General features: G+C 46.9%; 1 protein-coding gene across 1 annotated transcript; it reads left to right on the forward strand.

The window, feature by feature from the left end:
• The first annotated feature begins 27799 nt into the window (after positions 1 to 27799).
• On the forward strand, positions 27800 to 117115 carry LRIG1 (leucine rich repeats and immunoglobulin like domains 1). The gene is made up of 20 exons (XM_038149565.1): positions 27800 to 28320; positions 63319 to 63390; positions 68039 to 68113; positions 85902 to 86039; positions 86988 to 87131; positions 89363 to 89506; positions 90334 to 90477; positions 94986 to 95129; positions 99120 to 99200; positions 104174 to 104245; positions 105526 to 105597; positions 107673 to 107836; positions 109788 to 110108; positions 111116 to 111397; positions 112371 to 112790; positions 114064 to 114186; positions 114761 to 114907; positions 115996 to 116283; positions 116521 to 116740; positions 116835 to 117115. Exons 1-20 carry the CDS (start codon positions 27806 to 27808, stop codon positions 116905 to 116907), a joined length of 3639 nt encoding a protein of 1212 aa, XP_038005493.1. The 5' UTR covers positions 27800 to 27805; the 3' UTR covers positions 116908 to 117115.
• Positions 117116 to 121896: the final 4781 nt, after the last annotated feature.

Below are 121896 nucleotides of genomic sequence, written 5' to 3' on the forward strand. Positions count from 1 at the left end.
AAAGGAGGAGACAAAGGAATCTGCTTTCTATTATTTGAAGAAAGCTGATGAGGAATTCCTGTCTTCCTCCTCCCAGAACCACCAGAGCAAGACCAGTCCAGAGCACAGCAAATGGCACAGGTTTGTTCAGCCTCATCACTGGGACATGGAGGCCACCACTGTAAGATGTCACTGAAACTGAAGTCCCCACTAGCTTCAGGAGACAGCTGCAGCTGATATGGGTGTGAGTATCCTGAATTACCCCTCAGACCCCAGGCTGGGCACGTTCCATCTCGGAATTATTCTGTGGAGCAGTTTTAGAGCTGCCGTGCAGGGATGTGCCTGCTGCAAGGTTTGAATGCCTTCCCCAGCAGCAGGATGAGCCCCCCAGCAGGGGCAAGGGCAGGCAGCAGACGTGGCAGTGCTCAGTGCCAGGTGACACGTGCAGCAACGTGAGGACAGGCACCTGCCAGCTATCCCAAAGCCAACAAATTCCTGAGCCAGCAGCAGGAAAACAAACACAACAACGACTTGCCCCAACAGCAACTCGAGGCTGCAGTTCCAGCTTGTCTGCAGTATCAATAAATTGTTCTTTGTAAAAGTGTGAGGTTTATTTGCTCTGAGAACACCCGTGCAAATATTTTGGAGTATTTCTCTGAGTATTTCTCCCAAGCTTGGGGGTTATTTTAAATCTTCACCCTGTGACCACCCCCAGACGCACTGCTCTCCAGCCAAAGTGACCATCATCCCACATCCAGATCGTTTTCCAGCCTGGGAATGGATGAAAGGTGCAGCCACAGCCCAGGATAGCTTGCACTGGGCTGAAAAAACCTTTCTATTTCACCACTTAATGCCCATTAAGATAATTCAAAAATTTAATGGCAAAGTCTCAGATTTTTTTATTTTTCTCTCCTCAATCACTCCACAGGATAGTTGGCAACAATTTTTCTTCATCAGGTCTCTGCTTTCCCTCTTGGTCTGCCAAGACTCACACTCAAATTCCAACTTTCCTTTGAATCCCACCTTCTAATTGTCATTGTTATCTAATTCTTTTTCAAGAGAAAGGAATGCCCCTTGGTCTTTCAATCAGCTCAGATTTGTGACCTGACTTTAAATACATTCAGCTGAAAGCCATTAGCAATTATTCAATTGCCTTTGCTGTAAAATGGCTTAAATTACTTGACATTAGTCCGTTATTTGAAGAAAAAATATCAATTAAACCTTCAGGTTGAAAGAACTTACATTTCTACATTAGAGGCATTTAACAGTATTTTGATTCCAAATTTTTTCCACCAGTTTTATCCAGAGCCCAATTTTGCCTCACACGAGTCCTGTTGCCCTCTGAGGTGATGCTGGATCTAAGTGTGGCTTGGACCAGCATCGTCTCAGGGCTGGGTCCAAGTGTGCCACAAACCTGGGATGGTGCTGGGTCCAAGAGCTCACCTGGGACCATGGCTGGGCTGCAGGGAGCACCCCCTGCTCCATGCCAGTGTCCTACCATCACTGAACGCATTGTCCCAGAGGTGTTGGCAGCAGGATTTGCTCTGACGACAAGAAGAAGGAATAAAATAAGAAGAGCAAAAGAAGGAGTCAAGTAAACAGTTTGGTGGCAGTGCTGAGCAGAGCATCGTTTCTGTGTCCACCCATCCTCCCTGCTGCCTCTTGGCAGTGATCAGGGCTCCATTTTCTCCCCTTTTGCTCTGAGTTTGACTCTTCTTCAGAGCCTAGGATGTTGAAATGCTCAGGTCTTGGCCATTAGAATCATCAGTCAGCTCACCCCTCTGGCACTGTTCTCAAGAAAGAGTGGCTACAATCATAACTAAAATTTTAATGCAATTCATTTGATCTCAGGAATTCAGTTTTTCCCTAAGAAATCTTGAACTGCATTTAATCTCCCCAACCCATGGGAAAATACATCAAAATTTTCCAAAAGAAGGAGCATTCCCCAAAAGCTCAGAGACAGACCCTCACAGGGGAGGGTGCACCATTCCCAGGGCTTCCACCCAGCCCAAACCTGTGAGGCTTTGCAGGAGAGGGAGCTGACAAAGCCCTACAGCCAGACTGTATATTCCAGCCTGCTTCTTCTGCAAGGTGCCAGGTCATCAACCCACTCATGAATGAGAAACAAAGCAAGCTCTGACTGCTGGATTAGGTTTGAAGGGACACAGACTCATCATCAAACAGCATGCTTGATGGAGACACACAGGTGAGAGCTCACCCTTCAGGAGCAGCTGCAGCTGGGGCAGTTGTCAGGTGGCAACGTGGGGTGGATAAGGGGCAGGAGATGACTCCCTGCATGAGTTTTTGGGCCAATACCACCTTCTCTCAGTTACTCTGGAGCCACTGTTTAGATAGTCAGTTTCCCCTGGATCTGTCTTCAATGCACTCCGAAGGCAGAAAGGGTCAGTGTTGTGACACAGACAGGTGTGAAACCTCTTCAAATGGGATGAGTTCAGGTATGATACCATTACTGCTGCTGTGAGTGATGCTGCTGCAGAGAAGCACTGGGTTCTGCACTGTCCAGTTCAAGCACCAGGCCCAATTCAGATGTGGCTTCTGAGCAGCACGGATCGAAAGACATTAATTGTTCAGAAAGAGGGAACAAAAGTTTGCCATGCACAAACCTCTTCCCCACACCATTCTGCCAGTTGCCTCTGGATTGTTTTCTTAGCAGTGCTCTCTGAGGCTGACAGTCCCTGCTGCAGAGGAGGCCAGCATGGATCCCTGCACCGCAGTGGTGGTTTGGCAGCTTTACGATGTTTTACATCACTTCTGCAGAGAACACCAGAGCTATAAAATTTGTAGTTTTCCTAAACCCCCAGAATCCATTTAATCAAAACAGTCCGGTGGCCACACCAGGGCATTATGCAAGTGCATGGCTGCTGCTCCTTCAGCTGCTGGAGGAGGAATTTGCTGACAAGTCAAGATTAAACTTTCAGTTCCTTCTGCTCTCTGCACTCATTACAGGCTGTTAAGAAATTTCAAGTTAATTAATTCAACCTCAGGAGAGGAAAATACTTGTAGAATTTAACATGGTGCAGCTATGGAAGGGAAAGGCTGAGTGTGTTTGCAGCTGAGCAGAAAACAGTCCTTGTTCTTTGAAACTCCCTTCTCATCCTCCACTACTGTCATGGAGTAGCCTCGTTGGAAATCATTTCACATGAAATTAATTCTGCAGCACCTAAACAGATTTGCACCACAAAACCAAGTGGTTTCTGAGCCACTTCTTGTCGTGCATTTTGTTTTCTTCCCAGAAACTGCCTGTATTCACAGCCCATAACTTGGCATGAGCGCCAGCAGCCGCACCTCGCCTCCTTCCAAGCCAGAGGCTGGTAGGCAGGGGATACAGCCCCATAAAACACAATTAACCTTTTCATTAAACAACAGCTCCCCAAGTGAGAACCGGGCCGTACTGACAGGAACGAGACTGCTTTATGTTAACGGTGCGTCTCGAACCTTAAAATAAAATATTTGTGCTTGCATAAATAGTTGGAAAGGTAAAAGTGTCATAACACTGGGTGTTTGTTATTGGAGCTGGAGCTTGCCTCCTGCCTGCAACAAAATGTCATAACAAAGCTCGCGTGGGGCTCGCTGCGTTTACTCCTCGCTGCAGTGTTTAAATTCTGATACAAACCCCAGCCATAAACAGATTGCGAGACAACTCCTGGCAGAGGGGGCTTATTTTAGCCTGCCATGGACCCAGCATGGTGCCAGGGGATGCAGAGTTTGTTCTGCAAGCTTTGCACCCCCTGAGATGACCCCAGGTCCAAACAAGCCATGGATGGAGATGATGGTGTGCCCAAGCATGGACCCAGCACCTCTGCAAAGCTCTGCTCACCACCTGAGTTGATGTTAGCTCTGCAGAATGGATGGGGCCCTGGCCAGCTTGGAATCTGGTACCACCATGGCTCATGGTAGGCTTGGACCCAGGGTCACCTGAGGTGATGGAAACCACAGCTTGGTTGGACCCAGCACCATCTGGGGTCCACAGCACGCTTGTGCCCAGTGCCACCTCTCCTGCACGAAGGTTTGTGCCCCCTGAGACCACACTGCCCCGTGGCAATCTTGAGCCTGTGGCTAGGTTGCCAGTCTCCCCAAAGTCTGCCCCAAAATCCTCAACAGAGAGTTGATTTCAGCCCATCATGTCCTAAAATCTGCTTTTTGCAGAGAGCCTTCATCCCTAATGCAAGCTAAACCAGGCTTTCCAACCCACCCCAGCCCAGGGGAGGCTGGAGGGAGACTTTTATCACACTTGGCCAGCAGCAGCATCTCCCCAGCTGCTCCCAGCAGCAGAGCAGCCAGCACTGGGAGCTGTGAGCACTCGCTGCAGCTCCTTCTCGCCAGCAGGGCCCACCTGCTGCAGCAGGAGCTGGCAGCCTTTCAGCCTTGGAGACCATGGATCCCATGGCTGGGAGAGGTTTCAGCTGCAGAGGAGCCAGTGGGACTCTGGTGTGCTGCAGAGTGGAGCAGGGGGTTCTGTGGGCTCTTTGGGGGTGGTTGCTGTGCCCACACACCTCTGAGGAAGAGGAATTGGCAGCAGTGGACTGCGCAGGGCTCCCATGACCAGCTTTGAAGCAGCTCTGCTCTGATGCTTGCTCCAAAGCAAGGACCATCCCCAGCAGCTCCCTGACACCCTCCTGCCTCCACCAACTGCTTGTAAGCCCTGGGGTCACACAGGTGCCTGTGCCACGTGCTCGGTGTCTGTCCCCTTGACACACCCTGGTCATTCAAAACCCAGATGAGGAGCAAGGAGAGATTCAATCCTGTATAACTGAGGCAGGAAAACCCAGCATGCATTCTGGCACAGTGCGACTGGGCAGAGGGCAGGAAAGAACACAGCTACATCTGGGAAATGTACCAGCATCCTTTTGCTTTTAAAATGCCTTAGGTAACCTACGATCTACAGGTCAGTACTGTCTGGTGTAAGCTGCGTGCAGTGGTCTTGGGGAGCAATTGGCACTTCCCATGAAGCCCAAAGCAGGGACAGCCCACACGGCTGTGCCATACCAGCAGCAGAACCCGTCCTTAGGACCATGCCTGGCTGATACACTTCTGCAGCTGTGAGCAGCCACGAATTAACATTGAGCTTAAAGCAGCATGATTCCCCCAGAACAGCTGTAGAAATGCTTAGCCTAAATTAAATAAGCATTACCATAGCAGCTAGGTGCTTATTTACAAATGAAGGCCTGGAAGCTGCAGCCAGATCTGCTTCCCCTGGTCCCCACAGGCCCCCAGAGGCAGCACAAGCAGCCTGCAGGGTTTGCACAGGCACAGGACTGGATGATTGATTGGAGGAGCAGGGTTGTGGGGTGGGCTGTGCCGGCTGCAGATCTCAGAGGTCATTCAAGAGATGGAGGTCTCCAGAGGTTGGGGGATCTTTCCCTGAAGGGCTGAGCCTGTGACAGAAGCCACCAAGCCACCAAGAGGTTGATGCTCTGAGCAGGGCTGATGGCTGTACCTGAGCAGCCCCAAGGAAAGCAAGGAAAGGGATGCCCTCCTTGAGCTGAGGCATGTCTCCATCACCCACCAGAGACCCTCTCTGCCAGGCAAGGAGGTCACCCTCGTCCCTGCAGCCAGAACTGTGTCCTTGCCAGCTCCCTCTGGCTCAGGGACTGGCTCTGGCACAGCAGCCTCAGCCCAACTCAACCTCACAGATCCTTTCCCACGTCCTGCACCCAACTGGTGCCCTTGGCATATATTTTCAGAAGCAGGTGTCTGTCTGGGGGCTCTTCAACCCACACAAAAGCCCCTTAAATTGCCTGATTTCCTGAGCTCCTGCCCACTCAACAATCTTCTCCAGTCCCCAGAGAGGCATCAATCAAGGCCGTGAGGATCCACAGCAGAGCTGTGGCTGCATTCCCTGCCTCAGGAAAGCCCCAGTTTGTTTCTGTGCCTGAAGGGCTGCAGCTGCCCCTCACAGACCCATTTTCTGTCCCCCTCCTCCTGTGGGGCTGGGGAGCAGCTGCAGCCTCGTCCCTGGACGAGGTGAAGGCCAGCAGGAGGGGACAGACAGTGAGCAGAGCGTGGGTGCAAGACCTCAGGGGAGCAAGTGGAGGTTTCTGCTGCCCTATCCCACCCCGCAGGAATCTGGGGTCACATTGTTCCCACCGGGAGAGGACTGCACAGCTGTCCTCCCGAGGGGCTTCCCTGCTCCCAAAAACCTGCCTTGCTGCAGCAGCACTTCAAAGGGCTTCACTCCTCACCAAGAACAGGATCTGGGAGCCAGCAGTCCCAGGCTCTGAGTCTTCATTAAAAGTCCCTGAGGGATTGAGGGAAATCCAGATGCATGGGAACACGGATGGGTGAAGGACTTTGGTGTTTACTGAGCTCAGCTCCCTCCTCCCCATTACATCACCTGGTGCCCTGAGGTTCAGTCAGTGCAAAGCTCCTGGCACAGCACCGGGGGCTGGGGGAGAGCCCCGGGGCCAGGCACAGGTGGGCAGCACAGATGGGGCTGGGGGGTGCCAGCAGGGCAGGGAGCCATTGCCACTATCACACTGCAATCAAACCCTCTCCTGTGAAATGCCTGGGCTCCAGCAAGCTGGCACCCTCCCATGGAAAAATGTGCCTGGAAGCTCTCCAGCCATGCCTGCTCCGAGGAGTCACTGATAACCCTGCTGCCAGCCAGATACCCTGGGACTGTCCCTCTTCCTCCCCACTGCAGAAGGACGTTCCAGATCCCATCCTCTCCCTGCCTTTCAGAGCCTTCCATTTCTCAAAAGAAATTCCTGCGCAGCCAGAAGATTTTACCACTTTGTTCTCAGAATATCATAATATTTTCTTTTTTAATTAAATCGCATTCCCCATCTGCCTTGCATACATGTTTTGGGTAGTCTACTTTTGCCAAACATAAGGTCAACATCCCTGCTACTAACTTTCAATAAAAGCTCACTGGTGCTAGAACTCTGTTTTATCTAAACCCGATGTCTGCTCACAATTTTGACCGCACCCAGACTAGGGCTATGTGACTTCACTGCCCCGGATTCCCATCAAGAGCCTTTTAACATGAGTACACTCATTTAGCAGCAGGCATTGTCTTGCTTTCTTCATTAGCAAACTGAAAACTCACAAGAATGATTTACAATATTTCTGTAACAATGATGAACTTGTGGAGAAGAGTGGCTGTGTTTGATTTGAGCTGCAAGCAAATTAGCAGAGATGTCCTGGTTCTTTGTTTTAAAGCTCAAAAGTGGACTGAACTCAAGGGAATTCAAGAGAAAAAAAGCTACAGCAAGGGCATTAATAAGGGAGGCTGAAGGGGAGACAGCCAGGAAAAGCAAATCCCAACCTGCTGCATACAGAGTAAAAAAAGGGAAGTCTATGCAGTTGTACTAGAAAATGGACCACAAAAATATAGATATAGTAAGGTTTCTCTGATAGATGCACTAAAAAAAACCCCAAAAAACAAAAAACAAAAATAACCAGAAAAAGACCTTCACAGAACTCCCACAAGTTTTTTGTCCAGAGTTCCCGAACATTTCCAGCAGAGGTTTCAACCTCAAACTCTCTCAATTTACAGAACAGAAGCACAAAGATTAATAATTCATAGCAGCTTCCATCTATATCCTGCAGTATGGAAAGGAGACAAAGGAGCACAGACTGGACCCAAGTCCAGAAGCTCTATTTAACTCACAGGAGAAGGATTTTGGACAGGAGCTCACCCATCCACATATTGTTGGGAAGCACAGTGCTTTCCCTCCCCGTGCTGAAGACTGCACTGAGCTATAAATCTGGACTAAGATCTGCAAGGCCAAATCAAGATAAGCACAAAGCAGAATGCCTGCAAGTATAAACTCATCTTCTTCAAAGCATTTCAGGCCCCAGCTGCAAATTGGTTTATTCCGAGAACAAATTGTTGCTCAACTACTTGGAAGAATCTTCACAAAACTTCAGGCAAAGTATCTTTGATTGAAAAGAACTTAATATCAGTGATAAATAATATCAGGTGAGAACACAGGAGGCTTTAACCTCCCCCAAAAGTGAGATAAATAACATCAGACATGTTCTATCACTTGCTGCTCCATAGCAGCCAATAAGTTGCCCACGAGCCTTCCCAGAGGTTTTGTACAGAATGTCCTTCTTCCTCTGTGCAAACAACCTCCCTCCATCAAGAAAAACCCACAGTAAAAAAGGACAAATAATCCATCTCTGTTAACAAAGGGTTGGCTGGCCCAGGAATTTGGGATGAGCTTCAAGGATGCCCAGAAAAAAAATCTGGTACCCTGTTAATATTAACTCCTGTCCTTGCCAAAGAGAGCACAGTCACATCTCAAGTACCTAATACACTTTGAGAAGGATGTTACACAAGAACAGCTCAGGTCATCTGTGAATTCACCCTCCTTGAGCAGCTAGTGGCACTCTGGATTCGCATCAGAAACACCAAGGGCCTCTCATGCACCTCCCACCTGCACAGTGATGGCTCTGCTTGGACAGGAGGAAAGGTGGAGACCAAGTCTCTTCTCTGTTGTCCCACTTGCTGTCCACTGGCATCATTTGAACACATGTGTAGGGAGAGTCACGGGGCTGTACAGGCAGGTGGCGTGATACTCTCACAGGTTATAATCTTATTTTTCCTTTTGTTTTTTCCTACAGACTGAGAATTACAAGAAGAGTATTTTACCTCCAACGTGTTCTGCTTTTAAGGTGAACAAACAAATGTCAAACCTGTTCCTAAAACCCAGCCATCTTTTTTTCTCTTCTACACCCCATGGGGAAGGGTGCACAAGAAGGAGGGACAGAGAATGTGGGAGGACAACGGGGCAGTGAAGGAGGAACAGGAGAAACAATGTGAGAAGGCAAGAAAATAAACAGAAGCACATGAGGTAAACCAACCCTAATTTAATCACTAAACAACTCAGCAGGGTCACAGATGACATGAGCAACAAGCCCAGCAACCTCAAGGAAATATTGTCCAGGCTGTGCTAAGACAAGATACTTTCCCCTGGAGCCCATCATAATTTGGGTTTGCCACCACGTTGGGTTGGTCAGAGGAGGTGCTGCTGCTGCTCAGTGGTACCTGTCCCCCAGAGAACAGAGCACAGAGCAGATGCCTGTGCTAGCAGAAGCTCAGGTATCCCTCAGGTGCCCTCAGATCCAGCACCAGGACTATGTGCACACACCTGGGCGTGACCCGGGCTGTGCTGCAGAGGACCCACCTTGCAGCAAACGTGCACGATAAGCCACTTGCAGGCAGAACTGCAGCAGAATGAGGAGCCTCAGATCTTGAGGGATCAGGCTACGGCAGCTCTCTGGAGCAGCAGAGCGTCCTGTGAAAATACTTTGCTGTTTCTGCATGGTCCACAGCCGCTCTCCACTTGGTGGCCACATCTGGGGAAGAACATCCACCTGCCCTGGATTATTCTTCTGTATGTTGACCTCATTTTGGCTCTCTTGCTTAGTGTTTGAAGTTCCTCTGCAGAATCAAATTTAGCAAGGTCCCTACCTAGGCTGAACAAATATATGTCCTGGGGGCACTTCCTCGGTCATCCTGGCTTTCATTAACCCAGCTTCTCCACTGTCCTTCTTTCACACCCATTAAACAGCACCAAAGGGAGCTGGCAATACATTTTCCTTTGCCCTTCTCCTTTGTGCTCCTCCTTGATGAATGGCTAAAGCAGATGCACAGTTGCCTTTGAAGGCTCTGGCCCATGAGCATGTTGAATCAATGATGGATTGGACCAAATGAATCACAGGGTGGGAGAAAGCACAAGGCAATGATTTCTAAGTGGCCTTCACATCTTTACACTTCAGAACTTGCTTTAAAAGCCTGTTTTCTTCTTTTTATCTGGTTCCAGTTTCTGCAGTGCCTTTGCATATGTTGAGGGAGGTAGGGGGGAAGGAGGGGAACCTTTACATATAAACAGAAGAATCCACTTCTCCATTAGACAATAATGAAGCATTGTCATTTAGGGAGTTCAAATAGCTGGGAAACCACTTCAAGGCCATGCAAAACAACTGGGTAGCATCAGAAAGAACAGCAGTTGGCAAACTGAGCAAGAGAGTTCAAAACTCCAGTAAGCAAGCTCGCAAAAAACCCACAGCTGGTTCGGTAGCCTACCTCCCTTTACTGGGACACAAGAGCTGCTTCAGCAAGAAGCTTTAATGAAACTGTATTTTTAGGATATGGTGAATTGCCAGGAATAACTTGATATATAACTGCTGCTGCTGGATCTCAACTGGAGCCCTGTGTGCTCAGCTGAATCCTGGGTGTCCCGCCTCACAGTGAGTGGGAGGTCTCCAAAACCCATTCAGAGCATCAGCTGCTTCCAGCTTGGCTGCTCTTGGGCCCTCCCTGTGACTGACGACACAACAGTGTTCATCAGATGGAAATTCTTCCCCCACAGGTACACCAGGGTGGGTGTAGGAAACCAAAGCCACCCATTTTGCAGTGCTGCTTGGAGGAGCGATGCCTTCCCGGGCACAGGAGAGAGGCAGAGCTTGTGAGAAAAGGAAATTGTCTTTTTGGGCTGACAGTGGACTAGAGGGAGAAGAACATGTGTGCAGACACACAAATTTTCAGGCTCAGACATCTGAAAAAAATCCCAGCAAAAGCCATCCCCCCGGCTGGGAATTGGTTTTTATGGTTAAGCAACATGCCACACATGTTTGCCCCCAGGTCTCTCCACTCCAGGCTGCACAGGCACTTTGTGCCCAGACAGCACTGCCAGGAGGAGGACACGGGTGGCTGGCCCCTGCCTGGGCAGAGGTCTTCCCACACACCACCCTCTGTGGGATCTGCTTTATGTTACTGCTCGGGACGAGGCCACATGTGGAAATACAAGTGGAAGCTTGTTCAGACCACAGAATTTGCAAAGCCTGTTTGCTTAACCAGAGCTAAACACGAGCCAAGGACAGCTTGGTTTGAGGTCCTTTATTCTGGGTACCCCACATGAAGCACTGTGGCTCCTGCAGTAGCTGTGCCAGTGCTGGGCTGTGCCTCCTGGGCCGAGCCCATCAGGGAGATCCAGGGTTGGCACACACAGGAGGACAAACTCAAAGCTGCCCCCAAGGTCCTTCTTGGCGACTCAATCTCAGTTGAAAGCAGGGAAAAACTCCCAAAGCAGGGAAAAACTCCCTGAAGCACATGAAGGGTTTCTTCCTCCAGCACCCTCTTCCCAGAACCATCCTTACTCACTGAGTTGCATCCACACAGGAATTGCTCATCCACTCACAGCACCAGCAGCCCTGTGCACCTCACTGCCTGCCTCCTTGCCAGCCCAGTGAGGGACAAATCCCTCTGCTGCAGAGATAATGGACTTGGATGTATAAACCCTTCTGGAAGTCTCAGGTTTGCCCCAGGTTTTCCCTGACTCCTGCTCCACAGCAAACAGCCGCTGCCAGCACCTGGGCAGGGACAGATCCAGCCCAGCTTCCCAAAAAATACTCAAAATCTCCATGGCCTGGCAAACAGGGCTCTGGAAAGTGCCTGCTGCTCTCCACGCAGGCAGGGATATTTATGAAGTGCTGTGAGGTTTGAAAGTATTATTTTATCCATGAACAAGGGAAGTAGGGATGAGCTGAAACACGAATAGCTCGAGACTTTTCCAGCCTGACACCAAGTGTACTAGTAGAACAGTGGAAAGGGCTGAACAAGCCTGAATATGGCCAGAGGATGGTACTGCAGGAGGCGAGTGTATGAAATAGAGGGGTTTGGGACAAAGGGAAGTCTGTTAAAGTGAGAAAAGCCTGAATAAACAGGGTTTTTCCCCAAATACCACTTTTAGCTTCATCCAGCCAGAGTTTAAAGATAAAAGGAAAAGGAGCTGCTGATTTTCCAGTGGAGGAAACTCAGCTGGAGGCTTCAGGGCTGTGTTTATTAAGCACCATGTTCACAACTGATCTGATGAGGACTTAAAACTTAGAGGCCAGCACAACCAAGTGCTCATGGGAGCTGAATCTTCCTTGCTTTACTGACTATTGTATTTGTGGGGTGCCTCGTGCCAGGAAGGAATGATGAGTCTCACTCCATGTTCTCAGAAGGCTAATTTATTATTTTATGATACTATATTAAAGAATACTAAACTAAACTATACTAAAGAATACAGAAAGGATCCTTACAGAAGGCTAAAAAGATAATAAAGCAAACTCGTGACTCTCTCCAGAGCCCCGACACAGCTTGGCACTGATTGGCCAATAAGTCAAAACAATTCACATGAAACAACCACAATGTCCAAACACATTCCAAAGCAGCAAAACACAGGAGAAGCAAATCAGATAATTATTGTTTTCCTTTTTCTCTGAGGCTTCTCAGCTTCCTAGGAGCAAAATCCTGGGCGAAGGGATTTTTCAGAAAATATGAATGTGACAACAGACCCCTCACATTTTAAGGGAAGTGAAAGTTCTCCAGCTGAACACCCCAGGAGCACAGTTTCCCCCACACACAGAGACACTGCTGGGACAAGCAGGGCATGCTGTGAGCTGCACACCTCTGGTGAAGCCCTGTAATACACAACACCCCTGTCCAAAGGCAGCATTTTCAGCCACCCCCATCACATTTGTCACTGATTTTCAGTGCTCTCAGATGCACACACTGTACCCCAGTGGGACACAGCCCCAGCTCAGCACTGCCCTGTGCATCTGCAGGGCACCACAGGCTTTGAAGTTTCACCCCTCCAACGAGAGCACTGGTTGCTATTGGAGCTCACATGCTTATTAGGAGGTGAGGAGGATTAATTGCCTCTCCCTCCCTGCCCCTCTGAGGGGGGCTGCTCAGTGCTGTCTCACTGACAGTGATGTTTCAGGAGCATATGGCACTTCCACATCCCATTAGCACCGTGCCTGCAGCTCCCCCTCCGCTGCACACCGAGTCTCAGCTTTCACTGGGTGGGGAGCACGAAATACCAAAACTCTGGCTGAAAACTTCAAGGTCAGAAAGAAGTTTAGGGAAATACACTCTGTGAAGGGCTAAACCTGTCTGCTGCCATCAGTGGTGCTGGTGTCACACAGCAGAGGAGCTTCACCCAGAGGAGGGTTCCCTCTCCAAAGGGACCTCACTGCAGGGCTGAGCGAGCCTGTCTTTACAATGCACTTTCATAAAAGCAACTGAAACCCTCTCTTCCCTTTGCCCCCACACCGTGGGCTTCCCCTGGGGCACATGGGGCTGTGTTTGCTCACTTTGGGACTGGCAGCAATGGCAGGGAATGTGCCCAGTGCCCGCAGTCCCACAGAGCAGGGAACCTGCAGACTTTGGTAAGGCAGTGCCCAAGGTGCACAATGCTGTAAACCTATAGCTGCATAACAGGTAAATGTGGATTAAAATGGCCTCAAGTTGTTCAGGTTGTTGTTTTTTTAGTTGGTTGGTTTCATACTTCATGCAATCCATTGTTTTTTGTCCCTGTGCCCCTCTAACGGTGCAGCACCGTGCTCACACCTGCATGGAATGGGTGCATCCCTCTGACCATGGATCTTATAGAGGGCACCTACGAGGGCAAATTCACAGCAGAAGCAATTCCCACTCCCTGCTGCTCCTCACCAGTGCCCAAGCACACAGTGGAGACCTCTCCCAGCTCATTTGTGTCCCAGCAAAGAGTGCTGTGCAGTTAGGCACCTGCAGAGAATGATGTGGGTGCTGTTGTCCCAGCAGCCAGCGCCTGACAAAAGCCAAATTCCCCAGGAGGGCAGGCTGTGCTCACACTCAGTCACTAATCCCCACTGCACAGCCCCCCTTGGCAGGCAGCATGGAAAATGCCAGGGCTCACAGATATGGTCTCCAGGCAGGACAGTTTCCATAACCTGCAGCAAAGCAGGAGAGCCTGACCCAGAGGCCAGGGTGGCCAGGGGCCAGCACCCACCTCCTGAGGTGGCAGAGAGCTGTGACACCTGGCAGGCACTTGATTGCTCACCCTATCTCTGGTTGCTGTTTTCACTGGAGAAAGAGTCCAGCCAACAACAACAGCAAAAAATTAAATACAAAAGCCAAGAAGAGAGCAGCTTCCAAATGACATTATTTTACTTGGTCATTCAGTTCCCATCACAGAAAGCAGCTGGTTTTTTCCAGAAAAAAAAAAAAAAAAAAAAAAAAAAAAAAAGATGGTTGTTCACCTCAGTCTCCCCTGTGGGAGCTGAGCAGAAAGAGGCACCAGCAGTGGCTGCCACCACCTCTGGGACTCCAAGCAGCTCAGAGACCATCTCTGCAACCCCAGCAAGGCATGCAGGGGCTAGGGACTGCTGGGCCAACACTGCCTCAAGGACCTGAGCTGGGATCAGCTTTGGGATTTCTGCCCCACAGTCACTGGGAGAGCTGCTGGGCTCCTCTTTCAGTGGACAGGGACCTGGGGTCCTTCTGCTGCCTGCCCCCAGCAATGGGCTCTGATGCTTCAGCTCCCTCCCTGGGAAGGGTGGGAAAACCCTCCCTCAAAGACCTTCAGAGCCATGTAAGGGGAAAAAGAGAGAAAGAGGGTGAGGGGAAAGCAGATCCCCACAGATGAGCCCCTGTGCCCACAGCACACGTACCTTCCCAGCCCCACGAGCATGCCAGCAAACCTTCCTGCTGCCTAATGTATTCCATGTGGAGCCTGCACCTCCAAAACATTACTTAAAATGGGAATAAATCCTTCATGAGACCTCAGCATGACAGATACCACTTGATTGAATTGCCAAGCACGGAACTTTTATTTTAAGGAAAAGCCTACATTTAACCTATTGTCACTCTGCAGCAGGGGGAAGCAATAAACTGTGTATGTCTGCTTTCCAGCCAAGTCCAAAAGGTTTATCCACAAGCCCTTCGTAGCAAATCTCCTCCACGAGTTCTTTTGATACCTTGTGGATTTGCTAAACATTTGTAACATGAAAGTGAGAATATTATACACACTGCCCTGGCATAAATCACAGGTCTGATCCTCTGTATACACTAGCAGTGGAAAGGGGAGCTGGAAGGAGTAAGAGGGTTCTAGGCTGCAAGGTGAGTAATTGGAAAGGTTTCTCTCATCCCTCCACCAGCACTAAATGCACAGCAAGGCATTAAGAGAAGCTGCTTCTCCCCCAGCCCCTCCAGTTTTTCAAGTTTTACACCTGGGGAAAGAAGAATGAACAGCCCCTGTTAGACATCAGCGAGGTGAGTGTACAGGACATTTAAGAAGTGGAAAAACATCTGTTTAGTCCAGATAGAAACCAGATGGAGGCAGGGGGAGGTGGAGGATGGAGAAAGAGACGAGAGGAAAAACAGAAACCTGGTCAGGAAGAAGGCTGCAGGAGGAGAGATGCTTCCAGGAGGAACAAGCCTCACCCACCGAGACCTGCACGTCCTTCTGGGCTGCTGGGCAAACAGCAGGGCACAGCTCTTGCTCACAGGATGAGGCACTGGGGGACACTCAAAGCAACTCATTTTTCAAACTCAGATGCTGCCTGGCCCCCTGGGACACCTCATGGTCACCCAGACTGGGAACAGCTAAGGAAAAGTCTTGCTGGTGGGAAGAACTGTGGGTGTGAGTTTGTTTCCAGCCATCAGAGCCCCACACCTTCCAGTTCTGACCTCTGAAATGCCCCAGTGGTGCCTGGACCAGAAACACTTCCCACAAGGAACATACAAAATCCTACATTTGTAGTAGAAACTAATTTGTAAGGGTCATTTGGCACTATTCCCCAATCCTCTTTATCCTCACTTTCACCATGGCAATCAAGCCCTTGTCTTCTGCCCTAGCCCAGCTCACTCTGAGGCTTTCAGAGGCACAGCTTGGAGTTTTTCAGGTCGTGCAGGGGCAGTAAATGGAAGTCATGCCTGGCAGACAGGGTGCAGCAAGCAAAATCCCACAGGCTATGGCAGAAGGCAAGGCACACACACACTTGGGGAGCTGGTTGTGGTGCCTGCAGGCAGAGAACAGCAAGTAACTGCAGCAGGAGGGCTGGAAATCCCCCAGAGCTGCACCAGGATCCTGGGGAGAAACTCTGCAACACCAGGGACACGTTTTCTGTGGGTGCTCCAGCAGTGCTGCCAGCCAGGTTGGAAAGATCCAGGACAGTGAGATGCAAAACTCACCCCTAGTCTAATAAACTGCTTCCTCCTGGTTTTGTGTCTGACTTTAGTTTCAGATTCCACTTTTGCTGGCAGAGTGAATGAAAAAAAAAAGAAAGCAATTTTTTTTAACAACTGTAAAAGACTTATCCAATAGTATCAAATGCTAGAACTAATGAGCAGTTTCCTCACTATATAATATTTTCCCACGGAAAAAAAAAACCCCATATTTTCACAATGAACATTTTTGCAGGAAATGTTTAATTTTGAGGCCATTTTGATCCATTTCTTAAATCCAGGTGAAGTGTCTCATTTCAAGTGAGTGCCAAGATTGAAGGTCTTTTTTATGATGCCGTTTAAAATGTGTCTGTTCCCTACATTGCAAGTAGGAAAAGGATCAGAATAACTTCTCCCTTGTCCCCAAACAAAATCCAAGTGTTTGAACATGGTCACTATGCAATTTAAAAAAACATTGTTCAAAGGCTGTCTGAAATATTCCCAGTTTGGGAAAATTCTTTCCCGCTCTGTTTTAAAGAAATGCATTACAAATGGACCCAAGCTACCTCTTAACTTGATTAACACTGCATAAAAAGGGACCTCAAAAGTCCAGGAATCAATTGCAAAGAGGTGAGAGTAAATCAGCCCTTTTCTGACCAGATCTTGCAGAGAATAAGTGGAGAATATGGGACTGAGTAAGGGAGAAGGAAAGACTGGAGGTTGTAGCAGCCAAAAAAGAGAGGGAAGGAGGGAAAAAAATGTGGTTACCACCTCCCCCACAAAAAAAAAAAAAAAAATCACTAAATAGTTTGGGTTAGAAGGGAGCTTTAAAGTCCGTGCAGTCCGACCCCTGCAACAAGCAAGGATATCTTCAACCAGATCTGGTTGCTCAGAGCCCTGTCCAACCTGATCTTGGATGTTCCCAAGGATTGTGTATCCACCACTCTCTGTTCACCCTGCTCCACTGTTTTATCATTCTCATTGTAAAAAACCATCATGCCCATGCAGAATCTACTTCCAGCCCCTGCAGCCCCTGGTGCCCCAGCAGGACAGCCAGACAGGTGGCACTGAGCCTGGGCTTTGGGACCACGAGCTGGACAAATGAAATCTGAATTCTCCAATCTTTAACCTCTAACAAGAGCTCCCCCTACCCAACCACAGCAGGTCCCTACTCCCTGCAGACTATGCAGCTGTGCATTATACCTTTCTTAGCAGAGGCAGATCACTATGGTCTCATCTCTGCCCTGATGACTATTTCTACAGAATTTTTGGAAACTCAGCTGTCCTGGAACCCCATACAGAGCTGTTCTCCCGCCAGCTTCCTCTCCGGCCGGCTCCCAATTTGTCTGCAAACCACAAGTTTAATTGGAGTTGGCAAGTGTTTTGACTTCAAAAACGTCTGTAACACCTGGAAGACAACACTCAGGTTTAAGGGGGAGGAAATGGGATGATATCCAAGTGCTATTGTCACGCTCTCAGCTGCCTGCACGAGAAGGAATGAGTAGCTGCAGGGGCTGGTGCATGCAGGCGATACCAGGCATGCACAAAGCTCTGCCTTCCTCCAGCCTCACACTGCAGCAGGCTTTTGAGGTCATGTTAAAGCTAGGTAAAAACCCCTTCTGCAAAAATAAATAAATAAAGAAAATAGACACACCCTGTAATGTTTGTGGAAAATTAATTACAAGAACTAGGAAGAGATGGTGATGAGCCATTCGTGGAGCCCATAAAGCAGAAAAATGATCTAGCAGAGTAGGCAGAGGATGGGAAAGACTGCTCTGATGAGGGGCATTGTGGAGGGGACTCTCAGCATGGGCTCTGTCAGCACCCTTACAAGCTGACACTCAGTCTGGATCAAAACCACCACAGTGCAAATCTGCACACTCCATTATCCCAAAGACGTGACTTCCAGCCGTCCCGACCCCCCTTTTATATCCTCCCCTTTAGGGTGTGCAGGGCTTTAGGAGAGGCATTCAAGGGAGTCCTGGCTGGAGCTATGCCCTGGGCTGCCCTCCTGGTTTTTGGAAACTCTGAAAGCCTTCAGTGCCCACTGCTTGTTTGAGCTGTTGCAGAAAGAGAAGGAACAGAGCCCATTCCCCTTGGAACCACCCTGGCAGGGCTGGTGTAGTGAGTGGTGCTGTGAGTGCAGAGTTGGACCAGAACTCCCTTTTATGCAAGAAACAGTCATGGACAAGTCTTGCTGAGACTTTCAAAGACCAGGTTAGGAGGAAAGATTAATTTCTTGTGATTTACCTTAATGAAGGGCAGAGGAGATTTCTCCTCATTGGGTGTTCTTGCAATTTCAACCAGTTATACCTTATTATTTACAGTGGTCTTTCTCCAAATGAGGAGAATTTTGAGAATTTCTCTAAAATGAGCTGAAAACCCCTTCCTCTCCCACATATTTGAGGGTGAGAAACATTAACCCTTAGAAGAGATTTAAAGCAGAATAAAACTCCTATGACACAGAAAAATCCTGCAGTAACACCATGTTTTAGCATATGATATAAACCTGAGAAAAGTAAAACGTCCATTTGCCAGCTTCTCCAACCAAGTTTCACCTTTTATTTTCATATATTACATCGTTGAAAGCCCCACTTGTTTTTTGGGTTTTTTTTTCCAGAAGGTCAGTTTATTTTACTTAATTAATATCTAGGTAGAGAGTAAACAAAATTTCAAAGGGGTCACTTGGCCATTTCTGCAAGTCTTTCATTCAAACCATTTATCAAACCTTTAATAACAGCCACCAACATGTGAGAAATGTTAACAGAGAATGAATGTTAAAAAAAAAAAAAGTAAGTATTTTGCAAGGTGCTCCAGCCACAGCCCCAGAGATCAGTGGGATTTGTGTAACAGATTTCCTTCTCTCTCAGGGAACCAGCAGGCTGCAAAAGGACACAGGGGGCTACTGACACATTCCTGCTGTAAAAGCAAAGCATGCCACTCGAAATCAAGTAACTGTTTTATTTTCACCCCATGCCTGCACATGCTGCATCCTGTCTTTTATTTTCTTGTAACAAGCAGATGCTTTTCTAGGTTTGCAGTATCACTTTCAGTGACTTCCTTAAACCTGGGCAAATTCTTCTGAGCCAGATTTTGGAAAAAATCCCACCTGGAAAATTTGAGTGATAATTAAGGTTGTGACACTGGCACGATTGCCACGTGAAGGGATAGATAGTTTTGTTAATAAAATAATTCTCAAGAACTTCTGCAAGCAAGAGCAAGCATAACAAAAGCATGCACTGAGTTGTCTCCCATTAACAGCACAGATCAAATGAGCCAATGCAACTGCTTCAGCTTTGCCTAAATAAATGCCTGGATCAGTCATCAAAGTAGAATTGTTTTCCACAACACATTTCCTTGAGCAACCCAGATAGCCTTTGTGCTGGCCCCATTGGTGATGTAATGGGAAAAGCTCCCAGGCTCTGTCAGAGCCCTGCAGATTGCTCAAACACCCTTTCCCAAGGCTGCAGCCTCGCAGGTGCGCGCTCTGCAGCCGCCGACCCTCTCCGTGATTAATGGCTTTTCCAAAGTGCTGCCTGGTGTTAATACAGAGCCAACTTTTATCAACTTAAGGATGATCTGGGGGAGGATTCAGTCACCTGGAGGCTGCCGTGTGTAAGAAAGCTGTCCCAGCCTACACCATCTGGGTATCTCACAGACGAGCCAGGTGAAGCTCGGCACTGCCAACGAGCACCATGGTACACACACCCCCACCTCCTGTCTGCCTTGCTCTCTGCCAGAGACAGATAGATAGATAGATAGATAGATAGATAGATAGATATTTGAGAGAGAGATAAAGAGATATTGGGGAGAACTACTGCCCGAGCCTCAAAGCCCTAAGCCAAAGAAAACCATCAGTCCTGATGGAACCAATCTGAAAATGGTCCCACACTAGAAACATCAACCCCTCCTGACCACATCCAAGCGTGGGCTCCGCACAGAAGCACAGAAGGCACCTGAAGTCCCAAGGAAACACCTCACACAGAGGCACCGCTTCAAACAATGCCATTCAGCAATAATTAGTCAAACTGGAGATAAAAAGCTCAAAACAAGATAACATTTGATAAAACAGCATTTAACAAGAGAAGCAAATCACTTCCACTTACCCCTCTCGTTGTAGCCTGAGACCATGACAGATATTCCAGGTATCATAAGGCTCCACCACACGCTCAAAAATAGCCAGCACACCCCAGATGCATTCCATTCTCCAAAAAAAAGGACAAGTCCTAGGGCTAAAAACAAGGAGTCACCTGAAGCATAGTTCTGGTATTTCTGGCAAAATAGCCAGCTAGCTCTTAATGGAAAAAACAAAAAACAAAAAGGCACCACCTGCCACTTCACCCTCAGTGCTCCCTGGAAGGATAAAGGCTTGGGGCAGTGCAGGTGGTGCCTGGGAGGTTAATAGCCCACAGCTGATTTTCTCCCCGCAGGTGTAGCCCATCCAGGGACCCAAGCAAAGACACACACTGCACCCCATAAATGTTGGAGAGAGCAGAGATCACCTCTGCTGCAGCCAGCTCTGGTTCAGAGGGATGGTTTGTGTAGCTAGGGGCTTGTGCAGCATCAGGTGGTGGTGATGTAGAAGAAGAGAAGGAGATCAGCTCCCCTTTCTCCTCTCAGCAAGCCTGTGCACAGGCACATGGCTATTTACTGCTTTGTTGCCAGCTGGAGTCAGTGACTGTAAAAACCTCATCACAAGTGGAAGGTAAGAATGGCATTTTTTGTTTTCTTCTACCTTCTTGTTTGGGGGTTCTGTTGGACATTGCTTGTCCCCTAAGCTGTGTTCAGGGAGGGCTCCCTCTTGGTGCCCCAGGAGCAGGTGATGCTGCCATAGCTCTGTGAGGAGCAGAGGGGGTTGGTTGGTCTGCCCTTACCATCAAGGGGTCTGATTTTTGGATCATCCAAAAGAAAATATTGTCTGGGGTAACCAGAACAGAGAGGGGCTTTGGCCAAGTGGGATGGAAGGGAGTAATGGAGGCCTCTTGGAGAAAAACATAAAAGCTAAAGAACAAAATAAATCCTAGCTGAATTTAGCTCCTCTCTGGAGCAGCAGAGGTGTGAGGCTGAAAGCTCTGTGTAGTTTCTTCTAACCCAAGAGACAAATCACATCATGCTGGAGTGTTTCAGTTTTGAGGGTATTTTCTTCTTTAAATTTGGGTGGCAAGGAGTATAAGGCAACTTGTGCTTCTTCAGATCACAGGCTGGAAGGGGATTCAATCTTATTATTTCTGTGAGAGCTCTTCATCACAGTGTGCCTGTCTGCAGAGCTGCTGGAAGCAGTGTCCTTAAGGCCAAAGGAATGCAATCCTCCTGGGATACAATGGAAACAGTTGTTCTGCATCCCTGGAACTTCCCGTGGTCACTCACGTCTTGTGGGAGATGGAGGCGGGTGCTGAGAAATGGGTGTCACACACTGAGCTTATGCACAAATTCCAAACATCCATCACCAGAGCTGTGGACAAAGCTGTCCAGCTACTGCAGTGATGGCATGGTATTGCCAGAGACTCATTTGTGTGCCATGGCAGACTCTGAGAGAAGTTTGAGACATTTTCCATCTATTGCTTCCCCTGTTTCTAATTAGTTATGGTATTGGCATAAACTGGGATCTGTGTCTACTAAGCCTTCATCTGCTCTTCCTTATTCTCACATGAAGTCATAATCCTTCATGTCATCCCAATGGTTGCACTATGGGAGTGATTTAGGGTGTCCCAAATCAGAGGATAATACCTCAGGTACTGAACAAATGGAATAACTGTGGAGGAAAACAAGCCCTGTGTCACACGCTGCTGGTGAGAACACATGTGTTGGCACAGGGAGCCCAAGAGAGGAGTGGAGGAGAGGCTGATGTATCCACAGAAGAATTTGAAGAACAATCATGAGATTTTACACATGGCAGATGTCTAAGATATTTTGAGAGATTCTTCTCAGAGCCTCTAAGCCACAGCAGGGCCCTGCCACGTATTTTGTTCTTCACATAATGATGCTGTGCCGTTTGTGTTGCAGTATTGATGCACTCCTGGGTGGTACCAGCAGGATGAGAAGTGTGGTTAATAGTTGGCTTCAAGGGCCAAGCAGAAATATCAGCCTGCAGTTCCATCCCTAGCCAAAAATGAGGCACTCAAGCAAGGAAACAGATTTCTTTCCTAAACAAGGGATCAAAGTATGATGAAGCAGTGGACAAGTCTTAATATCTTCCAGCCAGATGAAGCAACAAAAGACAGTGTGGTAGTAACAGCCCATAGTAATCACAGAGGCAGTAATTGAGTCCCAATAAAAGTTGTCACAAGGTATCTTGCCCCACTTCCAGTATGGATAAAGATCAAGGACACAAGTTGGGAAAAACTAGCTCTGACCTGTAAAGTCAGTGCTTGCTTGCCAGATGCTTCCAGAGCCTGGCTGCTGCGGACATTCTGCAATCATCTTCCTTTGATTGTGAGATGGGATCTGGACCTCTGAGAACAGCCCCAACTTGTGCAACCCTCAGCTAAGCTTGCCTTGGAAACCCTGCCAGGCAGAGACCACCCCTGCTGATGGTGCCCTTCATCTGCAGAATAAAGGCTGGACAGTGAGCTATTAAATATGTTTATTAATTATATATTTAAGTGTTTATTAATTACTAACATGACTACTCAGCTTGGCAGTTTTTTTCAGCAGGCACCCTGCATTTACTCCGTGTGGGTTTTTCCTTATCTGAGCCCACAGAGAGGTCAGGGTTGTTTTGGGGCAGGGTGAATTATCTTTTTTGACATGAAAGTCACTAGAAGTCAACAGCCATCAGCAAGGAAATACGAACTTTACTCTGGAAACCCTTTGGAGCCCACTACTTTCATTAAGCAAGCTCGTGGCTCATTTTCCCACTTACACAGAGGAAAGAGCTTACAGTAAAATAAAGCATCTTCTGTTTTTCAGCTGCACATGGAGTCCCTAGCCTTCTCTAGGGACTTATCCAGAGTGAAGAAATAGTCTTGATTAAAGCATCCCTATCTAGAAGGGATTAAACTCCTCCTCCAGTATTTCTAATTTTCTTTTCTATTATTCTCTGAGCAGGGGCAGGTGACTCCAATTTTATCTGCAGCAGGATTCCAGTCTCCCTTGCTCCACTTGCATCTTTTCATCTAACACATTCCTCTGGGGCTGCAGGAACTTCATGCTTCCCTCTCAGCCTAGAGGTGAGAGCAAGGAGCAGAAGTTGCACCGTGTAATTATGGTTATTATGCCAGCTAATAGAGCTCCTCGTAGCACAAACACTGCTAGCACCAGTCACTGCTGGGAACAGCTCTGCCCTTGCAGGCTTGGCACGGATCTAAGTCCAAGTCCAGATCTGAAGAGCAAAGCCCAAAACCTGCCAGCTCACACGTGGGGCCAAGCCTTTCCCTGGGCTTGGGGAAACCTCTGGGTTTTGCAGTTCAAGCATGATTAATGTAATGTTGTGCTGAAATGTGTGATCCGAGGAGTGTTCAGACTTCAGGTCTACCAGCTTTCTTCCTGCACTTGGAGTCAGTCCATTGCCTTGTCTACCAAAAAAAAAAAACCAAAACAACCTTTTAAGCAATTGACTGTAATCTCCAGGTTTGAGTACTACAGGTTTACATTCAAACCCTCACTCTTATCATGTATTTTGCCCATCCAAATGGCAGGCAATATTCTAGTGCTGTCTCTTTCTCTCTCCCCCTTTTGTCTTGATAAGAAAATGCTGTCATGCTGTTTTGATAGTCTGCTTTTGGAAAGATGAGATAAACACACATACATTTGTACAACAGTTCTATGAGAAGTCTTTCAGTATGGAATAGAAAGGAATCGGAGGTGGCAAAGTTGTGACAGAACTTGGATGTAGTTAATTGGATCTACTTATTTGCACCATTTTTCACTAACTGCCTGTGTCAGTCCTGGGCTGAGAAAGCAATTTAACTCATTGCCTGTGAAAAATGAAATGACAGCAGCTACTCGAGTGAACTTTCACATTAAGGAAGCATGATCTGCTCTTGATCAAAGACCTTGTGTTCCTGGAGGACCAGAGTTCAAGCACCAGCCTCTAATTTCAAGAGAAGAAAAGGTTTCTGTGTGATTGCAAGGTAAATTTCAGAGTTTGAGGCCAAGGTAAACTTTCATGTCAGCACTGTTAGTGACCCTATACTGAAGCTTGACTTGATCATCTCTTCCTTTAATTCTCACTGTCATATTCTGCCTCCTGCTAAGCTGAATTGGCTTCACCCATTTAAGCAGAGAAAAGTGATGTTATCACCAGTCATTGCTTCCAGGCACTTGTGCACCACGTCATGCATCCTGCAGGTTGTACCAACAAAACAAGCTCTGAGGAGTGGGGCTGGCATCCAAGAGAGACCAGACACCAGCTCTGGGTGGCAACAAGCCATAATGTTGTCCTTGCAGGTCTGGTGTAACCAGAACAACTAATAAAGCTCTGGAATGCTGATGCTGTGGTTGATCTGGTTACACCAGAGAAACCATCTCTTGCAACTGGGATGGCAGGAGCCAAATCATGAGCAGCTAACACCAAAGGCTACTGCTAGAGATGTGTTACTGTGACTGTTGCTGTGCTGAGTAATCACCGTGACTCTGTCACACCTGCTGAAAACTTTGTAAGCATTTGGCATCACGATAATATTGATTGGAACCTCAGTGCACCCAGGCTGACAATTCAAGGGACTGAAGCCATGGCAGCAGTCATTTTGCAAACCTCAACACCACTGGTGTTGGGTGTAAAGCCATCATGAATGTTATTAGAAGACAAATGTTGTTACAGATGGATTTGTAGCCCTGCAAATAGAAGTGGATGAAAAATGCCAGATGCAAGGATGGTCAAAAAGAGCAAAGGTCCATCCTTTTCTATTTTGCTGCCTCCAACCTTCAGCCTGCCCCGGGAGAAGTCAAATGCATCCTTCCCAAAGCCTGACAGCATTGCCATTGCTGCCCATGCAGTGTGACACCTCTGGGCTGCTCTGCAGATCACCAGGGCTCCTCCTCAGTGCTGGGTCTTGCTCTGAAAGCCAAGGCAGCTGTGAAAGGCAGCTGCAGATCCGGGGTGGTTAGAAGTTAATTGGAAGAGCTAGCTTGCAAATCAAACCAGAGTGCAAGATACTTTTGCAGGAACCAGGAGACAGAAACTCAGCTCTTGTTGGAGATGAAGGGTGCCCTGAGCCTGGGGCTCGTGTGAGTTCCTGGCTGTGCCCCAGGAGTGTGGGGTCACCCCAGGTGAATCATCTGGGGCTGCTTCCCCAGCTGTAAAGCAGGATAATTCTGTTCTCACCTCTGTTTGTCTTCTCTGTTTAGATTTCAAGCTCCTCAGGGCTGTGTCTGATACATGTATGTACAGTTCCTAGCTTAATAGAGTCATGATCCAAACTGAAGCCTCCAGGCGCTCCTGGATGTTATATCATTGCTAATTTCACAAGAGGTTGCAATCAAATTCCTGTATAAGGGGAAAAAAAAATCCTGAAAAATCCCAGAAATGAATAAAGCAAGCTATTAAAAACTGAGGAACATTTTTGCTGAAGTGGAAATAATGGTACTTTGTCCCAAAATGTATAAAATATGTATTGCAATTAAATTCTCTACTGGCAAATTGCTCTACAATTAAAAAACACAGAAGCTTGAGTGAGGCAATTAGAATAATAGTAGAGTGTTAATTATAGCTTGATGGATTCTGCATGCTGTCAGCAATTACCTTCCAAGTGTGCACTTCTGAACCAACTCCAAATCCACAAAAAGACACCGGCAGAACTAGAAGGATCTTCCGTGTTGGCATGCCTTTCCCATTTCAAAATTTGTTTTCATAAATACTTTTATAAGCTATTTAATTAGATTTAATGAGGTTTGAGGAAGAAACATCCTCCATGCTGCACACAGACTCCAGCACAGGCATTGACTTGGGGATGAGGGAGAGCACAACTGAGAAGAGCCTCATTTCCTTCCAGCTGCCCTTGTTCTCTGTGCAAGGATACCTTGTGCAAGCTGAGGTGATTGGACCCAGGTTCCAGCAGAGCTGCTTCTAGCTTTCTGTTTTATTAAGGTTATCTAAAGATTTTTGATCTCTCTCTCCCACCCTATGGGAAACCCCATACTTACCCTCTTGTCCTAATATTGAAAAATATTGACATGAATTGTGGAAGTCAATTAAAAAGCCTGGTTGTCAAATCTGGAAACACTTTAAAAGAAGCAATAGGTCTCTTTATATCTATGATTCCATCCCTACTGAGCAGGAGAAATCCTCCCCATAAAAGTACTTTTGAGTCCAGCAGAAGACTTGACTGCTGTCTGTGTCAGGCATCTGGCTGAGAAGCTAAAAAACCCCTGTGTATTGTGTCAAATACAATTCCTGCTTCCATTGACCACTTTGTAAGAAATCTAGAAGAAAAGGAGACTAGGCAGGGGCTGAGAATGTCCTCACCCAGAGTGAGAGCTTCCCAAAAATGTGTCTCCTCTCACACCTTCCCCCACATCAGCAAGGCAGCATTTCATCACCGTGATCACTGATGGTCGAGAAAGACCTTGCAAGATTTTTGCTCAGTATTGGGACTACAGGCAGGAATGCTGAAGCCCAGGCATTCAAAAGCCAAATTGCTCATCACTCTAAAGGCTGGCTTGTCACCTGCCTTCCTCTTCTGTCAGTTGCTGATAAGGCTCCACAGTGCTGCCTTTTCTTGCTGCTGGTTCTTACTGGTGGGTATGGAGAACAGATGTGCCTTCATCCTCCCCATCATACTCATGAACCTGCCAAAACCTCACATCCTGCATGGGGAAGAGACACTGGGGCTTTGACATGGGACTTTCACAACCTGTGGGCCAAATGGAGTTTCTTTGGTTGGGCTTACCAGCAAATTCACCAACGTACCTGTTTATTTTGCTCAGCTGACCCTACTCTCTAGGTGACAGCAATCCAGCCTTGATGCCTTTCATGAGTTTGTACAGCTCAGGTCTCACTGTGAACAGCTGAAATGCCACTGCCCTTGTGCAGCCTGGTTTTTTTTTTGGGGAAGAGATGAGCAGCATGATTGGAGCATCCTGCAGCGCAATGTCCCGTTCTTTTACAGGAAGGAAATGCGGCTCTGTCCCTGCACGCAGGAGCAATCTGCACTAGAAGGCTGCAAATTTAATTGAAGGTAGTAAAAGCAGGATTGCCCTGTGATGTCTAAAATATCCCCTTCTCCCCTCGTAACTCCGGCTGTAAGGGGTTAAATCACACTCCCGCCCGCCGTGGGTGCGCTGAGCGCTCCAAGAGCTTCCTTCCCCAAATGCTGTGCTGGGCCACATCCAGTCCTGACCCGAGGCAGCGGGATGCTCTCCGGGGAGCTCGGGAGCAGCCTCTGGGCGCAGCCCCCGGAGCGCACGGATGCTCCAAGCGAGCGGTGCCCGTGCTGCTCCCGGGGAGCCCCGCTGCGGGCTGTGTGCCTCTCCAGCGGCCCCTTCCCCGCCCGAGGGCACATTTGGGACGAGCCGCCGCGCTCAGGTGCGCTCCGGAACGCGGGGCAGTGACTGACCCGCTCCTGCCACGGGGTCGTGGCGGGACACGCGTGTCCCTGCGGAGCGCAGCCCCGTGGCCGCTTCGTGGCGCCCGGAGAGGAACATCCCGGGGTGCAGGGCCGCCCCCAGCCCCGGTGTTCCCGCAGCTGTCGGGATTCACGGCGGGGAGGGTTGGGCAGCGCGGGGCGAGCGCCGGGCGCGGCCCCTTTAAGACGGGGAGGGGGCGGCCCGCGTTCACACCTGGAGTGGGAAAGGGGGGCGGAACCCGCGCTCGTGATTGACGGGCGGAGCGCACCAATGAAACGGCGCGGCGCCTCGACGGGGGGGGCTCCTGACCAATGGCGGCGCGGCGGGGGCTGCCTGCCAGCCAATGGGCGGGCGCGCGGGGGGCGGCGCGGCTACATGTTGCGGTGTCGCCAACGTGGGTCCGCGGCGAGCGGCGCTCGGGCCGGGCGGCAGCGGCGGCGGCTCCGACCCCGCGGGAGCGCACCGGGAGCGGCCGGCGCCCGCCGAGCCCGAGCCGTGCGGCGCGGAGCGACAGGAGGAGCCGCGGCAGGAGGCGCTTCCCGCGGCGGGGACGCGGAATCGACCCGCCCGGCGGTGCCCGGTGGATGCCGGTGCCGTAGCGCCCCGCGGGGCCGGCGGCCGAGGCGATGCTGCGGGCGGCGGAGCGGCGCTGAGCGGCCGCGGCGTGAGCGCTGCTGCCGCCTCCTCCCGCCGCCGACGTTCCCCGGTGCCGGATACAAAATGGCGCTGCCGTCACGGGCGGCGGCGGCGCTGCTGCTGCTGCTGGGGCTGCTGCGCTCGGCCGCCGCCGGCTGCCCCGCGGGCTGCGCCTGCGGCGGGGACACGCTGAGCTGCGGCGGGCTGGCACTGCCCGCCCTGCCCCGGGACCTGCCCCGCTGGCCGCGGCACGTGTGAGTACCGGGGGGACCCGCGGGAACGGGGCGAGGCGGGGTGGGGGGGTCGGGCGGCCAAAGCGCCGCCGTTTGGCTTGTTGTCAAGGGCGGGAGAACTTTGAATAAAAATCCCCGCGAAACTCCGGGTCGTTTGTTTAGGTGGAGCGGGCGCTGGGCTGTGCGGTGCGGAACTTGTCCCGTGATCCGGTGTCCCCTCTGGCACCCACCGGAGCGGGGAGATGGAGGCGGCGGGTGCGCTGCGGCTCCCCGGTGAAAAGCTGCGGCTCCCCGTCCCTCGGTCCCGTACGGGGCTGGCCTCCGGGTGTCCCGGAGGAAAGGGAGCCGGGAGCGGGTTTGGTCTCTTAGCGGTGGGATCTGCTGGAGATAACGGCCAGCTTGGGCTTCCGAATCCTTATTAGGGCATCATCCGTCCATCCATCCGTCTGTCCGTCCGTCCGTCCGCCCGCGGCGTCCCGGGGCTGCGGAGCGGGGCGCGCCCCGATCCGGACCCCAGCGCCGCGGCCGCAAGCTCTTGCGGCTTTTAATGCTGCCAACTTTTTAGGCTGTGAAATTCGGGGAAAGAAAGAAAGAGAGAGAGGGAGTCGAGGGCTTCTGGGGAATTTCGGTAAAACCCAGGTGTTTTCCAGTCGCCCCCCCCAGCGCTTGGTGTGTAGCGAAGCCATTAAGCCGCGGTGTATCGTGTGTCCTGGGTGGCAGCTGAGCTCCGAGCCTCGCAGCACGGTGGGATGTTTTTTATCCCTGGAAGGGTGTTTTAAAGCGCTCAGGTTCGTGTCCGAGCGCAGGACGGTGTCACTGCCATTTCCCGGGAAGCGCAGCGCGTTGTGTGACCGCTGCTCTGGGCTCGTGGAAGTCGAAATAAAACATCGGACACTTGATGATGCTCAGGAGATTCGGGGCGAAATGTGCGCTCAGCACTGACAGTTCGAGTGGTTTGACAGTCCGGGAGGACTGAGAGTATGTGTGTCCGCTCACAAACTTGTCAAAATAAATGCCCTGAACTGATAGTTAACTTCGGGAAATCAGTATCCAGAAAAGGAGAGGGAAACAGCGCTTCTGTTGCGGGGCCTTTCTGGTGTTTGAAGAGATTCATAAATTACCGAATCTCTAAAACCCCTGGTTGTAACAGATACTGCTCAGCCCGGCCAGGAGAGAGGACGGTCACTGAACTGTTGCTGGAGATCATCCAGCTCCTTATTGAAAAGAATTATTAGAGGGTTCTCGGGTTCTCCTGGTGGTATTCACTTACAGCTGCAGAAATGCCTTGTTTTACATTAAATTATTGTGTCTCGTATTGAGAGGAATGTGTGGCCTCTGCATTAAAGCCCTGACTCATCCCATTCACCTGTTGCTCTGAAGGATCTTTCCCTCACCTTCAGAGCAAGCTTTTAATAATTCCAGCATTCCCATGCACCTCTGAAAATAGGACAGTGTATTTTTGGGCAAGGAAGGGCGTTAATAACCCAGACAGAACACATTTATTATGTGTTTTTTCCCGAGTGCTGATACCCAGGAGTGTCTTTTTCAAATGGAGCAGGTTTTGGAGTGTCATGTGTTCAGTTCAAATTTTATTGGCGAAGTAAGAGTGCGTATAAATCTTCTGCTGTGGACCCGTGGGCTGTTGATCCTTTAGACACCTAGAATACAATTTGCAACTTTGTATATTACAAACTAACCAAGAGTTGGTTAAATGATGGCTATTGTATTTGAAAGTGCATCATCAAGGCTTTTTTCCCTTCCACGCTAGTGTAAAAAGATGTTGAAGCTATTTCAAGTACTTTTGTTTTTAGAGCAATACTGTTTCTAATCATTAAAAATTACTTAAAATTACCTACTTCAGTTTAGAAGCGCAAGGATGAAGCATGTTCTTCAGGCTTAGTGGGATCGTAAAAGTTCATTTTTTGCGCAGAGAGTTGATAACTCACTTCTTTACTGGCTTAATGCTCTCTGTAAAAGCACCGTGTGCTAGCGAAAAGTTACCTCTGTGGATTTTTGATTTTTTTTTTTTTTAAACGTGCCCTTTTAAAGCAAAAGAAGGGAAATTGGCGGTCTGCAGTGGTCCATGGCTGATGCGGGAGCGCAGCCCAGGGGGTGCGGGTTCTCCAGCCATAATCTGGGGGGACCCGGGCGATGTTGGAGCTGCGCATCCCCCATCTCCGTCCCGCTGTGCCCCGCCGGAGGTGTTCGCTCCCCGCGGTGATAAGCTTGGGCATGTTCGATCGCTAATAGGAGACGAGATAAAATCCAGCTTCCAGCGACTCTGGTAGCAGTGCTTTAACTTCATTAAGGCTCTATTGAACAATCCCTCCTTAGCGGTTTATCTTTATTCCTAACGAGTGCCACAATGCCGAGGCAGTGCTCGGAGTCGGTTTTCAGTGTGTTGGAGATAAAGCTTTTGTTTGTCGGCTTGGAAATGCGGCTCGGCAGCCGGGGAGGGTTCTGGAACTGACTTAATCACGCCGCGTATTTTGTCAACAGGACTATCAGTACCGAGGAAAAGCACTGGGGCTTTTTGAAACTATTGTTATTTCTCTGCTGGCAGCAGAGCTCGGTGTTGTCATTTTTCTCCTTTCAGGAGGAATAGCTGATACGCAGAGAGGCTGCAGTCGCTCACATTTAATGTAGTGTGGGAGGGATGTTTTTCAGGGTTGTTTTTTGGTTTTTTTAATTTTTTTTTCCTTAAAAGCAACAGGCAGCTCAGCACCGTGTACCAGTTATATAAGCGTTCTTGACTTGCTGCACAGGGCACGTTGCAACACTGCCATGACCCATCCCGTCCTCGCAGCAGCACCCAGCTGCAGCTGGGAAGGGTTCCTGATGCTGGGAAGGGTGCACAGAGCTCCTTTGCAGTGCCTCCCTTTGGAGGTGCTTCGTGTCTTGTGGTGTTTAAGTCTGAAGTTTGTTTTTACAGTAGATTGTTACATGTGGCATCAAGTTTAGGGCTAAGCTTAAGTACAGAATGCTTCGTGCCCCAAAAAAGCCAGGGCTCCAGCAGTGCTGGTGATGTGGCACATCCCCTGCATCCTCTGCTTCTGTCTCTCCATGCACCTTGATTTTTGAGGAGTGACAGAAGAGATATTTCCTTCAGGCATCATGTATGATTGAGAGTTTTTTCCTTTTCTATTTAGTGCTAAGCAATAGTAAAAGAAAAGCAACAGTAGTTTAGGTACAGCTTTTGGTGAGAAGACTTAGGGACAGTGAGGCTGTGGTTGGATAGTTAATTCATCGCCAGCATGATCTGCAGCAAAGAAAGTTTTTATTTTAAACAAAAGTATTGTGCATTTTTGACCCGAATGACTAGGGGGTATTTTGGGGGATATTGACCATCTGTGCGTGGACCCTTCTGCCTCTGGGTCAGCGTGCATGTGCCTGGCACGTCTGGGAAGAGGCAGCATCCCCGAGTACCCAGGAGAGCCGGGCTAAGAGCTGCTCTCTGTTTCCCGGGCAGGCTCCAGGGTTTGGCTAGATGGATAAGTTGCCCCGAGGCGTGCGTGTTGGCTCTTTGCACCGTGCTGCTGCTCTCCGGAGAGATCAGGGCCAAGTGTCTGAATGCTTTTTAAAGTCCTGTGGGTGCCTGTCAGTGGTTTCAGGGAAGTGCATTTGAACTAGGAGTCAGGAGCAGTCTCTTTCTGGGCTCAAGTGCCTACACACAAATATTTTATTACACGAAACTTAATGCTTGTGCTCAAAATTACCTGTAAATTTCTTGCTAGACTGGGCTTTTCATGTGTCAGGTCCTGTGGCTTTGCTTTCACGTGTTAGGGTAGCTTCTTTGCTTGCTTGGTAAAGGGCTCTGCTGATGCTGGTTGCATGGGATTTTTTGGGAGAAGGGCATTACTTGCTCTTGGGCTCTGGAGTAGGTCTGCTCCTGCGGATGCTGGAGGAGGAGGAGGTGGTGTGGGGGACTCTCCTGGAGGGGGGGAGTGCTGCTGGCAGTACCTCTCCTGCATGTCCCGCTTCCAGGCCTGCTGAAATAATGGAACAAAGATTAAGTAATGGTCACCCTGGGCTCCTGGCCCCGCGCAGCTGTGCGGCTCTCAGCGTGTGCCGGCTGCCCGGGGGGGCTGCAGCGCTTGCAGGGATGGCTTGGGAGAGGGATGTGCCTTGGTGCAGCTGCCTGCTCCCTCTCCCTCCTCCTGGGGCTACAGTGGGACCCAAACACTGGCCAGCGGCTCCCTGCTGGGTGCTGCTCCAAGGAGGTTTTCCTGCTCAGGTGGGACACTGCTGGGAGCTGGCAGTGCCACACGGCTCTGGTGCCTCCTGGAGCACTGTCCTTGCTCCGGACAGTCCCCAGGGCTGCGGGATGGCTCTGCACCCTGCGGGATTGCAGGGTAACAGCAGAGCCCCTCCTCGCAAAGCCGTGCCTCTCTTAAGCACAAATAAATACATGTGCTTGCGAGTAAATCCACCCTTCCTGTGCGAACATGTGTCGGTGGATTCGCTGACCACCCTCAGCATGCCGCAGTATTTATTTATCAGTTCCTACGGGAGGGCAGCAGTTAACAGCAAGCCCTCTGCATCTGCTGGCTGAGCTTCTCATCTCCGTCCCACACTGAGCCACAGCCGGGGCAGAAATTGCCTCATCGGACTAGGATTAAAAGCAAATACAAGACTGATAATAAAGGAAAAAATACCCCCACTTAAGAAGCCCTTCTGGCTCTCGAAGAAGCCCCTGGCTTGTAGTGAAAAGCTTAGGAGCTCCTCTGCATATTCCTCTCTCCTTTTGAGAAACTTCACGGCATTTAATCACTTTGAGACTTTTCCTCTCTGCAGTGACTGCAATTTGAAACGCGGGGGTCCCATACAAAAGAAGCAAGTGCTCAATGGGCTGTGTTAATATTCAGTGCTATTTACAATGGGTGCAGTTTGAAAAGGGGAGAATGGATGGTCTGGGAGCTGGGGGAGGAGGAGCTGCAGAGGGAAAATTCCCAGGACAGGGGAAGCAGCTTCTCAGTAGGCAGTAGAAAAAAAAAACCAAAAACGAACACATCATCAAGTGTTCTGTAGAAAAATCAACTATTATGCGTTAGGTACAGCTTAATTTTTTTTTAAATTTTTTTTTTGCTTGTGCAAAGTGCTCTGTAGTCTTCTGGATGTAAGGTTTGGGGGTGGCTGAGCTTTGCAGGATTTCCTGCTTGGAATTTAAGGAGCAAATGTGAGATTGATTGTTTTATCCCTTCACTTGTTGGCATCAAGAACCTAAAAGTGGTAAACTAATACGTTTGAGACCCCAGACACTCAGCAAAGCACTTCAGGTACTTAAACGCTTCCTCGAGCATGGCTGAGATTTCACTTCCCTGCTTAAGCTGCTGCTGGAGTCCTGTCTCTGATGGGGATTTGGGCAGAGGTAGAAGCTCTTGGAAGTGGGGCTTTATTTGGTGTGTGAGCCTCACCTGGTGCAGTCCGAGAGCACTGGAAGGATGGTCGCAGACTGCAACTTCTGAAGAACCTGCTGGAAGGGCTCAAGGTGGTTTCATGTTGAGGCAAATCCCCCAAGAATTGTGCCTGAAATGCCCTTCTGACTGTGCTTGCACCTGGGCTCATGAATATAGGAGCATCTCCCAGGGGTCTGCAGGGCAGCTGGGAATTGCCGAGTGCCACCCTGGGCATGCCCAAGCAGTGCCTACCTTTGGCTTCTGAGTGCTTTGATCCATCCGAGAGGGGCTCAGGTTTTGTCTTGAAGTTCAGGTGGCTGTAAATTGGGATGATGGCTCTCATTCCTCCGTAGCCAGCTCTGCTTGGGATTTGTGTATTGGCCCTGGCTGGTATGTTAGCCGCACCCAGAAACTCTCAATTAGGGCTGCAGGGCTTTTAATTGATCTCGTTGGCTGCCCTGCCAGACACCTTGGATTGAGTTAGCTCAGCTCATCAGCTTTTAACACAATCATTTTGTGCTGCTAACCTAATCACCCAGTGTGACTCCCTTGTCTTGCAGTGAGGAGCTGGATGGGGTCATGTGGATGAATGCAGCACAGATAATTTAGACTAATGTTGCTTGGGAGAGCCATCTGTGGAAAATCCAGGCTTCAGGTTGATCAGCTCTGCAGGACCTGGGCTGGGCAGGAATTAGCACCTTATGCAGGGCGAGGGGAGTGATTGAACATAAAATTTAGCTTTGGTGAATAACAGTAAATAAATAAAGCACCTTGGTCTGGATTGTGGTTTCATAAAAAACCTGGGCACCCCCGGCAGCTCTCCCTTGCTGGTTTTTAGTGCCCTGTGAAGAAAGAAGCAGAGAGTGAGGCAACAGGGTGTGCAGGAAGAAACAAAGGGTTTCTTCTTGCACATCCTGGAAAAATACCTGTTTCCTGGTACGTCCAGCTATTAAATTATATGCTACGATTTTTTTTTTTTTTTTTTTTTTTTTTTGTTTCCTAGCATGGATAGAGGCCTAAGTCAAGGACCAGGGTGCCGTTGTGCTAATGCACCACATGAAATACCTATTATTGTTATAGCTGAGTCATCCATTAATAGTTAACCAAGTCCTGTGCTGCAGCCCAAGTCCTACTGCCCCGGCCTCCTCTGGCTTCAGAGCAGGACCACAACACATGTAATATGTTACACTCCCTCATTATGTTTTCAGCACGTTGTCTCTCAGGCCACAACCATATAATTTTGGCGATGTCTAGAAGCAGGCCCTGCTATTTTGGGGACACCTCTCAAGACCTGATGACGTGTCACGTCCAATTCCAGGAGCAGGGTTCACTTGGTTCACGTGGTTCCGTTTTCAGTTTGAGTAAGAATTGAAGGACAGGCTTCAAACTGCAGCCATCTGTGTAGCTTTTATTAACCATGCTGGATGTGAAAACAGAATGGTTGGTTATTTGCACCTGCCATGGCAGTTTTGTAGCTTCCCACAGTGGCTTTGCATGGATTTCAGGAGGAAAAGTGTAGGAGACATAACAATTGAACAATCTGATATGGCTAGATATTCTTTAAATGTTATACATAAGCTGCATTTGAAAATGCATTATCTGCCTAAAGCTTTTTTCTGGAGATAAAAGTTTTATGTGCAAGAGAATTTGTGATTTTTTTTTTTTTTTTTTCTTTCCAGGGTGGGAGGCAGGATTTGGGTAGTGTTGATGGTGCTGCTCATAATGGGGCAGTAACTTGTGCTTGTGTGAGTTTTTCTTTGGTGTCTTTTTTGGACCTGTTGGGGCAGTCTCATTATTTTTTGAAATTAGCAGAGGTTCAGTCTTAAATGTAATTCTTATAAATCCTACTCAACTTTACTTGGTTGCATATTGCAAAAGTTTCCCCTTTGAAGTTCTTGTTTTCAGAGGAATCCTTTCACATTAGAGAACACACCCTCCTGAATTCTGTGGCAATTTGGCTGTGAAATCTTGAACTGAAATGCTTTTCCTAGACCACCTCCTCCAATTTTTAGTTTGTTTTTTTTTTTTTTTCTCCCTATAGGAAGGCAGACAAACCCTCATGCACAAGGAGGAAATGAGAAATTCAGAATGCCAAGTCTGGGCAGTGCTGCTTCCCCCTTGCCCACACACAGGGACAGTGATTTGTCCTCACCACTTAGATGTTTCTCTGGTTGCCCAAAGCCTGTGATTTTGGGATGAGCACTTTCCAGGATAGAACCCTGTTGTCTTTCAATACTGTGAATGCTCCTCTGCTCTGGAGACCTTACCATCAACACAAGCCTCTCCAAAATACTGACCTGCAAATTCCAAACCCACTTTGCCTAGCTGCTGTTCAGGCTGTTCTGTAACTTCACTTACAGTGTGTTTTAGCCTGCTGCATGCCAATATAAACACAAGTTTTCTATGTTATCTGCCATCTGTAAAATCCTCCTAGGAAGTGCTGGCTGTCCAGCAGGGCAGGACGTGCAGCCTGTGTGGCAGTGCTGGCTGCTCCCCAGTGCAGATGGGGACTGGGGCTGAACTGGTGGAGGACATTCTCTTGGAGGTGACAGATTTGGTGGATGTTGATTTGTGTTTACAGATGCAGTGCTGGAGGTGTCCTGTGTGTGTAGATGCTCCACTGGGCTCACTGTGGGTGAGATCCATATAGGAATGGGGTGGTGGGAGATTTGGGGAGGGGGGGAAGCTGCTGGTCTATGGATTGTGTCCTGGGTAATAAAACAGCGATTGTAGGAAACGGCCTGGCTGGAGGCCCTGTGAAAAATTGCCCCCTAAATGTGTTCCAGTTGTCCAAACACTGGTGCCTCTCCTCCTGTGCTGTGTGCAGGGGAGCCTGGAGCTCAGGCTGCTCCCCAGGCACCCTTTGCTGACTTTTTGCTGTGGCTCTGCCATCCACCCAGGTTTCAGAGCTGTGGAAAAGTACCAGAAACAGTCCTTTAGCATAGGTTTAAAAAACGTCCTCTAGCAGTCTGGACAGGATGAGCTCTTCTGCAGCAGTCCATGGGCAGGCAGCCTGAATTTGGCTGTTTCCCAGCACAAGGTGGTTGCTTTGAGATGGAGCTGGAAGGTGCATGGAGCCATGGAATTTATTTCTTCCTCTCTCAGGAGACTTTGCAGCCTCAGGGGGATGAGATGGAGAGGTGTGGCAGGGATGTGTGCATGGCCTGTGTTGGCAATGACCCCTCTGTCACTTGCAAAGGGTGAGGAGGTATATATTGATCCTGGATGTTCTACTTCTCTCATGCCCAGTTCCTTCATTGCTCACCTACCTGCCTGCTGGTGGCAGAGGCATGGGCAGAAGTGCCAGGTGCTGTGACAGGGCAGCTGGCTGCCTGTGCTCTGGCCTTGCTGGGAGCCAGGAGAACATCCCATGCTCTGTTTGTCCATGTAACTCACTGCAAACCTTTGTCCCCTCCTGAACTGCAGCAGAGTCACAGCCACACTTGTATTTCATTTGTTTTGGCAATATGGGGAGGCTTCTCCTGATTTAGGAGATTTAAACAAACCATGTGATGTTTTATTTTGAAAGGTGTCATAATAGTTTGTGCTTTTTCTTTGCTGAGTGTATTTTTGTGCTGTTCCTGTCTGTTGGTCTATAAACAACTCTGTTCATTCTTTCTCCTTCTTAAACAAGTAATCTAAGTCAGAATTCCTGGCTTTCAAGCACCTTTGGATTCTTTTGGAGTAGTGCATGCATTTTGCATATAAATCAGTAAATAAAGGATAGTGTGGTTTTTTTAGACTTCTCTGAATTGGAAGGATTTGTGAGAGTTGTTCCATCTTTGTTTCACATGGTTATAAACCTCTTGTGTATCTCCTCTCTCACTTTCCAACCTTTGTTACTGAGGTGGTGACCACCCAAAAGCTATTGAGGTTGATTAAATTAAGGGGTTTGAATGAATGTTCATAAGGGTGAATAAATAAACTTTCTTTTATCCTGGGTTAGAAAATATTAGAATGGGTACCTAGGCAGACTCCACCTTTGCTGTGTGAGTGGGCAAGGAGAAGTTCTCTGGTTTGGGGGGAGGTCTGCAGAGCTGAGGCTTCACCCTGATTTCTGAGCACTTTTATCCAGAGTTGTCACTTGTTTTGCCTGCTGGACAAGGAGCTGGCAGCCTGTTCCTCCATCCCACAGGGATGCAGTAGGATCCTCCAGCTCCTGCAGTTTCCAGTATTTCCTGCTGTTGATCTCTGAGAGGCTGAGTCCAGCTCCCCAGTGAAGGTGCTTGGCTTCTGGCTCCTTGGTGAGCTGAAGCTCTTCCAGGAGCTCTGGTTTCAAGCTTGCTGACCTTACCAACAGAGACATGTTCTGGTCTTTGAGTTAATTCCTTGGACAGAAACTTGCACAGATCTAACAGGATGTGTTAGGCTTGCACTGTCTACTTCAAACAGCAGCTGGATTTGCTCCTCTCTGGTGCAATAATCTGAGGCAGGTTCTGCTGTTTACCCAGGTTTCCTGAGAAAGGAGGTTGGGCAGTGGTCCATGGGGCTGTTCTCTTCCCCCAGAGCTTTTGATGCTGTTGGTCAACTTCACTTGAAGGGGTGAACTCAAATTTGGCATGCCTGCCTCTCCCATGGGCAGCAGGCTGAGGAGAGTGGCTGTATCCCACTGAGGGAAGGGGAGCAGTGTCAGTTATCCCATATGAGAAATCAAAGAATCTGTGTGGGAGAGAGCAGTGCTGTTTAACCATCCCTGCAGGAGAAGTGGGTGACCGAGTCCCAGCTGGGAGACAGGGCTGTGCTTACCTCTGTTATCAGTTTGGTGAAGGAGGTGTTCAGAGTCTGCTGGAATGGTGCTGGTGTTATCTGATATCCATAGCCAGGAGCAGAGGATTTGGTACTGGGTTACCCCTTGCATTGTTCCTGTGAACAGGGGATCAATGCTGTGGAGGAAGCACCCAAATCCTGGCCTCTTTGGGGACCAGCATGGTTTCCTGTGTCCCAAGTGATGTCACCAGTGCAGTGGAGGAGCATCTCAGCCAAAGCAGCAAGCTCTTGTGACTGCCACAGCCAGGGATTGGTTTTGGTGACGTGCTGCCCTTCTTGGAGCAGAATTTCCAGGAAAAAGTGCCTTCACAACCTGCTGGGCATGGGGCTGTCAGCTGTGGATGAGAATGAATGGCCCTGGGTATCTGCATCCCTCAGATTGCTGCCTGGGGCTCCTTCCCTCGCTGGCCACTCCAGGGGTCTGGGATTTCCAGCCCCTGTGGGGAGAAGGCAGAGCCATGCAGCTGGGCAGCATCCTTGGGAGATGCCAAATCACAGCCCAGGCTGTTTACTACAGTTTTTCTCTCGTGGTTCCTAGCACTTGTCTCAAGTGTTACCACTTTGTGGTCTGCTTCACAAGAGCCTGAGCTGTCCTCTCAGCTGGCAGGAACACTGGGACTGTGCTGCATCCCTCTGTGTGTGATAAGCATGGTGTGCTCAGGCTGTCCAGGCTCTGTGTCCTGCTGCTTACTTTGTTTGCTTCTTTCTCCAGCTGGGAATAGCTGAAAGGCAGGGCTTGAAGCACTGCAAGTCGTAATGCTGGCATGGGGCTTGCTGGGGAAAGGGCTGTGCACCATTAAGCCATTTAAGTTTGTCACAGAGTTTTTTTTTTCAAGTCAAAAAATACAAATCCACTCTTTTGGGGGAGGATGAGGTGGCAGCTGAACACTTGGGGTGTGTTAATGAATGTTGCTTTGTTTGTGAGATGCATGGTTAAAAGAAGAGGAATTCAGCACAGATTTACAGGTCTGTGCATTTGGAAACAAAATGAGGAAGTTTCCCTGTCCAACAAGTTCCAATTGCTTCCTCTATGGTTTCCTGAGTAATTCTGACTGCTGGTTATAAACAATCTCTCTTGCCATGGCAGGGTGCATCATTCCCCAGATCTCCCTTTGGACTACCACCTACCATCCTATCCCATCCCTGCAGGCTCCCTGGGCTGATGGCAGCTGGTGGCAGGGAAATTTCCAATCCTCTGGGAAGTCAGTTTCCTGAACACGGCTGTGTGATAGACAAAAACAGCAACAGCCCTCACATGACTGGGATTGGGAGTGAATTGAAATTGTGCATTGAAATATTTTGGGGAGATGATGGTCTGTCACAACTGAAAAGCCTTTTGATGGTTTACCTGCTTTTTAGGTTTGAAATGCAGAATTCCTCTTGACTTGTTTGAGTAGCTTTGGAGCCACCTGACTGAGCCAAATGTGGAAGAGCAGATCTGGTCCTTCTCTTGGCATTCCCATGGTGTTGGGAAGGGGCTGCAGGATGCCCTTTTAGGTCTGGTCTATGGGGACAAGGCAGGAGGGACAAGCCAGGCCCTCCACCACCTCTGACTCTGCCAGGCCTTCACCTCCTGGCTCCTTCACCATTCCCACTAGCCACTTCACTGAGGGCTTTCAAGCCAAGGTGAACCAGCTCTGTGTGTGATATTTGATGGTGTTTTGGGGCACTGTGTGGCTCTTTGACCCATGCCCAGCCTGCCACCGTGGTTGTTTTCCACCCTTGCTGTGTGTTTAGCCCAGTGGCACAACACTGGTCTCCCTCAGTTGAAATCATCCCTCCAGCCCTCACCTTTTGGTGTCTATGGGGACTTGTTGGGAAGCAGGGCAGGAATAAATGCCAAGCTGATGTAGGCAGGACCTGGCCTTGCTTTGGTGAGACTCCTCAGCCTGAGAATGACCCTGTAATTAAAGCAGTGAAGATCCATCTCACCTAATGTAACCCTACAAACATTAGGCTTTATGGATAAGCTAGAGATTGTTTTCTCAGTATGGTGGAGTGCAGTGGGTATTTCCAGAGGACAAGTCGAGGAGCCATGCAAGCAAAAGTCTGAGTGTGGCTTGTCCTTTGTGGATGGGGGGCATTGGGATGTGGTTGGATCCTGTCTGGGAGAAGAGAGAGACTCTGCCCAGAGCTTTTTCACAGCATGATCATCTCTGTGAAGGCCAAGAAAACTTGATCTGGAAGCCTGTTTTATTTGTTCATTCCTAACTCCAGCCCTGCTTTGAGGGGAGCACATGGAGGCCATCAGCCCTGCTGTCCTGGCACTGCTATGTTCCCCTCCTGGAAGAAAGGGTTCAGGGTGATGTTTGAAATGCAACAGAAAAACCTACACTTCCTTCAGAGTTTTGACTCTTGCATTTTTCATCTTGGGCAGGGTTTAAAGTTTTCTGTAGCATTCAAGGAAAGTTTTGGTTTCCCTTTACCCACATGTCAGCATTCCTGACCAAAGCAGCCTCAAGATTTGTGGAGCAAATTCTTGAAATTCTGCAAATGTTTTAAGCCAGAAAATGTTTCCAGAAACTGCCTGACCTAAGAAGGAGTTGGTAGGACTTGAGCATGGCTTAGGAAAAATGAATAAGGCATTTTTATCCCTCTTTAAATTAGCATCATTCTGACCAAAACCACTATTCCCAGTCTTGAGAGCTGCTGCTCTCTGCCACCTTGTTCTTAAACCACAGCTGTGCTTATTTGAATAAACCAGATAAAAAATATACAGATTTTAAATCTGAGCTTTTCCCTGTTCTTGCACCGACTTCCCCAGTGATCTTAGTGTCATTTAAATCTGAAAAGGAGTTTGGATGCTTCAAAGTGGACTTGAAAGAAAGGGAAGTAAGGGTGTGTGTGGCAACTCCTGCACCTGCAGGCACTGCAGACCTGCTTAAGGCTCCTGGGAATGTTCTTCTCTGAGTGTTCACCTCTAAATGTTCTCCTAGAGGTGATTTGGGTGTGCTGCCACCAGCACCCCATAGTCTGTGCTCTGCAGCACCCATGTTTCTGTTGTGGATGCTCCAAACATTGGGTTTATGCCCTGGATGTCTCTTGCCATGAGCTCTTTATTAGAGGCATGACCAGGAAGGGGATTGGGAGGCAGGAAGACTCCTGAGTCTGGGACCACTGATTTGTGTATCGCATAACCTTGTTTCTAAAGGTGAAACCCCAAAGCAGATCCATTGCTATTTTGGCCCAAGTATAGGTTTTGTTTTAGTTTTCTTGTTGTTGTTGTTTTTGTGAGCGCATTCATGGTGCGGGGGGATTTTGGTATTAACATCTCTTCAGAGAAGGGGTTTGACTCAGACTGAAATTGCAGATTGATTCCCTTTTTTGCCCTCCCCCTTTTTCCGGCTGAAGTCAAGAACCACTTCAAAGGTTCAGATGTGTTGGTGCCAGACGCCACACAGTTATTGTTAGAAGAATTTGAAATATAATTGAAAACAAACCTTTGTTCAGCCAGGCATATCTGGCTGTTGACTTTCACTCACGACAGAGGTGGATGCCCAGCCTCTTCTGCTAGATTTGATGTCTACACACTTGTCATGGCAGATGAATTACCCATGAATTTACATCTGGTAAATGTTTGCAAAATCTGGAAAATGCGTATTTTTAAGGAGGTTTTTTCCTACCTAGGAACCCGCACTGATGCTCAAAAGTTGCCAGCATATTTGTGGAATTCCTTGCAGTAATAAAACACATCAAATTGGTCTTGGCAGGCTGATTTCAACAGAGATGCTCAAAGTCCAGGTTTCTCAGCTTGGCAAGCAGAGTTGTCCCACTTCCTTTTAAGACTCGTCTCTTCTGTGGGATATAAGGATATTGTTCAACGTAATATCGAAAACATTTGTTAAAGCATGGCTAATGCAGATGTCTGCACTCATTTCAGCTTTATTTCCTGAGATGGCAGAGGCTGCTGTGGGAGGTTTGCAGCCCAGCTCAGTTCTCATGGTGAAATCCAGGAGGCTGCAATTCCAAGAGAGCCCAGCAAACCTTTGCCCATAGCAGCCCTTGCTTGCCTGGTGCTGAGTGCAAGCTGTTGTTTTCATACCCCATACGATGACATTTGCAAACATGGTTTCCAAGGTGCACAGTGTGTTTTAGGTCCCTGTTTCTTGTATAAATTTCCTGTATAAATGTAGAGGAGCACACCAGGTCTGTCTTGGATCAGAATTTGAGCTGTGCTTGTGCACATTAACCCAGAGTGTTGCCCCAGGACTCGTGTGCCACTCCATGCTGTGTTATGGTGTGACCACCTGGGCATCACTTTGTCCCTCCTTGCTGCAGGTACCTGGGTTTGGCCTTCCCTTGTGCCAGGACGATGGTCTGAGACCTAAAAGCATTAGTGCAGTGGGGTGCAGGGAGCTGGGTCCCTGCTGGAGGTTATTCCTGCAGCCAAATTTGGACAAAAGGGCCCTTCCAGAATTTAATAGGTCTTCTCGCTGTGATTATGTTGCTGGATTTGGTGTTTCTTCTCCTTTTAATTTGCCTCCCCTACCAAAAACACCAGTCTCATTGCATATGGCTGCCTGTCTGTTGTTTATTATCTTTGCTACACTGTGGTTAGTGCTCACACATGATATTTCTTTGGTTTCAGTACAGACTGAGCGGGTTGTCCGCCCCTGGATCCAAAAAATGTAAACTATTTATAAATGAAAAATACTCTTCCAGTTTGAAAGTGCTGTGTTGTCCCCTTTCCATCCAGCATGTGCACATTTGTCTGTTCTGTAATCCCACTGATGTAAGTCCAGATTTCTAATAATTTATGGGACTGGGGGCCGTCTGGAGAAATTCTGATGGGACCTTGTGCTCATGGGGGAGAACACGAAGCAATAGTGATAAAAAGTAATGGAAAAATGTTATTTGGCTGTGCTGCATTCAGTGCAGATATGGCCCCAAACTCAGATAATCCTTCCTGCAGAGTTCAGGGATTCTTGATTTTGATTTTCCAGTTGGGCTCATCTCCATAATAAGCAACTCTTGAAAAACTGGGACAAAAAAACTTATTAGTGTGGCTTAAAATGGCCAGAGTGCTTTTTCTGGTACTCCTTGCAATTAAACTGTGTTTGATCTGTTTTGAGCATGTACTTAGTTTTATATTGAGCTAAGAGCCTATGTTTAGTCTCCTAGGGAAGAAAAATAAGAGAGGATTTAATAATATATTATGGCAGGCTGGGGTAAGTTTTCTGTGCCTGTTTGGACAGCAGGGCAGGAGGGGATGCTGGGTGGGCAGGAGGGGATGGGCTGGACCAGAGGCTGAAACAGTAAAGCCCAGGGGCAGGAGAAGAGGAGGCTGTGAAGGAAATAGAAGGTGTTTAATTGAGGAGCTTGTTAGCCAGCAGCTGATGGCTTGTTTTTGTAGAGAACTCCAGGGGAACTTGAGCTGAGTTGGTTTCCTGATTGAAATGAGTGTTGCTCGGTGATGGGGCTGGTAGGAGTGAGGCATGTGGGGAGCAGAGCCCTTCAGAAAATGCTCCCAAGAGAGCAGGAGTTATTTTGACCTGTGGTGACATGGCTTTCCATGCAGCCACGGTGATGGTAAAGGAGGTAGGGCTATCCTGCTTCCTGCTCCAATCTGGAAGGTTAGAGGATAGCTGAAAAAACAGGTGGTAATTTTTGGAAGACTGTTCACAGCATCCCAGCGATTCATCATTCAAATGCAAATAGTGGAAACTTACTCGCTGCCAGTGAGTTCAGGCAGCCTTTGCCATGAAGCTACGATCAGTCAGTCTGTAAATGGTGCAAAACATCAGTAGTGTAACCAGTGCATAGGGGATTAAAGCATAATGAGTGTAAATTCAGTGTCGTTTCCAGGTTTTCTCTGGACACTCTTGGCACTGATGGTGATAATTCCTTGTTCTGTATAACAACAATTGGTGGGAATATAGGGCTTGGGGTTTTAATTTTGACTGTTTAGGAGCACCTAAATGCATTTGTACGACTGTCCTGCACAAGACAGCACTTGCTGGAAAAGGCTGCTGCAGCCTGGCTGGGCCTGTGGAACGAAGCCTTTAATGTACTGATTGCATATTAATGAACAGCCAAGAAGGAGGGACTGTGCCAAAAAGCAGGGAGCAAAAAAGCCAACAATATCAGCACGAACTTTGCACTCTAGAAAGTGTGAAGTGATGTTGGTGAAAGGAGTTTACTGCACAAGTGGAACACTGTGGTCCCCTTTGATGCCCAAATTTCTGTGCTAGTAAACCTGGGAAGGATAATTGGCCAGAGGAAGGATAATTGGCCAGTGGAGCTCGGTGGGTTCCTGTTAACCCTTTCTGTACCCCTTGGAATGCTCCCCACTCCTGAGTGTGTTTTGGCACAGTGGGTGCTTGCTCTGGAGTGTTTGACGTGCTGTGTCTGACGTATGGAGCTGTAACACCTCTCCAACACATGGGGTTACCATCCACATCTGGTTTGTATCACCCTCAGTGGTTTTATTGCAAGCTGTAGTGCTCCATCTGCACCCTTTCCCTTGCCCAGTTCTGTCCCGCAGCATCAGGAAAGTGAAATCCCCAGCCTGGAAAAAGCTACAAAACAAGCTGGTGTATGAATTAATTAATATAATGGCTACTGATAGCAGTGTGCTTTTCCTGGTATTTGGCAGAAATTGGATATCTTGGCTCTTGCCTCTTCATTAGCTTGGTTTCCAAATCCCAAGCTCATTACCAAGTCCCAGGGATGTGGGTTTTGGGGTTTTTTTAGGGCTCCCCACCTGCTTGGAAGCCTCCCATAGAGACTTCCCCACAGAACCTGAGCGATGCTGGTGGTGGCATTGTCCCCATGGAGTACTTGGGGACAGACTGGCAGCTCTGTGTGGTGGCTTGTCAGTCCTGTCTCCCTGCTCCACAGCTCCCTCCAGGAATGTGCTGTATTCAGTGTAGGGGCTTGGGTCCCCTGTGCAGCTGGGACTTTCCTGTCAGGAGTATTGGGAGTATTTAAGATGATCTTGCAAATATTTTTTGAAATTTTTTTGGGGTTTCTTTTGGCCCTGGGCCAATTTTTGCTTGTCTCTGATGCATGAAGTGGGTTTGAAAAAATGTTGTTTCTCCCTCTTCCCCCATTTAAACATTTCAAGAATGTCAAGTCTTGTCAGCCTTAGCTTTGCTGGGAAAAAAAAAGAAATCCCTCGAGGAGCTTGGGGATGTGTTTTGTATGTGATCTCGAAACCCTGAGGGGAAGGTACGTGAGGGAGGGAAAGAGGAGGTCATTAACAAAAGCTTCCTTTATCCCACATTTTAATGAGGCATTGCCATTAAATAGCAGCAACCACAGAAAAATTCAACCAACCTGACAATTTGTTCCCCAGCGTTTAGCCCCTCGGTTTAAATCACGCTCTCATTTTGCTGGTTCTCTGCTATGACCAGAGTTTTCCAAGGAAGATAAACTCCACATTTGTAACATAAACCTGTTTGGTAACATGTACAAATTAAGAGTGGTCTTCTCATGGAATTTTTCTGCTGCAGTTACTTGTAATCCCAGTAATACACATGAAAATGGGCACAAGAAGTCGGATTTCCTGAGGGTTTGTGTCTCCAGGGCTGACTAAGGTTTTAATTGACTTCTGCAGAGTGTTCCTGTTATCTCTGGATTGTATTTTATTACTGCCCTCCTTTCCCACCTTGGCTGTGGTGTATTTTGGGAGTGTGGGGGGCTCCTCTTTTCTGCAGTGATGGGCCCAGGCCATCCAGGGGTGAAGGCTTTGTGCTGGCCCTTGGCTGGCTGCTCTCCCCTCCTTGCCTGCCCCTGCTTCTGCAGCCTGGCAGGAGCTCCCTTACCCTTCCCAGCCCTTTGGTCTTATTCCACTTTTAAACTTATTGGGGAAGAGGACAGACATCCACAGACATTTTCGTTTCTGAGCATGGCTACAAACAACTCCCACTGATCATGCAGAAATGAGGGAGATTTGGTGGTTTTGGTGCATTCATTCTCCTTAGTGGTGCAGTGGGATGGATGCTCAGGGTTTCACAGAGACCCTCTCCTGTTTTCTGGGCTGTTTTTTTGTGGGAGGCTCCAATGGACACCTGCCCACCCCAGCTTTCCTCCTGCTTTCCCAATGCAAGGGCATCTCTGTGCTCCATCCCCACCACTGACCACCCCCTGGATGCTTTTGGGGGTTTTTGGGGGTGCTGGAGACTGAGCTGACCTCTCAGAGCTGACCATTCCACCTCAATCCCTGCTCAGCTGGACTTTGGAGCCCAGCTCTAGATGGGGCAGGGGGAAATCCCCAAGAAGGAGGAAATGTTTGTTTAATTCCTGACGTGGTGTAAGGTTCAGAGCGAGCAGATTGTGAAACAGCAGGGACAGAGCAGGGCACGATTTTCCCTGTGGTTTGCAGATAACATGTGCAGAGCAGGCAGCCAGCGTGGGGCTGGGGGAGAAAGACACTGAGGTTTATTTGTTTGTGTGGCTTGTTTTTAATTTAAATAACTTTTATAATTTCCCCTCCCTCTGAATAGTGATTCCTTATTTATAAGGGCCTTGCCTTATTATTCAGCCTGAAATACAGGCTGCACTCCAGCTTTTACAATTGGGATTAATTTTTAAGATGGGTACAGGCAGGGGGGCAGGTAGTGTGAGCCCCCTGTGTTTGCATTTCCTCTGCTGTTGGAGGCCTTTGGCTTCTCTCTGTGCATGGCTGGGGCCAGCTGCCTGCTGCCCTTGCAGCCCTGGTGCCATAAAAGAGGCAGCAATGTGTTCCCAGCTGGAACGGGGCTGGGTAATTGCTCTGGGCAGGTTTATGGTGGGGAGGTGCGAAGTGCCCGCTGTCTGTCTGTCTGTCTGCCCCCCTGGAAGCGGCTCTGCACATGGGCTGGGGGCCTGCTGTGGGGGCAGGGGGACCTGCTCAGGGAAAAAATGATGGTTATCCATCTCTAGAGTCATGGAATTGTTGAAATCACAGAAAGGCTTGGGTTGGAATGGCCTTAAATCCCATTTAGCTCCCATCCCTGTGGCCTGTGCACCCACTAAACCAGGCTGCTCAGGGTCCATCCATAGAATTGTCCCTTCTCCATGGGGATCCAAATGATAGAGTGGGGCTCTGGTGCCCATGCTGAGAGTGCTTGGACAAGAAAACCACACTGGGATTTCAGAGTGCATCTCTGGATTTCAAACTGAGTTTTGCTTATTAAGGTGGGGGGGGAAGTGTCTAAGGAGCCATTTGTCAGCTTTTCATAAATATCCTAGAGATTTCACAGCAGAGTGCAGAGACTGTTGAAGCTGGCTGGGCATACCAGAAACTTTATGAAATAGTTGGATTTGATCAACACATCAACCACAGTCAGGCTGCTTGGCCAGGCTCGCTCCTCTCCCAGTCCCAGAGGAGGCAGGAAGTGCTGGGGCTGGCCTTGTGCCCCTGCTGTCAGCTGCAGTGTCTGTCAGGTGGGTGATGGCACACCAGGACATCTGTCAGTGCCCAAGGGAGCATTTATTGCCATAAAGAGAGCAGTTGGGCTGCTCAGGTCACTGATGTCCCCTCAGGTACAGGGCAGTGAACTGAAATGCTGTCTGCCCTCCTCCACCTGGTGTGTGGGGCATGGCAAGAGAGCTTTTCCAGGCAGCCTTGCAGGGGTTTTTTTGAAGTGCCTAGCTCAGGGGCTGTTGTCAGGCTGTGTTCATTTGGTGCTGTTGCCCACCAGAGCTGTAGACACCCACCAGTGTGTCTGTACTCAGTGGCAGGTGAGGGTAGAGGGGTGAATCCACTGAGTGCAATGCCCTGATTTAATTGCCAGTAAGTCTTTTGGGTGTTTGCTGTCCTAGAACCTCTTGCTAATGCTTCCTGTTCGTCCTGCTCACGTGAACAGCTTCCCTGCTCCTGGCTGTCCAGGCTTATTGCAGTTCCTAGGGACTTGTTCTTCTCTGGTTCAGAGGAGCTCTGTCTCTGCAGGCACACACACTCACGTATTTCTCTTGACCCGAGTCCTTCCCAGCCTGGATTTGTGCTGCTCTTACGCTGCCTTATGGGCCAGCGTCCAAATTCAAGCACAAGAGAGATATTTGAGGTTGATTCTTTACTGAAAACCAGCTTGCTTTTTTTTTCCCCTACAAGAACTAAGCAGAAAACTTCAGATATGGCTAGGAGTTTTCAATTAATTTTATGAAGTTATTAGTAAACAGAAACAGAACATTTTCAGCAGCAGCAGTGTTTTTCAAAAGTTTGCCTACGAGCAGTTTATTGATTTAGCAAATAGGTGGATAACACAAGCCTGGAGGTGTATGATGGTTAATGTGTAACCATTAAATAGACTTATTTGGGCGCTTTTTATGGGTTCTCATAGCAATTAAAGCTTATAAACCTGTGGAGAGTGTTTTTATGTGGAGCAAAATGAGAACCTTTATCGCAGTGAAGGTGTTCATGGAAAAGGTGCAGTTTATGTAATTGTATTCACGTGACTTGACGTAAGTGTGGGGCTGCAGGAAAGGAAACAACCTACTAGATCTAATTCCCAAGGCTGATTGCAATATTCCTGTGTATTGGCTTCCCTCCCAGTGGCTCTTTCAGTATATTGAATTCAGTGTCATTCCATGGGGGGCATTTTAATGTGAGCCTCTCTTGCTCTAGACTGATTTTTTGGCTCTCTCTCCCATGGGTGTGGTTTTTTTGGTGTGTTTTTTATGTGTCTTGGAGCAACTTTGGTGGTGGTGTCAAATTTGCTGAAAAAAAGAGCATGAAATGGTTTCCTGCTGGCTAATGTGATCAAGAAGTATTCTGCAGTTCTTGAAGCTCTGTCCTGGTTAAAGCAATTACACAGGACCCAAGCTTTGTGGGGATATGGAAAAGCCTTGGTTTCTTCTTAGATTTTTTTTTTCTTCCCCAATACAGTGTATTTAATAGAAAGTGAAAACTGAATGAAATGTTAGGGATTCAGGAGATGTGTGTGTATTTATATATGCATGTATAAAGCTGTAGTTCCTCCTTTTCAACTGAAAGAAATAAAGGCTGAAAACCAGACTTGTTTCCTGTGTTTGCAGCAGCACCTTCTCCACTCTGGAGCCATGTGGATGGTGGGGGAGAAAGGATGGGGAGGACAGCTTGGCTCAGTTTGTGCAATTGTGTGATTGCAGAACTCCAGGCAAATATTGACACCAGGTTTCTTGGCAGATGTGCTGTTGCTGAGGTGCCTTGGGAGCAAAAGATCCTTCCCTGGTACTTTCTGCAGCCCTTCCTGGGGTGGTGGAGGTGGTGAGTCAAGGGAGAGAAGCTCAGTGAGTGTTAGTGATGGGTGCTAGGAAAAGGTTTCACCCGCAAATACTCTGATATCACATTATGAGATCTCTGCCAAAGGGATGGATGTCCAGATGTGCAGAAGGATGGGACCCCTTTGGTGTGTCAGCACTGCCAGCCTGGCACAGGTCTGAGTGCAGGACATGCCGGCATCTGCTCTGATATTTGCATCTTTAAAAAACAAAATAAGAACCAATTGCTGGCTGAGAAAGGGAAAACTGTAGAATGCTGTTTTCCATCAGCAGCCGGCTGCCTGGGCTTTGTGCTGTGGCAAGGGTGAGCATGTGTGAGATAACCTGCTCTCTCTGCTGCAGCTCTAGAGAATACACCAGAGCATTGTTAACATCAGCCAGATACCTCTGTGGTGTGGCTCTGTGGTGCAGTCTGGACAGAAGGTTAAACTGGGCAGTCATTTTTGCAGTTACTTCCTATACAACACTCTGGAGAAAGTCCAGTATCACTTAGTTAACTTTTTGCAGAGGCATTTCCTGTAGGTTTTGTTAGAGAAAAGCAAGATTATGTGTTTCCAGTTGCAGTAGAGTTGTTTTCCCCTATAAAATGCGCTGCAATTTATTTTTACACAATTTTGATTGGTTTGCAAAGACTTGGAGCGCTTGGAAGATCTGGAAAGTTGGGTTTTTTTCTTTCATACCTCACTTGCTGTGACAAATTGAGGAAAATGTGTTTTTTTTAATGTGACATTGCTGAAGTCTGGCCAGGCTGGGAATAGGGAGTGTGCAGAGCATGTGCTCCCACACTGATGTCTGACCCAGGGTCCTGCTCCTGGCAATGCCCAGTTTTGGGAAGCACTGAGGAAGTTTTTCTCCTTCAGGCAGGTCACAGCCTGGCAGTTTGCTGCAGCTGCCTGTTCTTTGTGGCTGCAGATGTGGTGATGAATTGCACAGGGGTTCTTTCCTCTGGTTTTTCAGCCATGTGAGGTGTGTGAGGTGCTGTCACCCTCTGGTCTCCTTGGGCTTGCCCCCATCCATCTCTCTGTGTGCCCTCTTGGGAGTGCTTTGGCTTCTCCATCATGGTTCATCTCAGGATTTCTTCATCTTTTCATGTGAATTTCTGCATTTCTTTTTCCCATTGCTGTCTGTGCTTAGGGCAGCAGTGCTTCCCACAAGCCCTAACTATTCTTCCTCTGATTCCTGGAAATGGTGGCATTTATTATTGTCGTAGAGGTCAATCTGTCTCATCTCAAAAGGACATGGTTTGAATTGTCCAAGCATTGAGTGCACCTGTGTCCCTCACTGTGCAGTAACAAACCTTGGGGCACCTTCTGCATTCACATTTCCCAAATAATCCCATTTTGGAGCAGGGCTTGGTGTGATGCCAGGGAGCCCTTGGCCCTGTGAGAGCTGCAGGTTGTGTGGTGAATGGAGAGCCCCTGGCACGGTGCCTGGGCTCACAAGGACCACTCCTAAGAGGGAAGGGGTATTTCTGTTCCTGGCCAAATTGCACTGTTAGCTTTTCTATTTTCAGGGCAGCCAGGTTGCCACCCACATGGAGTTTCATTATGAGACTTCTAAAAAATATTTGGAGGCCATTAGGTGAGTTTAAGATGGCATCTACTTTGAGTTATGCCTGAGTGAGGTGGGCTCAAAGCAAAAGGGAAGGACCTGTCTGCCTTTTAACATCTTCCTGCAGAATTTGCTGCTTGACTGCAGCATCCCTTCAGATGAAGGAGTTCCCTGTCCTCGGAGCTGGGACTGGAGCTCCTGTGACAAATGCACATCCTCTGGTGAGGAGAAACTAAGATAGTTATAACAAAAAATCTTATCTGAAATGCCGAGAGGAGCAGTGTGATTGCAGTAATATTAGTCAAAAGAAGAAGAAATTGGTTTATCCAAGTATCTTCTGAATCCAGCAATTTTGCAGGGAGAGTGGGTTCTTTATTGTTTCCCATAGCAAAAGAATTGGGAAATGTTCCCGTTCCCTCTGCAATGTGGAAAGGATAAAAATCTATAGAAGGGAAAGTTTATTCTTTGACTGAACCTTAAAACATCTACATTCCCTTTGAATTAGCTGTGATGCCTTTAGCTGAGAAACTCTGCAAATCCGAGGGAGTTCATTGAATAATAAATCAAGGCATCCATCCAGCAAAGTACATCAGAGCCCTTTGAAGTAGATGAAAAAATACCTTTCTGATCTGAAAGAGAGCTCTGGTGCCTGACTGATGCTAATGCAGGGTTCAAACTCAGCTGCAGTGGCCCCCAACAGAGGTGGGGAGCAAATGTGGGCTCGTGAGCAGCTGCTTCCCCTTGGCTCTGCCTGGAGCCCCATTTGCCCAGGACTCCTGAAAGTTTCAGAGATCCAAAGAGCAAAAAACTGCAGCCAATGGAAATAAGGACTGACTTTTAATGCTGCAAAGTTCTGAGATACCAGACTTGGGGAAGAGCAAGCTCATTTGAAGGGCTTTCTAAAATTTAATTGCCAATAACTTTTTCTCCTTCTGAGACTTTCTGCAGTCTGGGTTATACTAATACAGAAATCTGGCTTTGTAAGTGGAAGGAGCTGAAAAACAGCACTAATAAAAGCTGTAAAGCTCTCAAAGATTTTTAAAATAGTGCTTCTGTAAAAGATGTGACATTATATGCCGGGGCAGAGTGCAATAAAGATATTTTACTAGCACTCTTCACAACTTAGTTGTAAGTTGTACAGCTGTCCCAAACTCCCCTGATAAAGCCTTTCTAGCTGTGTGCATCACTATAATTGTATTGCCTCATGCACGCATGCATGTTTGTGTTTACATGAAGGTCAGGTACACGTGTAAGCCATTTAAACATGAATGCACACATGTGAGATTCTGCTGTATGTAAGGAATGTCAAGGCTGGCATGGAAAGCAGCAATAGGTTCAATTGTTTCCTCAATGACTTTATGGCATTCCTTGGGCAGAGACTTGAGCTTCAGCTCCATCTGCTTTGACATTGCTGCTGTCCCAGTGGCAAAAACCAATACAGGAGTTATGCCAAAAATCTGAATGATTATTCTGACAGCTGACCCTGATGTTAACACCAAGGTAGGAAAGTGCTTTTTATAGAGCATAGTTACACACTCACTCACATTTGTATTACTCTTGAGCTAAGTGGAAATGGCTTGTTTTAAATGCAGTTTTTCCATCTTGAAGGTCAATTAAACCAAGCTGGAGGTCAGATAGAAGGGACAGAACATTTGCTTCTTGGTGTATCTATTTCTGTAATGTTATCAGTGCATGTGGTTTTATTTCCAGCATTTTGTTCCCGGGGCTTCCTCTAAGGCTGAACAAATTGGATCAGTTGGATGTAGTACAGCTCCCAATTTGGGGTTAGAAATCCATTAAATTGCTTGGTGCTTTGTTGGCAGTATGAAAGTGCTTGGAGTGGAAGTGCATTATGATTGGACATTGATTACTCCAAAGGAAAGGGGATGCGTGCTTGTGTAAACCATACACCTCCAGCCAGGATGGCCAGCTTAGGGTTTTTTAGCTTAAAATCTTCAAGTTTTGCCCTTAAAATGCTGTTCTTTATTACAGAGAAGAACTATTTTTAAACTGGAAATGGAGAGCTGTCTGCCATGTGTTCCTCACACCTCTGGGGGATTAGAGCTGGCCCTGCACCATGCAGTGCTGCCAGCCACAGACAGCCCATGGGTAACTAGTCCTTGAGATGGTTTGAGGTTATATACATCATTCCTTTCCACACACAAAATGTTTGGATTTGGCCAACCTCTCAGTTTCAGCCCCGTGGCATTGGAAGGTGCCAGGAATGTCCTTGCTCTGGTAGATTTCAAACTGAGGGAGTTTATGGTGGGCATGGGGTTGTAATTCCACTCAGACTGATCAGAGAGGGCTTTATTTCCACTGTGCAGAATTGCCTGGGTGTTCTGTGAGATCAGAGTCACTGCTGCGGGGGGAGGAGGGGGCAGAGCTGGCAGGGCTGACCACTGTCCTGGCTGTCCAGCTGGGTGGGCTGTGCTGGCTCTGCTCCCTGGGTCCATTAAACTTTGCAGCCCATCTGAGGAGGCAGAGCTTCACATCAGTCCATCTACTGAGAGCTTTCCTGGAGACAGCACAGCACATGCCCTGGGTGGCTGGGGAGGAGCAGCCACCAGTGAAACAGCCAGGTATTGTGGCTGTTATCTCCCCAGCCAGGTGGAGAACAGGACAGCAGTGGTTCTTTCTGGAAAAAGCCTCCAAAAACATTTAGGTGCCATCACTGTGTGAGAGAAGGAGGTGATGCAGCCCCTCAGTGTGGGTGGAAAGCAGCATCAAGTGCAGGAGAAGCTGGAGCGAGCCTGGAGTGAGCCCCCAAGCCTGGGCCACAGGAAAAATCTGCACATTGGTTTTTTAGAAACTTTTCCCCCAGCTCTTTGCCTGACTAGTTTTAACCAATGCACAAATATTCCTTGGTGCCACTTCATGTTTTGGGGGGAGATCAGTGCTTCCTGATTAACTATTAGTAAGAGCCAGGAGAGAGTGTCTGAGCAAACACAGGGGGAGAGGGTTGTGTGCCCTGTCCCCACCATTAATGATTGACTGGGCAGGGCCATGCCCAGTGCTGTCCATGGGCCAGCCATGGCCAAGTCTCACTCAGGGTGGGCTCTGCAAAGGGGTGATGCCAGCTGTGTGCTGAAATTTCATCCTCAGGGCTTGGGGATCCCCCATCCTGTGTGCAGGAATGCAGATGTGGTGCTGCTGGGTAGTGGCACCCAGAGTGTTGTGCCAGGTTGTGCATTTACTAAATTAATATTTCTGATAAAAAGTGGTGTTGGAGCAGTGGAAAAATATCATTTTGTCTGGTTAAGGTCACTGAGCTTACCAGGAACACTTGCAGATGGGATTGAAACCATTTGAATCCCAAGGAGAGCAGAGCACGTTACAATTCTGTGTTAAGAAAACTTGAAATATGGATTATTCAGTATTACTGAATGGTTGACCTTGGAAGTTTTCTAAAATCATGGAAATCTTGAACAGTATTTGAGGAATTTCTGAATTATCTCTCTCTCTTCTCTCTGCACTCAACTTCTAACCCACAGCTGGATTTTGCTAAGTCATGTGGTGGGTTTGATTGCTAGCAGTCCAACATGCTGCTGTGGGTCTTCCCAAACATCTGAAAAAGCCAAAGGTTTAACATGGTTTATCTGCTGTGAGTACTTGTGAAGAATTGCACAACTTTTAGAAGAAAATATTTGCTTTGCAAAAGGAGCCATTTTTGAAACTGCAGATAGCACTTAATGCTGATTTATCAATGTAGCTTGTTATTGTTAATGGAGGCTGAGCAGTTCTAAGGTAGACATGAATAGTAAATAATATAGTTATTAATCCTCAGTAAATTGGTTTAATATGTTGAATACACAGTGGGGAACCTTAATTGAAAATGTTAGTAAAGAAGTCGTGGCCTTTATTGATTTACGAACGAAAAACAGTGGTGATGGAAGCAGGAGCAATTTGGTGAGTATTTTGTTTGAGCTGGGCTATCCAGCCCTTGCTCCAGTGGTTCAAGAGACTGTTTTGCTTTGTGGATGCAAAATCAATAAGAAAGAAATTTACTATCAAATTAGAAAAAGGTGAGTTTGGTCATATACAGTCAAGCAACCAACTTGCAGGCTTTTGGTTTTAGGGCTATGTCTTTCTCATGGCAGTAGTTAGCACTTTAATTAAAGCAATAAACCCAGAACAAACCCTCTAGGTGTCAGGGCAGATGATGGGTGGAGTTTTATTTGTGGGTTAAAAAACCCTCCACATCCTGCTTTTCCTTCCAACTGCTTACCTGTCACAGGTGGCAAAGCAGGATTGCTTTACGAAATTAAACACAGTTATTCTTATTTAGATGCTCATTCCCCCTTTGAAACATGTTTTTGCTTTGATGCAATCCTTGGAGCTGATGCCTCAGTGTGTTTTGGAGAGGATTGTTCTCCTTCAGGCAGTGCAGCTTCATAGAAGAAGCAAATACAGAGAGATTGCTGCAATTAAATCCTGCCTGCCCTAAGCCCTGCAGCATCCCCTGCTCCCTGCACACCATGTTTGACTGGGCTCTCTGGCTGGGGGCAGAGGAACCTGTGGCCCCAACACGAAGGTGTGCAGCCTCAGTGCCTGCAGGCTGTGTGCCTGTGGCTAGTGCTCTTCCCAGAAGCAGAAAAAGCGTTGTTGAATACCTTGCCATTCGTGTTTCCTTTGCCCTGCTGTCCTCTGTTGGTTTGAGTCCCCGAGTCGCTGCTGGGAAGGGCTGTACAGGTCCCCAGGAAACAGAGGGGCCTGGGGGGATCTCACTGAGACCACTGCATGACTTTCAAATTACTTCACTTCTTGAAACCTCACTTCACTTTTTTTTGGAACAACTAGAACAATTTTTTGGAGCAATTGAAACACTGAGAAAACTTGTTGAGTGGGCCAGGATCAAGCTCTGGTGAAATGAATGTCCTTGTGTCTCTTCTGATGGTGCAGAGTCATAGCATGAGGTCCATGAGCCCCTGAGTTACCCAGGTGATTTCTACAAGTGTTATGGAGTATTTGCATAGGTGTGTGATTATACAGATTAAATTGCATCTAAGCCTTCTGTCTTAAGGAATAAAATAGGGGTGTTTGGAGGAGATGATCTTTCGAGAAAAGTAAAAGAAAAAAGCAGACAAGAACTCTACTTGAGTTTTGCTAAGGTTATTAAAATAGGAGGAAATGGGATCCTAGGTTTTGTCAAAACACATTTGTGTAAGCCAAACAGGGCCTAAAATAACCTGACACTGCCCTGTTGAAAGAGACAAATAAACCTGTAAAAAGTCTTGGTGTAGGAGATGTGGAAGCCCCAGCAGCCTTCCAGTGTTACCCAGGGCTCCTGCAAAGGATTCCTGCCTTTCCTCAGCCTTGAGAGTGTGCCTGCTCATCCTGTGCTGCCTCTTGGAGTCTGGCAGTCCACAGTGGCAGAAACAGTCACATTTACAGCCCTGTCTGAGCTGCCCAGCTGTGGTGGGTGCTCACCAGGTACCTCTGTGAGGCGAAGTGTGTGATCTGTGTCACCCAAAGCTGTGAGTGCAGAGTGGCAGAGCAGGAGGAAGGGCCAAGGCTGACATTGTGTCCCTGGAAGTCACTTGAAGGTAAGATCATTCCCAAGTTTCTCCAACCATACCAACCACGTGCTAAATTCAATTGTAGTCTGGCACAATACTTCTCAGCGATGTGGTTTTAATTAGTGTTCTTTGCATTAATGGCTGCATGCATCTGCTGTGTGGTATCAATTCTTTGGGGATCATGCTACAGGAATTTCCTTTAGACAGTATCATTGCTCATGACTGAGAGTGATTCATGGTGCCGTTTTCTTGGTGTCTGGATGACCTCTCCAAGTTTGTCTTCACTGTCAAATTAGCTCATATTATGGCTTGAGGGCTGCCCTTAAGTTGACTCCCTCCTGCACATAAAGCCCCTTATATGAGCAGGCTGTTAACCCAAGCCAATATGATGCTGCTGCTGCTGCTAATTTGAACAAGGACATAAGTAAAGCCTGAGTGAGCACATCATCTGAGCCACTAACAGGACCTCTCAGTGGTGGGGCACAGCTTCACCCATGTGGGTGCTGTGTAGCCTCTCTGTGTCCTGCAGAGTCCCCTTCTCTCCAAAGCACTTAGAGCAGCAATCTGGGGCATCCACCTCGCTGGTGCCCTGTGTTTTGGTGCTCTTACCTCCTTCTAGGAGGTGGCTCTTTCCCATGCTTGGTGTGGCCATTTCTGGGCTCATTTCAGAGTCTCTTTAAGCTGGATGCTTTGCGCTTGCAGGCAGCACCCTGCGCCTGGGGTGCCCTCTAACAGAAATCACAAAGGGGTTAGCTTGGGGCACAGTGGCTGAAAAGCTGCCTGGTGAAAAAGGACCGGGAGGTGATGGTGACAGCTGTCTGAACATGAGCTAGGGAATGCCCAGCGACCAAGGAGGCCAGTGGCACCCTGGCTTGTACCAGGAGTAGTGTGGCCAGCTGGACTGAGCCAGGGATAATCTTCAGCACTGGCCGTGCATTGAATCCTGGGTTCAGTTCTGGGCCTCTCACTACAGGACACACAGTCAGGTGCTAGAGCATGGCCAGAGGAAGGGACTGGAGCACAGCTCTAATGAGAAGAGGCTGCAGCAGCTGTTTGGCTGCTCTTGCCTCGTGGCAGTAGACTTTGGACCTGTCCTGTGCACTGGAATCAAAAATGGACTAAAGCGACTTCCTTCTGTCCTGGCTGTCCATACAACCACCTGAATCCATGCAATCTCTGATGGCTTTGTGCTTCAGCATTAATGCTCACCTGTCACTGCTTACAAGGACACTGCCATCTCTCTGGCACCTCACAAGCTTGTTTAAAAGAGACATCTGAGCATGCTTTCTTCCTGTACAGCTGTACACTCTTAGCAAGGGCAGTGTGCTCCCTCTCTTGCTCCCCTGGCCTCCATCCCCAAGCTAATTCAGCTGCAACCATGCTTTTCATACCCACTCAAGTGTGCATGGGGCCTCCATTCCAGGGCTGTAAAGCCATCTACAAACATGTGGGAAGAGGATGGTGCCTATTCAGTGAGCTGCAGACTAGGCAGCTATCTTTCGACAGATGAGCCAGAGGAATTTCTACTGCAGGGCTCAATTGTTCTGGGCCCTCAGCTCCCTTTTGTGCAGGAGCAATGAAAAGTTGTGTTATGACAACGGTTGACAAAGTGTTTTAATGAAAGCCACAGTTGGCAGTGACAGAATTTCAAACCATCCTCCTTTTCTCCAATGCCTGTCATCAAAAGGTGCAGAAACACTTTCAACATAATCTTCTGCACTGACAGATAAATGGTTTTGATGTAAGGCTTGGAAACTTTCACCTTGCAGAACAGAATCCAGCCATCATAGTGGTGGACAGAGACCAGGAGCCATGTATGTCTCTGTTCCGTTGTCTGGTTTTCAACAGAGAGGTAGGTGGCTTTTCTCTGCACTGGTCAAGGTCCCAAAGATGAGCCAAAACTTGGACATAAACTCCTGATCTACCCTGCACCTTGCCCAAGGGGGCAGGGTTGGTCTCCCACAGGTCAAAGAACTGACTGATCCCTCCTCACTGCAAGCAGGACTCTTTCTGTGACAGCATTGTTTCTTTTGGGAGGTAGTTTGAGCATACCCAGTTATTTAACCAGACTTTCACTTCAGTCTCTGCAGAGTTCAGTGATCCACAGTGCCACTTTCATAATGCCAGCTGGAGGCAAACACTTCTTTCTTATTTAGAGACTGGAATGGCTGAAAAGACAGAGCAGGGCCCTTCCCATATTGATTTAACAGGCTCTCAGTTCCTGATCATGGGCATCTTAGTGACAGGAGGGGAAAACCCAACATTGTTGGATTGGCCAGTACAAGGAAGACTTGAAGTCTGTAATGGATAAATAATACGTAGTAGACTTTTCATGCCAGTAAATCAGAATAAAGTTTAAAAACATTTACCAGCTTTTCCTTTTCAATAGAAACTGATATGAAAAAAACCAATCTGAATGTTAGGGGCCGCTCAGGTTGGTGGTTCTTCTCTTTCTCCTCTGCCAGCTGTAGAACTTCTAACCTTATTAGCTTCCCTGAACTCAATGCTCAGGCTCTTGAATTTATTTAGTTGACTTTTGTTTTCTTTCCACAGTTGCCTTGGTGGGATCAGAATATCCTTCCATGAATAATTAAACAGAAACATGTGCCCATGCAGAGAAGCAGGGCACTGAGCAGTTCATGGGCAGTCCCACTTTTGGGCTCTGCTAACCTCACGTGTAGGTGCCAGGAAATGGGCAGGACATGCACCGAAGCCATGGGCTCTTGGAACTGGCATAAAACACTGCGGGTGATGCTTTATAAACTAGCTTTGAGGAGATGCTCAGGGTGAGAGATACCTCAGAGGGCTGGGCAGGTGCTGATTTGGGAAAGGACAGGGTTTTGGTGTTGGGAGTTGATGGCTCCCTTTTTTTGAGGAAGACATTTTGGAAAACGGGTGGCAGAAACATTTGTTTGGTGATTCATTGGGCAGCTGTGGCATCGGCCCAAGGGCTCCTTGAGAAGGAATGCATTCTGTGCTGCAGAGGAACAGCAAATGTGCCAGCTTTCAGTGTTGGGACAGCTGTGCCCCTGGGCTTGGCATCTCCAGTCGGCCTCCAGTGCTGGTCTGCTCAGCTCAGAGAGGCCAACCTGGTGGGGACATTAAAGCCCTGCAGTGCTTCATTCACTGCTGGACGTTTGGGACTCACACTTAGGGGTAGGAGAGCATCGTGTGCACCCATGACCTCAAGTTTTGAGCTCCCTTCTTTATTTGCATTACTGGAGCCCAACCAAGATTGAGGCCTCATTTCATCAGCATCAGGCAAAACCAAGACAATACCTACCTCAATTTTATTTACAGTCTAAATAGACAAGACAGACAAAGGGTGGCTGTGGAAACAAAAGCTCTGGAGAGGTGATGTGACATGACCCGGTCACACAGCAGGAGATTAAGAGAGCCAGGAATAGACAGAGGTTTCCTGACTCCCAGTCCCAATGATCTATCTATTGGAGCACGTTAATTCTTTCTCTCACTTAAATGCTGTGACTGGCATGCCACATACTGCCTAGTGAGGGGATTAGAGCTCTGGGAAACACATCCTTTGATTGCTAATGCTTCAGGCTAGAAATTCTTGGGTATTTTAATATAAGTTAAAATACAGCTAGTGCCAGAAACTCAGTAAACTTTATTTTGGCGTACCTATGTAATTTCAAGTCTCCTGTTTATTTTGTACTGACTGTATTTCTAGCTTTCATTTCCCCACTGATTTTTGAGCAGTGTAGTGTACACTTAGTGAGGATACTTGGTGGTTGGGGTGAGTAGTGTGGGGAGAACTGAAGACTGTGGTGTGCAAGAGGATGGAGTTCACCTGCATTTCTGCAGCAGCTGTTGGGAAGTCTTTCTGTTGCTGGTGCAGCAGAATCTGTCTGTGCTCTCCGAAGAGCCAGCTGCTTGTGCTGTGACTTTGATGTTCACATGTCCTGAATGGCAGCAGCAATAATCAGAAAGTCGCTTTGGGTGATGTTAAACTGTGGCCGTGAAATCCTTTAATTTATGAAGATCTTTGTTTTTTCACTTGTGAACTTTGGAGGTTCATGTCACTGTCACTCAGTGCTTGAGCACAGGCTAAGCCAGGGATCTGGTCCCTCTGGCAAGTGCAGGGAGGATCAGTTCTGCTGCATGTGTTCTTGTTTCTTGCTTCATAAAACAGCCTCTTAGCCTATTGCAGAGGAATGTGTTGAGGAGAAATACATTACCTGAAAAATGTGAAGTTTGGCTGCAGTGAGAGGCATAGAAATACATGAAAACAGATGGATTCATGCACCATCATATCTGGCTGTATTTCCCCCTTTTAGTTTGTCACTTGTATTTCTGTGTTGGCTTTATTGTGCTGAGCCTGTAGGATGTTACCTGTTGTATTTTCTCTTTTTGCCTTGTAGATCAGGCAGGGACAAGCTCCAACCTGATCTTACTGTGTGGTTAAAAAAAAAAAAAAAGTAGTAATGTAATCTGTGGGCAAATTGCACTTTAATTCGTAATTGTGCTATGAATATGGACTTGGCTTTCAAACACACTCTGAGTTTAAACTGCAGTTTGACTTTTATTTAGATAAATGCCTTTGAGTTCATAGTGAAATGGATATCTGCTGTAGGCTGGTATTGATTTAAAGGTCTCTTGAGTGTTTTAAAAGACAGTAGGGGCTTACAGGACAGCATATTTTAAACTGAGATGCTTGGTTAGGTTTTACACTCCTGTGTAACTTCAGTTCTAGGCTCTGTTAAGAGCCAGCCTGTGTTGTTATTTGTGGAACATTCTTCCACAGCAGGCATTGGCAAAAAAAATCGAACATTTTGGGCAAGATGCAAGGAGCTGCCCTCAGAGCTGAAATGATGGGGAATGGTGTGATGTGAAAGCCATCAAATGATTCCCTTGTGCAGGGGAACGCTTTGAGGACTTCCCATAAATGCATTACAAGAGGGCAGGTGATCAATATCTGCTTTTTAGCTTGAAAGAGGTGTTTATCACTTCCTGCAAAGTTGGTAAGCTTTGTAGTCTTTCAAGTCTTGGTATTTGTAAGGCTGCTGTGAGCCTGGATTTCTCTTTGCGTTGCCACAGAGTGCAGTGTGTTGGTGTGAGCACTTCAAGAGATTTTCCATCAGTGCTCTTCTGGCAGCTGCCTTTTCTTTTGTGTGCCTCAGCTCTTGGGTCGTGGAGCATTGGTAGAAGTTCAGTAGGTGCCTCGGTGGTGTAGATCCTGCTTGGGTTCCAGACCTGCTTGCTTTCTGTGGGCACAGTTTTAAAGCAACAAAAACCCCAAACCAGGGAAGATTGGCCAGTTTTCTAGTCAGACTGGCTTGGTGGTTTGAATAAGCAGCTCAATGTTTGAGGGCTTATCTAAAATCAGGCCATGAATCTTCTGGGTTGTGTTCAGAGGTGCAGTAAGAGGGTGTAACCTCCCTGCTGAGGAGGCAGGAGGGTTAAATTTTACCCACGGTAATATCCGAGAGCAGGGTGTGGAGCAAAGTAAAATTAAAGAAGTCCCCCTCACAATTTCCTTACAATTTACTGTGGTTGCTTTTCTGCTACCACCCATCAATTTGCCTCCTCCTTCTTTAGATTACACACTCTCAGAAACATGCCAGCACTTCATACAGAAAGGTAATTAAAGCACTTGTCACTTTCTGCATCATTAGTCACTTAGTCTTAATTGATCTGGTTAGTCCCTAGCTGCAGGTTTGACCTGTCCTGTGTGGTGTGCTGAGAGTGCATGACTTGGAGGGAAGGCTCTGCTACAGCAGAGCATGGCAAAGCTCTTGCTTGTGGTTTCTGGAGTTGGCACTTAATTTGCATTATTTTGCCTGTTTGCTGTCCCTAGCAATTCCTGCAGTGTGTTCCTTCCTGCAGCATGTTGAGCTCTGGATGTGTTTCTAGTCGGGGATGTCCTGTGAGGCAGGTATGCTCTCCCACCAGGCTGCTTTCAGATAATGCAGCACAACCCATTTGTCATCCATCTGTGCTAGAATATGATTTAGGCTTTAGATTTGGGCTGTTGGGTAGTTGGAAAGTGCTGGCTGGGGTTGTTGAGGACCAAAGTGTGTTCTAATCTGTGGTTTGAAAGCTGTGTTCACTGATTTTTAAAAAAAGCAAACATTTAGTGATAGACTAATTACATCATCTTATTAGAAAATGTAGAATATATTTTATCTTTACACATAGTAAGTGTATATATGTGTATTTTGTGTGTAACACCCAGTGGTATAAAAAAATACCCTGTGTGAATATAGCTATAAAATATTTAGTGGAAGTTTTGTTGATTGTTTCAGTTCAGACTTTAATTTGTCAGGAAACATCCTATTCATCTGTGATTAGTTTTGTGGTTGGAAATAATCAATAGTAGAATAATAAATGTAATTGTGTAATATGAAGACAAATTAAAACCACACAAATCTAATGCAAAAGAGGAAGAAGCTTGGGGTGAGCTAGATAAGTGTAAAAACTCGTGTATTCAGCAGAAAAGTGCTGCTCTCCTGTTTAAGTTCTCTTTAAGAAAAGAAAAAAACAAAACCCAAACTCTCCCAGTGCAATCCAGAATAATTAAAATGACTGTTTTGCTGAGCAGGGTGACTGTATTTTGCTGATCCCACTGTCTTTTATTTTAACAGAAACCTGAGCTACAACAAGTTGGCAGAGATTGATCCTTCTGTCTTTACAGAGCTGTCGAACCTGCAGGAAGTGTAAGTATTCCTTCAAAGGTTTTAATTGTGTTTTGCCAGGGCTGCTTGTGGGCTGTGAGGAAATTATATCTAGTTTCCTAAGACAGTGCCTTCCCTTAGCTAAGTTGAATGAGCAGGTCTGACTTGGTGTGGAGGTTTTTTCCTTCTATATTGTATCTAGGCTGCTTTTTTTTTTAAACTAATCAATGAGCAGAGCACAACATCCCAATTAAAACAGCAGAGCTGGTATTGGAAATCATTGGAGTTTGCCTCCCTGGGTGTTGTGCAATGCTTGGAGGCAGCAGCTCAGCACACCTGAACACACACACAAAGCTCCCTGCTGAAAGCATAACCCTGAAGCAAGGCACAGCAGCCTGGATTGTGACACCTGATGCCAACCTAGCCCAAATCTCCCAGGAAACAAAGGTGTAGTGTAGTGGATAACAAAGCACTTAACTGTGCCTCCTCCTCTCTCAGACATTTGTGCTCTTTTTGGAACCAGAACAAATTCTGTTGGAAGTCTTGCTAGAAGAGGCTAAACCAGCAGAGCTGTCCTCTGCTCTGGTGGGGAAAAGAGGAGCTGGTGAAGGTCTGAGTGGTTGTGCCAGCCCCTCCTTGCTGGTAAAACAAACCTATTTCAGGGAACTGCAGGTTTTCCAAGCTCCTGATCTCTGTGAAGGCTCAGCAGTTTCACTCAGAGAGGGGCTGCACTGTCAGCCCTTCACAGGGATTCCTGGAGTTCTGATTTTGGGGTTTAAAAAATGAAAGTGACTGAGATGCAGGCGGTGGGCTGAGGTAATGAGCTGTGTTTGCCTGGTGAATCGCTGGCATACTTGAGGTTTGGGCTCTGTTTGAAGAGCTACTGGTGCCTCATGGGAAACTGAAAAAACATTTCCTTTCAGAAACAATACTGTGCTCTATCAAGCATTTTCTCTTGTCCTCTGTCTGTTTTCATTAAGTGTTGGCTCTGGGACTCATGGAGGGGCCAGATCCTGTGGTTCTTAAATAGGCAAAAAGTGGAATTCTCCCTGACTGATGCCTGCTGGATTGGACTGTGGAGATTAATGCAGCATCTCTCTCGTGGCCTGATTGCCCCTGGCTCCTCTGTTTACATGAAGAGTAGGGACTTGCTGGGAATCATGAGTAAGTGAGGAATGTATATCAGAAGTGACTGCAGTGCTCTGAAATCAGCTCTGCATGATCTTTAGAGAGAAAGTGATGTTGGTCAACAGAACACTGCCTGCAGGATCTGTTTTCTCAACTTCTCTTTTCACTGTGGAAAGCCTTAAATTGCTCTGTGCTTAAAGAAGACAATTGCAGCCCTGATTCCATGAGACTTGAGAATTATCCTGACATGACTGTGGCTTAACAACAGCTTTTATTCATGGAAGTGCCTGAAGGTGTGTGACTTCAGGGAGCACGGGGTGGGAAATGTGTGTGGCTTCTGATTCCCCAGGTAGGGAATTCCCTTGAGCAAAGTGCTGCATGTGTGTAGAGCAGGACAAGCCCTGCACTGAGCAGTTCCATGCTGTAGAAAGGTGTCAGGGTTTCTGGGGAGATAAGTAATGCAGCCACAATGTAATGGGTAGATAAGAGCTGCTCTCTGTGTCAGAAAGACAGGGTTAGAGAAGGCAGAAGAGTGAGTAGGAGGGAAAGGGAGCAGTCAGAAATGGAAGACTGGAGGGGAGGCAGAGGTCTGGAGCAGAGCCTGGAAGGCAGGCTCTGGGAAGTCTGAGGGAGAAGCTCTATTAAAAGCCCTATCTACTAATCTTGGTTGCTTTTGAATAACAGCTAAACCACAGACCACTGAAATAAACTTCATTTCACAAGGAGAACCACATCTATATTGCCAGAGCATCTTCTTTCTGGGTTTTTTTTTTAAGCACTTGACAAACATTCATGAAATAAGCATCATGCTGTGGCATGTCTCAAGAGCAAGTCAGTGTTTCTCTGTGCATGCTGTGCTGGGCAAACCAAGGCACCCTCAGGGAAAGAGATTGCCCCAAATAATAGATGCATTGATAAGACCTGAACCTCCCATGATGCTTCAAACGTGTTGTCTGTGGTTCCTGAGCATTACACAAAGCTTAAAACTCTGTGTGTGTCTCTCCGTGTGAATAATTAGTGTGGTATATTTTGAAAACATTTTGTTTTCCCTTGATTGAAAGAAAATATCTGCAGACCAAAAGATTTAAACTTCATCCCTTATCTTTGTTGCTCTGCTTTGCTTTACTGAGATTCTGATGAAGTCAGAGCAGAATTTACCCTACACTTCTCCCTGAGTTTAGGCAGTTGTTTGTGTGCTTTGTTTTGGTGGCATTTATGAGAAGCTTTTCTAAAAGTTTTAAGGCTGTGTAGGATGAAATTTAGTGGCTCAAAGTGATGCAAAACCCTGTGATCCCACTTGCTCTGGAATAAGTGGTGGAGGCCCAGGGTAGGGGCTGGGCTGGGACATTTCTTCAGGACATTTGATCTTTCATCCCCTTTGGTGCCTTCACCTGGTGACAGTCCCATGGTGTCCATCCATTCTCATTCCTTGGTTGGAAGGATGGATGGGTGGATGGTGATTACTGTGGGGTGGGCCCTGTGCTCCTTTCTGGGGTTTCCTCAGGTCATATGGATCAAGGAATCCACCAAACTGAAGGTTTCATGGCTCTCAGGCTTTCCATGCTCATTGGTAGCAAAGAAAGTAGTAACCAGGCTAAAATTCCTCTCCAAACAACTCACCTTTTCTTTTCTAAAGTGCCTTTCACTGAAAGCTCTGGAGAGCTGTGCTATTTTTGAGCAGGCTCCATTTCAGCTTGACACCAGCCTGGCAACTGGACTGTAAATATTTTATATGGGTGGCCCCCCCTCCTCCTCTGCCTCAGCATCCAGAGGGTTTGTGTCGTCAAAGGTGAGGGCTGGGGAAGGAGACTGAAAGTTTTCAAAGTTGTTGAGCCCTGCTGCTCTGTTTTGAGGGTGTTTTCCCCTCTTTTTTTATTTTTTATTTTTCAATTCCTTTACATAGGGAAAAAGGAAAGATGAGTGGGAAATCCCAGGCAAATACAGAGCTTGGCTGTCTCCTCTGTGTCAGCACATGGTGCCTGTGAGCCAAGAGAGAAAATGAGGTGGGAGAAGCACTTCTGACTGATTCCTGACATGGCAGGAGGCTGATATATGAATATCACACTTATGTCAGAGGAAGGTTTGACCACTTGTTAGATGCTGGTTGGTGTCAGAGCTGCTTAACCAGAGCTGACCCAGGCTCCTTCTTCTCCAGAAGATGCTTAGTTAGATGTTAATGAAAACATGCTCAAATAAGCATTTTAATGCTCTTTCCAGCTTGCTTTGTACCTTTGGAAGCTCTAGACCATGTTGTAATATGAGCAACAGTGAGCTTTTAGTTGCAGAGTGGAGCTCCTTGCTGAATTGCAATGCATCTGGCTTTTTTCCCTTACATTTTAAGGCATGGGTATAATGTCAGAGGCAGAGGAAAGCTTTTATCCCAGCAGTACTTGGAACTCCTCGTGAAATCAAATATCTTGCCTCCTCTCAGAGGAGCCAGAAGGGAAGTTCTGGGATAAATGTGCCACTGCCCTCTCCCACCTGCCAAAAATAGTGTTAAAAGGAAAGAAGAGGGAATAAAAACCCAACATAATTTAGGATTGCCCCTACTGGTGCCTGTGGCTTAGCAACTCTTGGCTGTGCAGCTCAGGGATGCCCAAATTGTGATCTTGTCAGGATTCCCTGCAGAAGGGGAGCACTTGGAAGGCCCACAGCGACCCAGAGCTGTGCCTGGAGCAGCAGTGATGGGAGCAGGGGTGCCTTGGGGGTCCTGGGGAGCCTGGCCAGGGCTTGGCTGTGATCACTGCAGAGCGAGGGGGGAGAATGGGCAAGAAGACTGAGAAATTAGGTGATTTTCAAGCAGCCAGACGAGCGACTGTTACAGTAATTAATTGACTAATTCACCGTACAAACAAGGGCTCTTTAAAGCAAGGAAGAGCCAGTCACATGGCAAGGATCTGTTTTCAGTCAGAAAAACACTTGAAGCATTAGGCCCTGGCAGGCGACTTGTGTGCTGGTGGCTGTGGGAGCGGGTGGCCTATGGTGCCATTCAGCAGGGGCTCTCTGGGCTCCCCTGGAGCAGGGCCCCTGTCCCTGGTGACATTTCTGTCCCTGGTGACATTGCTGTGCCTGGTGACATTTCTGTGCCCAGCACTGCTGTGCTGCTGCCTTTGTGGGGAAATCCCTCTGGGATTTCCAGAGCTGGGCCTGCTATGGAGAGGCTGCCATTATGTTGTGCCCCCAGGCCCTGACCTGGTTCGAGCAGGGGCTGCTGCTTGGGGAAAAGGTTAAATTCCTGTCCTGAGCCATGGCACACATGGCCCTAAAGTGCACAAGTCTCCTGTCTCAGGTTTGGGTCTGGAAACACAGGCTGGTGGAGGGCTGTGGCACAATGCTTTTCTGCCTGGCACTTTGGGGAGTGGGTGGCAGGGGGGGAAAAGCTTTGCTCTTGTAAAGGAAATACGGTGGAACCCAGTGGTGTATTAAAGAGCCTCTGTGGCCATCAGAAGTCCAGGAAAACCCCTTCAGCTGGAGGCTTCTGCTCCAGTGCCAGCCCTCCCCTGCTCCTGTATGCCTGGGCACAGGCTGCTTGCCCTCAACCCTCAATTTCTGTTTCTTGCAGGAGGCTGGACCACAACGAGCTGAGTGCCATTCCCTCCCTGGGATCTGCTGCTTCCAGTGTCCGCTCCCTCCACCTGTAAGTCACTGCTCCTCCTCTGGCTCTGGGCTCTCTCTGGGGAGGGTTTCGCTGCCTCTGAGAGTCTCATGGGTGTCACACTCGTTCCTGCTGACTCTGTTTTGGTTTTTTGGCTTATTAAGAAATGTAAGAATTAATTAACCTTAATTAAGAAACATCATCTGGAGTAGTGTGATTTGTATGAGGTTGTGTGTTGTGGTCAGTGGTAACTTATGTCAGTAAATTCCACAGGTTGAATAAAACTTCTTTTATCTCATCTGCCTTTGGGTTTCAACCATTAGATCATACTTGTGCTATTAAATTTTACATTTTCTTTGTTGTTCTTTTTATTCCTGGCCCTGTTCTGATCATTTCTTCTTTCCTCTTAAAGGCCAGAGACTATTCATATCTTAATCTTTTAGGGAACTCATTCCAAACCTGTTTTTATGACTTCTTTCAACTTCTTAACATTTTCTTTTGAGAGAGCAGTGATTGTAAAGCATGATCTGCAGAAGGTTTGAAGTCCTAACATTGGTAGTTTAGATGACCACAGAAGCATCAGACACCTGGGAGCCCTTGTGTATTGGCCACCAAGGATCTTGGGTCGATGGTGCTGCTGAAGGGAATAAATATTAAAATATCAAACTATTTAGTATCTAAAGATACGAAAGAGTGTGGATTTCTAAAATTATTTTTTGCATGTGTCTGCTTGTACTGTGCACTGAGAAGGAATTTTGCTGAGGTATGCATGATGCCTCCCAGGTTCCTGGGAAGTGTTTATAGCTAACTCCAGCAAAGTGCTGGAGCAGTTCAAGGGGTGGCTTCCAGCCTGCATGGCCCTGCAGTACACCTGCAGGCAGGTATCTGTGTTCTCCATGGATTTGGTGCTTCTTGTGGTGGAAAATGCCTGTGACCACATCACTGCCTGATTGGCCTCTTTTGCTTAAAAGGCTCTGACTTAACTCTGAGGCAGTCGTTCTCTGCTGACTTACTGTGCTGCCACATTTATGCTGTGTACGAGGGTTTGAAAAAGACCTCCAGAAATCTGATTTATGGATGGAAAGCTTGCATAGAATTTGCCATCCAGGGATATCGTTTTAGGCCCCCCAGATTGGCTTCTCTTTCTCATGAAGTCTATAAATGCTCTGAGTTCCACAAGCCCCTGTTGTTATTTTTGCTATTAATTTAGCCGTTGGCAAAGAACCAAATTGCTGGAGCTTTGGGTTTTTTATTCCTGAAATGAAATAACCAGTTTGGAAAGGAGGAATAATGACTTGTGGAAGGCAGTAGATTTACAGCTCCTCTGAAATTTCAGAGTGGTGCAGAAGGAAGGAGAAGCTACAAAGCCAAATGATAAAAGGATGGTATTCTGGACAAACCTACTTAGTATCACTTTCCAGAAATCTGAATTGCTCTCCTCAGCTGCTGCACATAAATAACTCTGATAGCAGGATTTGTAATACTGCTGTCATACTTCTGCAAGAAGGGTCTCTTTGTTTAGCTTGTATTAGAGAATGCTGCTTCTTTCCCCCCTTGCATTTCCTTTTAATTTTTATCAGAGATAAAAATAACCTGGAAGATGTTTTAAAGTACCTGCTCCAATCGATGTTGCTGACTCACATTGGAATGATTTGCTGAGGAAGTGAAGTTTTCTCCATCTTTGGGAGTCTTTAATCAATTGGTTGGCTTCCTAAAAGAATGGGCCTTTAGTTCAGCCCTAGGTTAATGGGCTTGATAGGCAAATTGGTGGGTAAAGTTGTTTAGCCTTGTGTGATGTAAGGAATCAGGTTATATGGTCATACTGGTTTCTTCTGGCCTTCCAATCTGTGAAGTAATAATTGGGGAGCCTGCCAAACCAAACCCAGGGTGAAGACTCATAATGAAGACTTGTGTACTGAGAAACTGGTTTATGTTTAAGTGTATAGTGTTACAGTGTATTCTTAATGCTAAAGAAAAATAAATACATTTCCTTTTTTTTTTTCAGTGTTTAGAAATGTGTGAAGTGTGTTTACCTCACAAACCTCTGAAGTAGGTTTTGTATATTGCGTGTGGTTAAGTATTTCCAAAGGACTGTTAATGGATTATAAAAGCAAGGCTTGTATATTTGTCACTCAAAACATCCCTTCTGAATGAGTTATTTCATCTCCTACTCTTCCTAAACAAGAGAACACACTTTTTCTCCTTTTGGGGCTGGGAGAAACCATACTACCAAACTCAGATTTCCCATAAAGTCTGGTGGTTGTGTGGGGGTTTTTTGGGTTTTGCTTTTAAAAAAAAAAAAAAAAACAACCCCCCCCCCCAAAAAAAAAAAAAAAAACAACAAAAAAAGAGCTTTGCTTTGTATCCCTGCTTTTGGGTTTTCCATACCTGTCTCCATCACCCAAAACCTGCCTGACCCCACACGTGTGAGGACCAAGGGCCAGTTAAGTAAATATGTGAGCATGTGAGAATCTGTTGAAGAGAGAATTCTCAAAGCTTTCTGCAAGCATTTGGATGTCCCAGGCTGCAGATGGATGCAGACATAACATATGTATCAAAAATACTTTGTCCTGATATACTGCCATGAAGTTTGTTCAGTTCAGTTATTCCTCGAAGAATCAGTTTGTTTGCCTTGCATGTTGAAAATATTGCCAAAGTCGTTCATTTCAGCAAGAGCAAACATAAGGGACTTGATAAGGCTTTTAATAGAACAGAAGGGAAAAATAATCTATGTACGGGTTACCAAATAAAGACAGACATTAAATGCAAACATCTGTTAGTGCAAACAAAAGCCAGGAAATTCAGCTGGGACGGGGAGAGACCGAATCTGGATTCATTCCGAAATTACATTGGAATAGCTGAGAGGAGAACCTTGCCTGAAATTCCCACAGCATTTGTAATTTAGTTACAGTTCCTAGACTTGGACATTTGGGAGTTGATGGCAGGATGTTTTCACTGACATGCCCTTGGCTGAGGATTTCCCATCCCAGTGCAGCCACAGTGTGTTAACTCTGAAGGCTCTCGAGGAGACCCTGTTACCTGATCTGGTGGGGAAGGGGGTGATGGAAGAAACCATTTATTTGCAGAACTTAGTCTGTTTATATCCAGCTTCCTCACTAACTTGCTTGGAAGAACTCTTAGGCTTGCCAGGTTAAAGGAGCTGCAATCAATCCTGCACTGGTCTGTTATCATGGGTTTCCTACAAACTCCTGAGCAGGCACAAGCTCAGCCCTTACTCTGGGGCTTGTCTTCACTGGTACTGCATCTACCTGCATCTGATTACCTGCACCCTGGAGGGGTTTTAGGGTGTTTGGACAGATGATGGAAGTGAATCCTTGTCCCCTGCCCTGGCTCCAAGCCTGATTCAGTCAGCATCCTCTGCCACAGGCTGTTGGGCAGCTGTAGGGCTCAGTGGAGAGTGCTAACCAGACCTCTGAAGCAAGCGTGGTCAACAGGCCACACTCTGCCACATCCTTAGCTGGCTGGGAATGAAGGAAGTTAACAGATTAAACACTTAAAAATAACTTTCATTTCTTTCACTGTAAGTCTTTTAAGCCTCCAGCCTTTTAGGAACAAAGGGGACAGTGACCCACAGCAGTCAGCTGTGTGTTAGCAACAGGCAAAGCTGTTTGAGATGCTTTGGCCCCATCGTCTTGCTCTGAATAAGCACAGATAACAAGGAACTCAGAATAGGGATTTTTAGAGCAAAAGAGTGTGAAATAGGATTAGCTGATTCACAAGAAGATGCAGTGACACTGCAGTGTATTTACTGGGGAAAGCGAAATCAATAGGACTACTCTGCTGCCAAACTGAGCAGAAAAGTCTCTTGAAGAAAATCAATCTTCTTTACAGACTCATTAATGTAAAGATCAATTCACATTAAACTGTAATTAAACAGAGAGCTAGTAGGAGAAGGGTAAGTGATCTGCTGTGCCCCAGGCAAAATATATCATGTAAAATTTGAAAACTAAATACGTGGAGAATTGCAAACTGGGAGGGGCAGGGAACATGCTAGGACTGCTTGGAAAAGGGCTGATGAGCACAGATGCTGGTTGGGGCAACATGATCCTCATGGAAAGGAGGGTACTCAGTGCTATTCCAGCTGGATGTCAGGTAAGATAGGTCAAAGACTTCAGCCAGTCTCTTCCATTTGACTTGCATGGTTTCTTGTAGAGCTTTTCCTCTTAAATGCTGGGAATTTCTTTATAATTCTGATAAAATTAGCCACATTGTTAAAACTGTGACCTTTGTTTCTTGTCTAACTTTGGTTTTCTTTGACTCTCATTAGACCTTTGTACTAGATTTAGGTTGAGTGGTCTTGGAAGTGCATCCTGTGGCAGAATCAGGATCACACTATTGAGCTGTTGCCTCATTCCTCCACAGCGAAGGCTTGGGAAAGCTGCTGTTATTTTAGTGCTGTTTGCACTGTGTCACTTGTGTTGTCAGATGGGTTTTGCAGAGGATCTTTCTGAAAGCCCATGAGGTCCATTAAATTCTTTGAGAATTAAATTCAATTCAATTCTGTTTTGCTTTCATCCAAGGCAAAGGTGTCTTGCTTTGTGAGCCGAAACAATGCAAGCAGCCTGTGCTCTGCTGCTCTGAGTGGGATCTCACAAATACACCTTCCTTATTGCAAGATTTCCTGGGAGCTGGGGTGGTGGGGTTGAGATCTGTGCCTTCACTTCCTCTTTGCTTTTCAAGTTATGATGGTGCAGACTCTGTTTGAGCTTCAGGACTGCAGCTGCAGCTCTGTCTAGGTGTTCCTGTTAGAGGGAAGAGCTCAGAGCTGCTGCCATCTGTGCTGCTCGTAGAGCACAGCTCAAGCCTGAGCTGGTCTCTACACGAGGTGTGAGCTCACGTTGTGTTCCTGGCTAGGCCAGAGTAAAAACCTCTGTGTAGGCGGTGTTGAGAGCTGGGAAGTTTGGCTTGCAGGAGGAATGAGGTTTGAGCTAACAGGCAGTACAGACGTAGCCTTGGAGGCCATTTGTGGCCTGGGATCCTGCTGTGCTAATTGCTGTACAAACAGAACAACTGCCTTGACCCCCAAGGGGTTTAATCTGCAAGTCATCTTTGCTGGAGTTAAAAAGGGATGATCTAACAATTAGAAATAAGGAGACTACTCTGTTAATTCCATCTGGGTCGCAGCAAGAGGTTTTGTGCTCATAAGCACCAAATCCAGATGACTCAGAGGCAGCCGTGCGCGGGGTCTGCCTGAAGTCAGCAGGCTCTGCTTGTGTGCAGGACGTGCCTTGGGCAGCTCAGAAACCACACTGCCTTCTACTCTTCCTCATTATTGGCCCAGAGAAAACTTTCTCTGGGAACTGAGGTGAAGAGGTATAGATACATAAGTGGGAGCAGATTCACCCCCAGCCCCTGCTTGCATCACCTACGTGCTGTAATGTCTGCAGGGGCCAATTCTCCAGTGTTTGCTTAGGCAATTCCCCTTGGAGATGGAGAGAGCTGCTTTCTGACAGTTTGGCTACACAGGCCATACTGCTGAGCTTCTGGGTTTGGATGTGAAATACATTAATATGGAAAGGGAAAATAAGAATGCTGACTGTTGGGCTGTTCAGCGTGCAGCAATGTACAGGCACAAGATATTCTGAAACTCACCTCTGGAGTTTGTTTTGCTCAGAGTTCATATTAAGGCTCTGGTGTGTAAAGTCTGCAAGTTTTTGAGGCCAAAGACTGCAGGAGCCTTTCCCAGTGGAGGAAACTCTCATTAATCATGTACTCCCAAGCACCAGGAGAGATGCTGTTTTGACTTTTCTTTTGGGCTGTTGGAACTGTTCTAATCATTTGCATGTCCTCTTTGAGCTTTTAGATATAACATGAGTGCATGGAAATGGCAAAGGATCTGAGGCTATTCCAGGGAAATGAGTAATCATTTCTTCTAGAAAAGCAACAGCAGCAAAGCACACAGTTATCAGACTCAACAAAAGAGCATCAGAAAGTAATCTGGGCACATACAGTGGAGTGTAAAAATTGGCCAGAGGATAAAGATAGTGAAAGTTGGTGGCAGCTCATGAAATACCAGTTACCCCTGGAGGCTGCTCTATTATGTGTTTAATAACAAGTATTTTGTGCAGCCGTGGCAGCTTCTTCTGTGAGCAGAGAATTGCTTTGAGCTAGGCCAGCTCTGCTCTGGCATCTGTGTGCTGCTTTGCCTGCCATGCTGGGTTAGTGTGTGTCTGGAGGGAGGAGAGGACACCATTGGTCTTGTGGGAGAGAGCACAAGGTTAGGGGCTGGAATATTGGAAGAGGATCTTTTTGTGCATGACCCACATATTCATTATACCCCAAAGTAAATTCCCCTTTGGGTGGATCTGCTTCCTCCACCTGCCTCAGGGCAGCTGGAACTCCTGGATGTAAAGCATTTCCAAGGGCAGGTGGATATTTTATGTACAATGCACAAAGTGCAAGTTCTGTCCCTCTGCAGATCAAGCCTAGATCAGTTGTTGGGGTCATCTGCAACCATGATCTTTTGTTAAGGTCAGTATGAAAAATAGCTTCATATTTGAGCCTTAGAATAGCCCAAAATTACTGCTATTAATATCTGCGGTGGATTGACTGTCTCATTTAATGGCATATGGCAAATAAAGCACACGTCTACAAAAGCAATTCCTTTGTTAGTCTTCACAGACCAAGCAGGTTTCAAATATAAATAACTTGCTGAGTTGAAAGTTTTTTTAGCATATTGGAGTTTCCTGCCTAAAAACTGCTGGCTGTGGCAATTAAGTTTGCTCAGAGGTGACTAAAAGTCAAGTTGAATCTACAATAAAAGCAAATTGAATTATTTTGGGGTAAAATTCTCTCCATGTTCCTCTCTGAAAGCTTAGCCAATTCAACTTTTTAACAAAATTGCAGAATATAAAGAAGCTCTCAGTATGTGTTCCCCCATCCCTACTGAGATTGAGCAGTTAGTTGCCAGTTATCCTGGTTGTAGACAGTGGTGCTTGCTCAGGGCATGAAATAGATCCCAGAGAGGAGTAAGAACAGGGGTAGGGGTGGAATTGTGGGGTTTGAGTTGGGTGGCATAAAACACGGACACCATTACGAATAGTACAGGGTGAAGAAAATGTTCACTTGAATGTGATCCTTCTAGGTTAAGGTTGGAAGAGACCAGCAAAAAAGTCTGCTGAGAGCTCATTTCTAACGGAATAAAAGCCAGCTATGTGCTAGATTTTCTCTTATTCTTAACCCATGTCAAATTCCCCAGTAAATTGCAGAAGTGAACAATAGAGATCATGTCAATAGTGATTATCTTGCAAAAGCAGCCCTGCTGGGGGTGTGCAGCATGGAAAATGTGATTGCTGGTAAAGAGATGAGAAAGTGATCTGTCACACCTTCAGATGAAGTGATCACTTGAGAGGCCACGCTCCCCTACGTTTGTGTGCATAACTCCTGCTTGTTAACAGGAATTCCACGTGAATATTGATTGGGAATAAGTGGTTGGGTGAGTACATGTTCTGCCTGTCAAACCATTTAATGTTCAATTGCACATCAGGGAAAATAGCAAAGGTAGCTGGAAAATGAAACTGGAGTGCAGGGCCGTCGGAGTGAAAAGACAACTGTGTTAGTGGTCAGATCTGAGCAGATGAAATGAGTTGGGGAGAGGTAGAATTAAGAGTTGATGACAAAAGAAAGAATCTGTAAATGGCTCATGGATTTTAGACTTAAAAATCATTTCCTGTCCAGTCCATCTACTGCAGATCACACACTCTGTGCAAGCAGTTGCTGACCAGGGTGGTGATTAGCATGAGCAATCAGGCCAAGGGGTTGGACTTTCTGTAATCCCTCAGGTGCCCTGGAAAAGGCACACTTTTTGGTGATCTTACCAAGATATTTTTTGCCCTCAAGGTTGTTTCCTTGAGAGAGCAGTCATCTTTTTGAAAATAGGAGGAACTGAAGATGTAAATGGTCTTATTATAGAAGCTTGAAGAACTTACTGGCTAAGTGGTGGTGAATGCTTACACTTGACTTTACAAGGTCTTTACCAGGGAAGCTTGAACTGCCTGTTTACAGCAGCCTGGCTTAGCACAGAGGCAGTTCTACTCTAAACCCCAAATTTTCTCTTCCCTGGATCTGGGGTTTCCCAAATCCACCCTTCCTACTTGATGAGCTTCAATTAGCAACAGGGTGCCTGTTCTTGTGAAGAGCAGCTCTCTTCTTTGCTAACTTGACCACTGCTTTTCCACACAGGAGCTATTCCTTCTTGCAGGCAGAGCAGTGTGAGCCGAGCAGAGCTCAGTGAAGTCTGCCCAGAGGCAATCCCTGTTCCTGTGACCTTGCTGACAAGACAGATAAGCCCTTTCAACAGAGCACAAGTGTGTGTCATGTTGGAGCAGACAGAACGCCAGCCTATCTACATCTCTCAAGTGTTAACAGGAGTTTGACTGGCCAGTCAAAAATGTGTTTCTTCAAATGCTGCCTTTTTCAAGAGGCAGGTCTTTTAGCAGCTTCTGCTGCAAGTTCCATGAGACAGTTTGATGGTGTGGAAGATGAGTTCAAGTATGTTGTCCTTTCTTTACCTCCATTATCATCCCTGTAGTTAAATCCACCTGTTTTCATGGTGTTCCTATCAAAGGTGGAAAAAGCCCCTGTGTCACGTTGTGGCTTAGTGGCTCAGAGACAGACAGTGCATGCTATCAAGAAGTCTGCTTGCAGTTAGAATTTGGATGAAAATTGCAGCATCATGGGCAGAGCCATTGCATTTGGTTTGCACTTGAATTGCTTCTCCCCTTGTGTTATTTTCCCCTCCTTGCTCCCGTGGAGAGACAAAAGCAAAACAAAACCACCCACAAAACACATGCGCTCTCTAGGCTGCAGTGTGGATCTTATTTACTTTGATCATGTATTACACAAAGAGAAACTAAAATCAGTGTCAGGATTTAAGGATGAAAGTGCCTCCATGCCCTGTGCTTTTGGATCTTATTGGCTTTCAAATGGAAATGCCATCCTTGTTGATTAGAAGCACAAAACTTGCATGCAATGAAATGAAAGGAAGCTGCTGTCTGTGCTCCAGCCCTTGCTCTGTGCTGGTTCAGTTGACATCTGGGCTGGGTCTGATTTTTGGGTTTCTGTTCTTCCTTATCACAGACCTGACTCACCTGAGGCAGTGCTAAGGTGGGGGGCCTAGGCAGCGGCCGTGACATGAGCACTGGGCAGGTGTGGGGCTGTGGAGAGCAGGAGTTCACCAGAGCAGAAAACTGGTGGGGTGAAGCTAGCCTCTTTCTTGGCTTCAGAGAGTTGCTTATGCATTTAATTTGTGATAGCAAATTGAGTTTGGCTGGCATGTATCAGTGGCAGAAGAAAGCCCTTGAGGGAGAAGCACAAGAGGAAAAGCCAATGGCAGAGCAAAAGAGTAGCAGACCAAAGATATGAGATGTAGAACATGGAAACACTGACCTGACTGTCATCTGCCAGCAACTGAATGACCCCTTTCAAATACTGATGCAGCTCTTCCTTCAAAGGGGCTCTGCTGAGTGCCACGACCCCATTCAGACAGCTGGTGCAGAGCTCTGTGGTTTCCTGCATTCTTGTGTGAAAACTGCCATTTACCTTACATGACTCCCTCCCTTCTATTCCCATAGGACAATCCTCCTCCTTAGCAGAGTTCAGCACTCAGAAGAGCCTCTCCTCTCCTTTGCAGCCTTTCTCAGTGCTTGCTCCAGATGGAGGTCAGGGAATGCGAGAAGTAAAGGGGCATGGACAGAGAGCTGGAGGAGGGGGTGAAAGGCTCATACAGCTCTGAGTGCTTGCAAACTGCCCCTTTCAAAACCAGCAGTGATGGTGTTCAATGGCTTAGAGATCTGTCCCTCCCTTGTGCCTTTGGCCAAGCTGCATCACAGGCTGGGCAGCCCCTGCTGAAGATGCCTGGCCCCAACCCTTGCAGGTGCATCCTCCATTGAGGGGTGAGCTCAGAGCTCTGCAGATCATCACTGAGATGTTTTTGGGGTCAAGTTCACAAAAGTTCAGGGAGGCTTGTTACAGAGAAGCTGTGCCAGACAATAAGAGATGCTTTGCACAGCCTGTTTAATGGATCTGAGCCCCTTGTGAATACATCATTTTAAAAGCTGCTGCAGAGCACAATCTTGATGAAACATCCAGTGTAACCAGAAGAGAGCTGCTCCTCTTAGAACCACCCAGTTGCTGATGGGGGGACTGTGCCCATAACAGAGACTGTCTTGTCTTTAGGAATCTGTATTTGCTTTGATGTCACTTCAGGTAATTTGCTGAAGAGATAAGACAGCCTCTGTTTTAAAGATGACTAAATTCTAATCCTGCCTGTCCCACACATTTTGTTCTCTTAATAGAGTGAAATGCTGAAGGCTTAGGAAGTTGTATGTCGCAAAAAATAGCCGAAATCATATGGTGGCAAGCCAAAGTCTAGTGAAAGGAAATGCAGATCAAAGTGAGGGAGGAAGAGATCTTTGAAAAATGACATGGCTTACCTCAGTGGATCTAGCACTCAGTGTTAAGGTCATGTAAGAAGTCAGAAAGTTTACATAAACAGTGCTAGTTCAGAAATATTCAAAGAGAACATGTATCTCACTGGGTATGTGCTGGTTTTCGTTACAATAGGAGAAGTGCTTTCCTTCATGCAGTTAATACTTAACCCAACAAAACCCATCAAAGATTGTTCATCAGATCCAGGTCTTTGCTTGTATCCAGCTGCTGGGAAAGATTTTAAAGAGAATGCTTGATCCCCTCCTCTTATCTATGTGGCTGCCTTATGAAGGAGCTGTGGGAGTGTGCCTGGCAGTAGGATAACATCTACCCATGGTTGGGTACCAGGGCACGAGGATGCCCTGAGGCCACTGGGAGGGCAGCAGGGTCAGTGGTTGCAGTCCATCAGTGTGAGAGGCAGATGAGCTTGGTCCCGTGAGTGGCCACAGAGTAGCCTTTAATAATAGACAGTGAAAACATAGCCCCTGGGTCACACTGGGCTCACATGAACAGTCCTGTTGGCTGCAGTGGAACTATTTGTGTGAGTAAGAGTTTGCTTGTGGGAATAGAGTTCATAGCACAGCCCTCTGCAGGTGGCAGCTGCTCCCAGGCCCAAAGTGGGTGAATTAGCAAATTCCACCTCCCAGACTGATTTCTGCCTCCAAACATCCATGACCTCAAACACAGACACAGTCACTTCACTGTGAAAGGTTGCCTTTTTCTCCATCCCCTCCATCTTAAAAAAAAACCCCAAAAAATCAAAATCCAGGTTGTTTTTTTACCCCCCTGTCTTGTCCCAGCTGTGTGTAGCTGGGGGTAGTTTGCTTCATGCTACTCCATCCTAAACCACAAAACAGGGTGAGAACATGACCTGATAAATAAAAGCCCCCTGGAATATATCTGGTTTGAAGCTGATGTACAGCAGATGAATAAATAGTCTTCAGATTTTGTGCTGTAGTTAGATATAGTTGGAATAGCTTCATCAGCTTGTTTTGTGCATTATTTCTTTATATGATTTTAAGTGAAAAACAGTGTAAAATGGTAATGGATTTTGTTTGCTTCATCTTAGACCTTTTTCTGAAGGAGTGCTAGGGAAGATCCTGACTTACAGTCTTAGGCAGAGCATACGAACCTTTAGGGGAAAGTTTGGATTTCCACAAAAAATTACACAAGTGGCTTTTTTTTTTTCAGTGGTTTGGGGTTTTAGTGTGGATTTTTTTTGGGGGGGGAGGGCTTTTTGGGGTGGGTTTTTTGGGTTGGTTTTGTTTTGTGTGGCTGACCCTAAAATGCAGTGGCTGCCTGGCCTGCCACTGTTCTGCTCTTGTTGTGTGTGCAGCCAGCACCTGAACAAACAGAGCTGTATCTGTGACAGCCTGGGAATCCGCCAGGATTCCTCAGGGAAGGAGTGATTCAGAGCATCTGAGAAAAGTGGGGGCTGCTTCCATGCATCCTGGCTTCCTGTCCTAACAGCAACCCAGGCAGCCTTGCTCTGAAAGGACAGTGGGGCAGTTCCCACAAGCAAATACAGTTTTTGTCTTGGATAAAAATACATGTTCTTGTGACAGTACAAAATCTTGTGCCTCATGGATTATTCTGGAAAGGCTGATATGACAGCACAAAGTGTCAGACAGCTAGTGGGGCTTTCCAGAGCACTTGGGAAGTGTGAGGGCTCATGCACATCAGGCAGTTCTGTTTTTCTGAGAAGGTCTTATGTGAAGAACTAGGGAATGGTGTGACACAGACTTCCAGCATGTCACTTGCAAGTTTACTTCATCTTCAGCTGCAGAGATGGCTTCACTCTACTCCAAGGCAGACATTTCACAAGTCATAGTAGAGAAGAAAAAGTTTTCTGGCAGAAGTCATTGGAAGTAGAATTTGTGAGTAAAATGTTAAAACCATGTAAGAAGTTCTACACTGATAAATTGTTTGAACTTTGAGTCAAAGGTCAGGTCCCAATGACATTTTCCCCCTTCCTTCTTTCCATATGTTAATAAAAATCACTTAGGAGATCTTCGGTTATTGAATGTAAGAAGGTGACCAGGAAAAGCAGGAACATTTATGTTGCTGCTGTTGTAAACACAAATTCATCTTCTAGATTATCAGTTATCCTTCTTGCCTTGTTAGGGAAATTACTCAGGCATTGCACTCTACTCTGAAACCGTGATTTTATTTATTATTTTCTGTGCTTGTGTAGTGAGTGACAGTCTAAAATCAAATAGCAGATCATGTAAGGTGAAAGCTTAGGAACCCATGACTTTGATCTTGTTCAGTGTTTCTAGAAGGATCAGTCCTGGATCTCCATCTCCACTGAGCTGAGGAGGAGGAGGGCAGGTAGTTCCAGGCATGTGTTAGTCACAGTGTGTGTGATCCATCTCTGGTTACGCTGCCTTTGATCTCCCTCTCTTTGCCCAGCCAGTCTGTGACACCAAACCTTGCCTGTACTTCGGTACCAAGCCCCATAACTCTTTCTGGCTCCAGCATTTTGTTTCTTCAATACTTTGTCAGGATAGAAATACTAACCAAACCCTGAACTTTTTAAAATCTCTCTCTTTCTAGTCCTGTGATCTCCCTCGTACGCTAATTTTGAAAATGTGCTGGCATATTAATAGAACCCTGCCCGAGGTGCAGAGCCCCTCTTTAGAAGCTCAATTTTATTTTTGATGCCTAAAACAGGTGCTGCTTTAATAGGTTTGCTGTATTACAGCTTTCCTTTTTCTCTGGTGAGCCGGGCCAGATCTGTAAGCTGACACTACATGAAGGCCAGGCATGTGACTTCTGCCTGCCTTTAGCCTCGCTTCACACTGAACATTTACACTACAGACTTGCAGCAGCTCTCCAGCCTTAATTCAAGCTTTGTCTAAACCAGGAGGTTTTGTGCTGATTGTATTTAAATCAGCCCAAGCAAAGCCCCTCGTGCATTCCTGTCTGAGGGTCTTACTTTGATTTTCTGCTGTCAGCTTTGGAGTGGGCAGCTGCTGGGGGGAGTGAATGTGGCTCAAACAACAAAGGAATGTTTTTGTGCTGCTCTTTGCATCCATTTCACACAAGGAGTTCGAAGCTAAGGTATAAATTAAAGTGAGGGGGTGTTCTCCTCGCTTGCTGCAAAGAGGAAGGTGAATTCTTCCCCTATTAGATCTGGTGGAAAATGTTTCACAGCCTGTTTATCAAATAAATATTCACAAAGACGCTTCGAATGAGGAAACGCACCGGGATTAAAGTGTAACTTTACCTCTAAAATACAAGCTGAGATTCCTGGAAATGCTGCAAGCCTTTGACTTTGCGCCACCTGTTATTTTCCTGCCACCCCCTTCAGCTCCCTCCCGACTCTGAGCAAACCCAAACACGCTTTGGCTCCGCTGGAACGCTCTGCTTGTTTTTCTGAGCGCGGAGGAGCCGGGAGCGCGTTTGTTTCCTCACGGGCTCCTCGCGGCCTTGCTTCAGCAAGGAGCTGCCTGAGGTTGATCCAAATCTCCTGTAAGCACAAGGGGTCTGTCCAAGGGTGGTGCAAAGTGCAAGGGCTGAGGGGCTGTGCTACCCTGGGCTGTTGAACTGGGTTAAACTGAGGGTGGATCCACCCAGCTCTTCTCTCCCTCTGCGGCCGGAGTGGTGCTGACCCGAGGGTGAAGAAGTTCCTGAACAAGTGCCATGTGTACAGAGAGTGTAGAAGCGAGCACTGCTGACTGCCAGTTACCTTAGCTTGGCACGGAGGTGTTCCAGGTCTGCGCTCGCTGCAGATGAGGTGTCTCTGGGAATGACGTTGGGTATGAACTTGGAAGTTCAGCTGTTTTAGCCAGATCCTCCCATATTCATAAACAAACCTAAATGGACTTGGATGGGCCCCTTAGTTCCTATGATTTCTTTTTCGCCTGAGCTGCTTTCACTCCGGGTTTTTAGTCCTCAGCAAAGGCCGCATCATCCTAGCTGGATAGTCCTTCTCCATGCACATTGGAAAGCCAGAGGGAGAGAGGGGTTAAGGGACTTGCCCAAGGCAGATGAGTTTGTGCCAGAGCTGGGAATAGAAACCAAGAGACTTGGCTCCCACTCCAGGCTCTAATTGCACAATCTCACATTGAAGCCCTGTCATTGTACACTCCTGAGGTAACACTGGCTGAAGTGAGGCAGGGAAAGCTGTTTCCAGGCTGTGATACCTGAGGAGTGGGGAGAGGAAAGGATACCTGGAGGTGTTGGTTGTGCAAGCACAAATTATTTGTGCTTTAATGCCTGGTTTTGGCAATTGGCTCTAAAATCTGAGCTGTCACATTTGAAGCCAGCCCAGTGTGAAGTGGTTGGGAGAAATCCAGCCCTTTTCCAGTCAGTGATAAAGGAGAGAGGCAAATTCATAACATCGCTATTCTTTTTTTTTCTTTTTTTTTTTTCTGCAAAACTTCCTTGTGATGAGCAGGGGAACAAAGGCAGGAGAGCTGAGAGGATCCAAGCAGTAACAGTAAGGGTTAAATCACATTTGGGCCCTTACCAAAAGAATGAAAAATAAATTATAATCAAGCTGGTAAAAGGTTTGGGCTATGTTGCCTTCATATCACATGCTGTGTATAGGAGAAGTCCCAGGCTTTGTTTGAAGTGCAGTGCCTTGAGAGGGTGCAGTGCTTTGCAGCGAACTGTCTGACATTCCCCAGCTGGGACTGGCCCGGGATGGTGTTTGGAGCTGAGAGTTGCACTTGGAGTCAGCCCATGTTTGAAGGAAAAGGGGGAGAAGGGAGAGAAAGGAGCCAGTTTTGCTGCCTGTGTAAAATAATGTATCCATCTCATCTGCCAGCTGCAGCACATGAAAAGCGAGAGGCGAACAGACAGAAGTCACCTGGAAACTGCGAACACGGCTCAAACAAAATAGTTCTTTCCTGTCCTTTTCTTCCCTTCTTCAAGTCTGTCTTCTGGGATGGGTTGGGAGATCTGGCAGGCAGGCAGAGTAGATATATGTTGAGCAACCAAAGCACAAAAATATTAATACTCCAAAAAAATAAAAAAAATACCATTGGCTTCTGAAGAGCATTTCATGTCCAAATTCACTCTGTGCTCTCAGTCCCTTGCAGACTTCGCTGCCCTGTGTAGGAATTGTCAGGTGATTTATAGATTCTCCACGTTCGTTTGTACAAGCCTTCATTTCCTGTTAATTTACAGCCAGATTCATCTCAGCCATCACAGCTTAGATGAGATCAGAGCTGAACTCGCAGCCCCTGCTTCAGGAGAGCTCCAGAAATGTGCTCGTGGTTTGCTTTCAGTTATGTCTGTGTTGAGGTACTTTCCTGAATCAGGATTAAAAATTTCTGAACCTTGTGATTCTATTAATCAAGTTAATTGCAAAAAAAAACCCCCAAAACAAACAAAAAACAACCAACCAAAAAAAAAACCAAAAAAAACCCAAAAAAAAACAACCCTAAAAAAACCCCAAACTAGTCCCAGGGGGAAAGAAATTCCCCTTGCCCGTGTTTTTAGTTAATGAAGGTCACAAAATTCTGAGTATAGTGATTTCTCCTGTATTTTAGTCTGACTATACTATAAATTCAGTGCACCACAGTCGTACTAGGTGCATATATGTGAAAGTTCAGATTTTATTTCCAGCTGTAAATGAATATTGGTCTTTTGGATAGCAGCCACATCATTACCTTTGAAACAGTTGTGGTTGTGGAGACCTGTGTGCTGGTAACCCATGGAATAACCCGTTTGGAGATATAAATTATTGTTTTCCTTTGATTTTTCTTGACACCTTGTTGCATTGTATTAGCAGCACACTGCTATAGTGCTGTAAAATTTGTCCTTAATGTTTTCTGAGCCTGCACTGAATTAATTATCATTTAAACTCTTCAGTCAAAGTAGTGTTTCTGTGCCTGTTTCCCCAGCATTAAGCAAGGGCCATGTGCTGGCTGTTTAAAGGGTGAGTCTCCCAAAAGCAAATTGTTGTGGGGTTGCAGATTTTTCACTCTTCCTGTTGTGGACACCAGCAAAGGTTGTGAAACAATCTGGTTTTAATAACAGGCAGGGTAAAGGAGCAGATCACGGTGTGGGGAGCAGGTCCCTTGCCATGTGCTGCTGGCATTTTCTGTCAAAGGGAGGAGGTTTTCTTCCAAAGGGGCTTGTCTAAACCCCTGGGAGAGCCTGAAGTGAGGGTGAAGCTGGAGAAGATGGGCTCCCAAACAGCTGGAAGTGCCTGAAAAGCTGTGTCAGACATCCCTCAGTTTTTGTTTCAAAGGGCTGATGCTTTGTCAGGGGAGCTGGGACTTGCATTCAGGAGTGCTTTCACTGGCTGCTCTCCCCTCCTCTGCTCACCCAGTAGGTGTCTGGATGGATTGAGGCACAGGACTTGTCTGAACTCTCTTTACTATCTCTTATTATTCAGCAAGTTCCCAAGTGTCTGGTGAGCGTCTCTGTTTGGAGGGCCTCACTCACAGCCTTGCCAGTAATATCAGTGACTGGTCTAAATTCACATGTGCTCTGCCTCTTGTGACTAATGCACAATGTATTTTTTTAATTGATTACTGTTCTCTACTGACTCAGGCCAGAAAGGAGTCAGAGGAAAGGCCTCAGTGAGGGGGTGATTTTTACTTAGACCTTGTTGAGTACAGATGAAGTCTAAAGGTATTTAACTGTTTGGTGGCTGTGGAAGGAAACTGAGGGCAGTTGGTAGGACTTTCTCTAAAGCAAAACCTTAGGTTGAATCCCTCAGGCTGTCCTGGTCAGACAGCAAACACAGGTGATCACTGCAAGGTCTGATCCTGCAGCTGGTGCTTGGGCAGGCGCTGGCACTGCAGAGTTGTCCTAATCCTACAGTGGGACAAAAGTAGCAAAAGATAAGGAAATGCCAGCAAGAACGTTTGCAAGACTTCTTATTTCTGTGTGTTATAAATCATTGTAACCCAGAGCAAAGCTGGGAATTTTCAGAAGAATTCTTAGGAATTAAGAATGTTATGTAACTTTTGTTGGGTTTGTATTTACTTGTTTGTTTCCTTCTCTGAAAGTCACATTCTCTGGTAAAGCCTTGGCATGTTGAGCCACTGATCTGCACTTTCGGATTCAGAAACAGCCCTGTAGTCCTTGCATGTAACAAATCCAGTTTGGAAGTTCAGGCTTGTGGGAGAGCTCAGATTAATGGAAGAAAAACATGATTAGTGGAGTCAATAGCTGTGTAGAAGGTAAAAAAGTGTCAGGAAGGCTGCAGATACTTGCGAGCTGGCTCTAGCCAGAGGAGCAGCGAGGGGATTAGGGAATGTCTCTGCAATGGGTTTCTCCTCAAACAGCTGTTAAAAAGGGACCATAACTGAGTGTACAAACTCAGGGCCAGCCTGGGGACCTGCTGCAGCCTCGGATATTCTTTCTGTTTTTCCAAAAGACCTAAAACAGTCCTTTTTTCTCCTGCTGACTGTTTCAGGCATCACAACAGGATCCGCAGCGTTGAGGGCAGTCAGCTGCAGCCCTACGTTACCCTGGAAACCTTGGACCTGAGTTTCAATGACATCACGGAAATCCGAAACGGCTGCTTCCCACAGGGACTGCACATAAAGGAGCTGTGAGTTCTTCTTGTTGGGAACTGCTTTTGTTGAGTTACCACAGCAGAGAAAAGGGCCTCAAACCTTTAGGAAAAGGAGTCACGAGCATAAGAAGTATGGGATTATTTGTCAGGATTTAAAGTGCAAAGGAGGGTTAGAAGGCAGCACGTTGTCACTATTGTCAGGTTATTTTTGGAGTGCTGTTTGGTTTCTGTTGTGGCTAGAAAGAATGCAGATTATTATTAATTATGTTGCAAAGAAAAGGTGTCTTTCAGGTATCCTACATCCTTCATGTGTAGGTGTCTTTACAGCTGCAAACCCATGTGCATCTAAAGAGTGGAGAGAGAACTATTTCATCATTAAAGTGGCTTTCTGAATATTGAGAACAGACATGTCTCTGATTATTTGAAGAAAATGGGGTCAAACAGAGTAACACACTCCCACAGGATGCTTGCCTATTCAGAGGAACACAAAATAATCTGTATTTTAGGTACCTTTGAAGAGGTGCAGGCAAGTAGTCTGCCTGCATTAAAGTTTACACCCAAGTTTGTGTTCCTGGATGCAAGAGGGTGTAAGAGAGTGGTGTTGTGACTGATGTCCTGCAGAAACAGCCCCCTGTGGCTCAGAATAGGATCCAAATAAAAAAGACCTCTGGGACAGATACTGAGGGGAAAATGGAGAATGAATAGCATCATCCTGCTCTATTGGAGACTGGAATAGTCTCCAGTTTCTGGCTTCCACTCCTGATTGCCTTGCTCAAGTAGGAGGATGTCAGGGAGCTCTTTGGAAATGCCCAGCAATTCTCCACATTCATCACAGGCTCTGGGAAAGGCCCTTTGTGCAGCCAGAAATTCAGCTGGTTTGAGGCCATCTCTGTAGTTTCACCAGCTTGTCTGGAGACCAACTAAATGCTGATAAAAGGTAATTTCTGACAGAAGCCTTAATTTTTCTGCTGTGATTTATTGCAGCTACCTGGGGAGCAACAGAATCAGCACCCTGGAGCCTGGTGCTTTTGACAGCCTGTCCCGGTCCCTGCTGACACTCCGCCTGAGTAAAAACAGGATCACTCAGCTTCCTGTCAAGGCCTTCAGGCTGCCCAGGCTAATACAGCTGTGAGTACAAATGTCCACTTTAATTAAGCTCAGCCACACTTCATGGAGATAAAATGATCCAGGGGGTGTGCACAGCAAATGTCACCCATCCTCACCTACTGTGTACAAAATGAAGAATTCACTGTGCAGGAGTCCTCTGCCAGATCCTAGGGAGACACACTGGGAGAGGGTTTTGTCTTCTAACTCTTGGCTTTTCAGGTCATTATTTGGATCAGGTGGGGAGGGAGGGAGGGAGGAATGCTGCAGCAGACATCAGCATCTTTTGCACTTGACAAAGTGAGACAAATCCATTCCCTTGCAAGCTGCAGGTGTCTGTGGTGCAAGAGAGGTTTGCAAGATGTTTCTGGTGAGAGCGACAGAGCTCAGCTGCCATGTTAGTGTTTCAAGGCCACACAGGTATCTTAATGGGGCAATAAAAAAAGCAATGAGGGAAGGTTGTTGTTAAACTGTGAGGTGATATTTGGGCAGAGAAAATTGCAGCTCAGATGAGTTAACACACACATGGTTGTTGTTCTGCCTGCATGGGGACACGCAGACATCTGCAGCTATAAACATGGTTTATGTGTAAAAAAGTGGCACTAATGGTTGAGCTTTTCCCTTTTGCTGCTGTTGGAGAAATAGGCCCAGCCTAAGGCTCCTTGCAATCTTTCCATTAAATTTGATAGACAAAAGTTCCATCTCTGTTAACATAAAATCCACAAATGCTCTTGGAGCTTACACCTCTAAGTGTCAGCCTCTTGGCTGAGAGAGAAATCCTCAAGCCAGGCTGTGCCCAAGGAGTGTGTGCATCTGTGTCTGCATACATGCAGGATTTACAGCCAGTTTGGGATGGGATGGGGGACACAATAGGAAAAGTCTGTTGCCTCTCAGTTGGAAGTTGCTGTCCATTGAGTGAGGGCTTCTAATTCACTGGGTTTGACTGCATCATGTGCAGAGCTGTAATGAAAACAACTCAGTCTGTTTAGGAATATGGCTTGCACTGAGAGATGGAGTAATTGGTGCTCTTAGTGACTGCCTCAGAGCTGGTTGTTTAACTCTGCAGATAAACATGAATGAATTGCAAGTTACCCAGATTGGTGTGCTGTAGAATTTGTGTACAGTTCTTTTTCTGGCAAAGCCTGTTTCACTAATAGCCCAGGAAGTGCAGTACCACAAGGGACTTAAAGCCTGCAAAATCCTTATTGCTTACTTGACTTTAATTATTCTCAACTTGAGTGCAAGTTCAACATTGTTTTTTTAGGCAGTTGAAAAGTAAGCTTAAAGTCTCTATGGCTTCTTCATCTTTTCCAAAACAAGTTTGGATGTTGTAACCTCCACCATTTTCCTCAACACAAACACTGAATAGGGAACTATCCTCAGCTTAATCTTGTATGTGTGGAAAAGTATCAGTTTTAAAAGCTTTAGCTTCAGCTTTTAGTGCATTGTGTTTAAGTTCTCAACTGACTTAAGAGAACTGAATTTTCACCCTGTATGTCTGGGTCAAGCAATCCATAAGACTAATATAGGCTGGTAAAGTGTGCTGTGATGATGTTCATACTGCTGTTCTGAAAAAATACATTGCCAAAATTTAGGGGTCCTTCCCCACACAGGGAAACTCAAGAGAAATTCAATGAACCAGGCTGGAAACCTTTGTATACACAAATACTAAGACTACATTGTGATTGGAAACACTTCTTTCACTCTTTATTAGTTTCTGATAGTAGGGGAAAAAAAAAAAAGTGACATTTTTCAGGGGAACTGAAAGCTTTCCTTTCAGACTTGGCCATAAAGTTTCCTCTTGGGCCCACACTTTTGGGGCACCTGCATGTTTCAGAGCACATTTTTACTGGGCAATTACAAGTCCTATAAAAACAATGGATTGTAAAGGAAATAATGCCAATGCTGTGGCTCAAATGCTGTCTGCGCTTGAGGGAGGATGAAGAGTGGGAATTGATGAGAAGGATCAATGGTTGAAAAGAAATGCAGACAGAGGAGGGATGAAGAGGAATTGCTGCACTCTGTAATTTCTCTGTAGTGAAAGTCTGTCCCAGGGTGGGTTTGTTTAAGGGATCACACCCAGCTGCCTTCCCTGGATAGCTCTGGGATTGAAAGTTTCCGGTGCTCTTGTGCCGTCTCCTGGGAACCACTGACACAGGAGCTGTTGGCATTGCTGTCCCCATTGTGTGCTGCACAGATGACTTGGTGAGAAAGGGCTGGGGTTTAATAAACTTGTATGGCCTTGGTGATTTCAGGGAGCTGAACCGAAATCGCCTCCGCCTGATTGAAGGGCTGACGTTCCAGGGACTGGACAGCCTGGAAGTGCTGAAGCTCCAGCGCAACAACATCAGCAAACTGACTGATGGGGCTTTCTGGGGACTGGCCAAAATGCAAGTTCTGTAAGTTGGAGAAATGGGCTCTTTTTCCTTGAACAGCCTCAGCTGCTGTCGCATCCTTCTCTGTATTTTAGCAGTGACCCGTGCTGCTTCTGGTGCTTCTTTCTTTGTCCTGCATGCCCAGAGCTGCAGCAGCAGCTTCTCTTTAGCTGACCCACAGTTTACAAAAGCTCACTGCTTCAGCAGGTGTTCAGTAAAAACAGCACTGTTTTTTTAAGCTGTGACACTATTCCTTTGAAAGTTTGACAGTTTGAACATTCAGCATTTATCTCAATTGGTTTTTAAATATCTGGCTTCTGCAAATTTGTTTTGGCCGATAGATGGAAACTCTGTGTTGCAGACAGTATCATTCCACTTCATGGGATACCTAGAAACCAAGCCGGCCATTCTTCAAGAAAACATTTTTCTGATGTTTTCTTTCCATACCAGAGAATAAATTGATTAGTGATTGCAGAGAAATACCTGAAGCTTCTAACACCCTTGGCCTCCAGGTGTGTTTGTGAGGTCCCAGGTGATGAAGGCAGCATGTTTCTGGGTGCTGCTGTCACACAACTGAGACTCTGCAAATACAAACTTGAGTGGGCTGCTTTAAACCCAGTTTACTTGCAGTGGAGCTTCTCTCTGCAGTCACATCTCCTTCTGGGCATTTCCTTTGTGTTGTCCTTGAATTTCTGTCTTTGTTTGACAAGAAATGCCCACACATGCATGTGTCCACATGGGTATGTAGAAGGGTGTGTAGGAAAGGCTAAAATCCCAGTTCTTTTTGGAAATTCTTTCAGCATTTGACCAGTGCTGCTTATCTGTCAATTCCTTCTTATATTTCTCCACAGCCACCTGGAATACAACAGCCTGACAGAAGTGAACAGTGGTTCCCTCTATGGCCTTTCCTCTCTGCACCAGCTTCACCTCAGCAACAACTCCATATCCCGCATCAACCCCGATGGCTGGAGCTTCTGCCAGAAGCTGCATGAGCTGTAAGTTGGTTTCTGTGGTGTTGTGTGATGTTCGCAGGGGAGTAAGGAATTTTCTCAAGGCTTACAGCTCCCACTGTAAGAGATGCAGGAGCTGCAGGCTCCTAAGGGACGCCCTTGTTATTTATGATGCTATGATCTTCAGAGCACCTGTGGTGCTCAGTTAAAACACATTTGTACCAGAAACAAAGGCTAGAACCCACTAAAAGTGCACAGTGCCAAAAGACCTGGAGAGTTTGTGAGCTGTGGCTTGCCAGCATTTTTAGCTAGGGAGTTACAAGAGTTGCCATATAATAACTGTAGTTATAGTAACTTGCCATATAAGAACTGTACAGCCTGAAGCTTTGCTTTATCCTCTGTATTTACAAAGAACAATCAGTTTTCAACCAGCAGAGATTTGGCCCTTTAAAGGCAGTTCTCCTTGTTTCTCCTGTTTACACTTTATCCCTCCTGTGGGGTTCAGTTGTTGAAAAGTAAATACATGGGCTTTGCTCTCCTGAGGTGCTGGGAACACAGCCTGACAAATGAAGGAAAGCCTTGCTGCTGAGGGCAGCCCCACAAGGGTGTCTTTGGGGTCTGTGGCACTGCTTAATGCCTTTTTCAAGAGACACACAGGGATGCTTGCAGTATTTACAGAACGTGCTGCCATCCCCTCTGTGGGACTGTGGCAAGCTTTGCTTTTTACTTTGGTGAACTTGACACATGGTCAATGGAGCTGGAATTCGTTCTGCTTGCTGCAGGAAATGTTAAACATTGTTAGGGAGTCTCCTATCCACCAAAAAGCAGTATGGTAGAGCAAATTCCTGCTGCCAGAGGCCTCACTCTGCTCTCACACTAAAGGTTGGTATCTGCCCACCCAGCTGTAAGTCCTGAAACCTTTGGGCTGTGGATTCAGAGATGGATAGACATGACACATGTAATTTCTTTATGTTTAGAATTAACATGCTAGCCCTGTGGTCTTCTGTTGAATCCAAATTATTTGTTCAGATGTTGGTTATTTTTGGGGGCACAAGGAAGTACTTTATTTTTTGGTTTAATTAAATACACACGTGATTGTTGAATTGCCTAATTTTTTTTTAATTGCTGCAGAACTGCCCATGCCTTGCACAATTCTGTGGACAGCTGCAGTTCATTCATGTTTAGATCCTCACATGATATTTTGCTAGATTAAGGCAGTGTTAATGGAGAGGTCTTCAACTGCAGATCAGAACTGGAACTGTGCTCTGCCTTTTGTCTGTTAAAATCTGAAGCATCAAAAAAAGGGGAACCTGCCTTGCCAAGGCACTCACAGCTGAATCCTTGGAACAGCCAAATGCAGATCACTGCACTGCACAGAACCAAATATCTGGTGCCTGTGCTGAGCTTTATTTCAGCCTGGGTTAGATGGGATGGGTCAGGCCCACCTGCACCTCACAGGGCTAATTGCAGAACTTTTTTAGGAAGAGCTCAGCTTGTCTACATGACTCTGTCTTTCAAACCCTCAAGGTTTACACTGGAGGTGCTTGTCATGCTGAGTGCTTTTTCTCAGGTATGGATTAGGATCTCATCCAACAAGCAGTTCTAACAGTGAGCTGTTCTGTCTTAGAAGCAGTAATTGCAGAAACTGGGGTGCAGGAGGGGGTAGATTTGGAAAATGCCTGGTGGTGTGAGGTGGTGTGAGCCACTGGGGTGTGCCTGACCTGACAGGCAGGATTGTGCTGCAGTTTGAGGCCAGTGGCTGAGATGAGAAAGGTGATTGTGTGGGTGTTAGCACAGCCCTGCAAAGTCCTACAAGCTCTTTCAGGTGCTGCCTTTAGGGTAAGGCTGCTGCAGGGAGCCATCAGATCTCCAAGCTGAAACTCCCACAGCCAGAGAGTACCTGTAGGAGAGGTGTGTGCTGAAATGCAGGGGTGAGGAAAGGAAGCCATGGGTACATCTAGACTGCCTCGTGCACTTTGTTAGCTGTGTATGTTTCATTCCTGATTGAAAGATCCTTGCTCACCTGCACTGTTGCTAAATCTACTGGGTTTCGGTTACCAGAAAACACTGTGGCTGTACAGGGAATGAATTTCAAAGTCTTCTAAGGAGGGAGTTGATCATCTGGAGGAGGAGTTATCTCTCATTCAGTTGCTGGGACAAAACGTGAACCCAAGGCTCTGATGTAAAAGCTGACAAGGAAAGAAAGCTCTTGCCTTGTTCTGAGCATGAGAAAGGGCTGATTGTACTCACCAGTCAGGTGCTAGAGCATCAGCATCATGGAAAAAACCACAGTGGGAGCAGAGCATTTCATCAGAGGTGAATGGTGACTTGGCTGCTGGCTCTTTCCCTTTTTACCTGTGGCTTGGTCAAAGGGAGTGAAGTGTGTTAGATGTACCTGGTCCAGAACAGGCTGGCAGCAACAGCTCCAGTTGCACAACAGGGTTCTGGTTAACCCCTTTCTGCATCAATTTTGGCATGGTGCTCAAAATCTCCTACTTCTGGCCAGGCTGGAAGGGCTGTGTGGACAACCATTGCCATTTATTCATGCTAGTGATTTCTCACTGGTAGAGATGCCAGGCTTGGGGAAGCAGCAGGGATCTGCTGGCTTCTCTCAACCGGACAACCCACACTGCTGAGCTGAGGGGGGAATCCTGATGTTTTCAAATTGGCCTGTCCTGTGGCAGGAAGCAGAGCCCTGGCAAGCTGAAGAAGCCACTGCCAGGTGCAATAGCTCCTGAAACCTTCCAGGTGTGACACCAGTGAGAGTCACCACGTCCTGCTGCTGTCTGTCCATCTTGGGGTGACATCCAAACAAACAGAGGGAACAGGCCTTCACCAGTTGTGGCAGGATCTTTATGTGTGGAATCAAAATGAACTATTTATTTTCTCAGCCAGGTTTAGGATTACTTTTGAACAATTTTTTTTTTAAAGCCAAATTCTTTAATAGCAGGTGAGGACATAATTTTGACCAGATGCCAGTTCTTCATAACACTATAGCTTCTTTAGGAAGGAAAGTATGTTGTCCCATACCTTCAAACTCATTAATCTTTGCTGAATTTTTTCCACAGCTTGCCCTCTGCCCACTCACACAGCTAAAAGATAGACAGCCCCTCTGCCAAGTAAATGACACTCTCAGTGCTTTGGAGTATGTGTCTGTTTGGACTTAGGTTTTGGCTTTGCAGTGAATTTCATGCAAGCCCTAGACACATTTTTAAGCAGACTCATTAACAGGCAGTACTAGAAGAGGAATTTGGAGGTTTGGAACTCAGTGAATTTTTTTTTCTTGTCTGTACAGCGAAGAATTTCAGTGCTTGTTCAAAGCTGTTTCACTTTTTCAAAAGTTGAGCAGCCCAAACCCTGACATCTTTTGAAGTGAGTTGTACTCTCAGGTCACTAAGAAGGTTTGGAAAATCTGGTGCCCGCTGCTATTCTCATTTGAGAATCCAGGCTGGCCTTCCACAGCAGGGTTTATTCTGGATAGAAGGTGGTTGCCCAGTGTGTCAGGTGGCTGCAGTAGCTTCCCAAGGCTTGCCCTCAGTGTCACAGCTCCAGTGCCTCATCTTCACCTTGCTGGGAGAGAAAAGCAGCTGCCTTCCTGCCAGCTTCCAAACTGCAGCAGGAGCAGTGCTTGAAAAAAATCTCCCAGACCAGAGATAATGCAGGCAAGGGGAAGAGATAGATGGAAAACTAGGAGAAAAAACAACCCTCCAACAGTTTCTTGTAAGTGGAGAGGATTTAAGGCAAACTGTGCTCCTTGACAAAGGGGAGTGGGAGGAAGGAAAGGTGGCTGGTTTACAACAGACACCTCCTTTCTGTGGGTGAAAGGAAGCATTCAATTGCCTTGTGGTGAAATGCTTTTGGCTCTGGACTGGGGTGGAGCTGAGGCACCCACACCCAGAGCCTGGGGCTGGCTGTGCACAAGTGCAGAATGATAAGGCACCTCCTGAGCACAGCAGTCTGGAGCTTGCCAAGAGCGTGTGCGAGCTCCAAAATCCATCAGTGTGACATCACTCTGCACCTCACAGGGCGTGGGGAGCAGGGCCTGCTGTTCCTGTGAGCCTCAGAGGGGGTGAGGATTGAGCACAGCCACCTGAGCCCTTGCCTGTGCCTCCGGGCACCCAGGGCTGGTGCTCCCAGACCCTCACCCAGCTGCAGGGGAGCAGGAGGAGCTCTCCCTGCTGGAGCTGGCAGAGTGTGTGCTGGGCTGTTGCTCTCAGTCACTCCTGGGGCAGCCTCTCTCTGTAGCCTGCACAGAAAATTGCCCCATAGCTGGGAACCAGCTGCCTCCTGCTCCTTGGTGTCACCCAGGCTTCCCCTGGGTGTCTTGGGGCAATACGTATTTCTTATATTTCAATATTTCTTATATTTCAGTATTTCTTATATTAAAATATCTTATATTTCTTATATTATATTTCAATATTATCATATTGGCTGCAATCTTATTTCCTCATCCACCCATGGGTTGTGGGAGGCAGGCACTGCTTGGCACAGAGGAGTTTGGAAAATACCAGATGGATTGACAAGAGCTGTGGTTGCATTTTTTTTTCCCTCAGGATACTCTCCTACAACAACCTGACCAGGCTGGATGAGGGAAGCCTGGCAGACCTTGGGGGACTGCACGTGCTGAGGCTGAGCCACAATTCCATCAACCACATTGCAGAAGGTGCTTTCAGGGGACTCAAAAACCTCCGTGTCCTGTAAGTTGCTCTCAGCTTTTGTCAGACCACACCCATGTTCCTCCCTCCCCAGTTTGTGTTCTGCCAGATGGTTCTGCTTGGAAGATGCTTTGGGTGCCCATGTCTGGCAGTTTCAGGTTCCTGAAGCCACCTCAGCTGACCAAAAGTCCCTGAGGTCTCCTTCCTGCAGCTAATAGCAGTATTTCTCTTGTTATCACATTGACTTTAATTGAAATTCTTGGAAAAGCTTAGTTTCTTTTGGGTCATTCTGCACTCAGAAAGAGCACTTCCACTGACAACACTGGAAATTTGAATGTCCTCTTAAATGTGCTATTGAACACTTCTGTGTTGTTACTTTTTTTAAAAAAACCCTGAATATTAAATATAAAATTATGATTATTGTAAGATGATGTTAAGGAAAAAAACAATGGCAAAACAAAGAAATGTAGGGGTTGGGCTTGGCATCTGACTGTACCAGAAGTGTAGCAACACATGAAGCTTCACCTGGCCTTCAGTGCAGTCACAGAAATAAGAAGCTTTTGCAGGTACCATACAAGTAAGCAGAAATCTTTAATTCAGTTGGGCCCATGAAACATTCTGGGCTCTGATTTTCATGGGAAACCCTGAAAAATCAAAAAGCTGCCAAGGGCAAAGTTTCACATGCCCTAGTACTGAACTGCAGAAATGATCCATCCAGTGCTGGCTGTGGCCATTTACCACAGACTTTTCTTTTAAAACCACTGACACAATATAATACCTGGAAATGTGATACTGGAAATGAGCTTGCCTAGTCCAAATAGCAACTTGTAAGGTTTTAGGAGCACTAGAGCCCATTAGATCAGTGTGGCCTCCTGTGGGGTGCAGTTGTGTTGTATTTGTGGGACCCCCGACTAGGGAAGGAAGGAATGATGAATTTGACTCTGTCTTCTTAGAAGGCTAATTTATTATTTTATGATCTATATTATATTAAAGAATACTATAGTAAACTATGCTAAAGAATAGAGAAAGGATACAGACAGAAGGTTAAAAAGATACTAATGAAAACTTGTGACTCTCTCCTCAGAGTCCGACACAGCTTGGCCGTAATTGGCCATTAAGTCAAAACAACTCACAGCAAAAACCAATGAAACAATCACCTGCTGGTAAACAATGTCCAAACACAGGAGAAGCAAATCAGATAATTATTGTTCTCCTTTTTCTCTGAGGCTTCTCAGCTTCCCAGGAGAAGAATCCTGGGCAAAGAGATTTTTCAGAAAACATGATGGTGCCACAGTTGTAGCATTGTACCATTACACACTGAGAGCTGTGTGAGACTGAAATACATCTGGGCTTATCTTCTGAACATCAGAAGATGGGGGATGCAGTTCCATTCCTGCAGCTGTGTTGCCTCTGTCTCCTGACTGGAACCTGCAGGGCTGCTGGCTGCTCTCCTCCTCTCTCTGGGAGCTGCAGGCTCAGCACCTTCATCTGGCACACCACGGAGTTCTCACAGTCCTTGTGACGGCACCAGACACGTTCCCAGGCTGGTTGGGTTCAGCAAACTGATTTAATTCTTCCTTCAAAAGAAAAAAACACACTTTGATACTTTTATTCCTCTTCAGAAGCCCATTGTGGCCTGAGTCATTAAAAGGAAATGGGAACAGAAAAATCTCCCCTTTTTACAGTACTTTTTGCATCTTACTCTTTTCTTTATTGAAGTTCATAGTGAGGGAAGTGACTGGAAAGTGAGTTTGGGTTTTGTTTGCTTTTTTTAAACTTAAGCCAAAGCCATTCAGGCACTGGGCATTGAGAAAGGGACCTCTCTGAGGCAGCTGTCAAGACCGGAACTAAAGGTTTCCAAAGAAAAATGGAGGGGAAGGGAAGCTGGTCCTTCTCTTTGCTCTGCAGTGAATGTGGAGCCTCTTTTATGTCCAGGGCAGAGGGGGGAGGTGGAGAGGGAGTGTGTGAGCAGCTCTAATTTAATAAAGAGAAAGGCCTATTGGGTCCTGCACCTGGTGAAAAAGAGCTGAGCATGCTTTAATTATGGGCCATTGTTGGGGAGCCTTTGGTGGGTGTGAAACTGCTGAAATGTGGAGCTATTCAAATAGAGGTCAGGCCCGGAGACCTCCGAGCACAATGATTAACAAGGCTGCGAGCATTCAGGCTCAGCCAGCCAGAAAGAATAGGAAATTGGCAACAGGGGCTGGGAGAGGAGTTGGGATACAAAGAGAGCTGGGCCAAAATACCCCACTCTTTTTTTTTCTCCCTCTCTCTATTTTCACTCATTTGTTAAAAAGGTTTTTATTCCTCCTTTCTAACACTAAACCTTTGAGTTGCCACTGGATGAACCAGCAATACCATTTTCTTTCCCTTTTTTCAAGAAAACACAATGTGTGGCAGTCAATTAATAAAAGTGTGTGTCAGGGCTCCTACAGGCTGTTCCCACTTGTCTGTCTCTGCCATGGGAAAGGCTTTGCTGCTCCAAAGACCAGTAGCCCGTGGTGAAACTGAAGAGGAGAAATGTCTGAGAAGGGATTTTCCCTTAAAAAACAAACAGGACAAGGGACATAATCTTGGCAAGCCTTGGGAAAATGTAGAAACTGAGCTCCAGGAGGATGTATTTGCTCCTGTCCCACTAGGATGGCGCTGGAAATGCCAGCACATCAAAGCCTTCTCCTGGACTCATCTCTTTGGCCACCACAGCATTATGTGTGCCCACACCCCACGGGGATGTTGAGGTTTTGTCCGTGCCTTTGGCACAGAGCAGCCCACAGATCACCCTGGCATCCACAGTGATGCTGGCTAGGGCCAGGGCTCTCCAGGGATGTGAGATTCAGGGCTCAGGCTTAAGCCAGCTGAAAAACAGGAATTGTGGCTTTTGGCCATCTCCCTTCACATCTTTAGTTCACCCTAAAGCAGAGAAAGGAGCAAAGACTGAGCCAGCTGAGGGAAAACCATTCCCATATTGAAACTGGGCTTTCTTTTAAATTTGTTTTCCCTTCCTGTGAATTACTGTGTATTTGTGCTGTCCAGAAGCCACGCTGTGCTGCCTGTGTCTGGAGTGTTGCAAAATGCAGGGGGACTTGGTTTTTCTTTATTTGATCTTAATATTTTTTTTTATCTGGAAACGCTCTGATAATCATCTTCAGAAGGTGTGAAAGGAGTACCTGAGGGCTCAGGGGTTATCTGGATGGTGAAGTTTTCTTTGGTGCTGTGTTTTGCCAGGTTTTAAATCAGAGTGATGTAACAAAACCAACAAAGCCTATTTAGTTTTTCTTTCTTTTTACTTAACATTGGAAATGATGAATTTCTGTCTGTGTTGCTGGGTATTCATTGCTAGCTGGATTTAAAAGCTGGGAGGGAAGGATTTCTAAACAGTCTGTTTAAACAGCTTTTGTGGATCTCTGTGTTTGTTCTGTGTGCTTGTTTTTCTTCAGACCTCTTTGACTCTTGTAATTGATGGTCAATTTGAAAGCCAAAAGAAGCTAACTCTGGAAATGGAATTCTCTTGTTTTTTTTCAAATGCTTATACAGAGTTGGGCTGGTGGCACTTTCCTCTGTTGAGCTTTCAAGTTCGTTGCCAGAAAAAATGCAGCTTTGTAGAAAATACACCAAATCATCTTCCTAAGATTCAGCTATAGACAAATACATGTATACACTGGAATAGCCAAAGTGATCTTATTTCATGGTAGTAGCATTTAAGGACAGCTGTTTCTTTCGGTTTAATTTTTGCACTTTATTTTCCTCCTGTTTGGATGCACAGAAGCAGAAAAGGACAGAAACCTGCTTGGTAAAAAGTGGCTGTCTCAGAGGGTTTCAGTGAGGAACAAGCCAGAACTCTGGAATGCACCATGTGTCAGGGCAGGAGAAGGGATTGGTGCTGCTTTGCTGCAGGACTCTGCATTTTCTAAATAAGTGTCAGGAGAAAATGGGAAGCTGTCATGTGGCACTCTCCAGCTTCCTCCACTTGTTTGTAACAGTGACATTGGGACTAAGGTGCTGATTCTGGGCTCTCTCTTGTCCTCTCCCCAGGGAACTGGACCACAACGACATCTCAGGCACAATAGAAGATACCAATGGAGCCTTTACAGGCCTGGAAAACCTGAGCAAGCTGTGAGTATCCCTGGGCTTGAATTCTGCAAGCCAGTTTTGTTGTGTGCCTGTGTGGGGTTGGGTCTGTCCCTTTTCATGCAGCCTCTCTCACCTTGGAACAAGACAAAAATGAACAGAAAATCTGAGCTGTAGTAGTTTTGCAGGCTCACTGCAAGAGTGCAAATGTGGTGTTCAAGCACTGATCTTTTTAAGCAGGTATGGGGCAATTATTTCCTTTCTAAATGGGGTGAGCAGTGCCACATACTGCAATTCAGACACAGAGAGGAATTTAAGTTGTTTTCATGTATAAAACTCAGCACAACCATTCCTCACTTCTAAAAGCAAACAAGAGACAAAAAACGACCCCTTGCAGTCTCCAGTGAGGCACTGATTGATGCAGCAAATAACAATAAACAGAAGAGAAAAATCACCCCACTTCCTGTTACAGCAGAGGATTGAAACAGGACTCGTTTCTGTGGGATACTCTCTCTGAGAGTGATCTTTTGGGCTCAGTTCCATGTGCAGTGACAATAAAAGGCACCATGGGGCACAGGCTCTTAAAGAGATAAAAAGAATCCCAAGGCAAGCATGCGCCTTGCAAATGTTTATGGCTTGCTTGGCCCTCGCCAGGGTTTTCACATTGCTCTGTGCAATCCCTGTCCCATTTGAAATGGGGGATATAAATCAGCCCTGTCAGAGGAGCCTCTGATGGCTTGTGACAAATCAAGAGTCTCTAATCATTACCTCTTGCCTTTGTTGAAGTTCTCAGTGCCCCCCGTGCTGCTGTCTGTGCTGCTGGGATGGCACAGCCAGAGGTGCAGTAAAAGCACCTCGATGGAGAGCAGATGGCTGCAATGAATCCTGGCAGGAGGAGGGATATTGTCATGCTCTAATCAGAGACTCCTCAGGGAGTGGGACCAGCCATGGCAGGGATTGGGGGGAGACAAATCTGAAATCACAGACAGAGATGGCATTTCATTGTTGCTGAGGGGAGTCGCTGGGTCCACGCAGAGGGGACCGAGTTGCAGCTGCAAGTAAAGTGGGGGAGAAGGCAGAGGAGGATTTAAGGACAGGGGAGCCAGGCAGGGAAGCAGAAGCAGTGTGGGGGTGAGAGAGAAGTCAGTAAGAACTGCTGTGCATGCAGAGTCAGGGAATCTTCCCATGACTGCCAGAAAAAAAAGCAGAGGAGCAGATGTGGTGGGTAGAAGAGTCCTTGGCTGCCTGACTGAAGTGTTTGGTTTGTCTGAAGAAACCAGTGAGAGCATGTGAGCAGCTGGAAGGATGATGGGAGCAGAGACTGTCCAGTGGGATTTGCAGGCTGTAAGGACTGTGAGCCTGTAGTGCTGCTTTGGCAGGGGACAGAAGGTGGTGGAGAGGAGCAGACAGAGCTGTCCTGGTGGTGCATCCCTCCAACAGGGCCACAGGCATGGGAGCAAAACTAGTGCTCCCAAGTGATTAGGATATGTTAGAAATGCTGGGTGCAGATAACAGGAGAGTGGTGAAAAGTCCAGAGGAGACAGCATGGAAGGAAAGAGTTCAGTGAAAGGACTGACTTGGAGAACAGGAGCAGCGAGCCCTGATGAGCTGTGGGGGTCAGGCAGAGGCCAGGAGGAGCAGCAAGGAGGAGGAAGGAAGGGAGCAGGGGCAGCCTATGGGGTTATGAGCTGGGAGCTCTGGCAGAGCAGCTATTGCTCTCCCCTGTGAAATGCTGTGGCCTGATGTGATGTTTGTCACCCAGCACAAGGAACGCCTCCCAAAGATGGCTGGCTTGGGCTGCCAGTAGCCAAGGATGCACTAAGGGCTTGTGCAAGTCTAAGGGAGTTTGGTTTGTATCTTTCTTTCCTTTGTTGACTGATGCCTGCACGTGGAATCAGGCCAGCTCTGAGGCTGGCTGAGGGATATGTGCAGGGAAGGTTTGTGCAGGGGATTGCAGCACATTTCTTAGCCTGGAAGAGCATGTGGATCAGGTTGGTTTGGGGCAGACAGGAGTGGTTTGATTGCTTAACAGAGTGAGCTGCTGTGGGACAGCAGTTTGCTGGGATTGTTCACTGACAGCCAGCACGTAAGGCTAAAAAACGTTCAGAACATGAAATTATTTTATTACTGTTTCTTTTTGAGGCGTTTTGAGAATACTTGTGAGTGGTCACTTTTAAAGGCATCTCCTCAGAACTGTTTTTGCTTATCAGCACATAAATCCCAAACTGGTGATTTCTAAGGCTGAAGTGAGTATCAGGATTTTTTTGTAAATAAAAGATCAGCCCTTTCAGCAAACATTTCACTATGTGATTTAGGGCCTGTATTTAAACCGTCAACCCTTTAAATGCATTAGCATACAAAAACTAAATGGGCACTTCAGAGGAGACCTTCCAATGAATTAATAATCACCTCAGCTCTGTGGAGATTGCCTTAAAAGCCCTTCCCCTTTGATCTGGCACAGATTAGCCTCTGAAAGGATTTAGCACAGAGAGGGTTGTTCGCTGACACGAAGGTGTTAAACAGAGAGGGAGAGGCCAGTCACTTTAGCCTTCTCTGAATTATATATGAAGCTCTCCAGGATGGAGAGCACAGGCCTAAATTAAAATGTTGCTTGGAGAAAGAGGGAGCTGAGAAGCACTGAAGCATAAAAAGCACCGGTGGAATCACTGTGGAGCAAGGAGGTGCCTAATTATTCAAGCTGCTAAATGTAACCAGCTTTTTGATGGCTCACTCAGCGAGATCTTCCTGCAGGTGCAAAACTGGCTGGAGGAGAAAAGGCTGCGATGAATTGTGTGCTTGGCATGTAATTACCCTGGTGCAGTCTCCAGGAGAGCTTGTGCTTGGCTCTGCCCTGTGGAGGAGGTTCAGGCCAGCAGTGGGATGGCTAATTGTGGCTGTGTTCTGCTGCCTTCACATTCCAGCCTTCCACAGCCCTTTGATGGGGGCCTCTAGGTTCAAACTCTCAGATTTGTAGAGGCGCTTAATTGAAATTAGTTGCAAGGAGTAATGAGTTTGCTGAGGCCTGACTTGTTATGTGTGTTAGATATTTCTCATGTCCAGGCATTGGGCTGTGTGCACCTTCACAAGTGGTGTAGTTGTGTGCACCTTCCCCAGATGCACTCCTTATCTCTGCACAGATAACTAAACAGATATCAGCAGTGTCTCGAATTTTCAAAGACCAAAATCCACTGAACAGGAATAGAAATCTGCAGCTATCAAACCCAAGCTCAGCATAATTTTTTTAATTTATTTTTTTTTCAGCAGCAGTTGCCCATCTAACTTCCATTAGAATCATAAAGGTTGGAAAAGGTCTTTAGGATCATCAAGTCCAACCATTAACCTAGCACCATCACCATGTTCATCATTAAACCATGTCCTGAAGTGGCACATCCACATCTTTTTGAACAATTCCAAGGATGATGACTCTGTCACTTTCCTGGGCAGTCTGCTCAATGCTTACAACCCTTTCTCTGAAGAAATTTTTCCTAAAATCTAATCTAAACCTCCCCTGGCACAGCTTGAGGCCATTTCCTTTAGTCCTTACTTTATCCTTGCCTTGTCTTTATAACACATTTATTAGGAATATGGTGCAGAAATCAGTGTGTATGGATGCAGCCATTGGACCACAGTTTACATATAGTAAATTATTTACTGTATTAATCATTCTGATGGATTTCTCAAAGCCTTCATTAATGCAACATCCCTTTTACCAAATGATGGCACAGATGACTGCACACATCCTTTGGTGCTGGGGGTATTTGAGACTGGGCTTTCCTGGAGCCAGTATATAACCAAATTATCCTGACATTTGAAAAGTGCTTTGTGGAAAGCCTTGACGTGTTCTTGGAAATGTATTTGCTCATGGAATGGCTGCGCATGCTCCATCTTGTACTCCTTTCCCTGGCCAGTGAGCAAGCAGTGGGGCCATCATAGTTGTAAGTCTTTTTGGGGTGCAGAGAGGGCTTTCACACCCTGTACTGAAGGACAGCTCTTGAATGAAAGCTCAGAATCAAATGCAGCACCAGATGTGCCCTTTTTTCACCTGAGGTGTGGGTGATGGCTTGGACCATCCTGGGCACCACGTGGTGATAACAGATGCACCTGGAGGATAAACCTTAGAGGGAGCCTGGGGAAGGAAAGCAGTTCCTCATTAATGACACTGGTTGATGTTTTATTAAAACAGGTGAGGGGACTATCCATTTGGCACAAACCCTGCCCCTGGCCATCAGCACTGGTCAATATTTATGGAGAACTGGAGATGACAGCTGGGCTGGGATCTCTCCAGCTGGCTGTTTTCTGGTGATAGCCCCTCCTGCCACTGCTGATTCAGAGGAATGCTCTCTGGTCATAGGTGCAGGCAAGCCCATTCCTCAGCTCTGGGCATTACCTGTTCTGCCTTTTGCTCCTTGAAATTATCCCTTGGCTGTGGTCTGTTGCATGATGTTGCTTTGCTGTTGTATTTAACAGGAAGGAATGAGCAGTGCCTCCAGTCAGCTGCTGTGTGAGTGTGCAGCCCAGGGGCAGCCCTCAGCTCTGTGTGCTGAGAGCTGCTCAGGCCAAGCACCAGGGAATAAATCACCACTCTTCTTCCTGTCTGGGAAGAAGTCAGAACTTAAAACTTTGTGGGGAGAAACCAATATCTTGTTAAACTGTCACTGCACTTAATCCTGTCCTCAGCCAGCCTGTGAAGAACAGAGAGGACCTTCTGTTACTCAGCAGGCTGGTTCCCAAGCACAGGAGCAAACCTGCCTCTTTACATGATATGGCACATTCCCTTTTGTGCTGTCATCACTATTAAATTCAAATACAGATAAAAGGATTTCATTTCAGGAGCAGGAAAGCGAGTGTGCTTCAGCCCTCTTAATCTCTGTGCAGTTCAGATTTCCTGGGACTTACACTGAGTGTGTATATCAGATAAAGCCACACTAATTGTGTTCCTTCTTTTTTTTTTTTTTTTTTTTCTCCCCTCTCCCCATTTTCTTTCTGTTTATCTGGCACTGGATGTTTGGAAACTGCAGAACTCTGTTTGGAAACAAGATCAAGTCTGTGGCCAAGAAAGCGTTCTCAGGGTTGGAGGCTCTGGAGCACCTGTGAGTAACCCACCATGCCTCAGAGTTTGGGAAGGGGGGTCTGCCAAAAGTAGCTGCTTGAGAAATCTGCTAGCAATTTAATAGTGTCTTTGTAAACTGAGAAGCCAGTCCATTTGTGGGGGCCACCTGCTTCCTTCTCATTATAAGTCTGCCTCAACTTTGGCCTTTTTTTGTGCCAGGAACAAAGTTATAGAACATATGGGAAATTTGCATGCTCTTAATTTTTGAGCGTATCACCTTGACTTGCACATGACTGCTTTGCAGGCTGTTAGCAATGAAAAGAGGCTGGTGCAGGCACAGCACTCTCCTCCTTTGCCCCAGCTTCATCCTAAACCCAGGCTCTGGCACTGACACATGTTACAGATGCCTGGTTTTGATGCATCCCCATTCAGCACAAACCCCTTAGAGCCATTTGCAAGAAGTAAATTTTTGGCTGCCTCTGTGTAATTTTTTTCTGTGTCCCAAGGCTGATGACTCCAGCAGTGATTCATGAATAACCTCCTTTCTTGGATTAAGACAAGTTAAAGTATATGTGACTGTGCTCTACATGTTTTATTGGCTGTTGATTGTATGAAATGTTATGGCCATCAAGAGCACACTGAAAGATTTGGGCTGCCTGACTGGAGTACATTCCCAAATAAAGGTGCCCTTAATGCTCTACTGACACTGTCCTCTTTAGGCAGTGCTCATCTGCCCTACATGTCACTTAGTAAACTTCAGCCCTAAATCTGACACTGTGCTTTTTCAGAGAACAAATTATTTTTTTAATTAGCAATAGTTGTGAGGGAAGCCTTTATTTAACCCCTTCCTTTGGAAATACTGGGATTTTTTTTTAAACCCAACAGTATCCTCTCCAAGTAATCTTCAAATAATTTCTCAGATGCTGCTTAGTGCAAGTATTTGCTTTCTTTTATGTTTGCTGAAGGTCTAGCCTGGGGTACCACATTCCTGACTGTCTTTATTATCGAGGGGGCTGAGGAATTTCTGAGCTATGGATGATGGAGGTAGCTCAGACTGAGAAAGTGCAGTGAGAAGATGGGGTAGGGAATGACTTGGTGATTCAGTTGAATGTAATTTTTGTTGGCTGGCTATTGTTCAGCGATGCTTTGATAATACAAAGGTGTTTTGAGGAACATTTCCATGCGCTGTAAGTGCCGAAGGCCTTAACAAGGAGCTACCAAATCACGTTTTACTTGAGTTATTGCTTAAATAAATGTGGAGAGGTTCTGTCCCAGCCATGGCATCTCTTTTGTTGACGCTGCCTGTGGTTGTGCCTGCAGGAACCTCGGGGACAACGCCATCCGCTCCATCCAAGCCGATGCCTTTGCCAGGATGAGGAGCCTGCGGCAGCTGTAAGTGATGGCCCTGCTCACACCCACCCCCAGGCAGGAGGGATCCTCCTGGCCCTGCACCTGAGCTGCAGCACAGGTGTTACCCACGTTACCACTCGTGCATTTCCCCCTCCCCTGCGTCCTCCTCTGTGGGGTATTTTTACACATGAGGAGCTGTCATTGCATGTAATAGTGAGTGAGATTAGATCGTGGCTCTTCCAGCAGGTTTGTGCCTGTGCAGTTATTCATCCCCATTCAGGAAGTCCAGCCCTGCTCCTGTTAGCCAGCTCTCCTGCTCACAGCACCATGGATTTAATTCCCAGTGGCCCATCTGCTCCCTTGCTGTTCCCGTGTTTAGGGTTCACACACAGGACTGATACTGCAGTGATAAGCACCATTTGAACTTGTCATTCAGCCTTCTGGTGTAAAAATACGGATGTGTTATCAGAGCTGCTGCTGGTGCTCCAGGCTGGGGCTCTGCACTGTTATCAGACACTGTTTCCAGTCTTGCCTGGTTTCCTTTTCTCCTCTTCCCCATAAATATTTAATGCACTGTCAGTGTGTTGCTATGCCCCAGAGTAGTGCAGTGTCTGTGGAACACAAAATCATTTATTTGGTATTTGGGCAGGTACAGGTTCTTGCTCCTGACATTGGAAATGGGAATCAGATGGTCACTGCTGGCAGTGACACTTGATACCAATGACTGGGAGTGAAGAAGATAAACACTGTGTGTCTGTTATGTGATTAAAAACTTTATCTTCTGCACTGGCACTTGAAACAAAATTGAGATGAAAGATTGATCTTATTAGGAAGAGACAGTGAGATCCCAGATATTGTGAAAGAATGTTTATAAAATGGAGAAGTTCAGATAGAGGATATTTACATACAGAATGCATTGTGCTGAAGGATCTCCTGACCTGTCCCAAGTAGCCAGGAGGGTTTTATGCCATCATCATATGTGTTAGAGGCTACACATCTTTATAGAATAGGAAAGTGGACAGCTTTGAAAAGTCAAATCCCTTCCTCTCCAGTCAATTTCTTTCTTTTTCCCTTCCCTGCTCATTTCATACTTCAGGATTTCCTGAGGTATTGGGTAGAAAATTAGCAGGAGATTCACATTTTATATTGCAGTGCTGGAGTTGGGATTCTGCCGTGCTCTTGATACCCTGCTCTTGCATAGCTTGTAGGATGCAGGACAGGAGCTCTCTCTGGGACATTTCCCAGTCTCTGAGGCATCCTCACATTCAGTTCCAAGGATCAGACTGAGTTTGGCAAACCAGACCAAAGTATGAATGAATGCCCTGTTTGTGTAAATTTACAATGCTTCACTGGCCTTAGAGCTATGCTGAGCCATAATTTGGCCCAGAATATTAAAAAGAGCCCACATTAATCCCAAAACTCCCCTTTTCTTTGCCCCCTTTTCACACCTCTTTTCCTAACAGAAGGTGCTGAGCTAGTGTTGGATCAGAGAATTACAGAATCTTACAACGGTGGGGTTGGAACTCGGGATGCTGAGAAATGTTTATGTGTTTTGTTTTCCAGCCTAGTTACTGTTTCTGTGGGGTTTACACAAATATCTTTGGTCATTTCTCCTCTGCTGCTTCTTTTAATCAGCAAACACACCTCCAGGGTCACCTTATGGGAGGCAGGGCCTCTCTGCTTACTGCTCTGCATGGAGGGAGCTTGAGGCCTTTCAGTGGAAGCTGGGTGTCCTCTCTCTCTCTGGTCAGCAGCTAAGTGCTGAATTTGATCCCCTCCAAAGGCTCAAACCCCACAGGGGCAGAGCAGGAGGTCACTGATGTGGCTTGTGTGTTCCTGGGGATCCCTCTGGGGGCTGGTTAATAATTACAAGGAGCTGCAGAGTGTCACTGCAGTACAGGAGGGGGTTTCTCTGGGTGGAGATGAAATGCTGTCTAAATGTGTCATGCCTGTAACATCTTCAGTGCCTCGAGGACATCCCTGCAGTCCTTTTTCTTCCTCCCACCCATGCTGGGGGGGCAGGAGGAATGTGTTTAACATGAAAGGGCTGTGAGTTTCCCAGCCTTCCCTCCGTGCAGGACTCACAGCAGGCTCGTGTTGGTTTTGTTTCCCTGCAGCCACATAAACAGTGACAGCTTCCTCTGTGACTGCCAGCTGAAGTGGCTGCCCCAGTGGTTGGTGGAGAAGGAGCTGCAGTCCTTTGTGGTGGCCACCTGTGCCCATCCTGAGTCACTGAAAAGCAAGAGCATTTTTGCCATCCAGCCAGAGAGTTTTGTGTGTGGTAAGTCTTGCCTGCGTGTTTTGAGGTTGTATGAAGGGTAGGAGTCACTTGGGAAACATTTTCTTTGAGTACCAGCATGTTATTATGAGAGGGTTTCTGTTTTGTTTTGTTATTCAGTGGGATCAAAGGAAGCCCAAGCCTGCATTTAAAAAATTTGTCATTGGCTACAATTTATTTCCCACTAAAACCACACAGTGCATTGCTTGCATCCAGAGTATTCCTTACAGGGCTCCCTGAGTATTAAATCAAAAGGGACTAAGGCCTGTTCCACTTCCAGATGGGGCTGCACAGACACTTCCCCAGTCCTCTCTGCTTGGTAGTATCAAGACTGCAGCTGTAATATTTTTCCTTCTGCGGTGTTCTCAGCTCTTCTGAGGATTTGTGTTCTTCACCCATCTTTTCTCCCTCTTGGACACAACAAAGAGTTAAAAACAAACCCCAGAGGAGAATCTCTCCATCACAGCTGCTTTCTTTGGGGCCAGGAAGGCCCACCCAAATATTGCAGTTCACTCTGCACCTGAGCTATGGTTTCAAAGCAGCTTTACTTAATACCAGCACGCATAAACATCTACTACCTTTCTCATAAAGAAAAAGAAATTTAAATCATCAGAAGAGGCCAAATCAGTGCTGCTCAGGCATCCAGGTTTTGGGGAAAAGAAAGGCTTGGTTAGAGAGCCAAACCCTGTGTCTTGGAGCCAACCAGTGAGGGTCCTGGGTGGAGCTGCACATGGCTGTTTGAAGGAAAAATGAGCTTTTGCAAACACTGTTTAACTGAGCTGAATGCATGACTTGCACTGAACACGGAGCAGAAGCTTTGTTCCAGTGTCCCTCCTGATCCCCCAGTGACACCCTCTGCCTAGGTGGCCTCTGTCTGAGCAGGCTGGGAGGGAGCCTTGCTGTGCTCATCTGGAAGAAGAGATCCTGAAAGCTCCATCCCCACAGCAACATCACAAAGCAAAAGCAGCTTTGCTTCCCGGTGCCTGCCAAGTCCTCCAGGCACTAGTAGTCCTGGTTCCAGAGGCCTGGCTGTTTAATTAAACCTTAGTCAAATATTAAATTACACCATTTGTAGAAACCTAATAAATGAATCTGCTTGGAACCTTGCTAAAACCAACAGTCTTCAGGGCAGAGAGAGAGTGTGCAAAGCTTTCCACCCTGGTCGGGTGACAGGCAAATACAGCTGCTTCTGCTTTGACAGCCTGGGCTGCGTGGAGTCATGGAGTCCTTTAGGCTGGAAAAGACCTCTAAGTTCCTTTAACTTTAACTTATTTACCATTAACTTCCTGCAGCCAAACACACCACTAAACCATGGCCCTGAGTGCCACATTGACACATCTTTTAAACACCTCCAGGGATGGTGACTCCACCACCTCCCTGGTCCCTGGGCAGCCCATTCTGATGCTTGACAGCCTTTTTGGGGAAGAAATGGTTCCTATTAGCTAATCTAAACCTCTCCTGGCACAGCTTGAGGCCGCTGCCTCTTGTCCTGCTGCCTGGGAGAAGACACCAATCCCCACCTCACTAAAACCTCTTGTGAGCAGTTTTCCCTGGAGGTGACACTTGCAGCCCTTTGAATGCCCTCTCCCCTCCTACTTCATGCCAGTACGGGTCTGGAGGTGAGGTTTTAAGTTCAGTCATGCTCTTCATGCATGGATTGTACAAGGAAAGACAACCAGAATATGGTCTGCATATCTTCTGCAGACCATAGTATCTCTCAGACTCAGTTGGTGAAGGAGCTGGGTGTCTTGTCATTGTCTGAGGTCACTCATTGACCGTCTCAGCCCACTGAAGGAACCAGAGGAGCAACAATCCCACGTAAACCAACGACTCCGTGGAGCTGTGTGTGGCACACCTGCTCTACAGAGCGCTGCTTATTTCTCATTTCACCTCTTGGCTTGCTCCAGTCTCCCCTCAGAGCCCAGCACTGACTGTTGCTGCTGTTTCCTCCCAGACGATTTCCCCAAGCCGCAGATCATCATCCAGCCCGAGACGACGGTGGCTGTCCTCGGCAAGGACATCCGCTTCACCTGCCTGGCGGCCAGCAGCAGCAGCTCCCCCATGATGTTTGCCTGGAAGAAGGACAACGAGATGCTGCACAACGCCGAGATCGAGAACTTCGCGCACGTGCGGGCCAAGGACGGGGAGGTGATGGAGTGCACCACCATCCTGCACCTGCGGCACGTCACCTTCGCGCACGAGGGCCGCTACCAGTGCGTCATCACCAACCACTTCGGCTCCACCTACTCCAACAAGGCCCGGCTCACCGTGAACGGTGAGCGCGAGCTGCTTGCTGCTCTTCTCCTCGGCCTGAGCTCCTGCGTGGTACAATTCTGTTGTATTTGCGGGGTGCTCCGGTGAAGGAAGGGATGATGAGTCTGACTCCATGTTCTCAGAAGGCTAATTTATTATTTTATGATGCTGTAATGTATTAAAGAATGCTATACTAAGCTATACTGAAGAATACAGAAAGGATACTTAAACAATGCTAAAAAGATAATAATGAAAACTTGTGACTCTCTCAACACAGCTTGGCACTGATTGGCGATTGAGTCAAAATAATTCACACCAGAATCCAGTGAAACCTGTGGGTAAACAATCTCCAAACACATTCTAGATGAGCTAAACACAGGAGAATCAAATGAGATAATAATTGTTTCCCTTTTCTCTGAGGCTTCTCAGCTTCCCAGGAGAAAAATCCTGGGCAAAGGGATTTTTCCAGAGAATGTGAACACAATTCCTTGCTCCCGAGGGTCCGTTCCTGATGGTGAGCTCTTAACCTCTGCACAGCAGCTGTTTGTATCTCAGTGGATGCTGGGAAATGCCCTGTGAGGAGCACACACCATTTTGTCTTGGCTGCCATCCAGCCAAGCACTTCAGCATGCATGTTCTTAGCAGCTTGAGCTGCTGCTCTTTGGCTGCTCAGGTAGATCCTTTGCCCAACGAAAACAAAAATGCAAAGGTATGCAAAGAAGAGGGATGTAGCAGTTGGAAGGTCTCTGTAGGAGAGATAACAGATTTTTTTCCCCAGGTTTTCACAGAAGAAAATTAGCTGTGATCCCAGCTCTAATGATTTGAGTTGGGAGTGTCATGGACTCTGCAGACAGGTGTGTTCTGTGGAACCATGGGGTCAGTCCCCAGCAGCTCAGAGCTGTCCTGCAGAAGCAGATGGCCGTGGTAACTGTCACCTTAATCCCTCTGTGGGAAGGAAAACACAACTGCCCAGAAGACAGTGTTTCCCACAGAATCACTCATACCCTTTGCTTGCTTTTCCTTCACCAGTGCTGCCTTCATTTATCAAAACCCCCCACGACATCACGAGCCGCACGGGGACGACGGCGCGGCTGGAGTGCGCGGCCGAGGGCCACCCCGCGCCGCAGATCGCCTGGCAGAAGGACGGCGGCACCGACTTCCCCGCGGCCCGCGAGCGCCGCATGCACGTCATGCCCGACGACGACGTCTTCTTCATCACCGACGTCAAGGTCGAGGACATGGGGGTCTACAGCTGCACAGCTCAGAACTCGGCGGGCTCCGTGCTCGCCAACGCCACCCTCACCGTGCTGGGTGAGATGCTTCTTAGCTTTTGTGGTTTTCGTGTGTTTGGAATCCTGCAGTTCTTCAGTGTATGACTCTGAACTCCACATGGAGTGTTAGATACTGTTGTCCCATTTTGGTCTGACAAAGCAATTCCTCTCTAGGCCTGGGAATCAAGGACACCTCAGGCCCTGAGAGCTGGAAACAAAAGTTAGTTGGGGGAGGAGCAAGCTTGGGGTAAATGACTTCATTACCTGAGGCTGTAATTGGAAGATTAACCTCCAATATGCAAATAGATCAAACTGATAAAAGTGTGAAAACGGGTGACCCATCATCCATTTTTGGGTGTAGTCCCTAGGGGCGCTTCATCTGCCCTAAATGAATCTGAAGGCCCTTCAATAAATATAACTGCTTTTATTCCCTTAATTTTGTCTAGCCTCTGTTTTTAGGTAGTCCCAAAAAGGAATCACCAGTGCCCCAGGAGGCTGAGTGCAAGTGGGAACTGGGAGGGATGGCCGTTCAAGCTCTTTACCAGTTGTAGATAAAGGAGAGACAGAGTCAAATGGTTGGCTTAGTCTTGTTTCATTCTTTTACACTGTAGTCCACTAATGAAAAATACCTGTTAAGTAAGAGAAGGAGCTGTAAGTTGCATCTCCTCTTGTGCTGAGGAAGCCCCTCCAACCAGCCTATTTGCTGTCTGGGAAAATGACTTCAAAAGGAAATTGCACTTCATCTCTCTTGCTCTGTGAAATAATTCACGTTTCAGCTGTTGGCCCACGTCCTCAGAAGTTTCTTGTTGGGAAAACTTAACACCAGTTGGTTGTGGGGCGTGGGGCCTTGGCTGTGGTTGTTAGATCTGTTGTGGTGTGCAGCTGCCATATTCCTGAGCACGTGCATGCTTCATGCCTTGCCGTGTCTGCAGGAACACGAGGAGCATTCAGTGCTGTTAAATCCGTTGTTACACTGTCCCTAAAAATCAATTTCTGTGTTTGTTCTCCTGCAGAGACACCATCCTTGGTCCATCCACTGGAAGATCACGTGGTGTCCGTCGGTGAGACCGTGGCTCTCCAGTGCAAAGCCACGGGGAGCCCCCCGCCCCGCATCACCTGGCTGAAAGGTGACCAACCCCTGGTGGTGACAGAAAGGCACCACTTCACCTCGGGCAACCAGCTGCTGATCGTCAGGAACGTGGTGCTGGAGGACGCGGGCAAGTACACGTGTGAGATGTCCAACACGCTGGGCACGGAGCGCGCGCACAGCCACGTCAGCGTGCTGCAGGCGCTGGGCTGCCGCAAGGACCGCACCACCGTGGGCATCATCACCATCGCCGTGGTCTGCAGCATCGTGCTCACCTCCCTCGTCTGGGTCTGCATCATCTACCAGACCAGGAAGAAGAGTGAAGAGTACAGTGTCACCAACACAGGTAGCTGCAGGGTCCCGAGGCCCCCTCTGACCTTTTGTGCTGCCAGACATCCCGCCGAGGCTGGGCCGGCTCGTCAGGGACCTCGTGATCCCCTGGAACTGCAGCTGGCTTATCTCCCTGGTTTTCTTGGCTCCCAGGGCTGGAACCAGCTTTCTCTTGCTGCTGAAGCATGTTCAGAGCTGCATTTCTCCCCTTGGCTTGCTCTTCAGGAAGGTCTTTTCCACTTGGCGGTAGTTCCAGCCATTGCTTTGCTACTTTGGTTTTCCATGACCATAAATGATAACTTTTGAGACAGTCTGGATGATGTCCATGATGCTGGGAAACTGTCTTGCTTTTTGGAAATCTGTATTTTCAAAGACTTTGAAGTCAAAACTTAGAAAAATTAGACTTTTAAGCTGGAATCCTTTTTTCCATGTTGGCTGTGAGAGCTAGCCCTGATGATGGGGGCGGGTCGGTGTTACTTTTTAGAGGAAGAGTTAGCATTTATTGCTTTCTTCTGATACTCAGAGGGGATAATTTGATGCTGAAATAAGTGTTGCAGTGAGATTAAAATCTCCTGCCCTCCTTATGCAGCCTCTGAACAAAACAAGTATGGAAGAACCAGCCTAAGACTTTCCTAGCCTGCTTGGAATTTCCAGCCTTCCTTAGCTTTAGATAGAGTACAAAAGGATTTTTAAAGACATGAGCTAGGTAGGAAGTCTTGGATAGCCTATTAGCAGTGTGATGTATTAGTGGGATTCTTTTATAATTCCTTTTTTTAGTCCTCAAAATCCAGGGCTTCGTGCCCAATATAATTGAGTTTCACTTGGTTTTGTGTGGCAAGGGAAACTGAAATTGCCTGATAGAAAATGGAGAAAGCCAAGAGGCTTAAGACTTATTTCCTGCTTAAGAGAATCAAACAGCCTGTTCTGCAGAATACTTTTACTCCTGACTTCAGGAGGCAGAAGCAAAAGTAAAAGGAGGGACTGAATTTCAAGGGAAAGAGAAGGATTTACTTATTCTGAAGAAATAGTTCTACTCCATCTGCTATGTACTGACCATGCCACATGCAAACACTCAAAGTGCCTTTATCAGCACTCTTTCCCACAACTTTAGGCTTTGAAAAACCAGGAATGGGGCTTCTGAGGGGAAAGGAATATTGAGGCAGTTCAGTTTCCAGTGCACCTACAGAAAATAACTGGTTCTAGGTTGGTCCCAAATCCCCCTTGAAAATGTGCATTTCCATTGAAAAATCCTGCTGGGATCTGACTTTTCCCTTCTCCCATTGCTCTAGATGAGACTATTGTGCCTCCTGATGTGCCAAGCTACTTGTCCTCCCAGGGGACTCTGTCGGAGCGCCAGGAGGTGGCCATCGGCGTGGACACGCAGCAGCCCAACGGGCACATCGACAGCAATGGTGAGCAGTGCTTTCATCATTCTCTAACGCTGGGCCTGAACTTTATATGGGAGGTAGAAACCTCAGCCCAGAGTGCTTCTGTGTTTGTGTTTGTTCTGAGTTATCTGAGAGATCTTTATAATGTGACTCCTGCATTTATGCAGAGCAGGGATCTGTGTTTGACTTCACAGAGCTCTCCTCTCCCAGGAGTAAGTGTTCCTACAAGCTGACTGCCTCAGAAACTGCTCAGTCAGGCCCTAAGGACTGGTTTTTTGCTAATTTTGGATTCTTTTTTTGGCAGCAGAGTTACCCATAGTCATACTAGAAAATGCATTAATATTGCCTGTCCCTGCCTTCAGGCTTTGAAATTAAATGTTGGGGTTTTACACTATTTAAACACATTAGGAAGGAGAAGTTAAGAGTTCTGAACAAAGATCCTCCTGAGATTGTGCAGCATTTATTCTGTTAAATGTTTGCTGAAAATTATCTATAGCTCCATTTCTACTTTTTCTCCCTTTTCCAGTGTAAGACCAACAAGTCATTTCACTGTGAGCAGATGGCTGGGATCTTTACCCAGATGGTTTGTTTGTTACAGGGATGTGTCAGGCTGATGCTGGAAGGTGTCCAGATGTTGAAGCTCCTGCTGTAGGTTGTAGACAGCCCAAGCTGTGTATCAGCTATAATAAAGACACTTGGAAAACTGAGGACATGGCCGATGGAATGCTTGTTCCAGATAAGACAGGTACAAAACCCATCAATCTGGGAAGGCATTTCGTGTTTGTACAGATCACAAAACCCTCCAAGTCAGGCAGCATTAACACAAGAAATTGTTACCTTCAGAGGAAAAAAAAGCTCAGAATGATTTTCAGGTGCAAGCACAGAAAATTTACTTTCTGCTGCTTGCTTTGATTCTTTCTCAAGCTTGGAGAATTGGAATTTGAGCAACTGTCAGAAAGAGGCAGAGTAAAGCTCCCAGTTACCATTCTGTGCAGCTGGCTGATGGGAATTTTGATTTGAATTATTCTTAAATTGTGAGAGCACTTTTAAAACTGAAAGTGTTAAATTTTTTCATGCTCTTTTAAAAAGGCTGTTGACTTCAAAGCTCAGCTTTTTAATTTATTTTCAAAATTTAAAGGTTGTTTTGGGCACTACACCTGCCTCTGCTCTTTGCCAATTTCGATGGTGTTCCACTCATACTTTTCTATTTTTAGGATGTGCTTTCTGTTCTCCCACTGTACTGTAAAAGCCACAGAAAATCAGCCAATGAAACAGATTTTCTCTCTAGGAGAAACTAATGTAAAGTCTAATAATGGGAAGTTGTTGAGTGCACCAAGGAAATGAACGTTTAGAAACTCCTTGCTGCTTTGAATTCTGCTCATCTGTTGTTCCCACTACCATTAATAACACATCTTGAGATAACAGTGCAAGCTGATGCTGCTCCCTCTAAAGCAGCAAGCACAAAAATAAGTAAGGTAACTTGGTATTTTAAAGCAGCTACAGTGAAGTTCCATTTTGCACTTCTACCCTGATGAGAAAGTCTGGAAAAGGAAATAAATGCATAGTTTATTTAAAAAAAAAAAGAAAGTTACAAGTAGTTTGGAGTGAAACAGAATCCCTACCTAACTAAAGCTGTTAATTGGAACTCCCTTGAGTGATGGTGGTTGTGTAATAGCCCTGTGTGAGACACAGAGTGTCCACGTTATTTAGTGAGAGATTCCCCCACCCCAGTGAACTACACAGAGCTGCCCTTTCCTTACGTGATTTGTGTGCTCCAGTGCTCCACTTCCAGCTGCTCCTCTCACCTCGCTGATTTTCCCTTCCTCTCCAAAGGCTACGGGCTGCCCGTGGTGTGCCCGGAGTGCAGCGGCAGCACGGACAGCGTGCACGTCCACGCCTACCCCAAGGACTGCCAGAGCCTAAAGACTGTGGAAAACACCCACCCCAATGCACTGAGCAGCAGGGAGCACCAGAGGAGCAGGGGTGCAGGCACCAGCCTTCTTCATGCTCAGCCCTGCAACGGGATTGCCAGCGGCAAGAGGGTGGAGACGGACGGGACCCTCTACCCCAGCAACCACGACAGGATACGGCCGGAGGGCGCGCTGCTCGCGGACGCGCGCGGTACGTCCTTCCCTGGGGTCACCTCTGATCCCCAAGGCCACCAGCGGGGCTGTAGCACGGCCCCGTGTGCTCCCCTCAGCCTTTTCAGCCAGCTCACAGGTGTGGATGGCAGAGGGGGCGTTGGTTTGGGCATGAAATAGAATTGTTAAGGTTGGGAATGACCTCCAGGGCCGTGGAGGATGGGATGCTGGCAGGCTGAGCGTCACCTAACCATGCTGCTCCTTTGGGCTTTTGCAGGCTCTTCACAAGCAGCAGCAAAGCCTTCAGAGCTTAACAACCTTAATTTGGTGAGAGCTTCGCCTGCAGGAGGGTCATTAAAGCAACTGAACGTGCTTCCTGAAATATCCCCAGGACTACTGGATCTGCAGAGGGAAGCAGAGGTGGAGCAGGCTCTCCTGCCCAGCAGCACCACAGCCCAGCCCCACAACTCCACTCACGAGCCCAAGCTACCCAGCAGGTCTCTGGACTGAGAGCACAGACTGACTGCCACGTGCAAATTAACAAACACACTATTACTTTTTTAAAATTTTTTTTTTTTTTTTTTTGCACAGAGTATATAGGCTACTTACTTCTACCTCGAATCTTGAACTGATGGCCTGGCAAAGGCAACCAACTGAGGTATGAGAAACAAGCTTGTATGGGGAACAAACTCCTGTTCGAGCGTCATCTGATTGTACATAGTTTAAAACTTCCCAGAGAAGTATGAAGTGTTCAAAAGTCAACTTGCATATGAAGCACATAAATGCAAGGGATTATTGTGTAAAGAGAAAAGTATTTGATACAATTGTACATAAGAGTTTTCATATATAAATATATATATTAAAAAAATATATATCTTTTACAGAGGTTATTTTAATCTTTAGTGCATGGAAAACTGAGTGAAATTTTACAATTTTGGCAATATTTGTTTTCAGTATCAGGTTGCTGTTAAACTTTGTGAGAGAAATAATTCTGGTGCCTTAAATGCATAAACAGAACTTTTAAAAGCCAGACTGTTCCAAAGGGATTGTCCTCTTTTCAGTGGGAGTTCCCTTACACCATGCACACCGGGGTTGGGGCAATCCCAGGTACTGACTGGGTGGAAAAATGACCAGGAACAGCCCTGTGGAGAGGGATTTGGGGGTGTTGGTGGATCAGAGGCTGGACATGCCCTGGCCTTGTGTGCTCACAGCCCAGAAATCCATCCATGTCCTGGCCTGCATCCAGAGTATTGTGGGCAGCAGATTCTCCTCCTCTGCTCCGCTCAGGTGAGGCCCCACCTGGGGTTCTGCACACAGTTCTGGTGCCCTCAATGTAAGGAGTAATGAGTTCAAACTGATGAAAAGGGAGGAATTTAGGTTAAAGACGGAAGAAATTGAAATTCTTCCCTGTGAGGGTGGTGTGGCACTGGTGCAGGTTGTCAGAGAAGCTGCAGATGTCCCATCCCTGTAGGTGTTCAGGCTCGATGGACCTCTGAGCAGCCTGCACTAATGAAAGGTCTCCCTGCCCATGGCAGGGGGTTGCAATAAGATCATCCTTAAGGTCAGGACAGGCTGGATAGATGTTGGATGGATAAATCCAACAACATAAAATTTAACAAGTCCAAGTGCTGGGTCCTACACTTTGGCCACAACAACCCCTGTGGTGTTACAGGCTGGGGACAGAGTGGCTGGACAGTGCCCAGGCAGAAAGGGACCTGGGGGCACTGGTTGATACCAACTGAACGTGAGCCAGCAGTGTGCCCAGGTGCCAAGAAGGCCAATGGCTCCTGGCCTGGATCAGGAACAGTGTGGCAGCAGGAGCAGGGGGGTCATTCTGCCCTTGTCCTTGGCACTGGTGAGGGCACGCCTCGAGTGCTGTGTCCAGTTCTGGGCCCTCAGTTTGGGAAGGACCTTGGGACATTGGAATGTGTCCAGAGGAGGCAACGAGGCTGGTGAGGGGCCTGGAGCACAAACCCTGTGAGGAACCACTGAGGGAGCTGGGGGTGTTCAGCCTGGAGAAAAGGAGACTCAGGGGTGACCTCATCACTCTCTACAACTCCCTGAAATGTGCCTACAGCCAGGTGGGGGTCTTCTCCCAGGCAGCCACTGACAGAATTAGAGGATGCAGCCTTAAGCTGTGCCAGGGGAAGTTTAGGCTGGACATTAGGAAAAAATTTCCTCACAGAAAGTGACTGGACATTGGAATGGGCTGCCAGGGAGATGGTGGAGTCACCGTGCCTGGATGTGTTTAAAAAAGGACTGGATCTGGCACTTAGCCATGGTTTAGATGATAAGGTGGTGTTAGGTCAAAGGTTGGACTTGAACTTCTCAGGTCTTGGACTTGATCATCAAAGGTCTCTTCCAACTTAGTTAATCCTGTGATTCTGTTCCTTCCAACCCAAGACTTTCTGTGATTCAGGTGGATTGCTTAGCACAAATTTCCTTCTCCTTGGGAATTTATTGTACTTAACACATTTAATAACAGAGATCTTCAATCTGTGTCAAATCAAATTTAGAAACAAAAAAAGCAGTGAGCAATTACATAGCAACCTGATATTTTCCTGTTGGTGGAAGAACTTGAATTCCATTATTTTTCAAAACTTCATAAAAATTAGCATTTGAACTGTGACTGTGTGAGACTTTAGAGTGGACCACACAGGAGGCACTAAATAACTCTTCAACAGTGTAGAGCCCCAAAACAACCAGAGGAAAAAGCTGTTTTGACTGGGAAGAAGTTGTTACCAAAATAAATAACGTGTGCAGTAAACCAGGGGTGGTCTCATAACAGCGCACCTCTCAAACACGTCATCACAGAGGTTCTACCTGCCATGTGTGCACAGCTCTGAGCACCACAGCCCTCACCACAGGCCCTTCCCCTCCCAAAGGGACCCAGCTCTACCTGTCTGAGGTGTGTGCAGCAATCCAGCCTTGCCCTGCTTAGAATAAATAACCTGTGCCAGTAAAATGCATTTTCACACCCAAAACCCACATCTGTTCTGGGGGGGGGTTTGAAACCATGGAGCTGTTTTGACAACAAAACCAAACTGTGCTCCTAAGGGGACAGCTGGATCACTAATTCATCCAATACTTTTTTTTTTCCCTGCAACACAATATTACACTTTGTAGTTGAACAGCCAGACTCTCTATATGAAAATATCACCTGCAAGTGAGTTATGCTGCCTTGTGTAGCAATTCTGGGCTAGCCAGCAATACACTTGTTTTATAAGGAAAACTGTGGATTCATGGTTGAACACTTTTAAATGGAAATGTCCCAAATGTTTTATGTGGCCTTTTAAGTTCATCCATTAATGGAGGAGGGGGGATAAAGAAATGCCCACCTCAGTCAAACAGATCTTTGTCACTTCTGACTTCACAATGACGCTTTTTATTTATAGAAAGGTTGCTTTCTGTTGGTGTCTGTTGGTACCTGTGGATGGAGGACTCCCAGTTCTTTGTGATTTGAGTTCTGCTAACATGAGGTTGCTAACTCTGGTGATGACTACTTTGGGGCAGGTTTATCACGGGTGGGAGGGGGTGTTGTTACTTTTTTCCTTAGGAGCGACTCAATACCAGTTCCACCTTTGCCAGAACGGTGGTTCAGAACAAGCAGCAGAGATGAGGGCAGAAACACTTCATGGTCGCTCGAGATCCATCACTGAGGGACCTGCCCCAGTGCTGCTGCACCTCTGGGGTTTCAGGGAGTGGCTGCAAGCTGCCCCTTGGTTTTATCACAAGCTGGTCCTTCCCAGCCTTAGCTCCTGTAAGGGAAGGACCTCAGGCCCTGAGGGTCAGGGGGAGCAGCAGCTGCCCCTGGATGAAGCCAGGCATAATTCAGCCAGTACCTGTCTGTCCCAGTCCCTGACTATTGGCACGTTTGCACTTTGAGACAGGTGGTGAATTATGCTGAGTGCCAAGTTTATTCAGAGCAAAGGAAATGGATGATAGAAAATTATAAACCCAGCACAGTTTTCCCTTTGCTGAAGGGAAAAGTGCTCCAGAACTAACTCATGGAACCAGGGACACGGGGAAGATGGGAATGATTCAATGGGTTTGTTTTGCTGGCAGAAATGTCATCACCAGTGCAGATACAAAACCATATTTGCCATGTTAACATTAAAAATAATGTTTCTGAATAAAGTTAACTGCCTAATGTTATGACTTCCACTAAATATGTGAATTTGCTGCTTCTAAGAGGCAATGTGAAAGAGGAAGTATTACTTTTGTGTACAAATTTATTTATTTATTAGAGAATTTGGTACAATGTTGTACATTGAAAAACATGTAAGATATTGAAGTGTCTAACAAACGGCATTGAAGTGTCTTTAATAAAGGTTCATTTATAATATTACGGCTGATCTGTTGAGAGTGAGCTTTTGGGAGTTTCAGTTGAAAATTAAATAAAATTCTAATCCATTGCTATATCTCTTTTCTGTCTTTCTCTCATAAAAATGGAGATTTACTGCCAAAGTACCCGCTCTTGAAATTGGGCCATGAGATCCCGGGGAACAGCCAGGATCTGACAGCCTGGCATGGGGATGGGGTGGGATTTGGGGCAGGATGGAAAAATACAACACAGAACTTGTAAGAAATACACTTCCAGTATATCAGCTTGCTTTAGTATCTGGCAAGTCCCCCTATCTTGGCACTGAGAACAGAACAGATGAGGGGGGTGTGTGCGTGCAAGTAAAAACAGGGCCAGGACAGCACCAGACCCAGCTGCAGTTGTGAACACCTCTGGTGTTCCCAAACCCCACCCCTCTGGAAATTCCAGAGGTAGCTTTGGAGATAAAGATTCCTGCTTTAACTAAAAATCTCAATTCAGCTTCTGTATTTTTCTAAAAAATTGATTCTCCCTTGAAATTATCACTTTGGGTATAAAGCAGGTTGTCTGAGAATACTCAAAGTTCCTTAACACATCTAAGAGTTAATTTTTTTTTAAATTGAGAGAGGTTTTAAGAGGCTGGTGTAAAATTTAAGTTGTTATCCCACTTTATCCTTGTAATGGGCTACATTAAATTTTGGTAAACCTGAAATCAAACATTGCTGACACTTAAGGCAAACAGTCATAGGGGAACCCATGCAATTTTTGGTCTGTTTTTTCTCCCCACAGTCCCAAAACTAAAAATGTCCTTTTCATCCATATTAGGCAAACTGGTGCATGCAGAACAGCCCTGGCCACCTGCTGGGGCTGCCAGTTGCCATTCCCAGGTACCTTTGGCCTTTGGTGCAGAGGAAGGGAATCACTTTTTGGCTGGGTTTTGGTTGGGGTTTTTTATTTTAATTTAAAAAAAAAAGGGTGACAACAAAAACTGATTCTGCAATATTAAATAAAAACAACAAAAAATGCACCATTTGGACCCAGTGACATAAAGATGATTATTTACAGCTCAAGTAATTAAATGCATCAACTGCAGTGCTAACCCCCTCACTATGTTTAAAGAGCTTCACTAGAAAATGTGATAGATTTTTGAGACAGAGTAATAAATCTCCCTCTCTTCTAAAATTGAATGTGATATATATATATATATATATACATACATATAGAATGTCATAAAAGAGACAGCCTCAAAGTGGCAGGAAGCACAGCTACACCAAGCCATGGTAATTAGTGTTACCAACCAGCCAATATGGGACTTGGCTAAATTCCCCATTT

The sequence above is a fragment of the Motacilla alba genome, chromosome 12 (genome assembly GCF_015832195.1).
Source record: "Motacilla alba alba isolate MOTALB_02 chromosome 12, Motacilla_alba_V1.0_pri, whole genome shotgun sequence".
NCBI classification, from domain to species: domain Eukaryota; kingdom Metazoa; phylum Chordata; class Aves; order Passeriformes; family Motacillidae; genus Motacilla; species Motacilla alba.

What these genes read in the sequence shown, in the direction of transcription:
- LRIG1 (XM_038149565.1), top strand. Translation starts at nt 27,806, where the DNA reads ATGTTGCGGTGTCGCCAACGTGGGTCCGCGGCGAGCGGCGCTCGGGCC. An exon ending in CCCCGCTGGCCGCGGCACGT is followed by an intron (nt 28,321 to 63,318) that starts GTGAGTACCGGG and finishes TTATTTTAACAG; the next exon opens with AAACCTGAGCTACAACAAGT. An exon ending in TTGGAGGCTCTGGAGCACCT is followed by an intron (nt 104,246 to 105,525) that starts GTGAGTAACCCA and finishes TTGTGCCTGCAG; the next exon opens with GAACCTCGGGGACAACGCCA.